Genomic DNA, 139698 nt, shown 5'->3' with positions numbered 1-139698 from the left:
GCACAAACCAGCGAGGCTTCCAGGGCTTCATGAAGGCTCCTTTCTTGTACAGTGTCCCCTCATAGGACCTGCAGGGGGCAGAGGGGGTCAGTGGGGGGAAGAGGGGCAAGCAGAGACCAAGACCTCCCTCCGCCCAGCCCCCCAACGGCTATGTCTCGCACCGATTCTCGCTCTCCGCCGTCTGGAACTGGCTGTAGAGGGTGCTGGTGCTCCTGCGGCCCCCCTGCTTCCCACTGGAGGGGGTGGAGGCGCTGCTGCTGTCGCTGTCCAGGCTCAGGTTGATGGTGGAGCTGCCCCGGCCGCTCTCCTGCAGGTAGACCCCGAACGAGCGCCTCTGGTGCGACAGGCTGGAGGCCATCAGCAAGGAGCCAGCCGCTACCTGGGGGCAAAGGAAGCTCCTTCCGTCAGAGGATGGCCCTGTGCATGGCGGGCAAAGCCCCCCCAGCCCCCCAGCCCAGAGCCCTTACTCGGCCGCTGGGGTCCGCCTGCACCTCTGACCGCTGAGAGGCCTTTGCTTTGTCCCAGAGGTCCTTCCAGCGCTCAGGGACCTGCCCCAGCTCCATCTCCAGGTTCTGCAGCTCCTGCAAGAGACACAGAAGGGGCAGTTGGGGGGCAAAGGCAAAGGGGTTCCTACGGCATCAAGAGCAGCAGCATCCTGGCTCTTCAGGAGAAGGCTCCTCTCTCTGCCCCCTGCAGGGAAAAATGGAGGGCAGCTGCATGTTCTCAAGCTCACCTCTATGGCCGTAAAGGCAGGAAACCTGCCTTGAAGAAAACAAGACTCTCACAGTGACTCCCAGCTTTGAGTCAAGGTGGCCAAGAAACGGCCCTGGCCTCAAAGGACCAAGAAAGGGAAGAGTCCAGAACAAAAGCAGGCCCTGTTGCCCTTGTCCTAACTGCACACCCCGCCTCGCAGGAAGGGCGACTCTGCTTCTCGCCCAAGGCCCCCACTGACCTCCAGCAGCTGTGAGATGGCGTCCGGCTCGGTGCGGCTGCGGTTGTCATAGCAGGGCCAGACGATCTTGCGCCGGCTCTGCGGGGCGCTGGTGTCTGGCTGGGCGGCCTCCTCCACGGGGTCCGCCTGGCTCTGCACCAGCTCCCAGTCGTAGGAGGGTCCTTCCGACAGGGTCTCCTGCACGTAGTAGTCCCACACCTTCAGGTTGGAGACGTTGCTGTACGGGCGCAAAACCTAACGGCAGGCAAGGCAACAGCCGAGGAGTCACTGCCCTGAAGGCCACGCTTGGCACCCGCCAGCGGCACCCAAGGCAGGACACCCAGCAGGGAAGCCTTTGATGGGGCGGCTGGTGGGCCCCAGCACCCTCCAGCCAGGCCCCGCTGCCCCCGATCCACGGCTGCTCACCTCCCCATCCTCCGGAGCATACATGTAGTTGAAGAAGGCCGGCGTCTTCTTGTTCAGCCGATCCAGGTAGTCCCAAACGGACCGAAAGAGCTGGGGCCCCTTGCGCTCCCCTTTCTCTTCGTACAGCAGCCCTGCCAAGGAAGCACAGCCTTTGGCTCCTGCCACTGTCCCAGGGGCCACAAGGGACCCCCCTCCCCAGGCCCCGGGGGCTCCTTACCCAGCTCCAGCCGCTCGTAGTCAGAGTCCAGCAGGAAAGTGCGGAAGCGGCTGGAGACCGAGTGGTAGCTGAGGAACTTCAGGTAGTACTGGCTGAACTCAAACTCCATGGGGAACTGAAGGTGGATCTGTGGGGGGAGAGGTAGCAGAAGAGTGGGGGGGCAGGAAGAGGCCACAGGGCCCCTCCTCCCAGGGGTTGGAGCTTGAGGGATCACCCCCTTGGAAGCATTTCGGGGGGGTGACAAGCAGGGCTGGGGCAGCTTTGCCTGCTCTCCTCACCTGATGCACACAGTCCAGGAACTGCAGGAAGATGGGCGTGAATCCACTGCTCTGGCTGGCCAAGGTCTGTGCCCCTCGGTGGCTGAAGCGGTGCCCAAAGGAGAGCCACTCCTTCTCCACCAGCAGCCGGAAGCCCTCCATGGTGCGGTAATAGGGGTCGGACAGGAGCTGCACCAGAGACACCACCTGGGGGGCAGAGGGGGGGGTCACAGCTGGCCTCCGGGACAAGTGCTGGGGGGGGGGGGAGAGGGAAGGAGGCTCACCTGGGTGGTGATGTCCCAGCCGTCCTCCAGGCTGACCAGCACCGAGGAGCCCGTGTCCAGCAGCTCTACCACCAGCACAGAGATCTGCAGGATCTTGTGAATCTGTGGAGTAAAGCAGGATCCCGGAATGTGGCGGAGGCATCACACCTGCAGCAAGCGCAGCAAGTGCCAACCTCTCCATGACCTTCAATGGGACAAATCTCTCGCAGAAGCTTCTGCAGACGCACCTCAGAAACCCGCAGAGCCTTCCTGGCAGCTGCAGGCTGAAAAGCCACACTCCGCTTTCTGCTTGTGCAACACCCAGCCTCCCCACTGGGAAATATACATCTTCCATATACCTTTCTCTTAACCAGTTTTTTTGGGGGGTGGGTGGTGGTCCTTTTAATTTCATGCTCTTTAAACAATTTTACTAAACTCCTGAGCTTGCTAAGCTACTCCAGTTCTGCCCCCTGCCTGCCTGGCCAAGGCAAAGGGGCTCCTGGGCTGCAGATGGACAACGTGGTTCCTGTGATGGAAACGAGACTCGGCAGCCAGGGCCGCCTTGCAGCTCCAGGGCCTGGCAACAGGAACGCAGAGTTTCTGCCTGCCAAATCTTGGCTGACCTCAGAAACGGATGGGCGAGCAGTGAGGACTTTGTTCCTTACCTGGCAATTCTCAAAGCCCGCCCCCCAAGTCCTCCTCTGCCTTGACCTCTCTGGAGTCTTTGGGACCAGGATGACGGAGCCTCCTCCCTCAGCGTCCGCCGGGCCACTGACCTGGATCAGCCACTCGGACTCCTCCAGGGAGCGCAGGTAGGTCTGGCCGGGCTCGGCGGAGGGGCTGCCCGGCACACAGGCCTTCATCAGCTTCTTGAAGCTGGTCTTGACTTGCCGGGCATCAAACACCTCGATGGGCACCACTTCCCAGTGCTGCAAAGGGTCCGGCTTCACGCCCTGGATGTGACCAAGAGACGCCATCAGGAAGGGGCCCCACAGCCCCCCTTCCCAGCCGCTGCCTCTCTGCTGGGCGCCCAACAGAACCATACCCGGAGCTGGGACTTGTCTCCGATGATGTAGAGGGAGGCGCGATGTTGGCGCAGGAAGCTGGCCTCGGAGGGGGACCCGTTGGCTTGCGTGCTCAGCAGCTCCTTGCCGGCCAGGCGGGAGCCGACCTCCATGTTGAGAGCATAGCTGCTCATGCGCCCGCTGGCGCGGATGCTGCCCCACTTGCCTGCAAGGGAGGGGGTGTCAGGTGGCGCCCGAGACTCCACTCTCTCCTGCAGGCTGACCCTGGAGCCTGCTGCCCCCCTCCCAGCCGGAGCTCTAGGCCAGGGGAAGGCGGCCCCAGCCACACCCACCCAGGGCGGGCTGCAGTGGAGACGGGCGCAGCGCCCCCTGCCAGCTGATCCTTACCTAGGAGGGGCCGAGAGGCAGGCCAAGCCAGGCGGAAAGCATGCTGTGAGGCTGTGGAAGGGTTAGCACCGAGGGTGGGTTAGACTGCCTGCCTGCCTGGGGGGTGGGCACCAGTGGGGCGAGTTAGCAGTGTGAATGCCATGTCCCTGAGGTTAGTGCCCCGTACAGTACCTCGGGGGGAGAGGTGTCCCTTTGTTGCCAGGCTCTTGGGGCTGGAGAGGGTAATGAGCCTACCTCTGTGACCTAGGGCTGAGAGAGGACAGGACGGAGAGGCATCTCAGCGAGGGGTGGGAGGGGGAGGAAGAGAGGCAGCAGCGATGGATGGCAGGTGGATGTTTGTCCCCAATGGAGAGGGCAAGACAGATGGGCAGGCACGATGGAGGGACGCTGCCAGAGGCGGCGGCTGTGAGCAACAGCCCTGGGGTGGCCGGGCCCCCTTCCGCCTGCTGGCTGCTTGGAGAAGGCCCAGCCCAGCCTCCCAGGAGCCAGACGGCCCTTCCGTGGCTACTCTACAGGGGCCGCACGCAGCATCTCACCTCCGCGGCTAAGCGGCCCTTCGTCCTTCCCTCCCATCACCTGCTTCATAAGAGATCCCAGCTTGGGCTGCCGCTTCTCAGAAGAATCTGTAGCACCAACAGAAGGTGGACGTTCCACACCCAAGGAAAGCAAGCCAGCCCCGGAGCTGCAAGGCCTCTTCTCTCCCTGGGTCGTCCCAACCCAAAATCTGGTGGGGGGGGGGCACTGGCCCCTCCCACAACATGCCCAATGGCCGCTCCCAGCAGAGCCAGAGGGCTGCTTGGCTCCAGAGGGCTGGTTGGGGCTCTTCTCTCCAGGATGGCTCAGACAGACGACAAATGGAGAGGGGGTGATGGGGATGGCAAGGGCCCTCGCTGCTCCACCAGCAAGGATGGCGTGGAGGCGATACAACAGCTGCACATGGACAAGACTCACCTGGGCCTGTGGCCCCATGGCCTGGCGGTCGAGGGGATGCTCTCTCCCGCCCTGCACGCCCAGGACCCCACCTGCCACGGCTGCCTCTGAGCCCAGGGCAGCCCCCTCCCCCCCAGGCCCTCACCTGAGCTGCTCATGTGGGCCGAGGTGAAGCCACTGAGCGTGTTGCGGCCGCCGCTGTCGGCGTAGTGAGGCATGGAGTTGATGACGGCCTGCAGGTACTTCTCTTGCTCCAGGCTGGTGGAGTCTGCCTGAGAAGGGCCTGCAAGGAGCAGCAGGGAAGAGGTCATCCTCAGGGCCTCCTTGGGAGGTGGGAGGCCAGGCGGGGGGGGGGGGGAGAGGCAGCTCTACCTGTGGCAGGAGCGTTCTGGGACTTGAAGAGGCCCGCCATGCCCTTCCCATGCAGCCCGCCTGAGCGCAGGAGGACCGCCTTGGTGCGTGAGTTCCTCCAGCAGACCACCGGGAAGCGGTTCTGGCGGTAGCAGCGCGAGATCCGCTGGATGGCGTTGTCTTGGATGCTCTGTGGGACAATGAGCAGCCCGGGGTAGCTGCAGGGAAGCGAGAGAGGGATGGATAGAAGTTATTATTACAGTCATACCTCTGGTTACGATTGCTTCAGGTTGCGTTTGTCACGGGATACGAACGTGCCGAACCCGGAAGTACCGGAATGGGTTACTTCCAGGTTTGGCAATTCGTGCATGTGCAGATGCACAAAATGACATCACGCGCATGTGCAGAAGCAGCGCTTCAAGTTGCGGACTTTTCAGGTTGCGAACAGGGCTCCGGAACGGATCCCGTTTGCAACCAGAGGTACCACTGTATTAAATATTATTTTAGAGGAAGAGGGGCTGCTGCAGTCCACTGCAACACTTCTGTGCAACCTCCTGGGTGGTTGCTCTGGGTCAGGACTTGCCTCCAGTGTGGACCCCTCTGCCCCAGAAGGTGCCGTGCTGCCATTTCAAGAGGCAAAGCGGCATTTGCAGCCCCACTTCCCCCCCCCCCACCAAAGGCAGGAGCCCAACCAACATACGGTGCCACAGTTGAGAGAAGGCCAGGAAATGGTGGTGCTGAGGAAGGAGAAACGGGGCCTGGGCAGAAAACGTTTCCCTGCAGAGAAGGCCTGTTCCCTGGTCACTTGTAGCCTCTGGATTGGGGCCTCAAGAAAGGGGGGAGCGGGGCAGAGCATCCCCAGCTGGAGGAAGAACCTTGGGCCATGGACAGACACACCCCTTGGCATCCAGTCTGTGAATCACCCTTGTCAGAAGCCCAACTTGCTCCTTAAGGCTGACGGACTGTGGGCGACTGAGTAGCGCAAGGTGCCCTGTCCCTGGACATCCACAGGGAGGCTAAAGGAGGAATGTGCAGGCCCCTCTTCTAGCCAAGAAGCCCACTGGCCTCCGACGGCCGTCCAACACCTGCTCCTCAACTCCTCCTGATCCCAGGCCCAGACTCTGAATCCCAGGTCTCCCCTCAGCTGCCTTCTGGGGAGCCTCGCCTGCCATGTCTGGCAAGGGCCCCCCATGGAGACCCCCCCGTGGCCCCCCCCTCTGCCAGGCGCCCTGGCTCACCTCCGGCAGATGGCGTACATGCGGTTGACGGTGGAGATGCGGAAGGGCTCGTTCTTGGAGCGGGTCAGGCTGTTGCTCAGCGTCCCCAGGCCCAGGCGCTGGTAGTCCCGGCAACAGGCGCGCTCCACCAGGTGGCTCATGGTCATCTTGTCCGAGGGCCGGATGGTGGTGGACGGGGTCAAGGTGCTGCGGTCCACTTCTTCAGAGACTGCGGGCAGCCAGGCAGGGTTGGGCAAAACTCAGGAAGAGGACCCTCCACCCCAGGCAATCCCCCCCCCCCCCCGGCGCCATCCATACCTGAGATCTCATCCTCATTGTCCTCCAGGAAGTGCTGTTGGTTACCCCGGGCCTCCCAGGGAGGGGGCGTGTACTTCTTGCGCGTCACATACTGGCGGCCAATCGTCCTCTTGGCGTTCTTCACCAGGTTCCTGGAGATGGTCCTAAAGCAGGAAGAGGGTGGGAGCCAGTGAGCTCAAGCGCAGGCTTGGTGGGGGTGCAAGAGAAACCCCTTCAGTGCCTCCCCCCACCCCTGGCCCAGCCGGCAGCACCGGCAGCGGAAGAGCAAGGCAGAGGGTGGAACAGCTGTGGGGTGAGGGATAGAGACAGGAGAGGGTGAAGAGGCCAGGAGAAAGCGCAGCCCAGCCCAGCCCAGCCCCCATTCTAGCACTCTAGGAGCTGTTTGGCAGGCAGGGGGCCACACAGCCCCAGCAGGCAAGGCGGGCAGCTGGATGTGGCAGAAGGAAGCTGCTCCTTTCAGTCCTAACCAGGCCCTGGAACAGCAGCCAGCCAGCGCAGGCAATGTCCCCCTGGACGCTCTACCTCCTTCGGAGAAGCAAAGCCAAAAAGGGCCCCCCAGAGCTGGAGAGGACGGGGGCTGGCTGTGTGGCGGGAGGCGCCTCTGGGGGGCTGGCTGCAGCCCCTGCTCAGTGCCCTGCTGCCTCCTCATGCGGCTCAGGGGCCCCAGATGCCCCAAGGAAACAACACCCACAAGCAGAGCTTGCAGCATTTCACCCCACCCAGTCAGAGGGACCCCCAAGTCTCCTTCCCCCCAACCTGAGCCGTGCTCCTTGGGCGTCTGCTCGCACCTGAGTGACGGGTTCTTCTCCTTGACTTTGGGCTGCAGGGCTGCCTTGCTCAGGTGGCCCACTGTGAAGGCAAAGGTGTCGGAAGTCTGCTGGGGGTAGCGCAGCTTATTGAGATGCTTCCGGAAGGTCTCTGCGCTCTCAGAGGCCACCTCCTCGTCAAAGGCAATGCGCAGCAACTGTGGGCCAAGGCAAAGCAGGGTCAGGTCTGGCGGAACGGGGGCAAGCTGACCCCAGCTCAGAGCCCGGCTGCCCTCCTCTTGGGAGGGGGTTTGAGGTGCCTCCTCCCCCCCCGGGCTCACCTGGAATGTGCAGGAGCGCAGCTGGAGCTGAGCGCAGCCCTCCGTGATGAACTGGTCCGCCTGGGCCTGGACCGTGATCTTCTCCTCTTTGGTCAGGGAAGCGATGGGGAAGGAGCGCACCACTACTTGCTCCCCGACTGCGGATGTGTCGAGAAAGAGGCGGCGTCAGCCCAGGGGGCTGAAACATAGCTCGGCGACTCTGCTGCCAGAAGGGAGCTCCGCAAGTCTCCCAAGGACAGAGCCAGCCAGCCAGCAGGCCCTCCCTCCCCATAATCATGATGGTATCCCGCCTGACTGGCTCTCACCTAGTGGATCTGTTGGGGTGCCCTTGAAGATGACGCGGTAGGTGGTGAGGAAAATGGCCCCTTCGGCTGGAAGCAGGGGGGGTCCCCCCACAGCCCCCCCAGACGCCTCTTCCCTGCCGTCCGGCATGAGGTAGACGCGCAGCCCCTCCATCACGCTCTCTTCGCCCATCAGCAGGCTGGGCCGGAGCAGCTTGGGCTGCAAGAAGCCAAGCGGGGATGGAACCAGGCCTGGGCAGAAGGACTGGGAAGGAGTCTCCCTGCCCCGACCCCACAGCTCATCCGAGGAGCCCCTGAGTGGAACAGCCCCTCCCCACACTTCCTTCTTGCTCAGGACCCCCACGGGGGGACCACCCTCACCTTCTGTATTGGGGGGAGCCTCTTGCTTTCCCTCTGCACGGCGTCCAGGGTCTCAATGTGCATCTGGACAATGTCTGGGGGGAGGGAGGAGGGCAGGGTCACAGGCGGAAGAGAGAGGAGACCCCGCGGCTGCTGCCTCCCCCCGCTGACCACTCTCGGCTCCAGAGGGTGGGGGGCAGAGCACCTACCAGGGATCATGACATGCAGTCCCTTGAGGTGCTCGTTGGTGACGCCACTCTCGGTGCAGACCTTGTCCACAAAGCGGTTGATGAAGCGCACCACGTAGTTGGCCACGTCGGAGCTCTCGGCGTCCTCAAAGCCGCTCTCCGTGTCATAGCTGTCGGCCACGCTTCCTGCGATGCTGGCAAGGCAGAAGGGAGGCTGAGCTCCTCTGGGGCCAGGACCGCCCTCTCCCCTTCCTAGGTGCCTCCCCTCGGCAGCCTGGCCTGCCCAGCCGGGCCCCGCAGCCTACCTGTTGGTGATGAAGCTGTTGCTGACACTCTCAGCATCACCCAGGCCAGAGCCGCGCAGGAGCCGGTTCTTGCTGGTGTCGAGGGGCAGGAGTAGGTAGCTCATGCGGTTGGCGTAGTGAATGGCCTGGCTGAAGACCGTGCTCTCCTCCTTCTGGATCAGCTCCTGCTGCTTCTCCCGGCTCACGGTGGGCCACAGGCGACATTGCTCGGCCGCAATCTCCAGGGCCGACTTCTCCTCTTGCGGCGGCCCTTCCTCACTTGCCTGGGAGGGGGACCGGGAAAACCATTGTCCACAGCATGCGGGTACACACACCCCGCCTGCCCCAAGCCCCCTTCCCCCCTGCTTCTTTCCTCACCTTCTCCACATGGTTCTCCCCCTCGTCCTCGATTCCCTCCAGATACAGAGCCCGGATGTGGTTCTGCACGTCAGAGTAGAACATGGCCTCCCAGAACTGGATGTTGGTCCACACCAGGTGCTCCTGCACACAGCTGTAGGCAAACTGGGTGATCCCTGGGCTCAGTTTCTGGGGTGGGAAGAAGAGGCACCCTGCGTAAAGGCCACAAGCTCTCCATCATGCCCAGGTGGGAACCAATACCTGCCTCACCAGCCCAGCCACCTCCATATTGGGCCAGCCTGCCCCCCCCCCAAGATGCCATCTGGACCCGAGGGAGCCCTCTCCCCACCAGGCCCTGCGTGCCCAAGGGCTACTCACGCGGCAGAAGGCAGTCACCAGCGGCAAGAGCGCAGCCGCCACCCCATGTTCGTCTGAAGCGCTGCAGTCCTGAGGCAGACAGGAGGGGAAGTCAGCACGGGACCCCAGAGAGCCCACAGCCCCCCACCATGGCGGCAGCCCCCTCCCTCAGCCCCAGCCTACCTGCAAGCAGCAGTTCATCATGCGGACGATGAAGTCAAACTGCTGGTGGTCCAGCACAGCCCGGTTCTGCTGCACGTGAAGGTTCAGCTCTTGGGTCAGGCAGTGGCGGGCAGCCCGGCTCTTCATGGCACGGAGGACAGCCGGGAGGAGCTGCAAGGCGGAAGGAGCAGACTGAGGTGGGGGCCCAAAGGGGCAAGGCCAGCCCACCCTGCGCTGCCCAGGGACCTCCTGAACACACACACACAACCAACCCCCACCAGAGCGAGGCTCCGAATCATCCATACAAGAAAGCTGAGAGACGGAGGGGCTGGCTTTTCATTTCCCGCCAACTGCAAGGGGAGGCCTGGCAGCACACGGAGGCGCCCAAGGGAAACCTGCCAGTCAGTGGAGAAGCAGCGGCGGCAACTGCTTTGCCTCCAAACAATGTAAAGGAGACAGCCAGAAGAGCTGGATTCTGCCTCTCCCACAGTGCCCTCTTGGGGGACAGGAGCTGAAAGGCTCCCAGGAGCTCACCTTCTTGGCCTCCAGCATCTTGCTCTCAAAGACATATGAGATGCAGTTCCTGACCACCTCTAGCCGACGGGCGCTGTTGGCCAAGATAATGCCATTGCGGTCCATGATGGCCCCTGGGGGAAGAAGGAAGATGCCCATCATGGCCCAGAGGAGACACCGGCCCCTAGCCTGCTGCATCTTGGACACACCCTACACGGGGGGGCAGGAAGAGGAGCCTCCGCAGGGCAACGGACAGCACCACAGAGGGAAGAAGAGGACCAGCAGGGTGGGGCCCAAAGCGCAGGCCTATTGGACTGCCATGACCTCCTCCGGGGAGGAGCCCTGGCTGAAAATGCTCCAAGTCAGAGACACGGAGAGCCACCCCCCCCCATCCGGGGCGCCCAGAGAGAGGGTCCGCTGGCCCTCCTGCTCTTGACTGCTCTCGGCCAGAGGCCATCCAAGGAGCAGACAAGCATGTCTAGGGACCCATGCAACCCACAAGACTTCCCTGCCCACAGCACCACCTGGAGGCAGGGGTGAGACTCTGCGCACTCCACATACCCAGGGGCGGCCCAGATGGCACCATGCACTTCTTCTCTGCCTTGACTAAGGGGGGAGCCGTTTGCAGCTTGGCTGTTGCCTGGTCAACGATCCACTGGATGGTGCCTTCATCCAGGCGAGGAAAAGGCCGCTGGTGCAGGCGCAGGTGGCAGCCTTCTGTAGGCTTCTGCACTTTGTGCATCGTCACGGCAGGATAGGGGTTCTCCTGGGCAAGGAAAAGCAGGGGAGGGGGTAGTAAGCAAGGAGGCTCTGAAGGAGGCCCTGCCTCCCGAGCTCAACCGCAGAGCCTCCTTCCAGCCCGGCTGAAGGGCAGAGAGAAGCAGCACAGCCCTGCTCAGCTGCCACTTGGGGAGAAGAGGGGCTGCTGGGTGTGGCAGGAAGGGATTCCAGCAAAGTCTGCTCCACTGTGTGCCAGGGACGAAGGGACAGAACCATCTGCACACACAAGACCCACGTACGTTTTTGTACAGGTGCTCTGCCAGTTCCTTGATGTGGCGCAGCACCCTGGCCTGGCTCCCTTCGTCCGCCTGCATCCGCTTCGCTTCATTGGCCACCAGCTAAGAGAGAGGAAGGGCAGGAGGAGAGGGGGAGGGGGTGACTGGGCTGCCCAGCAGGCCCAGGCCTTGTGGCCGTGGAGGGCCCAGGGGGAGACTTCCTCCAGCCGCCACTCCTCACCTCGTCAAACAGGTCAATATCTCGGTAGGGGGGCCCCCTCTCCGTCACAAAGCCAGCGAAGGCCATGCCCTCCAGTACCTTCGGGAGGAAGTCGTCTTCCACCAGCCCCCTCTGCCCTAGGAAGGCGGCCTAGACCGAGGGAGAGGAAGAGGCACTTGTGGTTCTGGCGGAGGAATCGCTTCCTGGGAAGCACCTCAAAGCCGCTTCACAATGCAATCAAAACACAGGCAGAACAGCCGCACATCTAAAAAGCCATTTCAAATCCAAGAGAGACAATGACTGAAAGAGGATCTTCCACATGTGCCCAAAAGGCAAGGGGGATGGTGTCCGACTAGGGTCTGCAGAGCAGGTCAGCTGCTTAGTATGGACCCTTGATGCTTGTCCACACTCTGGAAAGACAAGGTTTGCCAGAGCAGGAGCAGGAGCAGGATCAGGAGCGGCTTCCTTAAGGGGGGGCCCTTGCTCTGTGGACACTCGCAAAGAGACTCCTGACTCTGGCTTTGGACCACTGAGCCACTGGAGTTTTGTGACTTGTCTTTGGTTTTAAGCTGTTCTTCATGTTGTGCAACCCACCCTAGGAGCTGAGGGTGAAGGGTGGGCATCCCGTTACAACCCTCCTCCGCCCCCCGCCTTGGCTACCTTGTGAAAACGAATGACTGGCTCCGGGTGGATGCGGATGATGTGCAGGCACCAGCGGTAGCCCTGGAGCAGCTGTGCAAATAAGCGGAGGAAGACGGCCCGGATCTCCTTATCCTGCAGCCCAAGATGGAGAAAGGGTCAAGGGTCAAGCAGGGAGAGCTGGCTGAGGAGGGCAGCTCCTGCCAGAGGACAGGGTGATGGACTCTGCAGCACCAACTGCTGTCCCTCCAAAAAGGGTGCTCACACTTCCCCTGGCCAGCTGTTCCTGGCTGTGGCAGCTCTGCCCTGTGGGAGTGAAGGGGCTCTGCAGTCCCAACCCATAGGAACACAAGAAGAGCCTGCTGTTGCTGGATCTGGCCAAGGGCCCATCTAGTCCACCATCCTGTTTCAGATTGGCTGACCAGAACCCTGGGAGGGAGTCTGCCTTTTTCACTGCTGCTGCTGCTGCTGCTGCTGCACACGGTCTCGATTGGCTATCATGGCTCCGTGGGTGTTGATTGCCAGCTCCAGTGCTCTCTGTGCCTTGAGGCCATTGGAAACTTCTCTGAGGAGGAGTCAGGCCAAGCCAGGTGCCCCCCCTCCCAGCAGCCTGCACCACTTACCTGCATCTTGAGGGAGGATGCAGAGATGGTGGGCGATGGGGGGAAGGCCAGGTCCGCAATCTCCAACTCTGGGTCCAAGACCTGCACAGAGAAACAAGGGCAAGGATACCCCAGTCAGCTGGGAAGGGGCTCAGCCTCCAGCCACACACCCCTCCTCCCCCTGTGCCCCCACTTGCAAGCCCAAGAGCAGAATCGCTCCTCCTCTTTCTCTCTATTACTTGGAGAATCAGTTTCCAGGCTTGGCCCTCGGGATCCTTTCCAACTTTATGATTCTGTGTAAATCATATGGACACACACACACACACATCCAGTTTTTACAAATAATGTGGGGGGAGCTTCTCTCCTCCAAAACATCACTCCATGGAGAAAACCAGAAGGGTTCCACTTTACCTTTCCCCCCAGTATCCAGATTCTCACTTTTCCATTCCGTTATTTATCATTAACAATCTTCATTGCATGAGCCTCCACTCAGATGGCGAGTTCATCCCCTGACAAGTCCTTGGCCTCTTGGCCTTGTGGGTTCAGGATGCAGCCCCCCTGCAGCACCAAACGCCACTTGGCAGTGCCAGATTCCCACTTGACCATCTGCCACGGATCTCTGTCACACACACACCTCCCGGCTGCCTATTGGCCATGAACCCCAAGGCAGAGGGTCTTCAGGCCTCTTGTGAGGCGCAGCAGCCAAGTGGCGGCACTCACCATGGACAGGGCTTCCCGCGTCTGATGAAGAAGCGGCTCAGGCAGCAGAGAAATATGGATGCACTCGGGGACAGTCACCGTTCCACCATCCAGGTCAGCGATGATCACATCCAGCTGGGAAAAATCAGAGAGCAATGGCAGAATCCACAAGGGGAAAAGAGGGAAAGGACACAGGCCAGGCTGCCAAGAGACCCCTTTGGCCCCAGCCAAGCTCTCCCCCCCCCCCCGGGCACCAGGGAGGGAGGAGTTGGGGGTCGGGGGGCGCTCCTTTGGGAGGAGAATCCGTTTCCGACACCCAAGACAAACCCACCAGTCACCCCAGGAGAGAAAACTCTCTGAGTGGGGGGGGGGGAGGACAAGTTCACAAGAGAAGAATAGGGAATGGGATGGCACCCCTGCTCCTGAAAACACCCCCTGGCAAGCCTGGCCTCCGCTTTCCCACAGAGTCCTCCTTCCCTCCTTCCCTCCGCTGAGCTCAGGCTGGCTCAGGGACTCACCAGCTCCTGTGTCTCTGCCTGGAAGATGGAGCTCACGCCAATTATGAAAGGGGTTGGCGTGGTGAGGACCTCCAAGAGCTGAGCGGGCAGGATGGGCACGTATGTGAAGCTGGAACCAAGAAACCACCAATGCAGGCCGGCAGGCTTGGCAGCGAAAGGCGCCCCTCTCCAGAGAGCACCCCCTCCCTTACCCTCCTTGCAGGTGAGCCACAGGCTGCTCCTGGCACCTGCAGCTCCCTTCTCTCACCTGTACTTCAGGGGGAACAGGAGGGCCAGAAGGGCCCGGCAGGCGTCTGTGAGCCTCTGGTAACTGCTGGAGAGAAACAGGATCTTGTGCTCTGTGAGGGCCGCGCAGAAGAGGCACAGCACATTGGTGATCCCTGGAGGGGAAGGAAGGAGTTGGAGAGGCCCAGCTGGGTCACCATGGAGCAGGGCAGGGGGCAAGCCCTGTGCCCAAGGCCCAGCCAGAGCCCCACCATCTCTCGAGAGACATGGACTCCCTCCCAAGTGGGCCTGAGGCGGGTCTCACCGAGCTGTCGGAAGAGGAGGGCCACACTGCAGTTGCTGATGGGAAGGGAATCATTGATGGGCGTCTGGATCACCTGCCTGTCGCCTGCGCCCAGAGAGATTGTCCTCTGGAAGAGACAAACACAATCCCCACGGCCAGCAGTCAGTCAGGGACAGCCCAGCAGAAGACCTGGAAGTGGCTTCCGGAAGCAAGAAGCCCTTTGCTCCTCCCCTGGGCTCCAGAAGGCAGACTGGCAGGAAGCGCCCCCCCAAGACATCCCTCACCCAAGGGGGTGCACATGGGGAGGGGAGCGCCCTGCCTCCAGGGCCAACTGCAGGCCCGCTGCCAGGAAGGGGCTCTCAGAGCTTGGGCTGAAGAGCACTTGCACCAAGGAGACAGTGAGAAAGAGAGACAGACAAAGAGACACAGAGAAGAGGACAGGCAGATGGTGGAACATATGTCCAGCTCACTGGGAGCTTCCAGGCACTGCAGAAGGACCTCGTCAGCATACATGTGAAGCAGGTGCTGGGCTGTGGACTCGACATTCAATGCTGGCTATGAAGCCTTTGCCCCCCCCCCCCCCGGCAGGACACTTGCTCTTCTCCCCTCCTTTTCTGTTCTCTCTCAGTCCCCAACCCCCTCCCCAACTCGTAGGCACTGCCCCACACCAAGGGCCGCAGAGAGCTGTGTGCTGATCTTTCCTGAGAGGGACGCACTGAAGCAGCACCACCTCAGCCCCCAAAATGCCTCCTCCTCCTCCCACAGAAGGAGGCAGCCCCGAGGAGAGAAAAGTTGTGCATACCGCTCCTTCGTCCTCCATGTCAGGCTGAGATAGAGACAGACAGAAACAGCACAGAAAATTAGAAACACGGTGCGGTACACAGGCAGGCGGGCAGACAGGCAGGCAGACAGCCACATGAGAGGGAGAGGCAGCACGCCAAGCGGGACACAGCAAGCCAAGAGCACAAGGGGACACCCCACAAGAGAGCCAGGAGAGGCATGGGCTGCCCAGCCAGCCGGCCAGCCAGCCGCTCTTGGAGCAGGATCCACAAAGCCAGAACCATCCTCTTAGCACGCTGCCAGCTGTGCAAGCTCTCCCTGCCCACAGGGTGCCTGGCAAGCTGGGATCAGAAGAGGTCTCAGCCCCCTGGCCAGGGAAGCGCTCACCCAGCCAGCCCCATGAAGCTGCTTGAAAGGCACTGCCACTCTCCAGCCAGGTATCTTTCGCCTGATCACTCCCTGCGATGCATGAGAAGCAGGACTGAGCGCCAAGCAGAGGAGGATCCATCCTGGGCAGCCCAAGCAAGCGAGGGAGTGCTACCTATCCTTCCCTTGGAGCTCAGCAGTCGGCTGCTGGGGACTCCTGGCCACATCAGCCCACAGTGCTGCTCCCCAGCAATCACAGGGCTCTATCTTGCCTAGAGGGCAGCCTGGTGGAAATGCCAGAGGGCATCAGGAACCCACCTGGGCACCTCCTGTGATGGGGATGGTGCAGGTCAGGAGGCTCCCGATGACCGTCTCCAGGGAGGTGTTCAGTCCGTCCACAAAGATGGTGTAAACTAGCCCCAGACAGTTCTGCAGGTGAAACAGGGTAAGTTGACATTCTGGTGGGTCATTGGCCAGGGACAAAAGACAGAAGAGACCTGCTCAAAATAGGGAGCCCCCCCCCCAGGAGAGCTTCAACCCCAAGGCAGAAGAAGGGGCCAGGAGGTAGCTTCACCTTCTGTGCTGTTTAGGAGCAGAGCTATAAAGAGAGCAAAGAAATGGCGGCTCCACATGGAAGGTCTCCGCATGGCCGGCCCTTCCCATCAGTTGCCCCTGGCAGGCAGTGCCCGGGAGGCATGGGCCGGCCACTCAGGGAGCGGAGGAGCAGAGGGCTTAGCTCATGGTGGAATCCCTCAGGCAGAGGCTTCTCTGGCCTCCAACGCCACCCCCCCCCAACCTTACCCGGAAGACCTCTGCGTGGTCCAAGCGGGAGACGAGCACCAAACTCTTTGGGGCGAAGAGCTGGGCTGGCTGGATGAGGGTGGCCACCTCCTCCTCCTCCTCCTCGTTCCTAAGGTGGTTCTGTAGCTGTCAGGAGAGAAAGGGGTCAGGCCGTCCTGCTGGCTGAGGGCAGCCACCTTCACGAGGCTGGTGCCAATGCCCATCACGCTTTGTGGGGCTCGTCCTCGGAGGCAGGTCTGCCCTGCGAGTGCCACAAATACCCAGGGAAGCCCGCTGCCCCCCTTACCTGGCTGCTCTCAATCGCCTCCCAGAAAGTGAAGCAGGCACAGTAGTGGCGCTCCGAGTTGATGTCGGTCAGGACAGCAATGAAGAAGGTTGGGGGGTTTCTCTCACTGAAGAGCTGCCACCCGCTTGGCTGGCAAAACTGCAAGAGCAAAGGCAAGGAGGCAGCTGAGCAGGCCTCTCTTCCCAGTGCAGGTGGGGCTCAGGATGCCCCATCCCTGTGGGAGCGCCAGGCCCCTGGGCCCCAACTGAGCAGAGCCCTAAGGCCACCCCCTGGAGCCAAGAGGCAGAGGAGAAGCCAGCCTGCACCCTTTGTTCCAACACAATAAGGTTCGCCTTCAGAAGCAGGATGCAAACTCCTTGGCCCATGGCCAGAGGTTCTCCCGTACACGCCCTGCAGAGGGCGGGGCAGAGGTTCCCCTAAACACAGTACTTACTCACAAGGAAGCTCCCGAACCAACCCTGAAAAAGGCTCTGAAGTGTTTGCCCACAGACAGGCAAGCCCAAATTCCCAGGAGGACCTGGGAGTGGTGGATCCACCCCAGAAAGCTCTTTCTGTCTGCCGGCCTCCTGGGTGAGGCCAACACCAAGCGTCCCCAGCTGGCAGTGACACCAGGCCAGCCGGTCCCACCCTCTGGGGCACATTGCAGGTGCAACAGGCACCAGCCCACACCTGCCCATCCACTTCCAAGCCAAGCCTGGCCCAAGATGGCAAACCCACCCCACCCACTGTGCTGCCTCCAGCAACCTGTCCCTCCTCCCCGTCTTCCCTCCATCAGGGCAGCAACAGAAATAAATGGTACCTAGCAGAGTATTGTGGAAGGCAAACCATCCCAGGCCCCTCGGCACAGAGCACTCAAGGCTGGAGATGCAGCCACAAAGGCTTCCTGAGTTCAGCCAAGCTGCAGAGAGTGTTTCCCGTGCCCCCTCTTGCTGATGCCCACAGCCATCAGGGAGGGGCATCCAGAGAAAGGAAGGGCTTGAGGCAAACGGCCTCGGGATGGAAGACTGGCAAACGTGGAAGAGCACTGTAGCCGTGGGAGCTCACAGGAGCTGGCCTACAAGCTGGCGTCCGAGAAATAAGACTCAGGAAGAGCTGCCCTAATTCAGCAGCTGGAATAGAATCTTTATGATCTCAACTGTCACTAAAATGCAAACATTGTGGACACAAATACAGTGGTAGATCGGGTTATGAACTTAATTCATAACCCGAAACTGTCACCACGCCACCAGCACGCAATTTCCATTCTCATCCTGGGGCAAAGTTCGCAACCGGAGGTACTACTTCTGGGTTAGCAGAGTTTGCAACCTGAAGTGTCTGTGACCCGAAGCATTTGTAACCTGACGTACCACTGTACAGAGAGCTGCTACGCATCACGGGTGGTGGAGAAAAGTGTGGAAGCCTTCTGCTTGTGTTTAAAGCACAGAAAATGTTGGTGGTAAGGAAGAGAAAGAAAAACGCACAAAGAGGCCTAACGAAATCCAGCTGACAAGACAACGGGGGGGGTGACAAAGAGCTCCCTGCTCTGAAAGTGAATGAAGTGACAATGGGGCTTTTCGTGTTATGGTTAGCTCAAAGCCAAAAGGTGTGGAGAAAGCCCGCCTGTCTCTCTGAGGGAGAACACTGCTTGCTTCCGTTCCCTCATATATGTGAATCAACTGGAGCAAGCAAAGATTTCAGCTTAAAGGAAGAGGGGAGCTTCATCTCCTTCTGATCTGCAACCTTTCCGCAACCACTCAGTCCTAACATTGCTTCCCATCTCCTTAATTTTCAAAACTTTATTTCAAAACTCAGTTCTAACATTTCAAACTATTCGATTGAACTGCAAGAGACTAAATATAAAGATGAAGTAATGGGCTAACGTCAACCATTTATGAAATGTCACTCCGTTTTCTGCACCCTGAAGGAGGTGGCTTGAAATCTGCCAGCAAACTGACGTTCCCAGGCAGTGATGGCCACCAGCCTGGATAGCTTGAAAGAAGGATTAGACAAATTCATTGAGGAGGAGAGGCTACCAATGGCTCCTCGCCTCAATGGATCTGCTGTGCCCTCCAGTCAGAGGAAGAAATGCTTCTGAACTCTAGTTGCTAGAAACCGCAGGAGAGGAGAAAGCTCTTGGGCTCAGGTCCAGGCCTACCTGCCGTCACAGGTGACACCAGGTGTGGGTCAGGAACTCATGTGGCTACAAAGGAACAATCAGAGGCTTAAGGTATGCTGGAGCCCAGTGCTCTCCCACTGCCAGTCAACCAATGGGCAGTGGGAACTGCAGTATGAAATGATTTGCATTGAAACTGCTGTTATAACAGAGCTTTGCCCTTCCAGTTCAAGACAAAACACTTTCTGCTCCAGAAGCAAAGCAAGCCCCCAGCACCAGCCCAATGGGTGGCAGGAAGGCACCTTCCTCCAGGAGTACCAAGCAGTTTGCATTAAAAACAGGGGGAAAGTGGTTTCAGGGCAAACTTTGGCAGGTGGGTGGAACAACCCACATGGCAATCATTTGATGCCATAATGACATCAGGCGATTGACAAGCAGGTGGGCTAGCTCATGGGGGTGAGGACAGATAAGACTTGGGCCTGCCACTCTTTGGTTTTGTGACCCAATGATGAGAAGAACATTCACAAAGCTGGAGACTCATCTCTGGACAAAAAAGAGGCTCAGCGGGGCTCAGGGCTGGTATTAGGCAGGAGGAGGAGGAGGAAGAGAAGGGCTTTCAAGAGCCTGGCCGAGTGACAGACTTTATCTGCACAGCTCCAAGGACAGACACTGAAGGGCTTCACCTCTCCTCATCTCCAGCCAGCATGGCCAATGGTCAGGCACATAGGAAGCTGCATGTAGCCTAAGGTATTTCCACTCCTCCGTTATCCATTTTTAATCATGATCTCTTTGGAGAATATTTAAAGAGGTACAATGGTCAAATAAACCTTCAGGAGGGACTAGATATGTGAGCAGCAGAAACAACAACTAGGTTATAAACTGAAAATGGTTGATGTAAGAAGATATGCAGCATAACTAGGAACAAATAGGAAACCACGGAGGGATGGGATGGGAAGTTTTGAGATTAGAGATAAAGAAGAGTATCTGGAAGTTGTATATATCAAATGCTGGAAAATGCACAAATAAATAAATAAATAAATAAATAATAGCTGCAACCCACCAACCCTGGTGCCAACTGCTTCTCCGCTGCTCCCGTTTCCCTTAAACCCACTGTATGCCATGAGATGGGGATGACAGAGCTGAGGTCTGGGAATGCCAGACTGTGGTCTGCAGCCACTCTCAGCCCCCCTACTCACCAGTTCAATGCCCTGGGGGAAAGGGTTGTCCTCCCAGTCCTTCTCTGGAAAGCGCTGCAGGATCTGCCCCTGGCCATCTCCACTCCCTGAAAATGAGGCAAACAAGAAGCTTCACACATGAGCAGAACCAGAGCATGCAAGAAGCTGTTGAGTCCAAAGGGGGCTCTTGGCCCTAGAGCCAGACAACAAAGCAAACACGGCTCTGACCGAAAGGTTTTCCCTGGCCTCTCCCTTCTTCACTCGTGGTGCAACCACCCTCAACATGAAAAAACATAAGGAAGGGGGGAGTCTGCAGAAGACAATGCCCGCACTCCTGCAACGGAAATGATGGACTAGAACCCCAAATTCCACCACTGATGCTGCCTCCCTCTTACTCTTAAGTAGGCATATCATAAAAAGCAGAGGGCAGTCCAGGAGCCCCCTCTGCCTGGGTGGGAGACAGGGCCTGACCTCACCTGACTCCCTTGAGCATGGCAAGGCTGGTGAGACAAGACCTAGGGCAGAGCTTTCCAAACTTTTCATGTTGGTGACACACTGTTTAGACATGCATCTTTTCACGACACAGCAATTCAGTTTTACTATCAAACCAGAGCTTAAACTAACCCTTTTCCAGCCCCAGGAGGAGCGCCAGGAATGTTCGCACGACACAAGCTTGGAAAGCTCTGGCCTAGGGAGAACACTGCCACCCCCAAAGACAGATTCAACTGCTTGCCACACACACTTCCTCTACAGAGGTGGAAAAGACACACCTGGGTAAAGTTCAGAAAACACAGGAAAATCACCATGAATATTGTGTTTGTCTCTCTGGATGCAGCTATAAAGCTGCAAATAAAACGGCTCAAGTGTGTTGAAAGTGCAATACACAAATGTGACACTAGATAGTGACGGTGAGCTATGGCAAATTCAATATATTTTTCAAAACATTATTTAGAAAAGCATTTTCACAGTATTTCTTATGTGTACATTCCACCTCTGTCACCCTCAAACCTCCTTCTACTGTTCACTCCCGCTCTCTAGATTTCCATAATTTAGAAACACCAGCTTCTTTATTATGTTATACTATAATGCCTTGAGAACCCTACAGGCATGTGTTGTAAAAACTACACAGCCTCCTGAATACCCAAACCAATTTCCCATTTCTGTCCCCTTTCGGATCCTGCCTTTCCCGGTTCTCAGGCTGTTGCCACCCAGGGAACCTTTAAAGAAACAGTTGTCTTCATGCTCAACAGTGCCAATTCCTTGGAATATCATCCCTCTTTAATTAGCTGCTTTAGCTCTCAAACTAGCCCTTTGAAATTGAAATGCTGGCCTTGCTTTCCATGCTTCAGCCCTCCTAACAGCTCGTCACTAACCAGCACCAACTGGGACATCTCTGGCAGAAGGCAGTGAAGGGGGGGGGGGCGCACGGCTGGAGGGTCTTCCACAAGTCACAACTCAGCGGAAGCACTTGTGATTCAGCACATCCCAGGATTAGCCGGGCCATCCCACCAGCTGTGGCACTCAAGGCCCAGATTTTGTCAAAGAAACTTGTTCCCTCTAATTACACACCAGACTTTGGGACAGGAACCTGCACAATAGCAAATCCAGCTGCGTTCTCAAATACCCACTGAAGAGAACTTAAGTTGTTGCTTGGGTTTGGGATGCCAAAGCCAAGGGCTGCCTGATGCCAAGGCCAGCAATAGACGGGCAGCTGGGCTTGGGACATGCAGGGTGTCTCCCTCTGCCGGACTATTTTGGGCCCTCCTCTTCCCACAGCTCTATTTCAAGGACTAAGCAAGCCAAGAGATGCTACTTATAGGCTCTCCTGGTCCAAAGGGGAAAGACACCGCAAGCAGGAATAAACAGAGACCTCTCCAACCACTGTCTGGTGAGGACTCACAGCCTGGAGGCTCCCAGTCTCCAGTGTGGTCCTGTGTGCCTGCTGGGCAGTCAGGCCTGGCAACCATGGCCAGCAATGCCTACTTGTAGAAAAGGCTGCATTAAACAGTGCTCAGAGCACATGCACTTTACCAGGGGCGTTCCTAGCCCCTTGGCTGCCCGGGGCGGGAAACCAAGAGGCACCCCTGGGGGCGGGGCATCGCAATGTGTGCGTGCGTCATGACAAATCCAGGGAGGGATTCTTGAGAAGTGGTTTCACCTCTGCCTTCTTCAAGCAAGCAGGGACCACCCCCTCTCACAAGGAGGCATCCATGACCTCCCCAGCCCAACCAGCTTGCCCCCTCCCTGCTAAGTTTTTATTGGTCAAGAGGGTCAAGGGGTCGCCCTGACTGATCCAAGCAGCTAAGGAGACCCACAGAAATTGATGCTAGTAACAGAAACCTAATTTCAATAGGTCTACTATAAAAAGAACTAGCACGCAATACATCCTACAGTGCCTTAAAGACCAGCTTAGTGTGGAAAGAGCCAGCTTTCATTAGGCAGCTGGCATTCTTCATGAACAATGATGTCACAACAAGCTGACTGAAAAGGCAGTAAAATGTCAAATGTGGCTCAGCTAAGGCAAGTATAAAGTGATGTACATTGACTGGAGCAAAATAATGCCAACCTCACATATTCTGATGGAGGCTGAGCTGACAAAATGAAACGTGGGGGTTTGGGTGGATAACTCAATGAGTAAAGGTGGGAATGACAGAGGTGCTGTGAGGAGAAATTGGATAGGAGGTGTTTTTCTAGGTCTCATCATATGAGAACCCAGTGGGGCCATCCAATGAAGCTGAACGTGGCGAAATTCAGGGCAAGGAAAAAGGAAGGATTTCTTTACAGACCTAAACTATGGACTTGGTTACCACAAGATGTAGCAATGACCACCAACTTGGATGGCTTTCAAAGGGGTGAACCAATTCATGTGTCTGGATCAGGCCATCAAAGGCTTCCAATCGTGATGGCTCTGCATTTCTTCCAGCACCAGGGGCAGGAAGGAGGCCTCTGAACCCAGTCGCTGGGGGTTGTGAGCAGAACGCTCTGCTTGTGGGCTTCCAGGGTCACTGTCTTGGCCACTGTGAGAACTGGATGTTGGGCTGGGTGGGCTTTGGTTTGAGCCAAGGGTGCCTTGGCGGGTTCAATGGATGTGTTGCCAGTAGCAACTGGCCTGGCCGACCACAACCTGGCCCATGGAGGAGTGGGCCAGATCCAGTTCTCAGCCACTTGGCACACAGCACAGTTGTTGTTCTTTTCCCCCCAGAGGCAGGCTATTATTTTGAAGGTCCGTTCCATCGCTCCGCAAGGAGGGAACAGGGTGCGCATTGTCTCCGCTGCTGACACTGGTTGTGCTGGTTAGGAGGGGCACTGAAATGCTCTGACTGCCAGGCCATTAGGCCTCAGATGTGCATTTGCATACTGGGATGTTGGGCTGGGCAGGGAAAGAGAGGAATTGTGTCTGAGGTTTCACTGGAGGAAGGTTCAGTGAAAGAAGCACCTCCTCCAGAAGCCCAGCAGAGAGAAAACAGCACACTGGCACCCTGCCAGCCTCTTTGGGGAAGCCCTCCCTCCGCAAGGCCAGGGTGTGGACTGTCCTGCATAGCTGTCTACTAGGCTTAAAGGACATTTATTGGGAAGCATAATAACAATAAATATTACTATCACTATGACAATAATTAATTACTTGTACCCCGCCCATCTGACTGGGTTGCCCCTGCCACCCTGGGTGACTTCCTACAGAATATAAAACAAGATACTTCAGACATTAAAAGAGTCCCAATACAGATGTCTACAGAATGTAGTATAATTGATTATCTCTTTGACATCTGGTGGGCGGGCACAACAACCAAGAAGGCCCTTTGCCCGCTTCCCTGTAACCTCCCTTCTCACAATGAGGGAACCACCAGAAGGCCCTCGGAGCTGGACCTCAGTGTCTGGGCAGAACGATGGGAGTGGAGATGCTCCTTCAGACATACAGGGCCAAAGCCATTTAGAGATTTAAAGGTCAGCAGCAACACTGAACTGTGTTCAGAAACGTACGGGGAGCCAATGTAGGTCTTTTAGGGCCAGTGTTATATGGTCCAGGCGGCCAGTCCCAGTCACTAGCCTGGCAGCTGCATTCTGGATTAACTGCAGTTACCGAGTCACCTTCAAAGGATTCTACCTTTCTATTATTTGATGTTAAAGCATTAATTTGTATTTAAAGGTAAAGGTAAAGGGACCCCTGACCGTTAGGTCCAGTCATGTCACTCTGGGGTTGCGGTGCTCATCTCACGTTACTGGCCGAGGGAGCTGGCGTACAGCTTCCGGGTCAGGTGGCCAGCATGACAAAGCTGCTTCTGGTGAACCAGAGCAGCGCACAGAAACGCCGTTTACCTTCCTGCCGGAGCAGTACCTATTTATCTACTTGCACTTTGACGTGCTTTCGAACTGCTAGGTGGTCAGGAGCTGAGACCGAGCAACGGGAGCTCACCCCGTCGCGGGGATTCAAACCACCGACCTTCTGATCAGCAAGCCCTAGGCTCTGTGGTTTACTTACTTATAAAAAGAAGGTAATATTGCAAAACTCAACAACAAATCTTTTCCATAAACATTTTCACACAAAAACACAAAACATGTGAACCTACAAGCACATTATAAGCTTAATATACATATACATACACATATGGATGCTTCAGTTGAGATTCCTGCATTGCAGGGGTCTGTACTAGATGACCCTCAGAGTCCCTTCCAGCTCTACGATTCTGTGATTCTACATACATATGCCAATATAAAAACTATCCTGATAATCAACTCTCACAGTCCAGAGTTTAAACTCTTATACTCTGAATGACACCCTTCTACATATGGAACTTGTGCAGTCACACACGTGTACTGTTTGACCCTGGTTGTGCCCACACGTACAGAGCGTTTATTCCACTGACCAGATCTGCTGTGAAGGCAGCACATGCTATTTGTGGGCACAACTGGATTTCATTGCACCCTCAGTGAGGCATCCCTGTGGCTCCTGCAATGGAGTGTGACTTCTGGGGGAAGCCTTGCACCACTTTATTTTGGCAGATGCAGAAGGGAAGAGGGCAAATCAGATGTGGGGAGGGCCTGGCTTGATGTGGGGTTGATTCTGCTGCGCAGAGAGTGCCCACATGGGAGAAGTTAAAATTTGCAAGTCAAACTGGCATTAAAGGTCATCCATCTCAATACTATATGCAGCATCTTCTAACTCTCCACTCTAAACACTCACTTAAAAATCACTTCAAACAGATCACTTTGCGCACACAGGAAACTGTCTCACACAAAGTAGGACACATTGGGTTATTTATTGTTCATTTGATTTCCTACCCACCCTTCACCCCAAGGTCCCAGACTAGGTTATAACAATAATATTATTTATTATTATTATTATTATTATTATTATTATTACTACTACTACTACTACTACAGTGGAACCTCAGTTTTCAAATATAATACATTCCAGAAGTCTGTTTAACTTCCGAAATGTTTGAAAACAGAGGATCAAAGGACTGTTCAATGGGGGAAATGGAGAAGTGCGCCTCAGAAGCCATTTGACTTCTGAGGCCTGTTCAAAAACGGAAGCATTCACTTCCAGGTTTTCAGCATTCAGATTCCGAAATGTTCAGCAGCAAAGATGTTCAAAAACAGAGGTTTGACTTTTTAATTTTTATTATTATTATCATAATCATCACCATCCTCATCATCATTTATATATCACCCTAAACCCAGGGGTCTCAGGGTAGTTCACAGAACAATATCAAAATATAAAACCACAAGATATATCATCAAAAGAAAAACAACAACCTTAGTCTCAACCCAATATTACAGGGATTTTTGTTGTTGTTGTTCAGTCGTGCCCGACTCTTTGTGACCTCATGGACCAGAGCACGCCAGGCACCCCTATCCTCCACTGCCTCCCGCACTTTGGCCAAACTCATGCCAGTCGCTTCGAGAACACTGTCCAACCATCTCATCCTCTGTCGTCCCCTTCTCCTTGTGCCCTCCATCTTTCCCAACATCAGGGTCTTTTCTAGGGAGTCTTCTCTTCTTATGAGGTGGCCAAAATACTGGAGATTACAGGGATACTATCACTAAATTAAAAACTACTCAACCACCTTCTCCACTGCCTGCCCCAGAAGTGGGACTCTATTAAGGGTTCCCAGGCCTCCCCAGTTCGCCTTTACTAAGCCACACCCACCTGCCCTACAAACAATCCAAGAGTATTAAAAGAAGTGGCGGAGGTGATTTCAGAACCACTGCCAGTAATCTTTGAGAATTCCTGGAGAACAGGCGAAGTCCTAGCAGACTGGAGGAGGGCAAATGTTGTCCCTATTTTCAAAAAGGGGGAAAGAGAGGACCCAAACAATCACCGCCCAGTCAGCCTGACATCAATACCAGGAAAGATTCTAGAGCAGATCATTAAGCAAACGGTCTGTGAGCACCTAGAAAGGAATGCTGTGATCACTAAAAGTCAGCATGGGTTTCTGAAAAATAAGTCATGTCAGACCAATCTGATCTCATTTTTTGACAGATGAAGGGAACACTGTGGATGTAGTCTATCTTGATTTCAGCAAGGCATTTGACAAGGTGCCCCATGATATTCTTGTAAAGAAGCTGGTAAAATTTGGGCTAGACAATGCTACCATTCAGTGGATTTGTAACTGGCTGACTGACCTAACCCAAAGGGTGCTCATCAATGGCTCCTCTTCATCCTGGAGAGAAGTGACTAGTGGGGTGTCACAGGGTTCTGTCTTAGGCCCAGTCTTATTCAACATCTTTATCAATGACTTGGATGATGGGCTTGAGGGCATCCTGATCAAGTTTGCAGATGACACCAAATTGGGAGGGGTGGCTAATACCCCAGAGGACAGGATCACACTTCAAAATGACCTTAACAGATTAGACAACTGGGCCAAAGCAAACAAGATGAATTTTAACAGGGAGAAATGTAAAGTACTACACTTGGGCAAAAAAATGAAAGGCACAAATACAGGATGGGTGACACCTGGCTTGAGAGCAGTACATGTGAAAAGGATCTAGGAGTCTTGGTAGACCATCAACTTGACATGAGTCAACAGTGTGATGCAGCAGCTAAAAAAGCCAATGCAATTCTGGGCTGCATCAATAGGAGTATAGCATCTAGATCAAGGGAAGTAATAGTACCACTGTATTCCGCTCGGGTCAGACCTCACCTGGAATACTGTGTCCAGTTCTGGGCACCACAGTTCAAGAAGGATACTGACAAGCTGGAACGTGTCCAGAAGAGGGCAACCAAAATGGTCAAAGGCCTGGAAACGATGCCTTATGAGGAACGGCTGAGGGAGCTGGGTATGTTTAGCCTGGCGAAGAGAAGGTTAAGGGGTGATATGATAGCCATGTTCAAATATATAAAAGGATAAAAATTAAAAAAATCCTTCCAGTAGCACCTTAGAGACCAACTAAGTTTGTTCTTGGTATGAGCTTTCGTGTGCATGCACACTTCTTCAGATACACTGAAACAGAAGTCACCAGACCCTTATATATAGTGAGAGTGGAGGGGTATTACTCAGAAGGGTGGTGGGAATGGGTGATTGGCTGATGGGTGTGGAAAACCTGTTGATGACTGTTAATAACTGCAATTAGTCTTAAAGGAAAAAGCAAGGGGTGAGATGGCTAAAGATAGCTTTGTCATGTATAATGAGATAAGAATCCAATGTCTCTATTCAGACCAGGTCTCTCCGTGGTTTTAATTTGGTAATGAGTTGCAATTCAGCCACTTCTCTTTCCAGTCTATTTCTGAAATTCCTTTGTATTAAGATAGCTACTTTGAGACCTTGTATAGAATGTCCTGGGAGATTGAAGTGTTCTCCTACTGGTTTCTCTGTCTTGTGATTCCTGGTATCAGATTTATGTCCATTTATCCTTTGGCGTAGGGTTTGGACTGTTTGTCCAATATAGAGAGCTGAAGGGCACTGTTGGCATTTGATTGCATACACAATTTTAGAAGATGAGCAATTAAAAAGTCCTGAGGTGGTATGTTTGATATTGTTGGGGCCAGTAATGGTGCTGTCCAGGTTTATGTGGCAGCAAAATTGGCATCTGGGTTTATTGCAGGCTCTGGTACCAGTGTCCATGTTGAGTCCTGTTGTTGTATTATTGTGGGTGAGTTGTTGTTTAAGATTGGGTGGCTGTCTGTAGGCGATGAAGGGTCTTCCTCCCAGAGCCTGAGAAAGAGAACTGTCATTGTCTAGGAGAGGTTGTAGATCTTTGATGATGCGTTGTACTGTTTTAACTTGGGAGCTGTATGTGATTACTAGTGGTGTTCTGTTGTTTTCTTTTTTGGGTCTGTCTTGCAGCAAGTTCTCTCTGGGTATCAGTCTGGCTCTGTTGATCTGTTGTTTAACTTCATCAGGCAGATATTTTAGTTCTAAAAAGGTTTGCTGTAGATCTCTTAGGTGAGAGTCTCTGTCTGTAGAGTTGGAACAGATGCGGCTATAACGTTATAGTTTAGAACTAAAACACCAGCCAGATCCAGTTCACTACTCCAGGCCCAATGACTGGTAGCCACTCTTCAGGGTTTCAGGCAGGGGACATCACTAGATCTACCTGGAGATGCCATTCCGGATTGAACTTGGGAACTTCTGCACAGAATCACAGAGTTGCAAGGGACCCTGAGGATCATCCAGTCCAGCCCCCTGCATTGCAGGAATCTCAGCTAAAGCATCCGTGGCAGATGGCCATCCAACCCCTGCTTTAAAACCTCCAAGGAAGGAGTCCACAACCTCCCAAAGGAGACCATTCCACTGTCAAACAGCTCTTACGGTCAAAAAGTTCTTCCTGATGTTTACTTGGACTCTCCTTTCTGGTAGCTTGATGAATCCATCATAGCAGGAGAAAACAAGCTTGCTTCATCTTCCATGTGTCAGCCCTTTGGATATTTGAAGATCATTTTTCAAGAATTGTGTTGTGCAGAAGTGACACAGATTTCCTGTTCTTTGCACCACCTGGGTATGTTCCTCATACTAGATCAGGCTGGCTGCCAGGGCCAGGAGGAGGGTAGGTGGGAATTCTGAGCTGAATAAAGCTCACATCATTGGCTGGGTCTACTGCCAAAGCAGCTGCCACAAACAGCCCCCCACCCCATATATTGTCCACGTCACTTTGCCAAAGGCTGATAAGGGCTTGGTGCCACATGCCCCTGCAAGAAAGCATGCTGTGGTCTGAGCACATGCCTCCGCTCTCTGGCATACTCTTCCCACAGGAAAATAAAATAAAAAATTCCTTCCAGTAGCACTTTTTTGTTTTTTTTTTGTTTTGACTATGGCAGACCAACACGGCTACCTACCTGTAACTCTTCCCACAGAAGTGAAGGATGCCCCAACAGTGCTATGGTCTGGACACTTGTTCAAAATATTTCTCCCAAGCCTTTCGAAAATGAGTCCATTTTATTTCTACAGTCCTTTTCTTGTGGGTTTTTGCTTTAATATCCTGTTCTGTGTTATTTATATGTTCAGTTTCTGTACACTGCTTGGGTATTTTCTGAATGCAAAACATTTTCTAAAATGAAGATAGCAGATCTTGGTGCCAGATGTTTCATGGTGGCAGGTGATTGACAGGTGGGTGTGGTTTACCAAAAGGGGTCAGAGGTTTCCCTCTGCTGTTCTAGAGAACTTCTTGCAGGGCCTGGGTGGGCACTGGCAGAACTCAGCTTCCTCCCTGAAGACACACATGCAAAAGGCTGCAAGGTCCACGGAGAACCCCACCAGCCAAACACCTTCAGCCTGCACAGTTCAAGCGAAGGCTGAGCAGAGCTCTCAGACTAGGAAGGGGGAGACTCAAGAGGGAACCCATTAGTACTCATAACCCATCATAACGAAAGAGCTGCTCTCAAAACACTCTAAAGCACACGGCGTGCTTCAGTCTCTCTGGTGCCAGAAATCTAAACATGCCCAGAGGCTGAAATGACACCAACCGCCTCCACTCACAGCTACAAAGGAGGCCAGATGATGCAGGGCAAGCCATAGGCTCTGCCAAACCAGTGTAGGCAAGGAGCCCATTTCTCGCCATCTGCCCAACCTAGGACTGCTTTGAGAAAGGAAAGGTGGTTCATGCAGCTCCCACCACCCTGACAGCCTCCTACCACCGACTCCACAGCACAGGGGAGGTGAAAGGCAACAGAAGAATCTGCCTTATGAAAAGTCAGACCATTGGTTCATCTAGCTCAGTAGTGTCTACACTGACTGGCAGCAGCTCTTTGGGATTTCAGACAGGCATTATCTTCCAGTCCTGCTGAGATGCTGCAGATTGAGCCCAGGACATTCTGCAAGCAAAGCAGATGCTCTGCCCCTGAGCTGCAACTCTTCCTCACCCTAGCACAACTCTCTTGGTGCAGGACCAACACAAAACATACGAGGAGGGCCTTCGCTGTGTATCAACAAGGCATGGCCCTGATTTCACAGTTCATAGGCTAACACCAAGGCCACATCTAAGCAACACATCTAGCATAGCATTATGTGAATGAGCCACATGGAGTGTCAGGCCCCCACCTTCCCTCATGTGCCTCTACTCCTGTGTCTTGCTAACCATGGTCTGTTGTATCATCCAGCCTGATAAACTGTGGTTAACATCAACTATGGTTCGTTTTAAACCAAGCCAACTTCAAACTGTGACAGCTGATGATGGCTTGCTGTTAAACTAACCATAGCTGAGGGGAACCAGTTTCCCATCTGGATGACACCGTGAGCTGTGCTTAACCCCTCCTCCCAGTCACACCTGAGTGTCATGGGGCAGGAGTCGGCTTCACCTGCAGAGCAGCAGCCTGAAGGAGCAGAAGGTGAAGTGAACCCACCTGCCACTGATCAGCCTTCTTGCTCCTGATGTGAACCAGCTGGCACCAGCCTTCTTAAGCAGGGTTTCCAGCCTCAGTCAGTTGCTGGAAGCAATATTCATCATTCCTGGCCAGACCTTGCTACTTCTTGCAACCTTGGACCTCAGCATTCTTGACCCCCGGGTTGTCTGACCATGTGAACTGAAATAATGGTTCTGCAGTTCTCCTTGAGGCATCCTTCTGTGGAGACAAGAGCTCACAGCCTAAAGTAAGCCTATGATAAGCCTAGTAATTTGAAACAAAATAAAAATAAAATAAAAAATAAAAAAATCCTTCCAGTAGCACCTTAGAGACCAACTAAGTTTGTTCTTGGTATGAGCTTCCGTGTGCGTGCATACCAAGAAAATGATGCATACCAAGATACACAAAAGCTCATACCAAGAACAAACTTAGTTGGTCTCTAAGGTGCTACTGGAAGAATTTTTTTAATTTTTTATTTTGTTCTGACTATTGCAGACCAACCCGGCTACCTACCTGTATCTAGTAATTTGGTTACTAATCTATATACTATGCTACCCAGTTACGTCCCTCCTTTGAGTTACTCTTCTCTTATTTATTCTCTTGTAAGACACAGCACACACACAAGCTTTAAATAAGTGACTGAAGGGCCAGGCAACATAGCAGACACCCATCATGTGGGCTAGCAGTCAACTCTGCCGCTGGTCCAGCCCAACAAAACAACAACAAGAATCCACTGGCAGCATACAAATCAATCTGGCTTACTACCTGACCCAACAAGTGATCCCACCCTCTTACAAATGCAACAAACCCCATTGCAGACAACCACAGACAACCGGACACTCCCTGCCCCCCCAATACCTCTCACTACAAAGGAAATGTAATAAACAAAAAGAGAACCTACCCAGTTGAGGCTGACACAAAACCCCACATGGACACTATGCAAAAGAATATAAGCCTCCCCCCCCCACTTCTTCCGCAAGCTTGTATGTAGCCAACATAAAGTCTCACAACAAATGAAACTGATTTGTAAGAAAGACTGTACAACCTGAAAAAAGAGACAAGGCATGTGCTTTTGTAAACCAAGAAAATCTTTAATAAAAATATTTTTTAAAGAGACACAAACTTTGCCACTGGCCCTTCTGCCAGCACAATATGCAACTGACCCTGGAGCCCCTCCCATCCCAGCAGCACCCGCCCTCCCCAGCTGTGATCTTCGGGCCCCCAAGTGATGCAGCTGGGCTGAACGTGCTGCAACTCTCCAAGATGCTAAACAGATCAGAGGGGGAGCCCTTGCCAGAGAAAGCGCTGGAGACTCAGGCCTTCCAGGCTCTCCGAAGCTCACGTAACACAATGGAAACATGGAACAACCCTGCAGCTGGGGACCATGGACTGCTTTTCTTCCACCCCCACAGCATCCATTCAGGTCTCACAGAGCCTGCAGGATCAGTTTTCTAAGCAGAGTATAGAGCAGGGCTGAAGAATTTCAGGCTTGGGGGCCATATATGGCCCTCCAGGCCTCTCCATCTGGCCCTCAGGGCTATCCACAAGTCATACTCCCTCCCACAAGCTCTACCCTCCTGGAGTGATTTTGCCTGGCAGGAATAGGTCCAACTCTCATTTCCTGGAAAGAGGTTGGAGCAGGGGCGTAGCGAGGGGGGGGTGTGCTGCCCCGGGCAGTGCCCTGGGGTGGGGGTGACACTTGGGGGGGGGGGTGGGGGCACCGCCCCCCGCGATCGGCGGTGCCGCGTTTGCTAGCTTAGCCAGCCGTTGGCGCCTGCTTTGCTTTGCTTTCTCCCTGCTGCCAGGGCGGAGCTGCCGGGTGGCCAGCGAGGAGGAGGGGTGTCACACTTGTCACAAGGGTGACACCCCATCCTTGCTGGCCCGCCCCGCGCCTCGCGCCTCGCGCCTGTGGGCGGCTCCGCCCGGCAGCGGGGAGAGAAGCCCTTTTAAAAAAAGAAAAGCCAAGGCAAGCAGGCTGCTCCCTTCTGGCCCCACCCACTGCAGCACTCAGAAGACAGCCCATAATGGCACGCGGACTTTGTGAATCTAAAAAGGGCTCCCCATCCCAGTATGGACAAGTCCCTTTCTCTCATGTGCACATTGCTCTGAAGACCCTTGTCAAAATCACTGTGCAGGTAAGGAAGTGGGCCACAATTTCACCTCTTCAAACTTCCCTGAATGCAGACACGGGGAAGGGGTATTCTGTTGGCACACAGGTTTGACAGGAAGCTCAGCACAACATCCTCCTAAAGCGTTGGCCTTCACCTCATGGATTCCTCTTACTGTGACACGGGAACAGTGAGGCAACGGGTCCAATGAGACTGACTGGCAGGAAGTCCTTCCCAGCCTGAGTTGACTGAGATTGAACCCGGGGCCTTTTGCATGCAACTCAAGTGCTCTATACCACTAAGATCCTTCTCTTAACTGGGGTACTGCAGATATTTTCTAGTATTTTCCCCCCAAGAGCAGATGCACGGGCAGAAGGAGAAAGAATAAAAACAGGCACCTGAGGTCAAGAGGGGGTCCTGTGTTGCCAGTTGAGGTTAAAGGCGGGCGCCAAGTCTGAAAAAGTTGACAACTAATTCCTGAACCTGCAACCAAACCCCTTTTTGCATCCAGACCTTCCAAAATGCAGCACTTGAGATCCCAAGTGAGTCACAATTACCGCAGCCCAGGGAGGTACGAAATGTTGCTTCTATATAAGGAAGAAACTGATGCGCCAAGCCTGCCTCAAAAACCATTCAGCTTCCTGATCGTCCTGCTCCCCACAAGACGGCAACGCAACACCAGGCAAGCAGCACAGCAAGACTGACACCAGCTCAGCCCCCAGCTGCTCTTGAGGCAGGTCTGCTACCTCCAGCAAAGGAATGAGGGGCCGCCCAGAGCAGCACCACTCCTGGGGCAGCAGGTCGACATGGCACCAGGAAGCACAACAGAAAACAAGGTGCTAAAGGAAACTCTCTTCACCAAGTTTAGGCTCCACAGATTGAAAGCAGCTTGGCCCGGGGGGGGGGGGTGTGCAGAGAGACTTCATAAGTAACCTAAGCCCAGTTGCAGAGCATAAGGTCCCAGGTTCAATCCCTGACAGCAGCTCTAGGCAGGCTGGGAAAGAAAGAAAAACACCTGCCTGAAACCCTGGAGAGCCACTGCTGCCAGTCAGTGTGGCAAATACTGAGCTAGATAGACCAATGGGTCTGATTTCATATAAGGCTGCCTCCTAAGCCCAGCCTGTTCCAGGCCTCCAGGAGGAAGGAGCTGCCCACTGCTCATTGATGGCTTTCTGCAGCAAATCACTGCGGAGGTGGTGGTGGTGATGCAGGAGCAATGTTCAAAATTCCCCAATTGCGACCACAAGGAGATCTCTGGGTGCCAGGTTGGCAACTGGCATCTCCATCTGGTTGGCCCCTCCGGCTTTCTTAAGCAGGGAAGCATTTACAGTGGTACCTCTGGTTACAAACGGGATCCGTTCCGGAGCCCCGTTCGGAACCCGTTACGTGCGTAACCTGAAGCGCCGCTTCTGCGCATGACATCATTTGACACATCTGCGCATGCGTGAACCGCCGAACCCGGAAGTAACGTGTGCCGTTATTTTCGGGTTCGGCGCGTTCATAACCCATGTTGTATGCATCCTGAAGCATTCGTAACAAGAGGTACGACTGTATATCCTGCCTTTTTCTCCAAGGAAGACATGGTCCACTCGCTCCTCGGTTAACCTACCTCACAGGGTTGTTGTAAGGAATAAGAGGTTGTGAATGGCCCAGTCACTCAGTCAGCTTGTGGATTTGAACTCTGATCTCCCAGGTCCTAATCAAACACTTGAACCATACCACCACACTGGCTTCCTAGAGTACTTCTGCTCAGTGTCAGAAACTCAGATACATTAGCTAGATGCCAAATGACTCCTTATGCCAAGGTTTCAGTCACAAAAATGTAGTGTCTAGTTGCCATTTTTCAGCAAGATGGCTCTAAAGCCTTATTTTTCAAATGATGGACTGACTGTGATTGGTTATCAGTTAAAGATCTAGCTACTTCAGAGGACAACCTTGAACTAGGTTAAGAGCTTTGAGAACTGAAAGAAGAAAAGTCACACAATCCAGGGACAGTCCGCATATATATTGGCCTATTCCGACTTCTTTTTCTTAATAGTGACTGCTCCTGCTCAGGCTGCACAGAAAAAGCATTTTGGTTTCAGAAATTCATTCAGATTGTGCAGATAAAATATAACTGATAGAATTCTACAGGATAGGGTATTAGTGTGTGAAAACTGTCTAGAATCCAATAATCCCCAGGCAGGCACCTCTAGATGGGGGAGATGTCAGGCACCACAAGTGGTTGACAGCCTGGAGCCTGGCTAATTTCAAACACTGCTTCTGCTATGGGGCAGCTACTGTATATAAATTAAGTGGTTTGGCATTATTTGATACTTAATAATGTGGCCCATATTGGAGTGTTATTAATGAAAAATTAATAAAAATTATATTTAAAGGGGGGGGGGGAGAAAAGCAACCTTAACCCAGACAAGAATATTCCAAAGAGGCGGCTCTGCCAGCTGTAAGCCTCAGTACTCGGAGGGAGACAGGCCACTTTCCCAATCTAAGATCACCTGCCCCCTCCCATCCCCAGCTAACAGCGTTCCCACCTAATCTGGATTGGATTACTGTTTCTCACCCATGCCCCACCTCTCAGCCACCCTGAGCCCGGTCTTTGGATTGGGAAGGGCGGTGTAGAAATAAATTATTATTATTATTATTATTATTATTATTATTATTATTATTATTATGGCTCCCAGATCATTCAGGGTTTCTACTACGTCCTCAGGAAAATACAACCAACAACCAACGAGATGGAAATGTGCAGCATCCCATAAGCAAATGGCCATCACCACCTTCTGGGACCTACCCTCCAAGAACAGCTGAAGCCACCTCAACACAGCACTTCCTGGACCCATCCTTGCAAGGCATCCCGGCAAGATATCTATGGTGTCAACGGCTTCTAAGAGCGCCAGGACATCCAGCAAAGCCATATACAAGCCTGACTAGCAGGAGCATCAGAGGAGCGAACTTGCACCTCAGAAGAGATGGAGTCAGAGGACTGGGTGCCCAGGGAAAAGGCACACAGAGGTCCAGGGTCAGTGAGGCTAACCTGGCCTCTGTTTACCAAGGGGCCAACTGCACCAGTGCTGAGCAGAGCAGCACTGTCCACTGGAAAAGTATTCCAGCTAATGCAACCCAAAATGACATTGGACAATTGTATTATCATAGATTCATAGTATAGTAGAGTTGGAAGGGACCCTGAGGGTCATCTAGTTCAACCCCCTGCAATGCAGGAATCTCACCTAAAGCATCCATGACAGAAGACCATCCACAGTCAGCAGTCAAAACAAACAAACAAACAAACAAAATTAAAAAATTCCTTCCAGTAGCACCTTAGAGACCAACTAAGTTTGTTCTTGGTATGAACTTTCGTGTGCATGCACATACCAAGAACAAACTTAGTTGGTCTCTAAGGTGCTACTGGAAGGAATTTATTTTTTATTTTGTTTTGACTATGGCAGACCAACACGGCTACCTACCTGTACATAGCAGGTCACACAAGAATTGGCAGAAAGCAAGACACTAGGGAAGCCCAGGCCATCTCCTGACTGTGTGGCACAGGAGGAATTGCCCATAAAGGCTCCTTGTCATTCAGGCCATGGAGGCTACAGCTGCAAGCTCTGAGGCAGCAGGCAGGCAGAGAGCACCAGCCTCAGCCCATCATACTTCACTAGCCTATGGTCCACCAGCTTATGAAAGCCATTTTGCAATGTTTAAATGCTTCCCCAAAGGGTCTGCTGGCAACCCCAGATTGGATCCACATCATCCCGGAACTTGGGAAATGTCACACTTCATGAGAACCACTGCTCAGCACCAGATCTCAGACTTACTCTCTGCGGAGCCCTCCAGACCCTTCTCTGCCTGCTGCAAGCTGATCCTTCTGCTCCGTTTTTCCAGAACACTCAGGCCAGGCACCTGGCCAGACGACCACTCCCCTGCCCTTCCCCATGGACACACCCTGGGCTTATGAGCCATGGCCAGTCCTTCCCCTCTGAATGGCCACCAAGCTCTTGCTGCGGAATGGGCAACTGGCTGCACATCTGGTGACCAAGTAGGTTCCAGAGGGCTGATGCTCCCAGGCAGTCAGGCTACCGTGGTCTCCAGCCCTGTAAGGAACACACAGGCAGGACATTTTTCTCCAAATGCTCATATTGAACACATTTCACTGAGAAACTCCCACACAGTGCAGTCCAAACCTCAACCACAAGGCAGCTCTTCCAGAGAGAGACGTGGCTGCTTTGGCACAGCTCCATTGAATGTACAAAAGCCCGCTCTGAGTCAGAGCAACACTGAGGCCTCCCCCCCCACCCCATCCCTTGGAAGTCTACTGCCCGGATGCCCCCAGGGGAAGCTTCACTGTGCCCCTTTGCCTGGTGCAGAACAGCCACACACCCAAGCATCTGCACAAGAAGTTGCCTGATGCCCAGTGCTCCGGCCCCTGGGACAAGTGGGGGGGCTGCCAATTCATCAGGGGGGGCAAGCTCTGTCTGCCAGAGCCCGATTAAGAAGTTGCTGGATTAGCCAACAAGGAGAAAAAAAAACCTGGAAGTGTCCATCCCCTATCAACACCTTCATCCTCTATCTAGTTCAGGGGTCAGCAAGGTTTATCTTGCCTGGGCTGGATCAGTCCCACAGAGATCCCTCCATGGGCCGGATTGTGAGCACACGCGCCCGCGATTTCCAGCACCAGCACCACAGCATGCCACGCTGGTTTAGTGCGGGCCACTCAGTTGAGGGGCAGCTCATGGGCCGACCTCCGCAGGCAGCTTCCAGCCCATGGGCCTTAGATTGTTGACCCCTGATCTAGTTACTATCAGAAACACATACCAAAGAACAGTTGCCATCTCAAAGGCTGCCCTGCCCCACGAAATAAAGCTCTCCTACGTACCAGGCTGTGGATTACAAGCATAATGTGATGTGATGCGAAGTGTACTTGGAAAAAGCACCGGACAAAAGCCTTGGAAAAAGCTCCAGGAGTCAAAATTTCCAGAGCTCAAGGATGCTACAGTAAAGGGCAGGGTGGCCAAGGAGGAAGAACCAAAGGGACAGGAGGCAGGTGGCTTCCAGGAGCTACTCTGTTATTTTCCCTCAGACCAGAAAAGTGGGGGAGTTTGGATAAACGCCGCGGGAACATTATGGGCAGAGAACAGAACATGCTGCAGAAAGCAATGTGGTGGAAGAAGGCAGGAATGAAGGGGTGGCTGTGGACAGGAATAATGCCAGCAAGCCCACCACCCCACGAGGGAGAGAGCCTGTGCGGAAGACTTGGCCTGGCACTCCATAGGCTGGTTTCACCAAAGCCTCTGGCTAAGGCAGCCTTTCCTGAATTATTCCACAGGTGAGGAGCCAAAGGGCTGCTAGTTCCTTAAGCCTCAAACCACCAAACACAGGCAAAGGGCAGGAGTCCTCCACAGCAAAAGGGTCACTGATGTCAGACCTTCATAATATGCCAACTACAAGAGTCATTCACATATTTAAAAAGGGTGGCATCAGGGCAGATATGAATAAACAAGTACAATTTTGTAAAAAGAAAAAAACCCTAATAATTTTGTTTAAATTATATACTTCCAATGATATTAAGCGTCTCTAAAAATAACGAGTTTTAAAATTAAATCTGAACACGAGCATGTTAATGTCTACAATCACAGAACTGTAGAGTTGGATGGGATCCCAAGGGTCATCTAGTCCAGCCTCCCACAATGCAAGAATCTCAGCTAAAGCACCCATGACGGATGGCCATCCAACCTCTGCTGAAAAACCTCCAAGGAAGAAGAGTCCAGCACCTTCCAAGGGAGTCCATTCCACTGCCAAACAGCTGCTACTGTCCAAGTTCTTCCTGGTGTTTACTTGGAATCTCATTTCTTGTAACCTGAATCCATTGGTTCGGGTCCTACCCTCCAGGGCATTAGAAAACAAGCTTGTTCCACCTTCCATATGACAGCCCTTTAGATATTTGAAAATGGCTATCATATCTCCTCTCGCCTCTCCCCTTTTCCAGGCTAAACATACCCAACTCCATCAACTGTTCCTCCTAAGGCTTGGCTTCCAGACCCTCCATTGCACACATCCCAGATTGTCAATATGCTTCTTAAATTGTGGTGCCCAGACAGAACTGGACACAGTAGTACTCCAGGTGTGGTCTGAATAAGGCGGAAGAGAATGGTACTATGACTTCCCTTGATCTGGGCACTAGACTTCTGTTGATGCAGCCCAGAATTGCTTTAGCTTTTTTCGCTGCTGCATCACACTGTTGTCTCGTGTTAAGCTGGTGGTCCACTAAGATCCCTAGGTCCTTTTCACATGTACTACTGGCAAGCCCATGTTGTATTTGTGCAGTTGGTTCTTCCTAAGTACAGCAGCCTATTGAAATTCAAGTTTTCCAATCTGTTAAGGTCATTGTGAATCCTGATTCTGTCTTCTGCCCCTCCCAGTATGGTGTCATCTGCAAATATGAGCATCACCTCAATTCCTTCATCCAAATCCTTTACAATCACTGGGATAGAAAAGCTAGGAGGCAAATGGCTTCTGGGACCTGGTTTGTGGGCACCAAAACAGAATGTCTAGTCACCACTGGGGGCTCAGCAACACTTTTTATTTATTATTTTGATAAGCATGAATTAATATGCAATTTATATAAGTGACACATTGTTAATATCACATTTTAGCATAAATTGTTAATACATGCTTAACTTGGTGTTGAAAAATATTGATACCATACTTCCTGTTTTCAAAACACTCTACTCTTTATTTTAAACCTCCATAACATATAGTCTATCCTTAACATATACTTCGAGCCTTCAAAGCACATACATTTCAGTAATCTTTGAGTGTCAACCAGGTGCAAAAAATGGGGGACTTTGTCAAAAGCCTTACTGAAGATATGCTACATCCACCAAGCTTCCAACTCAATCAAAAAATGATGAGACTGGTTTGGCATAATTAGTTTTTTGAGAACCCCATGCTGGGTAATCACAGCATGCTTTTCTAAGTGCTCACAGACCATCTTTTTAATCATCTGTTCCAGAAACTTTCCTAATATCAATGTCAAGCTTGCCAGTCAGTAGTTACCTGGATCTTCTTTCCCCCCCCCCTTTTTGAAGATGAGGACAACATTTGCCTGCCTCCAGTCTGCAGGACCTCACCAAGAATTCTCAAAGATTATAGACAGAGGCTCTAAGATTACATCCACAACATCACATCTACTCTAGGGCTGGGTGATATCTGGTTTTCAATATCATGATATATTGCCAGCTAAACATTGTGATATCTTGATATACCACAATTTCTGAAATAAGGCTGGAACTTATAATAATCTGGGAAAATATTGGGGGGGATATGTTTTGAATTGTGACTAAAAGCAGATCAGCAAACCCTTGCACTATCAGTCTCTTACAAATGAATCCATTTCCATTTCCATGCCATGCCATGTGCAAACTGTTGACTATTTAGAGCAGGCATGTCCAAAGTCCGTTTTGGGGGCTTAATCTGGCCCGCTGGTCGGTTTTATCCAGCCCCTATGGCAGTTTATTACCTGGGGAAAATCATTAAAAAAGCTCAACAACTTCACTCCTAAAAAAAGGCAACAACTATGGATGGCCCTTTGGTGGTCCCCATGGCCCTTCACTTCATCAAACCTGGCCCCCTTTGAAAAAAGTTTGGACACCACTGATTTAGACACTGGCAGCCAAATAACACACACATCTACCACATCTCTCTCTTTTCTGCCAGTGAGTAACAGCTCTTATTTCTGGACAGCCTTCCAGTGAGTGATCTTGCAGCAAGTCCTTGCGTGGGTACTAAGAGACAAACAGAAATCCTTGATTTCACAATTGCTCCCCTTTCTTAACACATATCTATAGAGCAAAACACACGTGGGCTGCATGAGTAATTTTTGTCCCATCTGCTGGATTGAGGCTGGAGTGGCTTATGTTATGGAGAATTTGAATGGGTTTTATTTACTTGACTGTTTATTTTGAAATCAGTATTACAAAAAAACCAACTTTATACAAGAGACTCTGGATAATACTCCTAGATGTTATAAAGGCTCCACAGAATTATAGACTTGGAAGGGACCCCCAAGGATCATCTACAATCCCCTCCAAAGCAGGAATCACAGCTGAATAATGTACTTAGTAACTACTATTTAATGGTCATAGCAACTGTTTAAGAAATATATGAACTGCAATGTAAAAGACTGACTTAAATACTTCCTTGGAAGCTTCCAGAGGAAGCTGGGAGAAGTCTGAAACATCAAATTTTAGCTATAGGATAGCCTGCTAAGGAAATGTGCTGCAATGAATGGCCCCCCAAGACCCTTCTCTCTGAAATTCTAGACTCTTTACCTGAAGCATCCCTGAAAGATGTCGATTCAGCCTTTCACTGAATACCTCCTCCAAAAAGGAGTTCTGTCAAACATCATTGTGTCACAGAAAGACCGTGTGGGAGGAGACTGTTGCCCAAAATAAACCCAACAAAAAACCCCTCTGTCTAACTATCAAGGCAATTTCTGCAACAGAACCCTAAATGCGGAAATAGGCCAAGAGACCCTGAAACACCCAGCGAGAGGCACAGGGCCACCAAGAGGAGGGGAGCCCAAGTCAGGAAAGCAGCAGGTTCACCTGCAGGACATGCAGAGACCTGCCTTTCTCTGGCCAGGATCTACCATCTACCTGATGACTCAGGAACCAGGAAGCAGAAGAGATGCAGCGCCTAGTCAGGACCAAAAGCCCCACAGCGCAAGCAGAGGACCCCTTTCCCAGAAGGGCTCCACCCATCGCTCGGGGGGTCATCGGAGCATCTCCCCCCCTGCGCTCAGCCCCTCCCCATCCAGACACGCAGCGCGACCTCCCTCCCTAGACCTGCCAGACATTCGCGCAGCGCACCGGGAGCTGCTGATGGGGGCTTATCACGTGATTTGCATCCGGCGCAGGGTACCACGTGGGCGATGCACCTGCCAACTTCGGATTCTCACGTGCACCTGCCGCCCCGGGGGGCCCCGTCAGGCGGGCCGAGGCTGCTGCTCCGGGGAGACAGGCAGCTGGCTTGCTTTCATTGGTACGTGAGGGCGGCGAGCAGGTCCCGAGCCTGCAGCTCCAGGGACGGGCCAGTCCTGCCGCCTCCGTCCGCCGGTGCGCGGCGCTGCGCAGGCCCTTCCGCCCCAGCCCAGCCCGGCCCGTGGGAGGGCGCGCCCGGCGGCCCCCCGGGCAGCCTCGCCATCTCCCGCCGCGCCCTGGACCCGGGCCAAGGGGAGCGCCGCGGGCGGAGGCGCGAGAGGGGCTCCCCAGGGCCGCCGCCGCCGCCGGGCCTGGCGGGGCCTCCCGGCTCCCTCCCCCCGGACTCACCGCGCTTCCCGTGCGCGAAGGCGACCACCACGAAGTAGTCGGCGAGGCGGGCCATGGCGAGGCGCGCGAGGGCGGCGTGGGGCGCGAGGGCGCCGCGGCTCATCCCCGCCCGGCCGCTCCGCCTCCCGCTGCCGCCGCCACCGCCGCCGCCGCCGCCTCCTCAGACGCCGACGCCGCCATCTTGCCTGGGCGGCGGGATGCGACCCAGCCCCGGCGGCCCCAGCAGGCGCCGGCGTCCGCCAGCCAATGCGCGGGGCCCGGCGGCCGGGGAGGCTAGCCATTGGCCCTCCGCAGGGAGAGAACCCGCCCCTTCCTTCCTCCGGCCGCGAGGGGGCGGGGCCTCGATGCCCGCCCACCCCCGGGTCTCTTGAGACGGGTCCTCCGCCGGGTCTCCCTGCCCGCCCGCTTCCCTCCCGGAGCTTGCGCCCTCCCGCTCCTGCAGCGGCTGCCCTGCGCTCCCTTCCCCGACGGCAGGACCGGATTGAGGCTTGATGCGGCCCTCAGTGGCTCCTGAAGGTAATGGGGCCCTGGATATGTCCAGCTGTCCTTTGTCCACAACAAATGGTCGCTGTTTTGTGTGTGGAATAGATGCTAGGTGGTCATGTATCTCAAGCCATTTGCGCATCACAAAATGTGTACATCATAGGAGCCTACACAACACAAAACACTGTTGCTGTGTGTAGGTTTTATTTTATTTGTTTTTTAACTTATATTTTGGAAATGTACATTCAGGGTTTTTTCCTTTAAATTTTTTGGGGGCCCCCAGAGAGTGGAGCCCTAAGCTAGAGCTTGTTTAGCTTATACATAAATCCGGCACTGGCTGTGCCCAAAGCAGCTTACAACAAACACCCAAACGCTGAAATACGCAGCACTGGAAAATGAGAAGAGCCTGGCTGCTGGATCAGGCCCAGCGGAGCCCATCTAGTCCAGCATCCTGTTCTCACGATGACAACCAGATGCCCCAATGGAGGACCCACAAACAGCAGCAACTCTCCCCTCTGTGGTTTCCAGCACCTGCTGACCAGAAACCCGGCTGCCTCTGACTGGGGAGGCAGAGCCTGGCCCTTGGGACCAGTAACCATTTGAGAGCCAGGATTAGGACAAATGTTTCAGACTTCCCCAGGATCTACCGATTTAGAGACCCCCAACGGGGCTTGGCGGTTGGGCTTGAAGTGACCTCCTCTTCAGCCGCACAAGTTCTGTAGCCTCACAGCCCCCCCCCCCCAGGCCCTCTGGCCTTTCTGCTGGCCTGTCTTCTGTCGGGCACCTGGATGTGCACATCCCCCAGGGTCACCCCCATAAAGTTAGCCTTTAACATTGTACATAATCCAATTAAATGAGATCAGAAGTGCCTGGGAAAGCCCAGTGTTGTCCTGGGCAAGGGGCATAAAGCTCAACTTACCTTTTCCTTCCAGGTGTTGCCCTAGAACACTTTGTCCCAAAATCTTCTCTGACTTGCAAAAGAGACTTAACCTTTGCATGCAGTAGGGCAAGAAGTCCAGGATCAATAAAAAGGACCACGTGCAAAAGTGTTAGCAAGGGGTGAGGAATACTAAATGTGTGTTGACACTAAGAGGCTTTAAATGTGTCTCCTTTCCGTAATGCAACATATGCAAGGTGCAAAAGTAAACCGGGGGTCTCTACGGAACTTGGCCTTTCCTTCAACCTGAGGGTCTCCGTTTTTGCGAGCCGCCTTCCAGAGCTTGGATCGCTTTCAGATCCCTTCCTGGAGGGCGACTTGCCAGATTTAGAAGAACGATGGGCAGGCAAGATCGTGCTCCCAGCCTCTCCACTTCTGCCAACACTGAGTCAGCCCCTGTTCTTTGATGCCTCTCAGTGTTGTCGGCTTAAGGGTTGGGAGGCAGGTGAGCTGGCTGCAAATCCTTCTTGCATTCTGCACACAATCCAACTGGAAGAGAACCAGCTGCCAGACAAAAGAAAGTCTTGAGAGGTTGGCGATGCCTGCTCATTTCTACGAGATCCCCCTGGGAGACGGAGAGGCTTAGACTAGTCAGAAGGAAGGGCAGGTGCTCTGGGGTGCGGCTATTGGTCTGGAGTCCTGGACACATCTGCTTCGCAGCAAACCCCACTGACTTCAGGATGCTGACTCCCAGTGTGGTGTAGTGGTTAAGAGCGGTAGACTCGTAATCTAATGAACTGGGTTCGCGTCTCCGCTCCTCCACATGCAGCTGCTGGGTGACCTTGGGCTAGTCACACTTCTCTGAAGTCTCTCAGCCCCACTCACCTCACAGAGTGTTTGTTGTGGGGGAGGAAGGGAAAGGAGAATGTGAGCCGCTTTGAGACTCCTTCGGGTAGTGAAAAGCGGGATATCAAATCCAAACTCTTCCCAGGTGAGGCACTCTCAACTGTTGGACTAAGTGTCAGCCTAGATTAGAAGAAGCTTACTAAAATGGGTCGCCACTTATATACTCAAACCAACCAACCAACCCAAACAGCCACAGGAACTTTTGGCAGCACATCAACAGCAGAAAGATCATCATCAGCCTGGGGGGGGGGGAATGTAAGTTTTTACCTGACACCAAAAATATGTCCAGCATCTGTGCCAGGTGGCCCTCACCGGGGAGAGTATCAAACAGGCAGGAGGCATGACTGAGAAGGCCCTTCTCTTCTCCTTCAATAATAATAATAATTTGTTATTTATACCCCGTCCATCTGGCTGGGTTTCCCCAGCCACTCTGGGCGGCTTCCAACAAAATATTAAAACTACAAGGAGTGGGGCCTCAGATGAAGATTTAGGCATCCAGATACATTCATATTTGGAGAGGCATTCCAGAAGGTATCAGGGTCCTGAGCCATAAAGAGCACTTTGAATTGGGCTTAGAAGGGTCCAGGCAGCCAGTGCGGCTGTAACTGAATGTGGGTATCACAGTGGTACCTCCGGTTACGAACTTAATTCGTTCTGGAGGTCCGTTCTTTCACCAAAACTGTTCATAACCCGAGGCGTGCTTTCACTAATGGCGCCTCCTGCTGCTGCCGTGCCACCGGCACATGACTTCCGCTCGCATCCTGGGGCAAAGTTCACAACTAGGGGCCTCTACTTCTGGGTTAGCAGAGCTCATAACCCACAGCATTCGCAAGTAGGACGGTACGTAACACGAGGTTCCACTGTACCGGATCTGATCCAGTGAGGCAGTTCTAATGCAGCTTGTCAGATGCTACAAATTCCAGAATCTGGATGGTACAAATATGAGTCAGCCTCTTCCAAACATGAAAGCTGGCAACTGGGGTGCACTGTCTGGTATTAAGAGGGAGATCATCCTTTGGCAACAGCTGTAAGATGATTAAGACACACAGCGAGTGCCCGGATAATTACATTTGGGGGCCCTGGTGTCAACAACAGTTAAGAAACACAGTGAAACAAAAGGCATACGTGTTGTTTCCTCTCCACATCCTATGGACATGGCACGGCCGCATCTAGTCCCACCAGATGCCAGGAAAATGTTCTCCTTCTGCAGACCACTTGCCTGGGCTGAGGCTTGCATCTGGGCCTGGAAGGTGCAGAGAAACTGGACAGGAAAGCAACCCCTACTTGGTTGGCCAGATGAGGGCCAAAGGACAGGGACCTCCCAGCATTTATCCATCGCAGGCCTGTACAGTCCAAACTAGGCTTCATGCTGCCTCCCAGACACGGGAGCCCGCGGTGGCTTTTCTGCAGGGAAAGGCCTCCCAAACTTGACTTGGCACCACACAGCCCCAAAGACAGAGCCATCATTCCCATCGGGTTTACTGGTGCATTGCACCAGGGCGCCGGCCTTTCAGGGGTGCCCCAGCGAGTGGGGGAGCTGCGCGACTTTGCCAGTGGCATCCCCTTTCCCTCCTGCATGCCCGCCAGCTGCGCCCCTTCAACCATATGGCTGGCTGGCATGCAGCTTGCCTCCCAAGCCCCCATGGGAGGAGAGTGATCCCCGCAGAGGCTTGGGAAAGGTCGACAACTTTGGGAAACGGGGGGTGGGGCGCCGGAGGGATCTTTGCACCACAGCGCCGGATATGCTTAGGACGGCCCTGCCCAGAGAGCTAATACGCTTCTCTCCCAGCTCAAACCATGAGAATTGCTGCTGGCATGTAGCCAAAGAAGGTTCAAGCCCCCCTTGACTTAGAGAAACAAAGCCTCTCTCTGCTTTGAGTAAGAATTAGTGAGCAAGAGGCTGGGAAAAAGGCCTGAGGCATCTCCCTCTGGTCATGGGCACGGCAGGGTCATTGAACAGCCTCCAGGCCGGCAGGCGCAGAAAGACCCTGTGAGGCTGGCCCCGTCCTCCTGGCACCCCGGCATCCCCTTCTGCCCAAGGAGTTCTGCCTTCCCCCCACCTGCCCCCTTGGACCCATGGCTGACCTGTCCTGGCTGACCTTCCCACCCCATGGGCAGATGGATGTCTCCTGTGTTGCATGAGGGAGATGGGCTGCACCTTCTAGTGGCTTCTCCAATCTCTGATAACGGGAATAAAGATGGAGTCTTGTGCAAGGGAAACGGATGTTTCATCTTCCTTGCAAAAGGAAACCTATCACTCGGCCTCCCTCCTCTTCCTCTACCTTCAAGGAACTGAAAGTCAAGGCTGAGGTGTGTTTGACTGGCTTGTTGTCAACAAACTTGCTTGCAGTCTGCTCAAGTGTGGTCCATGGTCTGTCCTAGCATGTGACCCCCAGTTCAATGTTGGTCTGCCATAGTCAAAACAAAATAAAAAATAAATTCCTTCCAGTAGCACCTTAGAGACCAACTAAGTTTGTTCTTGGTATCTGAAGAAGTGTGCATGCACACGATAGCTCATACCAAGAAGAGGTATGTGGAGAAGAGCCAGCCTTCCTGCAATTTTGCTGCAACCTGCTTGCATGAAACAATACAGAAACTTGGGGGGGGGTGTCCTCTTTTATTGGCCCCTGAGACATGGAATTGACTCAGGTTTCCTATATCAGCAGGGGAAATTATGGGTAATTGTTTCTAAAGATTTCCAGGCTTTGGAGCAGCACTGTCCATAAGCATTGCTGTCTAAAAGGTTCAGGTTGCATTCCTGGGAAGGAACGACCCCCCCCCCCAACCCCCACGCTGTATGCAGTAAGAAAGGACCAGATATGACATCACACCTCTTCTCCTGTTCTGGCCTCTCTTGACTGGAGAGAACTATACTCTTGAACAGGGGCAGATGCTGGGGGTGGGGCCCTCTGCCAATGAGAAGCTTCCTTGGCAAATCCTCCCTCCCTCAGGTAGTCGGAGTCCCTTCAATCCAGAGCAGAGTCTGATAAAGCAATTTGGCTGAGCAGAGCAGCTTTCAGGAGCCCAGAGTGGATTCCTGCCGCCTGCTCCTTCAGAAGGCTCACCATGCCAGCCAGGCTCAGGTCCCTGGTCTGTGGCTTCCAGGCAGCCTCCGTCTCCGCCTCTAGAAATGTGGCTCAGGGCCAGAGCCCTCCTGGGCTTTGCTTGCTGCCTGTCTGACCCTGGCATTACCTGAATGGAAACCCCCCCCCCCACACACACACCACAAGCCAGCTCTAGCAACACCTTCAAATCGGGACACTGACACACACCCCACTTCACCAGTGGGGGCTCTTGGTGTCCAGGTGGTGGAAGAAGCACCCACACACAGATGCCCACAGCACCAGCTCTCCCTTCGCTTGGAGACTGTGACTGCCCTTGGCCCCATGGGCACAGCTGGAGGGCAGGGAGGGGCAGCTGGCCCCCTAAATCAACTTAATAAAAATACTAACCGACCAATTATGTCACAGATGCCTCTGTTCTCCTCCCCCCCCCCCCAACACAAAGCCTGACACCCCAACCTACACCCTGGCTATGCCCATGCTTGGTCTTTCTGGTTTTAACTCTAAAGCACCTACCGTGTCCTGTAGAAGGACAACGCAAAGCGAGGTCCCTGCTCCAGGAGTCTTACAGTTCAAACACATCCTGCATTGCAGGGGATTGGACTGGATGACCCTTGAGGTCCCTTCCAACTCTACAATTCTATGATTCTACAATCCAGTCTTGCCCCGGGATCATCTCCCTGGGAGAGCCCTCCCCAGCCAAAGGAATGCACACAGAACAGTTGACTCTTTATTGTCAAAGCTGACACAGCAGTTTCCACTGCTCTGAATCCCCATGCAAACCAGCCTAGTGTCTAGCCAGCTATACCTCACTATATGGAGCATATTATTATTATTATTATTATTATTATTATTATTATTATTATTATTATTATTATTATTATTGCCACCCATCTGACTGGGTTATCCCAGCCACTCTTGTTAGCTTCCAACAAATTATTTCCTTGACATCCTTCCCTGGCAGCAGGAGGAAGCCATTCCCCCTCCACCTCCTTATGTCTCTTCCCCCAACTCTGCTTGCCTGGAAGCTGCCTCTGCTCTTCCCACTGGTTCTGGGGGACAGTGGGGCAGGAGAGGGTGGGGAAGCCCCTGGCCCCTCCTTTGCCTGACCAACCTCTTCCTCCAGTGCTCCCCCCTCCTGCTCTGCAGCTTCCCTGCTCCGCTCCCCCCCCCCCTTTGCACACTTGAGAGCATCCTGCCAGTTACAGTACCTGACTCTGGGCAAGGAGGCACTGAGACAACTTGCAGGGTTTGTGGGCGCACCCCCCCCCCAAGTGGGATCACCAGGTCTTCTGAGGCAAAGGGGGAAGCATAGCTATCTTCTTAATGGTGGTTTAAAAAACAGAAGCCACAAGACGCCCCTCCACTAGCTTATCCCCACAAAGGCAGAATTATCACCCTCTTGACCACAGGGTGTAAAATGTCCTCCTTTTGCCTCCTGCTGGTTTCTGGTTCTGCTTAATTTCTCTTTCCCACAGAAAGGAAGAGAGAAAAGAGTCTGAACCTGGACAAAAAGGCAGGGGTGATGGGGGGGCTGGAGGTATAAATGACCACCAAGCTTTGAGAAGCATCTATCACTGGATCAAGTTCATCAGTTTTGTCAAATTAATTAAACTATGTAACTTTAATTGGCTTTTGAATAAACGTGCAATTAATTGCTACTGTTTTGAATTCTGTTGTGTTTTTCTCTTCCTTAGTGGGTCATGCAAACTGCTATTCTGAATACAGGTAGGTAGCTGTGTTGGTCTGCCATAGTCAAAAGAAAATTTTAAAAAATCCTTCCAGTAGCACTTTAGAGACCAGTAGCACCTTTCGAAAGCTCACACCAAGAACAAACTTAGTTGGTCTCTAAGGTGCTACTGGAAGGATTTTTTTATTTTGCTATTCTGAATATTGCTTTTTTTAGGACTGGTGGGGGGCACTAGGAATAAGTTTGTGGAACCAGGGGCAGGGTGGCTGAAAAATAGGAACTGCTGGTTTCAGCCTTCCAACGGTGAGACTGCTGGGCCTTGTGAACAGTTGCTTCTCTTCCACCCCTCTGCCTCCTGGCTTCTCATCCTAATTCCTCTCCCTGGAGGAGTTTAACATCCTGGGACTCAGCAACCCCACCCCAGTCCTTGGCCCTGAGTGTGGCCAGACAGGGAGTGGGGGCAGTAATAATATTATTATTAATGCTGCGGCTGCCCCATTCCGTGTATGGAACCCGCCCACCTCTCCTGTGCTCACAGGGCGTGTGTGTGTGTGTGTGTGTGTGTGTGTGTGTGGAGTTTGCCTCCTTGGCAGGAATCCTGCCCTGGATCTGCCAGTCCCCAGGGGTCATTCTGTGCACAAGCAGAGCTCCTGTTAACCTAATTTTGGAGATCCTCTTAAAGATAACGCTGGATCCCTGGATTGAGATGCTGAGAGGACACTTAGTTGCAAAGCCTCCCAAGAGATTTAAAAATGGAGAGGTCATGAATTGCAAAGACATCATTTTTTTTAATGCTGATGTGACCAGAAGAGCCAAGCTAGTTTTCATTTGCAAAGTAGAATATACACAGAACCAAGCCGGAGGAGGGGGAGGGAACTGGATCTGACCGTGGGCTGGATCTCCAGCTCCCCCATCCTCTGCAGGCCCCTCTGACAGGAGGGCGAGGACCCATTTCTTCTTTGCGCCCCCTTCCCCTTGCGCGATCTCCCCAGTAGTCAGCTAATCCAAAGCGCCAGCAAGACTCCCAACCTGCCCCACCCCGACATCCCTTTGAAACATGGCCCCAGGTGTGGGGCAGGCAGGCAGGTGTGCTTTGCGGAGACGGGGACCAGTCAAAAGGGCTCCCTCGCTCCGGAGGGGGCAGGCCTGGCCACTGAGTCTGGGGCGGGGAGCGGGATGCCTTCCTGCCTGCGCAGAGGGGCTTCCAGCGAGGATGGGGAGGGTGCTCTTGGGGAAGAGCTCAGTCGGCGCCCACACGAGAAAGGAGCCGCGCAGACCAATCCCCCGCCAGGAGTGCCTCTGTTGCGGCTTGTTTCTTCGGACGAGGCTACCAAATCCCTGGTCATCTCTGGAGTCCAGGCGCCTTCTAGTGGGCGGCGCAGGCCCTGCAGGCTGGGACCTCGGTGCGAATTCACCCAGGAAAGCAGGAATCCCGAAGGCGCACTCGACGGGGGATTCTCCCCGGTTTCTCCGTCTCCCCTCGTCCCCGCGGCGGGAGGTGGGGTCGTCAGCACAGACCAAGGCGTGGGAGCTTTGGGGAGGTGTGTGACCCCGGACGGCCATCCCGTTCTCCCTGGCAGCCCCAGCCAGTCAGTGGCGGTCTTGGATGCCCCGCCCCGTCGCGGAAGGAGCCTCCAGAGGCTTGGCCATCCTGGGCAGCTGGTATTTAAGCCGCGTCAGACGGCGCGGGGAGGCAGTTTGCTGCTGCGGGTCATATTCCCGGAGGCGGCCGAAGCCGGAGCCGGAGCCGTCCAGGAGAGCCAGCGCGCCGTCCAGCTCACCGTCGAGGATTCCCGGGCAACTCTCGCCGCTCCGAAGGAACGGGCAGCCCGAGCTCCACCAGCCAGAACTGCACCCGACTACGGCACAGGAGCCAAGCGGCTCCCTTGCAGGGCAGCGCCCCTCACCGGGACCTCGCGCCCTGAAGCCCTCTCCGCCGCCCCCAGCGCCGCCATGAAGCGCCAGCTGCGCCGGGAGCCCGCTTGCATCAGCCGCGGTCGCCTCCTCTCGCTCCTCCCGCTGCTCTTTCACCTGCCGGGCGCCTCGCCCGCCTCGCCCGCACCATCGGAGCGCATCTCGCCGCTGTCGCTCAGGTGAGTCCCCGCCCGCCCGCCCGTCGGAGAACTCTCCTGCTGCTCCGTCCCCTCCAGGGAGGGCGAAGGTCGGCAGCCGCCCGTGGGGGGTGAGGAAGGTACTGTCTTGGTACCTGAAATGGGGCCGGGAGGTGACCCCAGCAGCCCCGCCCCGCCAGTGGCCGCCTCACAGTAGAGCGGAGAGGCCTGCCTGCTCACCCCCCATTTCATGCGGGGTGGTGAGGGGGGGGGCTGGCACTGGGGCAGTCCCCTTGCAGAGAGGGTGGTGGGGCGTGTGGGGAGCCGCTGAGCTGTGGGCCTGAAGGTGCCCCTTCCTCGCCCCTGCCGGCTGGGACGGAATCCCTTTTTGCCCTTCTGGAGGGGCGTGCAGTTCAGTGGAAGGGAGTTCCAGGGACCGACCCGAGAACCCGACTTCTTTCTCAGGCAGAGGAACACCCCCCCCCCCCCGCCGTGGCCGGGAGCTGCCGCAGCGGAGTGCCTTGCATGGGGCGGGATTGGGGGCGCTCCTGGAGTTGCTCTTGGGAGAATCGGATCGCGCCAGTTGGGACCAGCCTAAAGACCCTTTGCTCGCCCCCACTCCTTGCATTTCCACGCAGCAACCCGGAGCTCTCGCCTGAAATGGGGGTGGTGGTCGGGATACCCCCCAATATGCTCAGGTGGGAAGGAAGGAAATTCAGGAATCCCCTTCCGCTGGATTTTGGGGACTGCGCTTCTGCCCTGGGCTGGAATGGGAGTGCCAGCCTGCCAGCCACTTCAGCCCGGCGAGGATCTCCTTTCAAGCTCTGTGAAAGCAGACGGAGGCAAACCTCCGCTAGGCGGTTGTGACAGCCTTGAGACCCGCGGGTTTGGAGCGGCATAAATTTTTTATAAATCATCATCATCATCATCTCCAGAAAACATGCAAGGCCCAGATGAGATAGAAGCCATAATAAAGCAGCAGTAACCATCCCAGAACCCTAGAATATTTCAGAGTTGGAACGGTCCCGAGGGTCATCTAGTCCAGCCCCTCGCAATACAGGAATCCTGCCCACAGCCATCCCTAGGTGGGCTTGAACCACTAACCTTCTGGTTCACAGCCAGATGTACTGGCCCATTGTGCCATGATGAAGGCGTCCTCTCTGTCATCCAAGCAGGAGGATGTGTCCCCTTTAGCAAGGAATTGAACTAGTGTAGAGCTCCCATTTGTGACAAGGTTTGGCAAAGGAAGTTCTCTAACAGCCACACACAGAGAGAGTGCACATACAAGCAGGCACATGCACACATTTGTCTAGGGGTTCCATTGAGAAGGAAGCAGTAAATAAATGTTAAATAAATTCTATATACAATTGAACATGTTGCCTAGGAAAATGCCTGCCTGCTAAGAGAGAGGGCGGCTTAAGGAAGAAAGCCAAGCTATATACCGTTTGGGATACCTCTCTGTGAAAAGGGGGTGGGTGCGCAAACGAGACTTGGACTTATGCAGGGAGAGAGAGAGAGAGAGAGAATTGATCTCTGGGTCCCCAGAAGTATCTCCCCATTGGCACAAGGCTTTCTGTTGCTGACTGAACAGTTGGCAACTGCGTGGGGGCATGTGAGTGTGGCATGACTTGGCACCCTTGGGTGCTTCGACTCCAAGCACCTGGGCAGTCAGAGCATTTCTGTCAGCCAGGCAGGGAGCAGCTGAGTGGGTGAGGGTTCAGGCCGAGGGGGGTGGTCAGGTACTCAGGGCTGGATGTCTGGCTCATCACCTGACCCTCGGATGGCTGGGGGGAAGTGAACCTGAACCTGCGTTGCCCCTGAGTCAAGGGAGCGGAAGGGCAGGCAGGGGTTCAACGGGCATCATTTGGGCTCAGCAGAGCTTGGAGCAGGAGGGCTGGGCAGGCTCCTGACTGCACAGTGGACTAGAGCTGTGTGTTCTCCCTCTGGGCAGAGAGGAGTGCCTGCACTCGAGGCAAGTGGGCAAGCAACTGGTCCCAGCAAAGAAGGATGGAGGGTTTTCAGCCAAGGGCTGGTGGCTTGGAGCAGGAGGGCTGGGCAGGCTCCTGACTGCACTGTGGACTAGAGCTGTGTGTTCTCCCTCTGGGCAGAGAGGAGTGCCTGCACTCGAGGCAAGTGGGCAAGCAACTGGTCCCAGCAAAGAAGGATGGAGGGTTTTCAGCCAAGGGCTGGTGGCTTGGAGCAGGAGGGCTGGGCAGGCTCCTGACTGCACTGTGGACTAGAACTGTGGGTTCTCCCTCTGGGCAGAGAGGAGTGCCTGCACTCGAGGCAAGTGGGCAAGCAACTGGTCCCAGCAAAGAAGGATGGAGGGTTTTCAGCCAAGGGCTGGTGGCTTGGAGCAGGAGGGCTGGGCAGGCTCCTGACTGCACTGTGGACTAGAGCTGTGTGTTCTCCCTCTGGGCAGAGAGGAGTGCCTCCACTCGAGGCAAGTGGGCAAGCGACTGGTCCCAGCAAAGAAGGATGGAGGGTTTTCAGCCAAGGGCTGGTGGGTCTGCCCCAGGGTCTTCTGCTGCTGTTGAAAATACAGCTCCAGGAAGTGTGTTGACACAGTGGGGGGTGGGGAGACCCTGCAGACCTTTGACCACTGCAGACCACTAGTTCTGCTCAGAGGATGGGGGTAGGGGGCAAGGCATTGTTGGGGCCTGACTTCTGTGTCTTGCTCCCTCCTCTGTCTGTGAGCCAGGGGATTGGGGCATCCAGCTGTCTGCTTGGGACCACAGCTGGGCAGTATGGCAGCATCTTCTCTGGTTCCTCTAGCCCCTGCTCCAGTGCTAAAGGGGGTGAGCAGCAGGTGGAAGCCCAGGGAATGAATGGGAGCCCAGCTGAACCCTTCCTCCCCTCAACCATGCAGCACTTGGGAGCCTGGAGATGGAAAAGCAAGCAAGGCTTCCATGAAGGCGAGTGGAACAGCTCCCTAAGCAAGAGAAGGCTGTGGGCACCACAAGCACCTCCTGCCTCCTGCTGTGTTTACCCAGCATTCAGCTGTGATGCAACTGTTGTCTTTGGTTTCGGCCCTCAATGGCGGAGCAGAGGCTGCTTCCCAAGCAAAGGATGGGGAATGAATTACAGCCCCCCCCCCGCCATTCCTCCAGGGAGACCCATATCGTCCCAACAGTCCTGTGAAGCAGAACAGCCTAAGGGAGAGAGACTGGTTTGGTGTCAGCACAGCCAAGCAGAGATTGGAACTGGAGTTTTCCCAGCTGAAAGACTAACTTTTATTGAGGCACCTACTAGGAAGTGCAAATTATGATTCTTGGCTTGGGTTTGTGGCTCCCCTACAGGGCTCCGGCTGTTGCACCATCTCCTGCAACATTTTTCCTATTCAAGCAAATGGCAAGAGGTGCTGCTTTGCCCGCATCCCATCCAGGGATGGCAGGAAATGCTCATTTGTGGCAGATGGAATCTGCCCAGAGTACCAGGGCAGTTTCCATCAAGGCTGATTCAAGGCTAAGCAACCAGGAAGTACTGAGCAGAGGGCAGATGAGAGAGCGGGAACTGCAATGAGCAAAGCAGGGGCGCAGGATTGTTTGATCAGAGTATTTATATCACCCCGCTTAGCCACACAGGATGGCTTACAATATAGGTGTCTTTTAAAAATCCAAAGCAATTACCAAAGTCATGGTCAGCAGTTTAAAAATCATATTTGGTTGTGACTAAAACAAGGAATGAATCACCTCTCTCTCTCTCTCTCTCTCTCTCTCTCTGTGTGTGTGTGTGTGTGTGTGTATGTGTGTAAGGAATGTATGGGTGTTTATGTATAGAGGTGGGCAAATGTTGTCTGTCTTCAAAAGGGAAGAGGGGAGTGTCTCCAAAAACTACTGAATGGTCAATACAAGATGAGTAAGATGTCATTCTGTGGCCATCTAGAAAATATAGCATGATGACTAGGAGCCAGAATGGGTTGATCAACTGTATGGCTTGGAAGATCAACCTTCCCTCCTGTCTAGTTGCTTTATCTACAATGAACATAGTATATATTGATTTAAGCAAAACATTTGACCAAGTCTCCCATGTTATCTTGTTGACAAGTAGGTAAAATAGAGGCTGGGCAACACTACATTGAGATGGATCTAAAACTGGCTGAGCAGCTGTGCAGTGACTCTGTGTCAGGGAGGTCTTGAGCTGAGTGCCAAGGGACACTGTCCTGCTCAGTATTACTTTAGATTACTTGGAGTATGGAGGATGCTGATGCCAAGCTGGGAAGGGTATGAGGACCTCAGAAAACAGAGTGAAGGTTCCAAAGATCTTGACAGGCTGGAAGACTGGGCTGAAACCAACAGAATGAAAACCTACAGTGATAAATGTAGAGCCCTGCATGTAGGTGCAAAGCAGTAACAGGTCTTGGGCTCTCAAATTTCAGTGGTGCAACAATAAAATTTGGTGCCCTCTGTCTCTCCTGCTCCATTCTACATCATTGTTGTGGCGCCCCCTGTGGCGTCAACACCCAGTGGGGCAGAACCAGTTGCGCTACCCTAAAACTGCCTATGTGCAAAGAATCAGAGGCACAAGTATAGGATGGGGAGCCCAAGTGTGCAGAAACGATCTCGGGGTCTTAGTGGCTCCCAAACCGAACAGAAGCCGGTTGTGTGATGTGCCAGCTCAAAAAGCTGATGCAATCATAAGCTGCATTTGCAGAAGCAAACATCTCTCTCACTCTCACTTACACACACACACACACACACACACACACACCACAGGCCTGAGGACCAAGGCCTCTGCAGAGCCAGGCAGTCATCACACCCAGCTGCAGCTGTGCTAGGCGGCCTCACTTGTGGAGGTGAGAGGCATCTCCTCCTTTCCTGTTACCTGAAACTGTGGTGAAGGTTTGGAGAGAGGCTGTTGAACCTGGCCTGTGTGTGGGCTACAGGCCTTTGATGCAGCTGGCCTCCACTCCCTCCTTGCTGCCTGCCTGCCAAGCGTACGTGTCCTGTGGCAGGTACAGCTCCCTTGCCTTGCCTGCGCTCCTCCCCCTCCCGCCCTGCTCCTTCCCTCTGGCCATCTCCCAGTCTCTCCCTCCGCCTTTCCTCCTCCAGACCAGTTCCTCTTCCCTGGTGGAAGGAAGCTGACATCCTTCTCCATGCCCCAACCTGACACATGCTCTCTCCTCTCCTCCATTCATTCTCCTCCCCACCATCCTGCTTCTCAAATGGAAAAGGTGGCTCAGCTGGTTGCGTCAGGGCTAGGCCACACATAGTTTCTCTTGTGGTCTGGAAGAGACGGTTGCAGCCACCCAGAGAGACATGCTGACCAAACGGAGACACCTTCCAAGGTCCTCAAGGAGGGACTGCTGGGGTTAGAGGGAGCTTCTGGGCTCAGCTCACGAGTCTCTTCATGGCTGGTGCAGAGCATGGCCCTCAAGAGATGACCCCCCCCTTGCTGTGTCCTGCCACAGACGTGGGGGGCTGCCCTTCCTGGAACCACCATCAAGGAAGCAGTTTCATCCTATGAGGATGGCCAGTCAGGCAGGTCTGCCTCTGCTCAGTTACAAAGGCCAAGAGCTGAGCTTTCAACATGCATCTGTCCAAAGCAAAAGCCGAGGTTGAAGTCTACCAATTTCAAGCAATTAAATGTTGCTTCATTTAAATGTGTAAAATATTCCTTCTGCCCCAGCTGACGTTTTGCCACATTGATCTGAGACGGGCCATAGTTCAGGGACAGAGCACCAGCTCCACATGCAGGGCCCAGGTCCACTCCGCAATGGCCCAAGGGCTGCGCATATTCCTTGCCTGAAACCCTGGAGAGCTGCTGCCAGTCAGTGCGGACAGTACTGAACTAGATAGAGCAGGGGTCTGACTTGGAATTCGGCAGCTTCCAAGGTTCCCAACAGAACGTGGGCATGGGGACCTGTCCCTGGATTGGGGTGGGAGCTCATCTTCCCACCCAAAAGGGGGCTCTGCCCCTGCTTCTCCTCTCCCACGATATCATTCAGGATCCTCCCATGAAGGACTTGGGGGGGGGGGAGTCCTTTAAAAAATAGCTTCCTATTACAGTAATTAATTCTGAGAGAAAACCCAAATACAGAACATTAAGTTTTTAAATGGGAGTGAGTGGAAGAGCCGCACTTGTCTCTGAGAATGGCAACCATCTCCAATGGCTATTGGCCATAAAAGGAAACAGCAGGGAGAAGGGGGCACAAGTCACAGCTATACAAATGTACATATGTGCGCGCGCGCGTACACACACACACACAGCAAGGGTGCCCACAGTCCCACACTCGGCACAAGCTCCACACACAAAGACCAAGTATATTTTCTGACTCCCAGTACCAGACCTCACATGATTTTCTCCAAGAAAGATACCAAAGACTGCTGTCCTCTGCCTGGATTCTGGAGAGCAAGTCACACTGAGCAATGTGGACTTTAGGAGGGAACACTCCGGCTTTCTTGTCTATGACATTGGAGGCAAAAAGTTCTTTCTCAAGCAGCCCATTCTCAACAAAAGGGCATGTCCCAAACTGCCTTATTCCTGCTGCTGTTAGGATGGAGGGGGGTCCCCAGCCAGAGCCCTGAAACTCAGTGGCCACTGGGCCACCTGACCACATTTGAGGTTGTGGAGATGGAGATTCCTTTGGGCTATAGGAAAATTCACCTGGGGTGCGAGGCTTGCCCTTCTTTGACCCTGTCTCACGTGCCCAGTGCCAACCTGATGCACCTGACGGGAGGCTCTGGCAGTGGGGTCTTCACTGCTGACTTTCAGGGCTAGCCAGTTCCTGGAGATGCCCATGCGCACCTCCAGGTGAGCATCTGACAAGCTGTTTAGGGGTTGGAAGGTAACCACGAGTACTTTGAATTGGGCCTGGCACCACAGTGGCAACCCACAGGTTTCTCTCCACGACAGGCTGCTCTGTACACCCACTCAAACATGCTGACCCAGATCTGCAGCCTCCCCCCGCCCCCGAGCCCTCTTCTTGAGTCAGGCTGGGCCTTCATCTGTGCTTCTTCTGCTCTGACAGGACTCACTCTCACCCTGCCTGGACCATCCCACTGGAGAGGCAGACTCACCTGTGATGAGCACTCCTCCTCCTCCATGAGAAAGAACTGTGAACGCAGTTTCTGGGCAAGGGCAGCCAAGCCGTTTCAAGGAGCATTCCATGAGCCAACCCTGTGAGGGCACATGCCGGCTCTGGGCTGGGGCAGAAGTAGGTGTGGCCCCTGCACCCCCAGGGGCCACACAGGCAGGTGGGGGAAAGGAGGCTTTGATTCCCCTCCCTCCTCCACATCCCATAAACAGGCTGTGGCTGCTCCATGAGCCCTGCTTCTGCAAGGACTTGTGCTCCTGCTCCAACATGCCTCTTTCCCTTCTGCTACCAGTGGAGGGCGAGGGCTGGAGCCTCATGACACCTCTTCCATCCTCTCGTTGCAGGAAGCCCTGGACCAGAAGCCACCCACCAGCCTGGCTGCAGAAGAGGCCAATGACAGAAGAGCTTTCGGACAAGACGGCCAGAATGTGGCCAGCCTGGAAGCCTCACGTGGTGGCACCAGGAAGCCGGCTCCATCTCTCCGTTCTCCCCAGATGCAGACTGGATCCCCAGCAGCCTGGCAGCCACCCTCTGTACCGGCTCCTGTGGACTCCAGCCCTCCGTCCAAAGCGCCACGCAGCCCCCCACCCGCACCGTGCGCAGCTGATGCGTGTCGGCTGTGCCTTGGGCACCTGCCAAGTGCAGAACCTGAACCATCGGCTCTGGCTTCTGAAGGGCCAGTTGGGACGTCAGGAATCAGCCCCCATGAACCCCAGCAGCCCCCACAGCTATGGGTGAGGGAAGCAACAGACTCCAAGACCGGAGAGGGTCTCCTGCCTTCCCCCTGGCACGTCCTTGAGGAGCTGGCCTGGCCTCTCTGGCGGTCTTGACTGGGGATTCTGCACTGAAGGGAAACCCCCCCCCCCACTGGAAGGGGCCATGAAGAAGCAACTAGGGCCCAAGCCCTGACTAGAGCCGGCCGAGGGGTGTCTTGGCCATCTGATGGAAAGGAGCGGAGCAGCAGCCCTAGACCACCATGCAGGAGAGGCAGGTGCATATGAGGGCTGGAAGGGCTGTGCGCAACATTACACCAAACACAACTCCCACACTTGCACTTGTTATGGAAAAAAATAAACATCTAAGTGATGGTCTATCTTTTGCCAAAAGAGTTTTCTATGCATTTGGGGGTGGGGCTGAGGCCATGCCCATTTCTACAAGGAAGTACCCCTCACAGTAAAATGAAATGCCAGACTCTCTTCCCCTCCGGGTGTCCCTTGAGCCTCGAGGAAGGCTTCTTGCGGCTTGGCAGGTACAAGCAGTCAGCCCAAGAGCCATCGAGGCAGACTGAAGGATGTGAGAACAAGGAAGCCAAGACCAGCTTCCTTTTTTAATTTATGCAATGTATTTCTATGTTGCCCTGCCTTAAAACAACAGGGTGGTGTACAGCAATAAAATGTAAACCATTTTAAAATGTGGGAGTTCCCATGTGGGGGGCCACAGCCAGGGCTGGATTGAGGTTTGATGAGGCCCTCAACTCCTGAAGGTAATGGGGCCCTTGATATGTCCAGCTGTCCTTTGTCAACAACAAATGGTCGCTGTTTTGTGTGTGGAATATATGCTATATGGTCATTTATGGACCTAATAGGTATCTCAAGCCATATAACACAGGCAACCAGTCCATGCAGAATGTAGGCACCCTATATATAGAGAGGAGCAAACCAGTGATATTTTAGGGAGCAGGCTAGCAGGTGGGGCCCATTCCTTGCATCAGAGGAGCCTATACAACACAAAACACTCTTGCCTGTATGGAGGTTTTATTTTATTTGTTTTTTATTTTATTTTATTTTATATTTTGGAAATGGACATCCAGTTTTCCCCCCTTTAATTTTTTTTTTTGGGGGGGGGTCCCAGGAGAGTGGGGCCCTAAGCCAGAGCTTGTCGAGCTTAGACGTAAATCCCCCAAGGGAGCAGGCTCTGGGCTGGGGGCTTACCTGTCAGTCCGCGGGGGAACGGAGAGAACTTTCTCTGGAGATCTCCCTGGATCCCCGGCAGTTTCTGAACTCCTCCTCGAAGGGTCCCCCACACTCGCCCCTTGAGCAGCGAGGGCGAAACCCCGTTCCGAGGGGACCCCCAGGGCCATCTAGTCCAGCCCCCGGCAAGGCCAGAGCTGCACCGCTGGCTCCCAGGGGAAGAGGAGGACTCCCGGCCTCTCTCCCGCCTCCGCCCGGTCTCCGTCCCCGGAAGGGGGGGGGACAGGAAGGGGCTTCGGCCGACACTCCGGAAGTGCGTCATCCCTGCGCGCCCAGGCGGGAAATTCAAAGCGGAGGCTCCCTCCCCCCGCGTGTCTTCCTTCCCGGGGCGGGCGCCGCCTCCGCCCCCCGACCTTGCTGGCTCGGCTTCTCCGCTCGGCCCGATGGCGCGGCGAGGGGTCTCCGCAGAAGCAGCCCGGCGGCCGAGGAGGAGCGCGGCGTAAGTAGCCCCCGGAGGGCCAGGCCCGGAGCGCGTTTCTGATCCGCCGCCTCTCCACGGGCCCCTGGAAAGCGGGCCGGGCTCTTCGGCTCCACGCCTTGGTCGGGTGGACGGTGGGGAAGCGCCTCGACGTGCCTTAGGAGAAATGCTAAACTAATCAATGAAAGTCGTTAGAAGCAAGTAATCAGCAGCATTTAAAGGGTTAAGCACACTAATAGTACAGATTAACTTTAAAAAATACATTTACTATGTTATTTGGATGTTCTTTTGAAAATAGTGCCCAAATTCGGAAAAGGGTAAAAGGCGGATCTAGACGGATCCTCATGAATTCATATGATTTTTTCATTCAAATGAAAAAAAACCACCATGATACTGTAGACCACATCTCAGTCTATATGTAGCATCAAAAAAATCATGCACCCACTGTTTTGTAGGGCCACAATGGTGCAAAAACTTGTTTAAAAAACACGGATCCTCATGGATCCTCATGATTTCTGCATTGGGACACCCCAAACTCACCGTCAAATCACATATCATGTCCAGGGGCACAGCCTGCACCACAAAAATCTGGGATCCATGGCTTCCTCGCGACAATATGGCGCAAAAACTTGGTTTTGAAGCACGGATCCTCACGGATCCGCACCCTTTTTGCATTGGGCCACCCCTAACTAACCGTCAAATCACACATAATGTCCAGGGGCACAGCCTGCACCACAAAAAACACGGGTCCACCGCTTCCTGGCGACACCACGGCCCAAAAACGTGGTTCTGAAGCACGGATCCTCACGGATCCGCACCCTTTTTGCACTGCGCCACATCAAACTCACCGGCAAATCACACATCAAAGCCAGGGGCACAGCCTGCACCACAAAAAACACGGATCCAACGCTTCCTGGCGACACCACGGCCCAAAAACGGGGTTCTGCACCACAAAAACATAGATCCGAGGCATGGATCCACATGAATTCATATGATTTTTATATTGAAACAAAATAAAACCACCATGATACTCTACACCAAATACTAATCTATAGGCAGGACCAAAAAAATCACGTTTCCACTATTCCGTGAGGCCGCAATGGCGCAAAAACATGGTTCTGAAGCGCGGATCCTCACGGATCCTCAACCTTTTTGCACTGGGCCACATCAAACTCAACGGCAAATGACACAACATAGCCAGGGGCACAGCCTGCACCACAAAAAACACGGGTCCACCGCTTCCTGGCGACACCACGGCCCAAAAACGGGGTTCTGAAGCACGGATCCTCATGGATCCGCACCCTTTTTGCACTGCGCCACATCAAACTCACCGGCAAATCACACATCATAGCCAGGGGCACAGCTTGCACCACAAAAAACACGGATCCAACGCTTCCTGGCGACACCACGGCCCAAAAACGGGGTTCTGCACCACAAAAATATAGATCTGAGGCATGGATCCACATGAATTCATATGATTTTTATATTGAAACAAAATAAAACCACCATGATACTCTACACCAAATACTAATCTATAGGCAGGACCAAAAAAATCACGTTTCCACTATTCCGTGAGGCTGCAATGGCGCAAAAACATGGTTCTGAAGTGCGGATCCTCACGAATCCGCACACTTTTGCACTGCGCCACATCAAACTCACCGGCAAATCACACATCATAGCCAGAGGCACAGCCTGCACCACAAAAAACACGGGTCCACCGCTTCCTGGCGACACCACGGCCCAAAAACGGGGTTCTGAAGCGCGGATCCTCACGAATCCGCACCCCTTTTGCACTGCGCCACATCAAACTCACCGGCAAATCACACATCATAGCCAGAGGCACAGCCTGCACCACAAAAAACACGGGTCCACCGCTTCCTGGCGACACCACGGCCCAAAAACGGGGTTCTGAAGCGCGGATCCTCACGAATCCGCACCCTTTTGGCACTGCGCCACATCAAACTCACCGGCAAATCACACATCATAGCCAGAGGCACAGCCTGCACCACAAAAAACACGGGTCCACCGCTTCCTGGCGACACCACGGCCCAAAAACGGGGTTCTGAAGCGCGGATCCTCACGAATCCGCACCCCTTTTGCACTGCGCCACATCAAACTCACCGGCAAGTCACACAACATAGCCAGGGGCACAGCCTGCACCACAAAAAACACGGGTCCACCGCTTCCTGGCGACACCACGGCCCAAAAACGGGGTTCTGAAGCGCGGATCCTCACGAATCCGCACCCTTTTTGCACTGCGCCACATCAAACTCACCGGCAAGTCACACATCATAGCCAGGGGCACAGCCTGCACCACAAAAAACACGGGTCCACCGCTTCCTGGAGACACCACGGCCCAAAAACAGGGTTCTGAAGCGCGGATCCTCACGAATCCGCACCCTTTTGCACTGCGCCACATCAAACTCAACGGCAAGTCACACATCATAGCCAGGGGCACAGCCTGCACCACAAAAAACACGGGTCCACCGCTTCCTGGCCGCACCACGGCCCAAAAACGGGGTTCTGAAGAGCGGATCCTCACGAATCCGCACCCTTTTGCACTGCGCCACATCAAACTCACCGGCAAGTCACACATCATAGCCAGGGGCACAGCCTGCACCACAAAAAACACGGGTCCACCGCTTCCTGGCCGCACCACGGCCCAAAAACAGGGTTCTGAAGCGCAGATCCTCACGAATCCGCACCCTTTTGCACTGCGCCACATCAGACTCACCGGCAAATCACACATCATAGCCAGAGGCACAGCCTGCACCACAAAAACACGGATCCACCGTTTCGTGGTGATACCACGGCCCCAAAACCTGGTTCTGAAGCACGGATCCTCATTGATCCGCACCCTTTTTGTTTTGGGCCACCCAGAAGTCACCGGAAAATCACACATCATAGCCCGGGGCACAACCTGCACCACAAAAATCATGTTGCACCACATTAAACACAAAAATACCCTCTCCTGCACTGTTAATGTGACCACTGGAACGTTTTTATTAGAGCCAAGAGGAGAATGTACGACTATATATTGTACCAAGATATGGTTCGTCTTCAAGAACAGATCAAATTCATGCTGAAGTATTAAAGAAGAAGAGAAATATGAATCTGCTTGTTGTTGTTGTTGTTGTTGTTGTTGTTGTTGTTGTTCAGTCGTTCAGTCGTGTCCGACTCTTCGTGACCCCATGGACCAGGCCACGCCAGGCACGCCTATCCTTCACTGCCTCTCGCAGTTTGGCCCAACTCATGTTAGTCGCTTCGAGAACACTGTCCAACCATCTCGTCCTCTGTCGTCCCCTTCTCCTTGATCTTTCCCAACATCAGGGTCTCTTCCAGGGAGTCTTCTCTTCTCATGAGGTGGCCAAAGTACTGGAGCCTCAACTTCAGGATCTGTCCTTCCAGTGAGCACTCAGGGCTGATTTCTTTAAGAATGGATAGGTTTGATCTTCTTGCAGTCCATGGGACTCTCAAGAGTCTCCTCCAGCACCATAATTCAAAAGCATCAATTCTTCGGCGATCAGCCTTCTTGATGGTCCAGCTCTCACTTCCGTACATTACTACTGGGAAAACCATAGCTTTAGCTATACGGACCTTTGTCGGCAAGGTGATGTCTCTGCTTTTTAAGATGCTGTCTAGGTTTGTCATTGCTTTTCTTCCAAGAAGCAGGCGTCTTCTAATTTCGTGACTGCTGTCACCATCTGCAGTGATCATGGAACCCAAGAAAGTGAAATCTCTCACTGCCTCCATTTCTTCCCCTTCTATTTGCCAGGAGGTGATGGGACCAGTGGCCATGATCTTAGTTTTTTTGATGTTGAGCTTCAGACCATATTTTGCGCTCTCTTCTTTCACCCTCATTAAAAGGTTCTTTAATTCCTCCTCACTTTCTGCCATCAAGGTAGTATCATCAGCATATCTGAGGTTGTTGATATTTTTTCCGGCAATCTTCATTCCGGTTTGGGATTCATCCAGCCCAACCTTTCGCATGATGAATTCTGCATATAAGTTAAATAAGCAGGGAGACAATATACAGCCTTGTCGTACTCCTTTCCCAATTTTGAACCAATCAGTTATTCCATATCCAGTTCTAACTGTAGCTTCTTGTCCCACATAGAGATTTCTCAGGAGACAGATGAGGTGATCCGGCACTCCCATTTCTTTAAGCACTTGCCATAGTTTGCTGTGGTCGACACAGTCAAATGCTTTTGCGTAGTCAATGAAGCAGAAGTAAATGTTTTTCTGGAACTCTCTAGCTTTCTCCATAATCCAGCGCATGTTTGCAATTTGGTCTCTGGTTCCTCTGCCCCTTCAAAATCCATCTTGCACTTCTGGGAGTTCTCGGTCCACGTACTGCTTAAGCCTGCCTTGTAGAATTTTAAAATTTAAGCCTGCCTTGTAGAATTTTAAAATTGTAAAATTCTACAATGAATCTGCTTGCTTACTCTCAACTTATATCCAGATTCAAGAAAGACAGTTCAATCATTGAAAAGACAAAATTTGAGTCCATCATAATAGAGGTCTACCTTTTGGGTAAAATTTATAAACTATTGGACTTCCGGTGAGCGCCATTACCGATCGGCAGGGTTCCTTCCCAGTCTGGGGGGTGCCAACGTTGCCAGGCTTCTGGGGTACCGTTACTGCGATACGGCCCCGTTTAAACTGCAGATTGAGAGTTCTGCAGACTTGGAGATTCGGCTGATGCCCTTTGCGCCTCCTTTGCCCCCCGGTAAGCTCTAATAAGAGCTGCCGAGAGCGGGTGAGGTGGTAGGCGCGGGCGCTTGAATCAACCGCTTGCCTGACATTGTGAAGCAGCGTTGCCGGCGGATTAAGAGCGCCTCATCCTTCCTTAAATTGGATTTGAAAGTTTTGGACTCTGTAAGTAAGGAGCATTCATTATTTGAAAATTTTAGAAGATTTGGATCGGAGGGAGACGTAAAAAGGAAGTCCGTCTCCCCCTGCTTGCGATAGGACTGTTGTAACGGGACTTAATGTACAGCCGAGAACTTTTTGAAGTTTATAAAAAGTTTAAAGTTTGGGAAAAGCAAGCCCCCTGAGGGGTAAAACCCAGTGGGGGGGGGCAAGAAAGTGGGACTTAAGAGTGTTTTTGAAGGCGAAATTGAAAGAGGAAGCCCCACGCGCCCTCTGGAATACGGAAGCCGGGTCAGTCTGCGGGCAGCCATTGTGATGCAAAGAACTGAGTATACTGTTGGATACATTGTTTCCGACTTGAATTTACTGCTGCTTTGAAACCTGTGGAAGCCCTGGGAGGACTTTGAAGGGTTAGAAGGAGCAGAAAGCCACTTTGAAACACTTTGGATTTGTACAAAAACTTTTGGTAACTCTTTTGACTTTGCCTGAAAGTGAAACAAAATAGAAAATTCTTTCCAGTAGCACCTTAGAGACCAACTGAGTTTGTTCTTGGTATGAGCTTTCGTGTGCATGCACACTTCTTCAGATACCAAGCTCATACCAAGAACAATCTCAGTCGGTCTCTAAGGTGCTACTGGAAAGAATTTTCTATTTTGTTTCGACTATGGCAGACCAGCACGGCTACCCACCTGTAACTGAAAGTGAAACAGTACGACTTCTGTGGTTATCTATTGGGATTACAGACTGAACAGCAAGGGTCCCTCTAGTGGCCATAAAAATAGTGCTTTTGACAGTTTAAAGTGATTTTTGGAGTTCTCAGAGCCTAGGAAACCATCTGCAGCTGGGTGACCTTGAGAATGGATGATGATAAAACAACACCAGCACAGACAGTGAAAAGAAGGGATCAAAGAAAAGGCTCTGTGAAATCTTTTGAGGAGCAAATTTTAGCACAGCTGGCAGTATTGACAGCAAGTGTGAATGCTAACACAGAACAATTGAAGCAAAATTCTCAGGAGGTGCGTCAGAATACACAGACACTTGACAGATTGGGTAAGGAGGTGGGTTCTATGAAAACAGAAATAAAGCAAACTAAGGAACAACTTACAGAAGTGCAAGTACAAGTCAATACTATCAAAAATGTCAAATTAAAGGCAGTGGATCAACAGCAGGAGGAATTGCAGATTCGGATGGCTATGCTGGAGTTGAAGGAGAGACAGACTAATTTGAGGATCAGATCGCTACCAGAACTGGAAAAAGAGGACTTTAAAACTTTTTAAATTGAAGAGCTGGCAGAATTTTGGGATCTGGATGAGGAGGAGCTGAATAAAACGGTGGTGAGAGCATTCAGATTTGGTGGGAAAAGTAAGAAAAGGAAAACTGTAAATGACTGTATGATCGAATTTAGAACCAAGGAAGATAGAGATAAAATATTGGAACTCCATTACGCAACGAATTTGGTGATTGGCAACCAGCAATTTATACTTTTTAAAGACATCCCTCAACTCCTCCTTGACCTGAGGAAGAGATATACTGACGTGACCACAGTTTTGAAGAAAAAAGGAATCTTTTTCCGGTGGGAGTTTCCATAAGGCCTTTCCTTCAAGTATAAAGATTGAAAGATAAGAATAAGATCAGTGGAGGAGAAACAAAAGTTTCTGGATACATATTCAGAGGAATTTGACGCAGGAAAAGAACAAGAAGCACTTCTGGGAAGGTTGGGACTACCGTCATCAAGACCACCAGCTAGACCTGAACAGGACGACGACAAAGAGCTATTGGGAGCAACAGCACCGATACCTGACAAAGAGTAAAAATGGCGCTAAGGTTTTTGACGTGGAATGTAAGAGGTCTTAACTCAAAGGCCAAGAGGAACCAGGTAAATCATATATTGATTAAACAAAATTTGGATGTAATCTGTTTGCAAGAGACTCATGTTGTGAGAATCCACAGAAGAGTATTACAGAACAAAAAGCTGGGACAGGACTTTATTTCATCAGACAAAGTTAAAAAAAGAGTGGTGATATACGCAAAGGAAAAGTACAATCCAAAATTACTTTTCAAGGACAATGAGGGAAGATACGTGGCAATAGAAATAAACATGCAAGGAGAAAAATTCTTAATTCTGGGAATCTACGCACCGAATGATGCTAAAGTGGACTTTTTTAAAAGAATCCATGATACTCTATTGGACTATTTGGATTACAAAATTATCTGCATGGGAGATTTGAATGGTGTGGTCTCCACATTAATGGATCGGTCACAAAGAACCAAGTTTTCGAATGAAGGAAGACTACCAAAATCATTTTTTGAGATGACAGATAACTTGGACTTAATCGACTCATGGAGACTGCACAATCCTCTGGAAAGAGAGGCAACTTTCTTTTCAGAGGCGGTGTTGGCTTGGAGCAGACTCGATTATATATGGATTACAAAGGATTTGGCACCAAGAATCACTAAGGTACAGATAGACCCAAAATTCGGTTCAATTGGAATTAAAATTGACTTTGCAAGGTTCATTCATATGGAGGATGAATGATTCGCTTCTAAGAAATGATAAAATTATTGAGAAGGCCCAAAGAACCCTAAAAGACTATTTTGAAATCAATTTAAATATGAATTTGGAAAAGAGGGTGATTTGGGACGTGAGCAAAGCCGTAATGAGAGGTTTTCTGATTCAGCAAAATGCGATCAGAAGGAAAGAACAAAATGAAAAGAAAGAAAGAATCTTGGCAAAAATTAAAGAGAAAGAAGAAAAATTGAGGAGTAAACCAAAAGACCAGCAGATACAAAAAGAAATCAAAGCGCTAAAAGTTCAATTTTCAAATTTGATAAATTTGGAAATAGAGTGGAAAATTAAATGGCTGAGACAGAGAACCTTTGAGTTGGCGAATAAATGCGGAAAGTTATTGGCTTGGCAATTGAAGAAGCGTCAGAAACAGAACACTATTACAAGTCTAAATTATGAAGGAAAAAGCATCGAGGATCCTAAGGATATTAGGAAATGTTTTCAAAAATTCTATAAGCAATTATATAAGAAAGAAAAACAGGATAGTGATTTGATCCAACAGTTTTTGGAGAAAAATGGAATGCGTAAGATACCAGAGGAAAAGAAAACTATGCTCAATCTCCCCATCACAAAGCAAGAGATAGAAGAAGCAATAAAGGATATGCAGTTGGATAAGGCTCCAGGACCGGATGGACTTACAGCAAAATACTATAAAGTTTTAAAAGATTGGATGATACAACCAATGATGGAGGTTTGCAATGAAATAATACAGGGGAAGAAGGCACCTGAGTCTTGGAAGGAAGCTTATATTACTCTGATACCAAAGCCGGACACAGAAAAAACACAAGTTAAAAATTACCGACCAATCTCCTTATTGAATGTAGACTACAAAATATTTGCAAGTATTTTGGCCAAGGGACTGAGAGGAGTGTTGAAGGAGTACATCCACAATGATCAAGCAGGCTTTTTGCCAGAAAGGCACCTCAATGGAAATATAAAGAATATAGTGGATGTGCTGGAAAGGTTAGAAAAGAGAAGCAATACAAGAGCTATTTTGATGTTTGTAGATGCGGAAAAGGCCTTTGACAACATATCTTGGAACTTTATGAAACAAAACTTTTATAAAATGGAGATGGGAGGTAATTTTTATGAACGGAATAAATGCAATATATCAAGAGCAGAAAGCAAAAATCATTGTTAACAGTGTGGTTTCAGAGGAAATAAGGATTGAGAAGGGAACAAGACAAGGGTGCCCCCTATCCCCATTACTTTTCTTTACGGTCCTGGAAGTCCTTTTAAATATGATCAGGCAGAATGAGAATATTAAAGGAATAAGAGTGGGAGAAAGAGAATACAAAGTGAGAGCGTTTGCCGATGATCTGGTCCTAACCCTACAGGATCCTGAAAATAGTGCAGTGTGTGCACTGGAAACAATTCAACAGTTCGGGCAGGTCTCAGGCTTCAAGTTAAACAAAACCAAGACCAAAGTTTTAACCAAAAATATGAGTAAACAAGAGATTATGAGATTGGAATCACAAACAGGGCTTAGCTTTGTGAAGAAAGTAAAATATCTGGGTGTTAATATGACTGCTAATAACATAAACCTTTATAAAGACAATTATGAGAAAGTCTGGAAAGAGATAAAGAGAGATTTAGAAATATGGACTAGATTGAAATTGTCATTATTAGGAAGGATTTCTGTGATAAAAATGAATATTCTGCCAAAAAAGCTATTTTTGTTTCAGTCGTTGCCAATTATTGATAAGATGGAATGTTTTAAAAGATGGCAAAAAGATTTAACGAAATTTATCTGGCAGGGAAAGAAACCCAGGGTTAAATATAAGATTTTAATAGATGCAAAGAACAGAGGGGGATTTTCCCTGCCAGACTTAAGAACTTATTATGAAGCAGCTGCTTTTTGTTGGTTGAAAGAATGGTTTACATTAGATAATGCTGATGTATTAGATTTGGAAGGTCACGACAATGTTTTTGGTTGGCATGCATATTTATGGTATGATAAATGCAAAGTAAATAGTGGATTTAAGAAACATATAATTAGAAATTCTCTGTTTAAAATTTGGATGAAATATAAGGTTTTCTTAGAAAGCAAAACACCCAGATGGTTATCACCCTTAGAAGCTAAAGCACATAAAAGAGCAAATTTGGACCGACAATGGCCGAAATATAAAGACATTTTGATACAAGAAGGTCAGAATTTTAAATTAAAAACTTATGAACAATTGAAAGAACAAGTCACAAATTGGTTACAATATCATCAGATCAATGAAACATTTAAAGCAGATAAGAAAGTTGGTTTTCAGATAGAAAAATCCAAGTTGGAGACGGAATTAATAGAGCCGAAAAGGAAAAATCTTTCCAGAATGTATAATCTGTTATTGGGGTGGCATACACAAGATGAGTTGGTAAAATCGGCAATGATTGAATGGGCAAAAGACCTGGGGCACAACATCATGATGGAAGATTGGGAGAGGTTGTGGAGTCAGAATATCAAATTCACAGTGTGCAGTTTATTAAGAGAGAACTTTATGAAGATGATTTACAGGTGGTATCTGACACCTGTTAAATTGGCAAAAATTTACCGTGGTTTAAGTAACAAGTGTTGGAGATGTAAGCAATCAGAAGGAACTTTTTTTCATATGTGGTGGTTGTGCCCTAAGGTGAAAGACTTTTGGGAAAAGGTATATAATGAACTGAAAAAAAATCTTAAATATACCTTTAAGAAAAAACCAGAGGCCTTTTTATTAGGCATTTTAGGTAAAGACATTTTGAAATGCGATAGAAATTTAGTTTTGTATGCCACAACAGCAGCGAGAGTATTAATAGCCAAGAACTGGAAGTTGGAGGAATTGCCTACTATTGAACAATGGCAGATGAAGATGTTGGAGTACATGGAGCCTGTAGAAATGACTGGGAGAATCCGTAACCAGAGAGACGACGTGGTGGAGAAGGAATGGGGAAAATTTAAAATGTATCTAAAAAAGTATTGTAAGATTCAAAATTAGATTTTTGTTTGAAGGAAAAGGATAGGCTGTCAAATATATAATGTGAATTAACAATACGAATTTTAGGAGAGTATAGAGTATAGAAATAGATCTGGAAATTGTTTTGCATTTACTAGTGTGTATAGAATATGTGATAAATTTAAATTGGGAAGTTACGTGAAATATTTTTTAAGGGACGCAAATAAGGGGAAACAGGAGGAAGTCCATGTAAAGATGTGAGGAAAGTGGAGCTTTTTTAATACGAAAGTTTGTTTTTTGTTTTTATTTTTTGATAGATGTTTTGTATTGTAGTTTTAGTTTGTTTGTGTATTTTTTTTGTATCTATTTTGTTGTTGTTTGTGGCGACGTCACGGCGCATGCGCTATGGAGCACAGTCTGCTCTTTGGCCGCCACACGCTTTTCTTCTCCCTTCCTAAAAAACGAAAAAAGAAAGGGAAGCAGCCGCTTGTGCTGCTTTCCTTTCCTTTTTCTTCTTCTTCAGGATTTTCTTGGCGCTGGCCCATTGCTGAGTGCGACGCACAGCGCATGCGTGCCGCGCCATAGTGGCGCTGGTGGGCGGGTCCCTGGCAGGCCGCGGGGTGGAGCGGCCCCGCTCCGCGGCTTGCTTGCAAAAAAAGAAAACAATGCCCAACCTGAAAAATACGGAGCAGATGATTCAGCAGGGGAAACACAGCCCAGAATAAGTAAGGAGGTAGTACAGGAATACTTGGCTAGTTTAGATGTATTCAAGTCTCCAGGGCCAGATGAACTACATCCAAGAGTATTAATAGAACTGGCAGAGGTGATTTCAGAACCACTGGCAGTAATCTTTGAGAATTCCTGGAGAACAGGCGAAGTCCCAGCAGACTGGAGGAGGGCAAATGTTGTCCCGATTTTCAGAAAGGGGGAAAGAGAGGACCCAAAAAATGACTGCCCAGTCAGCCTGACATCAATACCAGGAAAGATTCTAGAGCAGATCATTAAGCAAATGGTCTGTGAGCACCTAGAAAGGAACGCTGTGAACACTAAAAGTCAGCATGGGTTTCTGAAAAATAAGTCATGTCAGACTCACCTGATCTCATTTTTGACAGAATTACAAGCCTGGTAGATGAAGGGAACACTGAGGATGTAGCCTATCTTGATTTCAGCAAGGTCTTTGACAAGGTGCCCCATGATATTCTTATAAAGAAGCTGGTAAAATGTGGGCTAGACAATGCTACCATTCAGTGGATTTGTAACTGGCTGGCTGACCGAACCCAAAGGGTGCTCATTAATGGCTCCTCTTCATCCTGGAGAGAAGTGACTAGTGGGGTGCCACAGGGTTCTGTCTTGGGCCCAGTCTATTCAACATCTTTATCAATGACTTGGATGATGGGCTTGAGGGCATCCTGATCAAGTTTGCAGATGACACCAAATTGGGAGGGGTGGCTAATACCCCAGAGGACAGGATCACACATCAAAATGACCTTAACAGATTAGAGAACTGGGCCAAAGCAAACAAGATGAATTTCAACAGGGAAAAATGTAAAGTACTACACTTGGGGGGGGGGAAATTATAGGTACAAATACAGGATGGGTGACACCTGGCTTGAGAGCAGTACATGTGAAAAGGATCTAGGAGTCTTGGTAGACCATAAACTTGACATGAGTCAACCGTGTGATGCAGAAGCCAAAAAAGCCAATGCAATTCTGGGCTGCATCAATAGGAGTATAGCATCTAGATCAAGGGAAGTAATAGTACCATTGTATTCTGCTCTGGTCAGACCTCACCTGGAGTACTGTGTCCAGTTCTGGGCACCACAGGTCAAGAAGGATACTGACAAGCTGGAACGTGTTCAGAGGAGGGCAACCAAAATGGTCAAAGGCTTGGAAACGATGCCTTATGAGGAACGGCTTAGGGAGCTGGCCTAGAGAAGATTAGGTTAAGGGGTGATGTGATAGCCATGTTCAAATATATAAAAGGATGTCACATAGAGGAGGGAGAAAGGCTGTTTTCTGCTGCTCCAGAGAAGCGGACACGGGGCAATGGATTCAAAGTGCAAGAAAGAAGATTCCACCTAAACATTAGGAAGAACTTCCTGACAGTAAGAGCTGTTCGACAGTGGAATTCGCTGCCAAGGAGTGTGGTGGAGTCTCCTTCTTTGGAGGTCTTTAAGCAGAGGCTTGACAGCCATCTGTCAGGAATGCTTTGATGGTGTATCCTGCTTGGCAGGGAGTTGGACTGGATGGCCCTTGTCGTCTCTTCCAACCAGGGGCGTAGAGACGGGCGGCGGGGGGCGGTCTGCCCCAGATTCCAGGGGAGGGCAGGGGTGACACTTGGGCCAGCCCCGCCCCGCCGGTGGCCCAGAGAAAGCCGCAGAGTGAAGCCACTCTGCCCTGCGGCCCATCCGGGGTCCACCCGTCACTGCCGCTATGGGGCTGCCCTGCGAGATCGGCGGCTTGTGGGGCTCCCCCACCCGTGCTGCTACAGCACGGACGGGGGAGCTCCAGGAGCCAGCACTCGCTTAGCGGGTCGCCCCTGGAGCAGCAGCGCCGGCTGAGATGGACTGCGCATGCCCGGATTTTTAAAGCAGCATAGACAGGGAAGCCCCAGGAGCCAGCGTTCGCTCGGTGGGTCCTGACGCATGCATCATGATGTCATGACGTCATGGCGTCATGATGTCCCGCCCCCAGGGGGTGCCTCCACGGCAATGCCGCCCCTGGATGCTACGCCTCTGCTTCCAACTCTGATTCTATGATTCTATGAATGTCAGCTTGCTGAGTTATTTTGTACCATTGTGATTCAATGTTATATTTGTGCTCAACAAGGGAAACCCACACGACCTGAAGGTGCTGCTGTGCAATGCTAGGACAATGATTCATAAGACCACTGCCATCCCTGACTTGATTGTGGATGGAGGACTTCACCTGGCATGTATAACAGATTTGGTTGGATGAAGCAGATGGGCCTGTCTTAGCATCTGGTTGTCCACCAGGTTTCTGTTATGCACAGCAACCCAGGTCATGTGGGTGGGGAGGGGGGGTTGCAGTGATTTTTAGGAAGTCACTAGCTTGCATCAGGTGTCCTACCTGAAATACTCAGTTCTCTGAGTGCATGTTCTGGAAGTTGGGCAATAGGGGCAGTACAGGATTCCTTTTGGTGTACCGACCTCCCCGCTGCACCAAGGATTCCCTGCCCGAGCTGCTTCAGGTCAGGTCGTGGCGGATGTTCTCCTGGAGACACCTAGTTTGGTGGTCCTAGGGGATTTTAACATCCATGCCGACACGACCTTACAAGGGGCTGCTCGGGACTTCGTGGAAAGCATGGCCTCCATGGAGCTGTCCCTGAATAAGTTTGGCCCAACTCATAGTCATGGACATGCCTTAGATCTGGTGCTCACCTCTATGGATGCTGGTGATCTGACATTAAGTAAAAGCAAAACAAAAGAAGTGCCATGGTCGGATCACTTCCTGGTGCAAGTGGACTTCTCCGCAACCCTTCCCCTCTGCAGGGAGGTGGGACCGATTTGGATGGTCCGCCCCTGTCACTTAATGGGTCCAAATGGTTTCCAGAGAGTGGTAGGGGATGCTTTATCCCATGTTGAGGGCTTTTCATCTGATTTCCTGGTGGCTCGCTGGAATGCGGAGTTAACCAGGGCTATCGACTGTCTGGTTCTGAGGCGCCCTCTCCGATTGCATGGAGCCCAGACAGCCCCATGGTGTTCTCCAGAGCTGAGGGTGAGGAAACGGTCGCTGAGACAGCTAGAGCGCCGGTGGCAGAAAACTCATTCTGAATTGGACCGGACACTGGTTAGAGCTCAACGTCAAGCCTACCAAGTGGCGATAGCGACGGTGAAGAAGACTTTCATGCCTCCATGAAGTTTTAAATTTATTTTTCTGTCGAAAGAGTGTGTTGGTAATAACAAGGTTGTGCGCTGCACATATCATCAAAAGTAAAATTCCGTTCTGGTTGCTGTTGCCAACTCCTTCTTTCCCAATAGTCCCAGGCCACAGATCGAAATCTCGCCCAACTCTTGCATTAAAATCACCCAGGAGGATAATTTTATCTTCCTTAGGTGTCTCTGATAGGATGGTATCCAGCTGACAGTAAAAAATTTATTTCACGTCTTCATCAGCATCCAGTGTTGGTGCATGAGCGCTTATAATAGTAGCCTGTTGGTTTTTGGTGAGCTTTATTTGAAGGGTTGAGAGTCGCTCATTAATACCGGTAGGGACTTCTGACAGGAGCTTCACAAGGTCGTTTTTGATAGCGAAGCCTATCCCATGTATTCAATGTTCTTGTTCAGATAGACCTTTCCAGAAGAATGTGTAGCCTCCTTTTTCTTCCTTCAGCTGTTTCTCGCCTGCTCTTCGAATCTCTTGAAGCGCTGCAATATTGATGTTAAAACGCTGCAGCTCTCTTGCAATGATGGCAGTTCTGTATTCAGGACGCTCGTTATCTGTATTATCTGACAAAGTCCGTATGTTCCATGTTCCAAAGTTGGATTGTCTTTTACGACCACTGGGTGGTGACCTCACTGGGTGCAGTAATCCAGACAGGGAAAAGGGGAAGCAGACTATGTTTAGGCCACCTTTCCTAGCCCCTCCCCCTTTTCGGGGTGAGCAGAGTGGATCCTAAAAGGGCTGCTCAGTCATGGATACAGCTGCAGAGCTGCTCAACTGCCTCGTTCCTTGAGTCAGAACAACTGAATCTGTATCTACCGCCCATGTGCCAGTTCATGACTAGGGGCTTCCAGATTTAATGATCCTGCCCCCGTTACCATTTGCCAATCACCATGGGACTTTTGGGGTTTGGGTTGGGTTTTTGGAAGATGCCTGTGCGTGAATTTGTTTTAGGTGTGTAGATCAGTGCACAATGACCAACGCAGTGTCTTTGCAGTAGGGCTCTGTTCCAATGGCATGAGTAGTCATGACAAACTGGTAGATCTTATCTGCTGCAGCCTTCATCTGCCTTCACAGCCGTTGTAACATACCGCTTGTTTACATCCGCCTATTCTGCCAATGAGGACTTCTTGGATCATTCTTTGTCTAGCTCCTTCCCTTTGACCTTACCGCCTTGGGAGGCCCTGCTTCGCTCACAAGGGCCATAGGAATGTGCAAGCCCACTCACCACTGTAAGGTGACGACCCAGCGAGTGAGATAACTGAGATACATTGCGCTGAGCCCTGGTCTCATTAGACAAAGCGTTCCACCAAAAAGGCTCTGGCTCTGGTTGGGACAGCTGGATATGTTTTGGGCCAGGAACCACCAGTAGGTTGCTGTTAGATAAGCATCACCCTCTTTGGGGGATGTATTGGAAGATAATTCCCACAGATAAGAAAGGTGACAGACTGTTTAGGCTTTAAAGGTTAGCACCAAAACCTTGAACCTGATTTGATACTCCACCTGGAGCCAATCCAGCTGATGAACCACCAACTGAATGTGGGCTCTCCACAAAGTCCGAGTAAGAACTCATGCACCTGCATTTTAGACCATTTGGAGTTTCTAGAGTAGTCTCAAGAGTAGCCCTGCGTATCTATCTATCTATCTGTCTCTCTGTCTATCATCTGTCTATCTATCTATCTATCTATCTATCTATCTATCTATCTATCACATTTATACTCCGCCCACCCCAGCTCAGGCGTAGAGCAAGTTAAAGTAGTCTAGACTGCAGGTGACTGCTTCATGGATCACCATGGCTAGGTTGGAAAGAGACAGGTACAGTACCAATTGCCTAACCTGTAAAGATTTTAAAATGCCAGTTTGGCTACATTTGTGACCAGTGCCTCCATAGAGACAAAAGCATCCAGGATCACACCCAGACTCCTGATGGCGGGTACAGGTGACTATTGTGCATCATCAAGAGCTGGGAGCTGGCAAACCGAACCAAAATCATTCCGGCCAAGCCATTGGACCCCCATCTTTAATGGACTGAGATTCAGCCGACTCCATTTCCTGCACCCCAGCACACAGACCTAAATATTGGCCATTATATCCAGGGCAGCATCTGGCCAGGACCACGAAGCAGTAGATCCATGCTTTTTGTGGTCAGATCTGTGGTTATGTACAATATATTTGAATTAAGGGTGAATTTGGGGTCCCAGAATGCAAAAACCATGAGGATTCGCGCTTGAAAACAACATTTTTGGTCCACGGTGTCGCCAGGATGTTGTGGATCTGTGTTTTCTGTGGTGCAGGCTGTGCCCCTGGATATGATATGTGATGTGACAATGAGTTAGGGGTGGCCCAATACAAAAAGGGTGCGGATCCATGAGGACCCGCGCTTCAGAACCCGGTTTTTGGGCCGTGGTGTCGCCAGGAAGCGGTGGATCCATGATGTTTGTGGTGCAGGCTGTGCCCCTGGCTTTGATGTGTGATTTGCCGGTGAGTTTGATGTGGCGCAGTGCAAAAAGGGTGCGGATTCGTGAGGATCCGCGCTTCAGAACCCCGTTTTTGGGCCGTGGTGTCGCCAGGAAGCGGTGGACCCGTGTTTTTTGTGGTGCAGGCTGTGCCCCTGGCTTTGATGTGTGATTTGCCGGTGAGTTTGATGTGGCGCAGTGCAAAAAGGGTGCGGATTCGTGAGGATCCGCGCTTCAGAACCCCGTTTTTGGGCCGTGGTGTCGCCAGGAAGCGGTGGATCCATGATGTTTGTGGTGCAGGCTGTGCCCCTGGCTTTGATGTGTGATTTGCCGGTGAGTTTGATGTGGCGCAGTGCAAAAAGGGTGCGGATTCGTGAGGATCCGCGCTTCAGAACCCCGTTTTTGGGCCGTGGTGTCGCCAGGAAGCGGTGGACCCGTGTTTTTTGTGGTGCAGGCTGTGCCCCTGGCTTTGATGTGTGATTTGCCGGTGAGTTTGATGTGGCGCAGTGCAAAAAGGGTGCGGATCCATGAGGATCCGTGCTTCAGAACCACGTTTTTGGGCCCTAGTGTTGCCAGGAAGCGGTGAATCCATGATGTTTGTGGTGCAGGCTGTGCCCCTGGCTATGATGTGTGATTTGCCAGTGAGTTTGATGTGGCGCAGTGCAGAAAGGGTGCGGATCCATGAGGATCCGTGCTTCAGAACCACGTTTTTGGGCCCTAGTGTTGCCAGGAAGCGGTGAATCCATGATGTTTGTGGTGCAGGCTGTGCCCCTGGCTATGATGTGTGATTTGCCGGTGAGCTTGATGTGGCGCAGTGCAAAAAGGGTGCGGATCCATGAGGATCCGCGCTTCAGAACCCCGTTTTTGGGCCGTGGTGTCGCCAGGAAGCGGTGGACCCGTGTTTTTTGTGGTGCAGGCTGTGCCCCTGGCTTTGATGTGTGATTTGCCGGTGAGTTTGATGTGGCGCAGTGCAAAAAGGGTGCGGATCCATGAGGATCCGTGCTTCAGAACCACGTTTTTGGGCCCTAGTGTTGCCAGGAAGCGGTGAATCCATGATGTTTGTGGTGCAGGCTGTGCCCCTGGCTATGATGTGTGATTTGCCGTTGAGTTTGATGTGGCGCAGTGCAAAAAGGGTGCGGATCCGTGAGGATCCGTGCTTCAGAACCCCGTTTTTGGGCCGTGGTGTCGCCAGGAAGCGGTGGATCCATGATGTTTGTGGTGCAGGCTGTGCCCCTGGCTATGATGTGTGATTTGCCGGTGAGCGTGATGTGGCGCAGTGCAAAAAGGGTGCGGATCCATGAGGATCCGCGCTTCAGAACCCCGTTTTTGGGCCGTGGTGTCGCCAGGAAGCGGTGGACCCGTGTTTTTTGTGGTGCAGGCTGTGCCCCTGGCTTTGATGTGTGATTTGCCGGTGAGTTTGATGTGGCGCAGTGCAAAAAGGGTGCGGATTCGTGAGGATCCGCGCTTCAGAACCCCGTTTTTGGGCCGTGGTGTCGCCAGGAAGCGGTGGACCCGTGTTTTTTGTGGTGCAGGCTGTGCCCCTGGCTTTGATGTGTGATTTGTCGGTGAGTTTGATGTGGCGCAGTGCAAAAAGGGTGCGGATCCATGAGGATCCGTGCTTCAGAACCACGTTTTTGGGCCCTAGTGTTGCCAGGAAGTGGTGAATCCATGATGTTTGTGGTGCAGGCTGTGCCCCTGGCTATGATGTGTGATTTGCCGGTGAGTTTGATGTGGCGCAGTGCAAAAAGGGTGCGGATCCATGAGGATCCGTGCTTCAGAACCCCGTTTTTGGGCCGTGGTGTCGCCAGGAAGTGGTGGATCCATGATGTTTGTGGTGCAGGCTGTGCCCCTGGCTATGATGTGTGATTTGCCGGTGAGTTTGATGTGGCGCAGTGCAAAAAGGGTGCGGATCCATGAGGATCCGTGCTTCAGAACCACGTTTTTGGGCCCTAGTGTTGCCAGGAAGCGGTGAATCCATGATGTTTGTGGTGCAGGCTGTGCCCCTGGCTTTGATGTGTGATTTGCCGGTGAGTTTGATGTGGCGCAGTGCAAAAAGGGTGCGGATTCGTGAGGATCCGCGCTTCAGAACCCCGTTTTTGGGCCGTGGTGTCGCCAGGAAGCGGTGGACCCGTGTTTTTTGTGGTGCAGGCTATGCCCCTGGCTATGATGTGTGATTTGCCGGTGAGTTTGATGTGGCCCAGTGCAAAAAGGGTGAGGATCCGTGAGGATCCGCGCTTCAGAACCATGTTTTTGCGCCATTGCGGCCTCATGGAATAGTGGAAACGTGATTTTTTTGGTGCTGCCTATAGATTAATATTTGGTCTAGAGTATCATGGTGGTTTTGTTTTGTTTCAATATAAAAATCATATGAATTCATGTGGATCCATGCCTCGGATCTATGTTTTTTGTGGTGCAGAACCCCGTTTTTGGGCCGTGGTGTCGCCAGGAAGCGGTGGACCCGTGTTTTTTGTGGTGCAGGCTGTGCCCCTTGCTATGATGTCTGATTTGCCGGTGAATTTGGTGTGGCCCAGTGCAAAAAGGGTGAGGATCCGTGAGGATCCACGCTTCAGAACCACGTTTTTGATCCACGGTGTTGCCAGGATGCCGTGGATCCGTGTTTTTTGTGGTGCAGCCTGTGCCCCTGGACATTATGTGTGATTTGACGGTGAGTTAGGGGTGGCCCAATGCAAAAAGGGTGCGGATCCGTGAGGATCCGTGCTTCAAAACCAAGTTTTTGCGCCATATTGTCGTGAGGAAGCCATGGATCCCAGATTTTTGTGGTGGAGGCTGTGCCCCTGGACATGATATGTGATTTGACGGTGAGTTTGGGGTGTCCCAATGCAGAAATCATGAGGATCCATGAGGATCCGTGTTTTTTAAACAAGTTTTTGCACCATTGTGGCCCCACAAAACAGTGGATGCATGATTTTTTTGATGCTACATATAGACTGAGATGTGGTCTACAGTATCATGGTGGTTTTTTTTCATTTGAATGAAAAAATCATATGAATTCATGAGGATCCGTCTAGATCCGCCTTTTACCCTGGACCCCCAAATTCCATAGTCTGCGTTAGGCTAGGGGTGTCTTATTTTATGTGTGTATGGTGCTGTATGCTGCAACAACCCAATAAAAAGTAGAAAAAGAAACTGAAACATATCGACATCCATGTGTTTTAACCACTTTTTTGACGCCTTTAAATCTTTTTAAGTAAATGGTGTTCAGTGGCATGAAGACATATATAGATGCTTTTCTAAAGGGAACTGGAATTGTGAATAAAACATGTTTGCCAACCCTGGAAACAATCCTGGAATAATTTCACTCTCATTCTTGCCTTTCTGTGTTGAAAATGAACGCCAGGAACACGAGAAGAGCTGCTACTCCAGGCCAAAGAGCCACCTGGCTCAGCATCCTTCTTCTCAAAGTGGCCCCCCAGATGCCTCAATGGCAGAACCCAAGAGCCCCCTCCCCATTTGTGATTCCCAGCAACTGGTATTTGGAAGCATAACTGCTCCAACAATGGAGGCAGAGCGTAATCACTGTGGCTCGTAGCCATCGATAGCCCTCTCCTCCTCCGTGAATTTGTCCAATCCTTTTTTAAGGCCATCTAGGCTGGTGGCCACCCCTGCCTCCTATGGCAGGGAGTTCCAGAGTTTAACTCTGTGCTGCATGAAGAAGCATTTTCCTGAATCTTCCAATATTCAGCTTCCTTGGAGGGCCCAGAGTCCTAGGGTTGTGAAAGTGAGAAGAACCTTCTACTGCCCCCTTTTTCCAGGCCATGCATGATGTTGTATACAGTACTTCAGTTTCCACACTTTGTGTTTCCTTCATCTGGCTGTTAAATTCAAACAGAGCCTTTTGACTTCCAACACATTCATTCATTTGTTTATTATGGATATAAACCAGCTCAAAAGGCACATATATGATGGCTTTCACAAAAGTAAAATATGTATTTAAAACAATATACAACAAACAGCTTAAGACTTAAAATTAAATTAAACTGACATGTGAGAACCTCAAAGTTTAAAATTTGAGATACCATACAGATTGACCCTATCACCCTGGAGGCTCACTTCGACTGTTTTCCCCACAGACTAATTTGTTCCGGGAGGATAGACTGCGCCTGCAGATCTGCGCGCAGAATCTGGCAACCATCCAGGTTGTCTTTTGATGTTGGCCTAAGAGGAGGGCATTTAGTTTAGGCTTATCCGGAAGGTCAGCAAGCCTCCCCAGTAGAGGGGGCAATGGTGATTCTGTGTACCTCGTCATAAAAGGGGCATCTAAAAAAATAAATGTTCGGGGCTTCCTATTTCCCCTAGTGAGTAGGCGCAAAGTCTCTGTCGTATGGGACTTTCCCAAAGGATCCTTCCAGAACCGGCGAGGGTAACGCCGAACTTCGGGCAAGAGTAAAGGCCCTTCTTGTGTTTCTGGATTCAAGAAAATAGAGATAGGCTGCCGGGGCAGCAACGTATCTCTCGTTTTCTGCGATTATAAAATCAGGGGACCTCAGGCAGTCCTGCTGTCTCTCAGAAACCATAATTATTTGTTTTACCTCAGATCTTGCTTGTTCCAGGCACAAATTTAAAAGGGCTTGGGGAGCAAAGCCCAATTTCTGGAGAGTGTTCAGGACTGCTAACTGCCAGCCAGACTGGAACTGGTCACAAAGGATCAGTGGAGCTATGCCTTGGGGGTGCAAGACTTCCAACACAGATGGGCCATGGCCTTGAGTTCTGCGGCCGCACCGAACATGCAGGCTCTGAGAGACTCGCTCACAGTGCTGAGGAGTCATCCACCAGAGCACTTAATAGTGAACCAATTGAAAACCAGCCAGTCTCCCATCCTAAATTGTAAATGTCAGAACATTATATGCTCCCTGCCATATGCCACCACAGTGAAGACTTTTGATCAAAGCTTCTTTCTGTGCATGTAGAATATGGCTGTGCAATGGCTAGCCACTTTCCTTTTACTGTTGTCTGCTTTTCAGCTCAGCGAGTTCAAGCAGCGATGATGAGTTTGAAAACTGTAAGTAAAAGCTAATTTCCTCAGTGGGTCTAGAGATAATAATAATAATAATAATAATAATAATAATAATAAATTTTTATTTATACCCCGCCCTTCCCAGCCAAAAACCGGGCTCAGGGCGGCTACCACTAATTAAAATCACAGCAAAAACATAAAAACAATCAATTTAAAATACAGATTAAAATACAAATTTAAAAATTCAAAATTAAAACTGCAGTCTCATTTTCAAATAGCCCACCAATAAAAGAATGAAGCATAAGTATCAAACAGAAACCAACCCAAAGGCCAGGTGGAACAGCTCCATCTTGCAGGCCCTGCGGAAAGATGCCAAATCCTGCAGGACCCTGGTCTCTTGTGACAGACTGTTCCACCAAGTCGGGGCCAATACTGAGAAAGCCCTGGCCCTAGTTGAGGCCAACCTAGCATCTTTGTTGCTCAGGACCTCCAAAAGATGATTATTTGAGGAGCTTAAGGTCCTACATGGGACATACCAGGAGAGGCGGTCCCTTAGGTACGAGGGTCCTAAGCCACATAGGGCTTTAAAGGTCAAAACCAGCACCTTAAACCTGACCCTGTACTCCACCGGGAGCCAGTGCAGCTGGTAGAGCACTGGATGAATGTGGTCCCGTGGCAAATACCCAGTAAGGAGCCTCGCCGCGGCATTCTGCACCTGCTGGAGTTTCTGGGGCAGCTTCAGGGGCAGCCCCACGTAGAGCGAGTTACAATAATCGAGTCTGGAGGTGACCGTCGCATGGATCACTGTGGCCAGATCAGGGCGAGAGAGGTAGGGGGCCAACTGCTTAATACGGCGGAGATGGAAAAATGCCAGCTTTGCTGTGGCTGCAACCTGCGCCTTCATGGAAAGAGAGGCGTTGAAGGTTACACCCAAACTCCTGACAGAAGGCGCTGGCACTAATTGGGCCCCTGCAAGAGATGGGAGTTGGCCTCCCAACCCCATGTTGTCCCGACCCAGCTAGATAAATTATAGCACAAAAAAACCTCAGAAAAAGCTGCTTGTGTAGAAAAGAGAAGAAGCCAAGATGAAGCCCGGAGAAGGAGCTACCCTCGCTCTCTGGGTTGCACTGGGTTAATAATAATAATAATAATAATATATTATTATTATTATTATTATTATTATTATTATTATTATTAGCCCGCATATCTGGCTGGGCTTCCCCAGCCACTCTGGGCCGCTTCCAACAAAATATTAAAATACAGTAATCCATCAAACATTAAAAGCTTCCCTAAACAGGGCTGCCTTCAAATGTCTTCTAAAAGTCTGGTAGTTGTTTTTCTCTTTGACATCTGGTGGGAGGGCGGTACAGGGAGGGTGCCACTACCAAGAAGGCCCTCTGCCTGGTTCCCTGTAACCTGGCTTCTTGCAGCGAGGGAACCACCAGAAGGCCCTTGGAGCTGGACCTCAGTGTCCAGGCAGAACAATGGGGGTGGAGACGCTCCTTCAGGTTTACTGGGCCGAGGCCATTTAGGGCTTTCAAGGTCAGAACCAACACTTTGAATTGTGCTCAGAAACGTACTGGGAGCCAATGTACCGTAGGTCTTTCAAGACCGGTGTTATGTGGTCTCGGTGGCCACTCCAAGTCACCAGTCTAGCTGCCGCATTCTGGATTAGTTGTAGTTTCCAGGTCACCTTCAAAGGGAGCCCCACGTAGAGCGCATGGCAGTAGTCCAAGCGAGAGATAACCAGAGCATGCATAGGTTCCTTTTCAATTACCCTTTTGCTCTCAACTAAAATTGGTTCTTCTGTTGCCTTTGGGGTTAACCTGGTCCCCAGCTTTATTGGGGTGCAGGGAGGCTTGTGCTTTTTTTTTTTTTAAATAAATTCTTTATTTCATTTCAAAAAAGTACAAAGAAATTTCTTAATTAAAAAAAAAAAAGAATACAGACAGTATACATAGTCAAAACACTTTATAAAAGACCAAGAAAAGAAAGAACCCACCCCCTCCCTCTGCTCTACCCTCCCTCCCCTCCCATTACTTCTCAGCATACCCATCTGTGCTTGTAAGTCATTTTAACGTCTATTTGCATAATCTTTTATCTATTCATAATCCTTTTTATCTCATTTAATGTTTCGCCAAGAGGTCGGCTTTTTCCACGTATAATTTAAAGTAATCTTTAAGTAATTTCCAATTGGCCTCTCTTTCTGATTCACTTATTCCTTTAACTTCTTCGTATTTTATTGCCAAATTATAATAAGTAAGCAATTTTAACTGCCAGTCCTCCTTTCCCGGTATAATTTGGGACTTCCAGTTTTTTGCTATTAGTAGCCTCGCCGAGACAGTGGCATACATAATTATGTGTCTATCTTTGGGCTGGAATTCCTTGTCTACCATTCCTAAGAGGAGAGTTTCCACGCTCTTCTTAAAAGGGTATTTAATCATTTTTTAAAATTCATTATATACCATTTCCCAAAATACTTTGATGTCCTTGCATGACCACCACATGTGTATGTAGGTCCCCACTTCCTTTTTACATCGCCAACATTGATTGGTTTCGTTTTTATACATTTTTGCCATCTTGACGGGCGTCAAGTGCCATCTATATTGCATTTTTAACATGTTCTCTTTAATGTCATAATTTGGGGTTATTTTACTATCTCTCTTCCACAAATTTTCCCATCTTTCCATCATGATTGGCTTTCCCACATCTTGTGCCCAACGTATCATGACTTCTTTAACTTGTTCTTCCTCTGTTTCCCACTTTAGCAGTACATGATAGAAATTTTTTATATAATCTTTTCCCCCCCCCCCGAATAAGATTTCCTCTAATTTTGATTTTTCCTTGCCAAATCCAATTTTAATATATTTTTGGAATCTTTGATTTATTTGAAAGTATTGAAGCCAACTAGTTAGGTGAGTTTTAATTATTTCGTAATCCTTTAATTTCAACTCCTCATCCTTTTTTTCCAAAATTTCTTTGTAGGTTGGCCAGGTTGAGTCCATATTTCTCTTTTTGACTGATATGATCTCCAATGGGGAAAGCCACCATGGTGTTTTTGGTTCAAAAAATCTTCTATATTTGGACCATACTACAAACAATGATCTTCTAATTATATTATTCATAAATACATTTTTTTTATTGATTTTCTCTTTCATAAGGTACCAATGCCAACCAAAGCCTAACCCGTCACTCTCCAAATCTAGCAAATCATTATTTTTTAACTCAATCCAATCTTTTACCCAATACAATGCCGCCACGTCATGGTATAATTCTAAGTCCGGAAGCCCGAACCCCCCTCTTTCTCTGCAGTCTATCAAATTTTTATATTTAATTCTTGGCTTCTTGCCATTCCAGATAAACCTGGTAAGATCTCTCTTCCATTCTTTGAAATACCCTGTGCCCCCCAGTAGTGGCAGATTCTGAAATAGATAGATCATTTTGGATAAAACCCCCATTTTAACCAGAGATATTCTTCCTAATAATGAGATTTTAAGCTTCGACCATAGTTCCAATTTGTTCCTAATTTTTTTCCATTTTTCTCCATAATTTTCCTTTGCCAAATCTAAGCTGTTAGTTGAAATTTGAATGCCTAGATACTTCATTTTCCTTGCGATTTTTAGACCTGATAATTCTTCTAATTCTTTCTTTTCTGCGTCCTCCAAATTTTTAACTAGCATTTTTGTTTTATCATAGTTTATTTTCAAGCCAGCCAACTTACCATATTCTTTTATATTCTCCAGAACTTTTGGAATGCTATTTAGGGGGTCTTCCGTTGTAATGATTACCGTATTTTTTGCTCCATAAGACGCACTTTTTTCCTCCTAAAAAGTAAGGGGAAATACCTGTGCGTCTTATGGAGCGAATGGTGGTCCCTGCAGCTAAATTGCCCAGGAGCCAAAAGCAGATTGTGTTTTTTATTTTACAAAGAGAAAAGGGAGTGTTGAAAGGACCCCGCTCAGCAGCTGATCAGAAAGAGATAAGAGTCCAGCTCCCTTTCAGCCCCGCCCTCCTTTGTTGAATGTGCTGCAGAGGGAGGTTGTTTGTTTCCCCAGGACATGTGACTGGCTGATTAGATTATCTGTCTGGAAACAGTAGAAATGGCTCCTTTTCCTTAAGATTTTTCAGAAATGTGAGTTAAACCCCATAAAAATGGGGCTTTTCCTCTTTGCTTTTCCCCCTTTGCAAAAGGAGCTTTGCCTTTCCCCCTTTGCAAAAAAAAGCTGCAAAACCTTTTGCTGATCCTCAAAAAAAAAACCAAAAAAACAACAGGGCTTTTCCCTTTGCAAAAAAGCTGCAAAGCCTTTAGCTGATCCTAAAAAAAGGCCTTTTGCCTTTGCAAAAACAGCTGCAAAACTTTCAGCTGATCCTCAAAAAAGCCAGGGCTTTTCCCTTTGCAAAAAAGCTGCAAAGCTTTTAGCTGATCCTCAAAAAAACAAACAAACAGGGCTTTTAGAGGAGGAAAACCAGAAAAATGTTTTTTTCCTGGGTTTCCTCCTCTAAAAATGAGGTGCGCCCTATGGTCCAGTGCGTCCTATGGAGCGAAAAATACGGTATGTCGTCAGCGAAAGCCTTGACCTTATGTCTTTTCTTTCCTATCACCACTCCCTTTACACTGTCATCCTCCCTTATGTTTCTTAGCAATATTTCTAAAACAATTATAAATAGGAGTGGTGATAGGGGGCATCCCTGACGGGTCCCTCTCATTATATTTATATTATTAGTCAAATTGTGGTTGATTATCAGTCTCGCTTTCTGCTTCTCGTAAATAACCTTGATTGCCCGCTCGAAGTTTTCTCCTAAGTTTATTTCTTTAAGAACTCTTTCCATGAATTGCCACGAGACCCTATCAAAGGCTTTTTCCGCGTCCAGTGATAGTACTGCAGCTTGTTTCCCTCTATTATTTTCTAACATTTCCATTATGTTTATTATGTTTCTAATATTTTCTTTTGCTTGTCTGCCTTTAATAAAGCCAGTTTGATCTTTATGTATAAGGTCATCCAGTGTATTACTCAGTCTAGGGAGGCTTGTGCTTTCTTCAGACTGCTGCACTGTCAGCATCTCTTCTCACTCACTGAAAAGCAGTTCTGCCCTCGACAGTCGGTCCTGTTTCTGCTATGCACCAGAGTCTCTTCCTGCTTGGCAGGGGGTTGGACTGGATGGCCCTTGTGGTCTCTTCCAATTCTATGATTCTTGGCCAAGGGTTTCTTCTGGAGTGAAGCCCTTTGCCAGGCACGCAGATTCCCTTTCCCTTGAGCTCAGCAACATATGCCACCTGCATATTGATGCCATCTAACATTGAAACGCAGCACAACCTCTGAGTAGGACTTGGTGGGATGCCACCCCAGCACCTTAGGAGGGCAGGTTGGGGGTGGGGGTGGGGCGGCTCAGCAGCAACCTGCCACCTGCTTCTGGCTAATTTTGGGTCAACGGATGGGAGGAGGAGGAGCACGTCTGGAAAGGTGAGTGAGCATGACACTTTAACCTGTGACTCATCTCTGGCAGAGGCCTGCTTAAAAACACTGTATATAAACAGGCAGAAGAATCCCAAAATCAAATTTCTTCAGCTGAACGTTCAGCCTCTCCTTTGAGTTCTTTCTGCTGGGCGCAGCTTCATGCTGGCATCTGAGCCCCTTGAATGTGGATCCAGTTTGTTCCTTCATCCCTGATTTCATTTCAACACTGACTAGTTTTTAAAGCTGCCACCTTTGTGAGCTTTAGAAGAACAGCTTTCAGGAAACAAAAAAAATGACATTTCTCCCCCTTTCATGATTTTGACTTAGTTTTATCTCGAATGAAGACCCCCAAACCTGCAACATGCTGCATTCCAAGGACACAGAGCAGGTGGGTTATGCCAAGGGGGGGGGGGAGCTGGGTTGGGCTTTTTCAAACAGTGAATTGGAAATTGTTTCAGCTGCCTTAAAGTGAGTACAGCTCTGACTTTGCATGTTTATTTGAATTACATAAGCCCACAACTTACACACGTTTAACTTGTGTGTGTTCAGCTTCATGCCCTTGGCATGCATAAATAAATAAGTAAATAAGGTAGGTAGGTAGGTAGGTAGATAAATAAATAAATAAATAGAGAGGAGATGGGCATCTGGGGGAAAAGACTTTGGCAACCCCACCCACCACTGAGCCCAGTGTGTGTTTGGACTATACAAGATTTTGTCTTCAGGCACGATCCTGGAATGCGACCCTTGTGTAAATTGTGGGCTTAGTATATATTTCACAAACAAGACCAAGGACTTGTTCTGCATCCTTGTTTGCCTCCTGACGCTGCTGCCTTTGTCTCTTGTGTCCCAGATTGGATGATTCCAAGGATGATTTCTTCAGGTACCTCACAAGCAAATATGGATCTGGCAAGAAAGGCAAGTGATAATGGAAAAACCCTGCTGCCAGTCAGAGGAGGCTGGCTGAACTGTCCTGGTCCAAGGCAGGTCATCCATGTGTTTGTCCAGGGGGCAGAGTAGCATCCTGGGGGGGGGATTCACTTCCAAATGGCCTGTTTTCTCTTCCTCCCCCTCCCTCCAGGCTGCGTCTTTCCATCTCAGCTGGGGTGATGTGGCCCACGCAAGAAACCTGCTCCCTCCCTGGGGACCCCACAGAGCTCTGAACCTGGGGGGCAGTTGGCGGCCTCTTTTCACCCCACAGGAGTGCTGGAATTTGGGCCCCATGTAAGGGCAATGTGGGATGGGTGGGGGCACTCACCTTGCTGTGATTTTATTTGTGTGCCACCCTTCCACAGTTCAAGCCATGCTCAAGGCAGCTTACAAAATACCTGAAGGCAGCCCTGTTTAGGGAAGTTTTTAAACTGTGATATTTTAAATGTATTTTAATATTTGATGGAAGCCGCCCAGAGTGGCTGGGGAGACCCAGCCAGATGGGCGGGGTACAAATAATAAATTATTATTATTATTATTACAACAAAAAAAGTGTAATTCCAACACAACAACAGTAGTCATAAATGATACGTAAAACATTACAAAATGCAAAACCAAACTGAACAATTTCCACATAAATCACAACAAAATCTAAAATAAGGATCAAAGAAAGAAAAGCAGCCACAACCCCCTGCTCAAACTAAAACGCCCAAGCAACACCCCAGCCCAAGAGCATTGTAGTACTTCAGAGGAAGAGCTGAGTTGGGGCACTCTCATGTTCTCTAAATGCAGTGATAGGTCTGCCCAGTTTGACTCCCAAGAAGCGCCTGGGACATGTTGCTTTGCTGCCTTGCAGGGCCGCGGTCTGCTCAGGTGCAAGAGGTGCCTGGAGCGCCTGGAAAGGAGGCTGCTCCCTCTGCCTCGTTTCTGCCTCCCCTTGTGTTCAGTGAGACCGACAGTGACGACGACGACGACGACTCCGTCTTTGCCGAAGGCACCCCAGAGAACCCCCAGCAGCCCAGACGAGCGCGCCAGGCCCCCAAGTGGGCCTGGAGGAGCTTGCCACGTCCTGTCGCTCGCAGGGGCAGCCCCGGTTCTCCCTTGAGCGAGGAGGGAAGGAGTTGTGCCCTGGAGCAGTCTGGAGGCACCACCCAGAGCCAGGAGCTGAGAGCAAGCGCTGTGCTGGGATCCGACACCTCGGATGAGGAGATGGAGAGCCTCCTGGTGCGCCTGAAGCAGAAGATGCTCCTTTCTGCCAGGAAGGCAGCAGCGGCAGACCCCAAGGGCACCACCGGTAAGAGAGGCAGCTCTGCTCCCACCCTCATCCTGGAAGAGCTCTGGGCCAGGAGGGGGCTTCCAGGGTCCTCCCACCCTCAAACCCTATGGCCACAATTCGGAGATCGCTGTAGCTTGGGCCTTCAGTTTGGTTGGGGAAAAGGAAGTGGGGAAGTGTTTTGTGCAGACGTAATGTTATTTTTAAAAAGAGAATTCCTGGACTGTTGAGGAAAGGCTGGGGCCCCTCAGTCTTTCTCGGGAAGGAGAGTGAAGGCAGGCACGGTTCTCAGCACCCACTTAACACCTTTTGGGGGTTGCAGGACAAGGGGAGATTTCCTGAAACTGCAGCTGTAGAACCTTTTTTGCCTCATGGAAAGTGGGAGCTTGAGGGGAAAGGGAGGAGTACATTCTCCATAAGCTTGAAAACAATCTGCAGGACTATTCCCCTCACCCCCTATCCTCTTCACACTGTCGTATAATTAGAAATATCGTCATTTTAAGTAATGTTAGCACAGTCCTGGTCCTGAGTACCGTTGGCTTCAGAAGTGTGTGGAAACGGGGAACTGGTTGACGTTCATTGGACTGATGATTTGGGTCAGAGGAGGTTGGGGTTTGCCAGAGGGCCCCGATAAAGCACTGTATGGTATGGGGGGTGTGGGAATGTTCAGGGAGACAGGAGAGGATATATTGTTTAATTATAACCTTCCCAACTTGTGTTAACAAGTTCTATAATTTAACATTCCCCTTTTAAACTTTCACAACAGATAGGTTTGCCAGGCTTGTATAAGCCTCTAAAATAAGTTTCCTGGTAAATCCCCTTTTATTACCTCTTAAAAGAATAGACACAACACAGATAAAAGTAAAAAACAGTTTACTCACACATCCTGTTCACAAATGGATCTCAGAAGGCAGACTTATGTTACAAAATATATACACCTGAAATCTATCTCAGGAAGGAGATGTTGCTTCTTCGAGGAATGGAGTCAGAGAGAGATATGGCTGCCTCCCCTGTGCTGTTTTGTTACCTGTGTTACCTGTGCAGGTGAGGCCACGCCCACCTCTGGTTAACATGTAGAGGAAGTTTGTCCCAGCCTAGGAGGAAACACGAAGTTCCGACTGGCTGGTCCAGACATCCCCTTTTTATGTCCACTCTAGAAATGATGTATTTGCCTGCTCTGTGTTTTACACCCCACGGGGATGTGGCTGGGCTGCGTGTCCAGGAGAGTTGTCTTCCTCCGCCTCCCGTAAGGGTGCAAGTCCTCTGGGTCACCTGAAGGGTTCAGGGCAGGCGGAAGTGCTGCTGCTCCTGCTTTGTTCGCTGACCCTCTTGCGGGATATGGGGGTGGCCACAGGCTCAGCTAGCGCTAGAGGGGGCTATGGCAAGCTTAGGGAGCCCAGTCAGGCCTGTCGAGGCAGATCTTGCTCAGGAGGGCTGAGCAGAACCTGCCAGAGGAGAAGCCAGCCCGCCTGGATCGTGGGTGTCAGGAGTGAGCTGCAGAGATGGGCTCGGAAGTGTTTCTGCACGAGGGGCAGGCACTTGAGATAGGCTAGCTGGGCTAGGTGGGCCTTTGCTTGGACCCTGCAGGACTTTGCAGATGCTTTACATGCTGGACACTTGATTGGGGAGCAGAAAGGGCTTGTGATGCTGTCTGGCCATGTGCTCTGCCCTGGGCGGCAGCTCTCATCCTGCAGAGCAAGGACCTGCGCTTCCACTTGGGGCCTTGCCTGCCTGTGCTGAACCTTTGGCTTGTAATTGGTAGAGAGAAGAAACATCCCGTCTCCCCTTGGAAGCACCCGCCCGGCTGTGAAGAGCGAGAGCGCCCTTCCCACGCGGCCCAGATCGCCTCTTCCGGCTCCGCCGATCTCTGTGCGAGCTCCGAAGAGCAAGGTGCTCGGTGACATCACCCCGTCCCACCAGACACAGATGAGGTGAGCTCATCTTCTGCTCATGCTTCTGTTCCCAGCTTTGGATTCTGGCAAAGCAGCTGGCCCAGGCATGAAGTGGTGAGCCTGGAAGATCCAGCAAGCCCAGCTCCTCCTCCCTGAGGGCATGGGAGGAGCCCTCTGCCTTCCATTCCTGTTGGCAGCCTGCAGACCGGGATGCCCCTTCTGTATGCGGACCCCAGTGTCAGTGGCTTCCACACAGGAGCTGCAGAAAAATGTGGTTGCCTTGGCTACCCTTTCCTTCCCTCTCATGGGTCTTTGCCCCCTCAGGAGTTCCTGCCAGGTGCAGGGCTGCTTCTTGCAAGAGCTGTCCGACCCAGAATCCCAGCACTCTAAGCATTTCCGGAGAAGGAAGGGGGAGCTGGCCCAGACCCTCTATGATTTCTACAACCGTTCCGTGTTTGAGCAAAAGGTACAGAGCTGGAATGGGGTTGTTTCTGCATTGCTCCAAGCAGGTGGGCTGCTGGGTCTGGCTTCCGCTCATGGCTGCCGACCCCTTGTCTCTTCTATGAATCCTGTGGCCTCTTGAGAGGGTTTGGGAAAGGGGGCAGAAGGGCACTGGCGGCGGCAGCAGCAGCAGCGAGGGGTTCCTTGCCTGCTGTATGATCTGCCTCTTGACTCTTGCCTGGATTGCTGCATCAGCAAAGCTGAAGTCAAGAGTCCCGCGGCTGAGTGGGTGCTGTGCAAAAGTAATGCTGGACCTCTCTGCAGGCTCCCTACTTTCAAGCCAAAGAGAAGACAGAGGGGAAGATTGTCTGGTCTCTGCTCCTCCGCAGAGCCAAGCTGCACAAAGAGGGCTTAGTGCACGCCTGCCCTGGGGACTCAGTGAAACGAAAGAGCACAGGGCGTGTTGTGAAAGGCCGGCCAGCCGGGCTCATCTTGTCTCTGGCCAGCCTGGTCCTCAGCTCAGAAGTCAGGAGTGCAGCTCCAGGACCGGGTGGGAACTGCTTCTCCCTCTTGTCCTTTCAGTTGCCAGAGAATATGGAGATTGTCTGGAACAAAAAGATGCGGAAAACCGCCGGGTGCTGTGTGAGTGGCCAGCTGAAGGGCCCTGAGGGGCAGCGCTATGCCCGGATAATGCTGTCGGATAAAGTCTGTGACTCTGCAGGCAAGTGGGGGGAAGGGGTATTCCTGGGGTCCTGAGGCTCTGTTGAGTCGCTGCAAGGCTAATTCTGCATTTGGATGGCGGCAGTGCACAGATTCAGATCCTGTAACCGGCTTAGAAAGGAGCTTTGAGGTTGAAGAAGTAGAGGGGAGACTGGTGGTATTATTTTTATTTCCTTGTATCCAAATCCCACCTTTCTTCCACCCTGGAGCTCGGGGGGGGGGGGGTCCCATGTGGCTCCCAGAACGTCACCCATCCAGGCACTGATCAGGTTCAGATCTGCTTGATTTCAGAAAGGGTGGGGCCTTATCCCAGGCCACATCCTGCCCCCCACCATAGTAGAATTGCTGGCTTGGGGCATTATCCTAAGCATTCCTCTTTGTAAACTCTGGTTTAGCGTTAATGCCATACTGTAAATCAAGACACCAGAAGTCACAATGTATTAACAGACCTTGATCAAGCGGGGCTTGCTAGAAGCAGGCAAATTTGCAAAGTGGATGCAGCCTGTCTTCATGTCTTCCTCACTCCCCTAACCCTGCTGGTTCTCTGGTCTCCTGGGTCGGCTTGTTCAAGGAAGGGCAGTGCAAGGGAAGGAGAGTCACTCAGGGTCTGGGAAGGTGGTGAGTGGGGCTGGGCAATATGTTCAAAAATCACCCAAAACCGGTTTGAAGTCCATTTTGTGATGCAGTGGCACCCCATGTTACGCACGCGATCTATTCCGGATTGCGCTACGTAACACGGGCATGCATAACGCGAACGCCCCCCCAAAAGAAAAAACCCGGAAGTAGCGTGAATTGAGCGCTTCTGCGCATGCGCGAAGTGCGGAGAAGCGTTCTGCACATCCGGGGGTCATGCACGCTCCAGAAATGCTTCTGGGTTGCGGGCGTTCTTAACTCGAATGTCCGCAACCCGGGGTTCCACTGTATTGGTTTCATAATTCTTGACTATATATCACAAATCATGTCTCTGTGTGTTATGCAAAAATTATGATGCGGGGAAAACTGTGAAGCCAGCCAATGCCTCTCCATAGCTCCATCCTTATTTCAGGCGTGGTGATATATCACTATATTGTGATGTTTAGCTGGTGATACATTGTGATGTTGAAAGCCGGAGATCACCCAGCCCTCGTGGTGAGCCTGGTGCATGTGCGCCTGCGCATCAACTGCAATCACGTCTCCTCGCTCCATGACTCTCCTGTCTTGCGCAGATCGACTTCGGGACACTCTGATCCACGAATTGTGCCACGCAGCTGCCTGGCTGATCCACGGGGTCCGAGACGGCCACGGCCGGTTTTGGCGCTTGTATGCAAAGAAGTCGGCTGTGGTCCACCCAGAGCTCCCAGTGGTGTCGCGATGCCACAACTATGAGATCAAGTACAAGTTCACCTACGAGTGCTGCCAGTGCAAAAACACGTGAGTGAGGATTGGGGCCTGTTCCTGATGAGGCATTTGAGTGCGTTGGGTGATTCTAACCCCGATCCCGGCTCAGCTATTGCAGCTAGTCCTGAGTGAGGCCCATATCCTGTTCTAAGAGAGTCTCTGCATCTGCTAGTGACTCTAAGAATCTCCAGCTTTCCACGGCCCTGATCCTGAAATCCCTAATGGTTTTGTGGGCTAACCCCACAGAAGGTGGTCAGACGCCACCCATCAGCTTTTGGAATGAAGTTTGGAAGATGTCCAGATATATCGGATTTTGCAGTCAGTGCCTTGTGAGGGAATTGGGAGTGTGGGGCCGCCTCCTGGCCCCCAGGAAGTGTCTTCTTCACTCTTGAGCTTTGCCCTGCTTAGCCCTTGAGTTCCACATCAGTTTGGTCTGGTGAGGATCAAGGGGAATGAGGGTTTGAGAGCTGAAAGAGAGCCCTGTGGCTGCTGGGCCAGGCCAACGGGGCCCTTCTAGTCCACCCTCCTCATCCCACAGAAGCCAGCCCAGATGCCCCCCAGGGAAGCCCCCAAGCAGCAGCCCCCTGGCAGAAAGTGGAGAGGGGAAAGCTTTTCTCCCTCTCATAACTCTAGAACCTGTGGACATCCAAGGACACTGGGAGATTCAGGACAGGCAAAAGAAAGTATTTCTTCACATGGCACATAGTTTGTGGAATTCATTCCCACAAGAAGTAACAGCAGCCACTACCTTGGGTGGCTTCAAAGAAGGATAAGTCGAATACATGGAGACTAAAAGCTCTGTTCTCCCTCCCCTGTCGGAGGCAGTAAATGCTCTGTTGGGAATCACAAGTGGGGAGATTTGCTGCTGCTGTGCTCAGGTCCTGCTTCTGGGACCTGGTGGGCACTTGGTTGGCCACTGAGGAGAACAGGATGCGCCCCTTTGGCCAGATCCTGCAGGCTCATCTGACGTTCAGTACAAGGTGAACCAAAGCCCATCCTCACCAGATGCCAGCTTAAAAATGCTCCCTGAAAAGACTCTGCCTTAAGTGCCAGGCTAAAGTGCCCAGTGAGGAGGGCATGGGCACCTCATAGAATCATAGACCTCCCAGGGCAGGAGTCATTATAGCAAAATTAAAGGGATGCCAGAACCCCAAAAGCCCTCTGCCTCTCTTCCCACTGCCTTCTCCATCGTTCATATAAACCCAAGGCCAGAGCTTGACCTGGATGATGGTCTCCCTAATACTCTGCAGGAGGACAGTAGACAAGCACCTGTCATGGTGGCTGCAGAATTTGTCTTCCTGGGAATCATCAGGGAGATTCTTGGCCTCTAGGTTGAAAGCAGCCTGCTGAGGCCTGCTTTCTTGGACACAGCTGGGTGGCAACTGGTCCAGGGACCATTTTGAAATTAGCTCCCTGTTTGGGGCCTCCCTACCCAGAGAGACTAGCCAGGCCTGCTCACAACTCCTAGTTCCAGGGGAATAGTTGGCGTTGCTCTTTCAAGAAGGGCTTCTGTTGACCAACCACTGAACTTGTCTAGATTGGCTTATTGTGGACCTGCTCTGGGCTCTGATCTGCATGATAGCTCATGTTGGTTTTATTCTCTTTTCATGTGTATGGGTGGGTTTCATCCTGAAGCAAGATGAACATCTCTGGGAAATATAGTTGTCAGGTCCCCCCGTCACCTCCCTTTTGGTCCTTGCTGCATCCAGTTGGGCATCAGGAGGGCTGGCCATGTGGCCTCTTGCTGAATCCGGCTCCCAGTTAGTGGGTTTTGCTTAGGGCCGCCTCCTGCGGCCGCCTGTCTGCTGCTGCCTCAGGCCTCCTCCTGTGTTTTTGCTTTCCAGGATTGGGCGCCACTCCAAGTCTCTGGACACTCAGCGCTTTGTCTGTGCCCTTTGCAAGGGGCAGTTTGTGCTGTGCCAGCCCACGCGCAAGGATGGCACGCCGGCGAAAGCAACGCTCACACCGTTTGCAAAGTTTGTGAAAGAAAACTACGGCTCTGCTAAGCACTCGCAGAAGGGGCTGAGTCACAGAGACGTCATGAAGAAGCTCAGCGCTGATTTTGCTGCCCAAGTTTCTCTCACCCCACAAGCAACTCTCCCACACTAGCAAAGGGTTGGCGCAGCAGCTCCAGATCCCTTGCTGTACGTCTGGGACGCTTTCCTTCCCAAGAAGCAACCAGGTGGTGCTTGGGCCACCTCTCCAGGAACTGCTGAGTCTTTTCTTCCCTCCTTCCCCCGCTCCAAATGTTTTTTACAATCCTTGCGTGTCTGGTCTCATTTGCCCAGGCAATTAAGTCAGTTTGGTAACACATTGAGTTATGAATAAAGCAAACTATTTGCGTGTCCTGAGTATTGTTTTCTTCCTAATTGCGCTTTTGAGCGCAAATGGATCACTGGAAGTCTATGGATGATCTCACACCTGCTCCAGCTGGCCTTCTGCTGCCTGTTGCATCTCATGGGAGGGGGGTGGGGTGTCTGGAGGGCCTGACCACTCCTGTGATATGTGCCAGGGGCACACCTGTGCTGCAAAAGCCATTTCACGACCAGGGAGGTAAGCTCTAGCCAGTAGGTCACCATATGCCCCTCCCCACATGAGCGGGATGTCCCTGTCACCCACCCCATCTGAGAATTACTTTCTTACTTGGTCGTGCTTCTTTGAGAACAGAAGCCTGGAGCAGGCCAGTGCTACCTAAATCAGCCAAGAAACAAATGCTGCCACCTGAGATTGGGCTGGGAAGTGGGGGCTCTGTGCTTTGTGCTATGGTGGCTTCAGGGTAGCTTGTGGAATGTGGGGATCCTGCTTCCCAATGCAGTAGAGATGCAGTGCCAGAATCTCACCACTCGCCTTGTAGCTCCTTGTTTGGGGCAATCTAGGAAGATAATTGCATCCTTGCAGCTAAGGTGTCTTTGATTCAGAAAGAAAATAAGGAGCTGAGGGGCCAAGAGCTCTGCTGTGTCCAACAGCAACCTCAGGAGGGAATTTTTCTTCAAGGCAGCAGCAGGGGGAGGAAGGATTTAAATGTTAATGGACAGCTGCAGAAACAGCCTTCCCACAATGCTCACCAGCTTCTCTGAAACTGATTACGCTGGATGAATTGGCCAAATTGGGGTCGATGGCACAGATCCTTGCCCTTCATCATGCCTGGTGTGAGTGGTGCTCACTGGTGTGTGTTCTGGGTGACAACTTCCTTCTGGAGCCCCTTTGGCTGCTGCTTCCCAGTGAACCCTCTTTGGAGCCCACAAACCAGGGGAAGCTGAGCTGTCGCTCCTGCCTGTGGGATGTAATCCACTGGGAGCAGTCAAGTACAACATTCCTTGTTTTGCTAGTGTGGACATGCAGGGGATGTTGGTCCAGTCGAACTTCCTGTTCCTCTTGGCCTGGAGCATCCTTCCTTGCGTGTGACTAGTGGGTGGCGTGACCTTCCCAGACCTGGGAAAAGGCCAAGGCATGCTGCCACTCCTCCTTTCCATCTTCCTTTAGTCCTGCGAACTTCCTGATTCACCTGGAATGGACTGCTGGCTGCCAGCCAAGCAGACCCCCAGGTCATCTCCCATATGGGGTAAAACTACATGTTTGTAACTTTAAGCCTGACTGATCATGCATAAAACTACTTTGTGTTATTTATGAATAACTTGTGAGAGCCAGTGTGGTGTAGTGGTTAGGAGCGGCAGACTCGTAATCTGGTGAACCGGGTTCGTGTCTGCACTCCTCCACATGCAGCTGCTGGGTGACCTTGGGCTAGTCACACTTCTCTGAAGTCTCTCAGCCCCACTCACCTCACAGAGTGTTTGTTGTGGGGGAGGAAGGGAAAGGAGAATGTTAGCCGCTTTGAGACTCCTTCGGGTAGTAAAAAGCGGGATATCAAATCCAAACTCCTTTGGGTAGTGAAAAGCGGGATATCAAATCCAAACTCTTCTTCTTCTTCTTCTTGTGTCTTTATTCTTTTAGGAGGGATCAAAGGGGTCTTACCAGGAGTAATAGAACATCTCTCAATCTGGGCAAGCCAGACTGAATTACTTATTGTCTTAAGAGGCTCACACGAGTCTGCAACCAGTTTTCTACTGCGTAAGAAAGGGAATGCACTCTGCTATATAAAGAAACTAGCTAGTGTGAGTTAGGAAGGCTATTATTAATCAATATATCCTCTCCTGCCACCCTCAACATTCCCACACAGCCGCCACAGCCAATGCTCAGGGGTAATGGGACCAACAATACCTGCAGGGTCACAGGTTCCCCACCCCTTCCACTGATGCCTCCTGAAGTGGGCAAGGGCTATTGCCCAAGGCAGGGCCGTCTTAAGCATATCCGGCACCATGGGGCAAATTTCTCTCTGACGCCCCCCCCTTTCCCAGAGTTGTCAACCTTTTATGGGGGGGGGGGACTTCAGTCCAGCTTGTTTACATTGCGTGGTCCGACACGCGCTCGGCGCTGCACATAAGTAAGAGGCGCCTGGATCGCAGCCTAGATGGCCTCCCAAGCCCTCCTGCAAAGCCTCCCTCTAAGCGCCTGGCACCCCTTACCTACCCCCGTCTGGGGAAGTCCGCGCAACAGGAGGGCCAGCAAGCAGATCAGGTGGCTCACCGGCTGTCCCATCCTCACTCGGTGCTAGGATTGCACAGGGTGCTTCCTTGCTCCGCTCGCAGACACTGCAGGGAGGTGCGCAGGCCGCAACGCAGCCAGAGAGGGGTGGGAGAGACACACCCACCCCACCCCATGCCCGCCCCAATTGCACCCACCAGGCGCCCAAGCAGCCCTGGCGGGAGGGGATGCAAAGGGGCTTCCCTGAGCCAGACGCAGCGTGCTCCAATGGGTGGCTAAGAGAAGAGGAGCAGGCTGCCCCAGAGCGGGGAAGGGAGCACGCCCTGACTCTCCTTCCTGGACACTCCGCCTGTAACGGCCTCCCAAATCTGGTGCCCCGGCGCCCCGCACCACTAACATCTATGGGTAAGACGCCCCTGGCCTGAGGGGTGGTGGGTGGAAGCAGGCTGCCTCAAGAGCAGGGTGCAGGTGTTGCTGCTGGCTGTGAGGCTGATGGGCTTGCCTGGGAGTAAGCAGAGGCACAGAGACCTCTTCCTCCCGCTTGACCCGAGACCCCCATAAGAGGAGAGGAAGCTGCCATCCAGCACTGACACACATCCACACACATCCTTTTAATTGAGGGGTGAGGGTTTGGTCCATGTTTCCTGCCGTCTCTGATACGAAGTGAAGAGCAGAACGCATGAGCTGCTGCAGTCTCCAATCCCCGAACAGCTTGTTGCTGTCTCTGAGTCAGAATTTCCACCTCAACATTCAGAAGTCTGCTCTCAGGCCTTCTCACCTTTGCTCACATGCCAGAAACCACTCACTCTCTCAAGACTGCTGGCTGCTTGTGGGCATCGCTTTCTGCTTGCTGCTGCTCTTGGGGGTCCAGAGTGGTGGCAAACCTTCGTCGGCGGCTGCTTGAAGATCCCTCTTTGCGGGCCCTTGAGCACTCGCGCCCCAAGAGGAGTTTGGCCCACTCTTGGGAGGCTGGCTACTGGGAGTGGGGCGGGTCTTCTGAGCCCCCTGTTGCTGGAGCCAGCGGCGCATGTGTGCCAGGCCCTGCTCATACCGGAGCTCCCGCAGGAGCTGCTCCTTCTGCTCTCTCAGCTGCTGCCGGACGGCTTTCAGGCCTTTAGCTCGCTGGATGAGGCCGAGTAGCTCGTTGCGCAGCCGCCTGTTCTCCTCCTTCACTCGGTTGGTGTGCTGGATGAGGCTGCGCACGGCTTCCTTCTCAGCCTTCTTGGCCAGAGCCTGGACCTTCTGATCTGCCTGCACTTCGTACTCGGCCTTCAGGTGCAGGTACTTGCTCTTGAGCAAGCGCATTTGCTCCGAGTGCTGGATCTTCATGGCCAGCAGCTCCTTCTCCAGCTCCCGGATGCGGATGAGCTGCTCTGACTGCAGCTCCTTGAAGGGCTTGAGCTCCTCAACCTCCTTGGTCATGAGGGAGAACTTGGTCTCCATCTCAATCAGCTGGCTCCTCATCTCTGTCTCCTTGTCTGTGTACTGGGAGGTCAGCTCCTCCTTCTGCTTCAGGACAGTGGTGAGGTCAAAGAGGTTCTGCTCATTGAGGGTAGTGATGGCGTCCTGGCACCGGACAGCACGCCTGTTCAGGTAGTTCAGGTAGGCCTTGCTGTTCAGCCGGATCTCCTGCGCTTCCTTGTCCAGGAACTCGTTTCTGCTCTGGAACTGGTCCACCCGTTCCGAGTAGGTGTGGATGTGCTCTGCCAGGATGACGGACTCCTTCTTCAGGGTCTGCTCTTGCTCCGTCAAGAGCGGCCCAGTCGTGCTCAGGCTCTTGGCGATGCTCTTCCGAGGTTTTGACTTGGTTTTCTTTGTCGCCATGCTGTGGCAGGGTCTGCCCTCTGAGGCACTGACAAAAGAGAAATGCAGTGGGATTTTATTTTAAATGTTTTCGTACCACGTTCTGAGGTACTGAAGTCCTCAGTCAATTTTCTAAAAGCAGCAACATACAAACCGTCAGTTTCAATATAAACGGAAATTTTATGAACCGTCATTTGAACTGTTGATGATATTTTGGATCCGCACTGAACCAGCACCATTATCCATGTGTCATGGACTGGTTGGACACCGAGGAACTGTGGGAGGAGCCAGCTGGGGAACCACCAAGGGAAGAAGGCTCAGAGTCGGGGGCTTGGTGGTGAGACGACAATGAGTGGTCAGAGGGTGAAGAGGGAGCAGACTGGGAGGAGGAGGAGGCAGAAGCTGAAGAGGTGCCGGGGTTTAGTGAGTGGGGGGAAGGGGTTTGTGGCAGAGGGAAGTCTAGAATCAGAATCAGAAGCATAAGCAGGAGAGTGGGCAAAGGAGATCTGCCTCAATGCATTTCTGTTTGTACCATTTCTGAAGTTGGGACGGGGTGGGCAGCCACCAAAGCAGCTGTGAGAGAATCTGAGGCTGAGAGGGTGGGAGGGGCTGACGCAGTGGTTCTTTCCTCACCTTTCCTCCTAGCAATGGGTGCTGGTGATGCTGGCAGTGGGGACAAGTCCAGAGAACGGAGGTTTCTGTTAATATGGGCCCTGCTAAACCTGAGGAACCATCAGCAGCAGCAATCCTGAGCAAAGAGCAGAGCAGCCACCGTGAATGGCAAGCTCAATTCTGTGCCACTTTGTAGAAACGTCTTGGACATTTTTGCCCCATCAGAGTGTCAATCATGCGAGACATTTGCCTCTTGGATGATGAACTCTCCTGAAAAGCTTAAAGGCAAAAAAGACACTAAAGAGAAGAACTCTGATATCACAATGGAAGTGGAATCACAAGATTGTTGAAAATAGAAGGTGTCCAAAGAACAGAAAAGCATCAGAATCATGTGCTCAAGAGAAGAGCAACTGCATCACAATGGAGGTGGAATCATCACATTGTTGAAAATGGAAAGTGTCCAAGGAGGAATAGAGGAGCCCTGGTATTCTAGGCCACCCCCCCCCCAGCCCCGACCACTTTGTCCACACAGGCATTATTTGGAACACTTCTACAAAGCTGCAGAATTCTCCCAAGATGGGAGACCATCTTCCTGCGAGTCCCGGACGACCTGCTCCCTGCCCAGGGGTGTACTTAAGGCTTTGTTAGTTTGGCCCCTGCCAAGGGTGCTGGCCTGGGGGGGAGCAAAAATCACATTGCTGCTTGGCCCCCCTGGGTTGCTGGTGGGCTGAGGGCAGTGGGAGAGCGGAGGGGATCTTACTGGAACTTGAAGACTGGGCAGGTGAGGAGCTTACTTCTGAGTAAATGGGCCCAGGAGTAGGCTGGGAAGCTGAACACCCAGCTCTTCTCAAACCCCTTGATTCCCATCCACCTTTGCCATGTGAAATGTTTTAACAATGACTTTGTAGCAAGAGCATCTCTTTTCCCCTCTCCTCCCCCAAAATCTTCATTTCGGCTCTTAGTTCACCTCTTCCGTTTTCAGACATGACTTTGGTCAAAGGGAGAGAGAGAAGAACAGGAAGCACTTTATGTTCCTTGGGGAGGCTTTCAGACAGAGGTTGGGTTACCATCTGCCATGGAGACTTGAGGCAAACAGGAGAACATAAAGAATGAACAGGACTTGTTGGCATGCAAAGAGGAGCTGTAGGAGATAGCGGTGGAGGAGAGGAAAACCGAGACACACAAAGAAAGCTGTTTTGTTGATGAAATAAATAAATGTCTTTATGGTTTGAGAAGATGGAGCATGATCACAAATGGTGGGCTTCAAAGGGAGAGAGATGAATGCATAGCAAGAAGCTCCAGGGTCACTAATAACTGATGTGAGGAAGAATTGGGAAAAATAAGGGCTATAATATTAAGATCTGATGGAATCCTGGGAAAGAATTGAACTTGACTAGAAATGGACAGTTCTGGACTTCTAATGAGAATTAAAAAAATTAAGAACTACTTTTGGCCTTTTTGACAGAAAAAGGTGAATCTGTGGTGCCTGAGAAGATTTGTGTTTGGCAGACCAGCAACTCTTTAATGTGATATATCTAGGGGACAGATGGAAGATGGGGGGCTGAAGTGGGAGGCAGTTGTGACAGAGGGCTTTTGTATTCCCTTTCTTGCCTTTCTATGTGTTGAGTTTTCTCTTTTCATTTTATTTCTTTTCATTTCTTTTCTTCAGATTAGTTTGACTTTTATTGTATTGTTCCAAAAGTCCAGTGCCTGCCCCTCTCCCGGCCGAGTGGTGGCAAGAACCCATGGAGGTCTCAGGCATCCACACAGGGTCAGTGCCCCTTTGGAGAATAGAAGACACGGCGGAGGCTGTCGTGCTTTAAGAAATATACTTTATTCACCTATTTACACCTTTAGTCTGCATGGAGGAAGTCCAGATCTTACAGCATGGCAGCAGGCAACCTTTCATCTCCCCTGCCAAGATGGATCTTAGCCCCTCTTTCTCCTCCTCCTCCTTCCAAGGAATCCCTGCTTCAAAGCTCACTTTTCCTGTCCCCTCAAACACACAGTTACCCCTTTGTGACATTTGACTCCCCAGGCCAAAGGATCCTTTTCTGATGGCTCATTAACACCTTTTTGTCATGCTAACAGGTTTGCGAAGAGTCAAACAGAACTAAACAATAACAAACATGTTTGCTCTTCCCACAGCCAGCCAGCCCAGGAATTCCTTTGCAGTCTGCATTATCCCTTCATACCACGAATAATCAAAATCCTACCATTTATTAATTTCTTGGGTTTACCCACATCTATAATGGTAAAAGGTAAAGGTAAAGGGACCCCTGACTATTAGGTCCAGTCGCGGATGACTCTGGGGTTGCTATGCTCATCTCGCTTTATTGGCCGAGGGAGCCGGCGTACAGCTTCCGGGTCATGTGGCCAGCATGACTAAGCCACTTCTGGCGAACCAGAGCAGTGCACAGAAACACTGTTTACCTTCCCTCTGGAGTGGTACCTATTTATCTACTTGCACTTTGACGTGCTTTCGAACTGCTAGGTGGGCAGGAGCTGGGACTGAGCAACGGGAGCTCACCCTGTCGCGGGGATTTGAACCGCCAACCTTCTGATCGGCAAGCCCTAGTGTTAAGGAAAAGCCCAGGTGTGAGGCTGCTCTGCCACCTGGTCCTGCAGGGTAAAGCCCACGGGTTTCAGCGGAGTCTAAAGAAGGATGCCAACCAGTGAAGCAAAAGCAAAATTTATTGTGCAACAAGGTTCCAGTCGAAACTGAACAACGGAACAGGGTGACACGGGTTTTTTAAAACTTCCCCCCGCATCCCAAGATACAGTTCGGAAAATGTCATTACTGCATCACTACTACATCAGCAAAATGTCAGAAAAGGGGCAGTAAGGGGAGGGTTCATACATAATTAACATAGAGGTAAACAAGATTAACATAAGGTAATGACTCTGGGTAACGTGTGAATGGGTGTGAAATGTTGGAAAGACCATCCTGAGCACCCACTGAGGGGAAGAACAATCAAATCTTGGTCTGCATAAGTCTGCCACAAGGAAAGGTCTGGAGGAGAACATTTGCTCAGTAATTTACTGAAATGGCTCATAGATTGCCTGCTGGGATGCTTCCGAGTGTGTACGTGTGTGCACGTGACTCTACGCTTGTGGGATTATGGCAGCGACTGGTCCATTCGAAAGTCCTTATTTTATAGAGCAAAATGACATTGGAATGAATAAAATCCATGAATATCAATTTTATGCGAATTTCTAAACATTTGAAGTTTTTCTAAGGTAGTGCTAAATACAGAAGCTGTCTAGACTGTTCAAATGTATCATTCTGATTGCCTAGTTTCAATTTATCAACTTTGATTGGATTATAGATATAAAGGTTTCGATTCCATTATTCTCTCAGTAGGCAGCTGTCATCGGCATGTCAGAGAGGTAATGAGGCGTGCAGAGAGCTGGAGCTGAGCGCTCTTTGCAGATTTGAATGCAATTCCCTCATTGGCTAGCGTTCTCTCCATTGAGAAGTATGGCTCATTCATAGAGTATAGAACGGTTCATATTTGACCGGGAAAGGGAAGGAAATCTTTATTTGTGGGGAAAGGTTTTCTTGAATCTAGAAGGGAGTTCGTGTACTGCTTGTGCAACAACTGTCTGGATGGTGAGAGGGGACGTTTTCTAGAGGGGTCCCTTGAGGGCATCACTCTGCTCCCACGGGTTTACTTGGGAGGAGGCTTTGTTGAGGAGACCCCCCTTCAAATCCTTATCACTAAGCTCTGTTGTTTAATGGTATTCTCTGTAAAACACACACACACACACACACACACACACACACACACACACACCCTCTCTCAACAGGTAGGTAGCCATGTTGGTCTTCCATAGTCAAAACAAAATAAAAAATAAAAAAATTCCTTCCAGTAGCACCTTAGAGACCAACTAAGTTTGTTCTTGGTATGAGCTTTTGTGTGCATGCAAGAACAAACTTAGTTGGTCTCTAAGGTGCTACTGGAAGGATTTCCCCCCCCCCTCTCTCAAATGAGTACAGTTGCAAAGCAGCAGAGGTTTATGTTGAGAGTTCTCCTTCTTCTAGATGCACTCCCTTTCCAGGTTGACAACCTCCAGCTGCCCCTGTTATGGAAATAATCCAGGTGCGACGCTGCTCAGCCATCTGGCCTTCAGGAGGAGCCCGAGGATATCTGCGGGGTCAAGGAAGGAGACCAACCAGCGAAGCAAAACAAAATTTATTGTGCAACAAGGTTCCAGTCAAAACTGAACACCCGGGAACAGGGTGACAGGGAATATTAAAAACTTCCCACCCCATCCCAAGATACAGTTTGGGAAGCATCATCTCTACATCATCAAAAGGTCACTAAAGGGGAGGGTTATACATAATTAACAGGGGTAAAACAGGATTAACATAAGGGTAATAAAACTTGGGCAAGATGAGAATACATGTCAAGTGTGGGAGGAGACATCCTGGGCACTTACTGATAGAGAGGACAATCGGGTCTTTGATCTATACCGTTTGCCACAGATCAAAGCCTGGAGGTAAACATTTGTCCAAAGAGTTTCAAACTCACCCTTTGATTACTTACTGGGGTGCTTCCGAGTGAGTACGTGTGTGAACGTGATCTCCTGCCTGAAGAATTATGGAGGGGACCAAGCGGATTGTGGGTCCTTGACCAGAGTTAGAAAATAATATTTGAGGCTTATTCTATCGTTTAATTCAATTTGGAAGCAGTCTAGGTTGATTCTTGTTGCATTGTATCTAGTGAGAGATTTTGATTCCATTGTTATCTCAGTAGGAGCTGTCTGTGGTCCTGCAGAGGCTGCAGAGGCAATGCATTTCCCTGATGTGTTCCCTTAAGGGCATCGCTCTGTACCCAGGGGTGGAGCAAGGGGGGGCGGGGGACGGCCCGCCCCGGGTTCCAGGGGAGGGTGGGTGACACTTTGGCCAGCCCCCCTACCCTGCCCGGCTGGGCGGGCCCTGAACGGGGGCATGCCGCCTTTCCCCCCTTCCAGCGGCTATTTTTTGGCACGAGGGGCATGCCAGCGAGGAGGAGGCATCATGCCAGGGACAAGCATGACGCCCCCTCCTCGCTGGCCCGCCCCTCGCACAGAAAAATGCTGTGGAAAGGGCATTTCCCTTTCCCCCTTTCTGCGGCATCCATGTGCGTCGTGATGTCACAACATCACGACACACGTGTCGTGCCCCTCCCCCGCGGGGTGTCTCTGTCCCGCTGCCGCCCCGGACAGCGCAGAGGCTTCCTCTGCCACTGTCCATATCCCAACAGTTTACTTGAGAGGAGACTTTGCTTAGGTGCCCCCCCCCGTAATTTCCGTAACAGCCCTCAGTTCCCTCAACAGCAGACATGTTCAACTGGTTGACCGCGATTGACAGGTAGATCCCCGGTTGACCCTGGTGGATCATGGTCGATCACGGGATTCTTATCAATCACAATAATAAGAAAACTGGGGAATGAATGTCTCTGCCCCCCCTCCCCTCGCTCTGTCCGTTGCATCAAGTAGGCGGTCGTTTAGTGTCTGCTTTAGCACTGCGTGCGTTTGTTAGTGGCAGATTTATTGGGGAGCAGTTTATTGGTGAGCAATCCTCCCCCCAAAAGCTCAGCAACTCTGGGCAATCCTCCCCCCCCCAAATCCTCTCCTTTCACTCCCCCATGCATGCTTCTCCTCCCTCCAATGACAATGGGTAGATCACTGCCAGTTTTTTTTAATACTTGGAGTAGAACGCGGTCTCTTTACATCAAATAAAATATTTAAAAACAAACACATTTGAATCTTTGCTCTGCCGAGCTACGACTCCCCTCCCTCTCAACCGCAGGTTTTATAGTCCAACCCTGTCACGCAGTTTTTATTATTTAAATCTATTAAACAATGGCAAAGGTTTATTCCAATCCTACCAGTGTTTTCAAACTTCCTCGGTTCGATCTTAGATAATCCACAAATTTACTCCAATCTCTTTGAAACCTTGAATCATCCTGGTTTCTGACCCTGCCAGTCAGTTTTGCAAGTTCAGCATATTCCACCATCTTCGTCTGCCACTCATCAATCGTTGGTAACTCCTGTAATTTCCACTTTGGGGCAAGAAGTATCCTCGTAGCAGTTGTTGCATACATGAACAGTCTTTGGTCCTGCTTAGCTATTTCTTCTCCCATCAAGCCCAGCAAAAAAGCCTCTGGCTTTTTGGGGAAGGTATATTTAAACATCTTCTTCAATTCATTATAAATCAGTTCCCAAAACATCTTAACCTTAACGCATGTCCACCACATATGATAAAATTCTCCTTCCTTTTGTCTACACTTCCAACACAATTTATCATGCATCCTGTACATTTTCGACAACTTAACTGGAGTCAAATACCATCTATACATCATTTTATATACATTTTCTTTCAGGGTTACACATGCGGTAAATTTCATATTCTCATTCCACAATTTTGTCCATGCATCATAGTCAATATTGTGCCCAAAATCCATTGCCCATTTTATCACAACCTCTTTCGTTAACTCGTCTTTTGTGTACCATTCTAACAAAAAATTATACATTTTTGTCAACAATTTGCTTCTACCTTCCAACAAGTCTGTTTGTAGTCTAGATTTTTTTGTCTTCAAAACCAATTTTTCTATCAACTGATAATAAATCATTGACCTGATGATACTGTAACCATCCTGTAAAAGCATCTTCAATCTGGTTGTATGGTTTTATTTCCAACCTCTGTCTGTTTTCATCAATAAATCCCCGTAAGTGGATCTTCTCCCTTCCATATTAACCTTCTTCAATGTAAGTACATCTATCGGTGAGATCCACCACGGAGTTTTACTCTCTAGAAGTCTCTTATTCCTTTCCCAAACTTCAAAGATGGCTCTCCTTATCACATGATTCAGAAAACCTCTATGAGCCTTGACTTTATCATACCAGAGATAAGAGTGCCATCCAAATCTGTTATCGTAACCTTCTAAATCCAACAAGTGTGTATTTTCCAGTGTTATCCATTCCTTTAACCAACACAAACAGGACGCCTCATAATATAGCTTCAAGTCTATCAACAATTTAAATTTTATCCTAGGTTTTTCCCCCTGCCAGATAAACCTTGTTAAAATTTTCTGCCATTCTTTGAATTGTCCTGTTTCTTTAATTATCGGAATCATTTGAAATAGGAATAACATCTTTGGTAAAACATTCATCTTAATTGCCGCAATTCTCCCACTAAACGATAACTTAAGTCTATTCCAGATATCTAAATCTCTCTTAATCTCTCTCCAGACCAGTTGGTAATTATCTTCAAATAAGTTAATATTCTTCGGTGTCAACCAGATTTCCAGATACTTTACTTTCCTTGCTATCGTTAAACCTGTCATTTGTTGTAATTCTTCTATCTTCTCTTTCACCATATTTTCCACCATCATCTTTGTCTTAATTTTATTCAGTTTGAATCCCGCCAATCGTCCAAATTTCTCCATCTCATCTAAAACTTTCGGGACACTGCTTTGGGGCTCTTCCAACGTTAACACCAAATCATCCGCAAAGGCTTTAAGTTTGAATTCTTTTGCACCGATTTTAATTCCTTTTATTTCCGGACATTCTCTCAGTCTTTTAGTTAAGACCTCCAGGACCGTTATAAAGAGTAAAGGTGACAGCGAACAACCTTGCCTGGTGCCCTTTGTTATTTCAAAACTTTCTGATACCTCATTATTCACATTTAGCTTTGCCTTTTGGTCTGAATATATTGCTTCAATTCCTCTCAAAAAAGATCCATCCATTCCCATCACTTCCATGCTTTTCTTCATAAATTGCCAAGAAATATTGTCAAAAGCTTTTTCCACATCTATAAATATCAATGCTGCAGGTTTATCATTCCTGATCTCCAGATATTCTATAACATCAACAATATGTCTCACATTCTCTTTTAACTGTCGACCAGGAAGAAAACCGGCTTGATCCTTGTGTATTAATTCATTCAATATTCCTTTCAATCTCGTTGCCAAAATATCTGCAAAAAGCTTGTAGTCATTATTCAACAAAGATATTGGTCGATAGTTCTTGACATTTAATCGATCAGCATCTTGTTTGGGTATCAGCGTGATATACGCCTCTTTCCACGTATTGGGGATCTTTCCTCCTTTCAAAATGTTACCATCACTTCACTGAGCACCGGCGTCAGTTGTTTGCTGAGAGTCTTATAATATTTTGCCGATAATCCATCCGGTCCTGGGGCCTTCCCTAATTTCATTCTATTTATTGCCTCCTGTATTTCCATTGCCGTAACCTGTGCATTTAAAATGTCTCCTTTTTCTTTCGGAATTTGGTCTAATTTATGTATTTCCAAGTAATCTTCTATTTTTTGCCATTCTTCTCCTGCTGGTACAAATTTTTATAGTATCTCTGGAAAGCTTTTTTTATTTCTTTGGGATCTTCAATAATACCTTCTCCGGTATCCAATTTATTAATTATGTTCTGATTTTGCCTCTTTCTTAATTGCCAAGCCAGCAGCTTTCCTGTTTTGCTTGCTGATTCGAATTTTTTTTTGTCTCATTTGTTTAATTTTCCATTCCACCTCTTGATTTACCAGTGTGGAGAATTGAGTTTGTAACATTTTAATATTCTGTTTTAGCTGGACATCTTTCGATTTCAGTACCAATTTCCTCTCACATATCATCAGTTGATTCAGAATCTCCTCCTTCTTCTTTTCCTTTTGTCTTCTTTGGTAACTATTTTTCTGAAACAAAAATCCTCGCATTACGGCTTTACTTGCATCCCATACCATATCCAGTCCGGTTTCCTTATGTAGATTCAAGTTAAAATAGTCTATTATTGCTTGTTTTGCTTTAATCACCACTTCTGTATCATCAAGAAGACTGTCATTCATCCTCCATCTAATGGGACTATTTTCTTTACTTTTCAATTCTAACGTAATCGAGTTATGGTCTGACAAAGTCCTTGGTATAATCTCGCACTTAACCACCCTCCCAATCATTTCTTTGGTAATCCATATATGATCAATCCTTCCAAAGCTCTGGTTTGGCTCTGAAAAGAAAGTGAAATCTTTGATGGTAGGGTGTTTCAATCTCCAAATATCAGTAAGACCAAGATTTTCTGTCAGATCGAAAAAGGACTTTGGTAGTTTACCATCTTTTGTTGTTTTCTTCGTGAAAGATTTGTCCAAATCTGGCATCACTACTTCGTTAAAGTCTCCCATCATAATCATTTTCTGGTCCATAAATTCTGACATCATCTCTTCCAGATTCTTAAAAAAACTCTGCCTTATTCTTGTTTGGTGCATAAATTCCGATCACTCGTATTTTTTCGCCTTGCAGTGAAATTTGGACTATTAGAATTCTCCCCTCCTCATCCTTTGAGATCAGTTTTGGTTCTAACTTTTCTTTAATATACAATATCACACCTCTTCTTCTTCATCCACTCCTCCATGCGCCCCTAGTTCTTCAGGCTTCTTCTTCTCCTTCTTTTGTTTCTTCTTCTTTTCCTGATCCAAATTCTTTGCTTTTCCTGGTGCTGGTCTGGCTGCTCCAATCTTTCCCAATTCATCTTCATATCTCATTGTAAATTTCTGAACTTCCAGTGCATCTGTCAACTTAAATCTCTTGTCTTTGTAATAAAAGGAGAGCCCTTCCGGATATTCCCATCAATGTTGAATGTCATTTTTCTTAAGTAACGCCACCAATGATTTGTATCCATCTCTCTTTCTCAGCAATCTTGTAGGGATCTCCTTAAACACAATAGTTGGTCTTCCATTGATAATTAACTTATTGGTGTAGCTCAGTCTTAAAATTGAATTTCGCATTTCCAAAGAGTTGAACATGACCAAACAATCTCCTGGGAATTTTTTTGATTTCACCTTTGCTGATCTTACTTTGATTCTGAAGGCACTCACGATCGTGTAACCCACTTCCTCTTCTTTCAAATCCATCCACTTTGCCAATTCTTGAATTATTTTCATCTTTATATCTTCATTCGGCTCTTCTTTTATGCCTCTAAATTTCAAATTCATCTGTTTTTGTCTCATCTCCATCATGGCCAAATTGTCCCACATTTCTTCTTGGGCTTTATTTAATTGTGTCACTTCTTCTTTAACTTGTTCCGTCTCTTTCTTAGTCGCCCTCATCTCCTTTTGCATCTTCTTCAATGAGTCCTCCATTGTTTTTGATTTCACTGTCAACTCTTGTATTTTCGATGTTAATTCTCCAACCGCTCCTTCTATTTTTTAATCTAAAGTTTCTTGCACATTCTCCAATTTTTTCTCCATCCGTTGTTCATTTTGCCTAAATTCCTCCTTAATCTTTTGCCACAAAACTTCCTTGACTTTTTCTTGCCTGGAGGGTCGTCTGTCCAATGGAGTTGCTGGAACCTTTTTTGTGTCTCTCCCAGTCATTTTTATATTATTATTTCCAAATGTAATAGCTTATGTTCACCACTAGAGGGAGAGCTCTTTCAAAATCTTGCTTTCTCCAATAGAGGGAGCTCCTGCTCACAATTGAAAATAAGTTCAACAAAACTCAGCAATACCGGCAATTGCCACTAGATGTCAGCCGTTGGCACACTCTCTCTAGCTTTCGTTTCTCCTCTTTGCAGAAACGAAAGTTTACTGTCCCGCTATAACTTTCCCGCACCCCAACAAAAAAAGAAAGGAGAAGAGTCCGAAAATATAAACGACACAATAGTCAGTCACTCCGGCGCAGAGAGTCAGTCTTTTCCACACAGAGAACCAGAAGCCAATCCAACACAAAGAGTCAGTCTTTTTCACCCAAAAATCATAAACAACTCAAAACTAATATTTGTAATCCTGCCCCGATGGGCTTTGTAATCCACCCCCCCGACAGGGGATTGCGATACACAATAAATCAATATTTTACTCCTGCCCCAATGGGCTTTGTAATCCACCCCCTGAGAGGGGAATGCGATCCTTTCCCGAACCCCCCCCCGACAGGGGAGTACGCTCGACCACCCACGCTGATCTCTCCAGGGCAAGGTTTGGAGTCTTTAAAAACTCCAAACCGTCCCAGTGGAGTCTGGGACTTCAAACCAGTCCACGACAAAAATAAACAGAAAGCTAAGTGCCCACTGGATGGGAGTTTTACCCCCTCCTCAGCACTTTTAGTTTAACAGAATTGTTGTCTGGGAAGCAGTAAGTTTGGGCTAAGGTGCAGATGATCTCTCACCCCCCCTACCTCTCGGCAGGGACTTCCCCAGGGTTTTCCAAGGTTTCTCCACCACACTAAATTCCAAAAATAAATTCCAACTTGAACAGAAAGTGCCTTCCTTCAAGTAAAGAAGGTCTTTAATAAATTAATTTACTCACTTGGTAGGTTTTTCCAGTCCGTAATACACTCCTGCGACATTCTGACCTGCGCCATTTTCTCACCGCTGTCGGACGGACTCCCTTGTTGCGCCTTTCAGCTTTCCGAATTCTTTCGAGTTCCAAATCCAAATTAAACAAATTTACAGGGTATAAACCCCTATGCCAATCAGAATCCATTCTAAAATATTTGGAAGCTCGCCGCTTTCATCAGAAGCCAGAGACTGTGCAACGTCGGGTTAGCGATGCCTCCCTTTGCGCCCGCAGCTCTATCCCATCATACAGATTTATTGCCAAAATCCGCAGAGCGGGAGAGCACGCTACAGCACCACTGGGTGCCACGATCCATGAGGTACCCCCTCGTGGTTTTGGGGGGCTGCAGAGCCTTTGCAGGACCCCCTAAAATCCCTGACGCTGCTCGGAATTCCCCGGAGGGCTATTCCGCGCTTCTCGCAGATGGCCACGACGAACCGGAAGCGTATTTTTTTTGGTCACTGGGTTGCCTTGGGAAAGATAAAGTGACCAACATGATGATGATGATGATGATAGGTTCCAAATGCAGTGAATTGTTTCATTCACATCAGTGGAGAACTTAGCATGTGACCATTAACATCAAGCGGAAGAGCCAAAGGATATGCAGAAAACTGCAGTTAGTGAATGCCAAATATACAGTTAATGGGCAACACTGTGTTGTTGTTTTTTAAGTGTTTTACTGGAAGAAAGAGAAGAAATGTTCTGTATATTTTCTGGCCACCAGCAATGGGGAACTGATAGGATTGCTTAAACAAAGAGATGTGCACCACCCCAACCGAATAAATCCATACCACCAGAACAAGCTTTGATTCTGTTGAGCAGTTGAGGAAATAAGGAATATTTCCAAAAAAACTTTGCAAAGCTGGAGCGTCCCCATTTTTAAAGCTCATGCACAAAGACATGGGGTCAGAAGGGCCCTGAGCTCCTACTTACGCTCTGTTTTAGGTTTCACATCTGATGTGTCATTCTCTGTCCAAGCACAGCAATTCTGCTCCTAGCCAGACTACTATTTTGCTGCAGTATGTGGGCATTTATGACCAGTGGGAAATTTATGGCCTCATCCATCATGCACCTGATCCCCATTGACCAGCCCTGCTTAAACCCAGCAGTGCCCCTGAACTTAAGAGGAGAGACATGTGTTGGTTGATATAGCCATCTTGTGGTGCCACATCTGTCGTTTGAGTTTTCCCCTCAGCTGACAGCTTCAGGAAGGCAGTTGCACCTGATGTAGGGAGAAAGGGTTAGGCACAGCCTCTTCCTCAGCACTGCAGACCTGGTCCAAATAAAGGCAGACCTGGTCCTTTGAAGGGATAATAGAATGCCTGGAAAACTTCATAATAGGATGTACCAGAAGTAATAAGCAGGAGAAAGTCAGTCAGGAAATAATGGGAATATCATAGGATGTGTTCCAATTTTAAATTGACTGCAGACTTGGGGCCCATTTTCCAATCTATCTGACATTTGTAAGTCACCCCAGAAATCTGTCTTTAGTTATCTGTGTAAGGTCATGAGTTTAGACAAGAGCTGGGAGCTGAGTGGTGGGAGAGATGGCAAGGAAGCATGAAGGTAGACTGCTGGAGACTATGGAGTTGATGATGTGTATGTGTGTGGCAGTGTGTCGCTGCTGTCACAGCAAGATCAAATGTGGGAGAAGTGATCTTTTCTGATGTGTGTGTGCCCATACAGCTCCTTGCCAGGGGTGCAAGGGACCTAGGAACGCCTCTGCACCTCCCTGCAAATTATGATGAGATGATGATGCTTAACCTAATCCTGTTTTTTCTATTTACCCATCAAGCAAGAAAAGAGTTTTGTTTATGTTCAATTTATTGGAGATTTTCAAGCAGAGAAGCTTGCAATCCAGAGCAAGATGACTGACCACCCCAGACACACTTAAAAAAGCAATCACTTTCCCTCATTCATATAGAAAGAGGGCCATTTCCCTCTAGCGCAGAAAGAAGCAGCTGGATTTGGATTATAGACGTTTCATCAAAGGGGATCTCAAGAGAAATGCTGGAACTCATTCAGGACCATGGAACTCAGAGTCTGCAACCTTTTGTCCACTTTGAGAGATTTTTTCCTTTGCAAAATTTCTTCCAAGCATACCTAAAAGTCAGAATGAGAGCAAAAAATGAAGCGAGGGAAGCCACATGACTTCCAAGCAACTACAAGTGAGATGGATCATCTTTAAAAGCTCCACAACATTTCCAAGTGAGGCGGGCATTCATGTCAGCTGCAGAGTATTTCTTCCTGTTCATTGTCTCTGCTGATGATCAGTTTTGGGGGTCAACGGGAACTCTACCTATTAACAGCTCATGATGCCTTTCTAGCAAAATTTTGCTTCCCATCCTCCATGGAACTTTACTGCTCAGTCATGGACAAAGCTGCTGAGCTGCTCAACTGCCTCATTCCTTGAGTCGGAATGACTGAATCTTTCTGTATCCACCACCCACGTGCTGGTTCCTGACTAGGGGTTTATAGATTTCACAGTCTTGCCTATGTAACCATTTGCCAACCACTATGGGACTTTTCAGGGTTTGGGATTGGGATTTTTAAAGAAGATGCCTGTGTGTGAATTTGTTTTATGTGTGTAGATCAGTGCATGCTGATCAACACACAGTCTTTGCATTGAGGCTCTATTCCGATGGCATGAGTATAACAACAACCGGTAAATTCTTATCTGCTGCAGCCTTCACCCGCCTTCACAGCCATTGTAACACACCACTTGTTATCTTCCTCCTGTTTTGCTGTTGAGGACTTCTTGGATCATTATTTTTCTAGCTCCTTCTCTTTGACCTTACTGCCTTGGGTGACCCTGCTGGGAGTACGAGACTCCCGATGGCTTTGCTCACAAGGGTCATAGGAATGTGCAGGCCCACTCACCATGACAAGGTGATGATCCAGTGAGTGAGAAGCACATTCAGAGGCACATTGTTGCTAACAATGGAGGTGGAACAGAGTCACTGTGGCTGCTAAGCATTGATAGTTTTCTGTGAAACGCCTCCAAGCAAACTTGGGAAGTGAACCATCTGCCCCAGGACTTCGCTCCAGCCCATGACAGAACTCAGACTCTCTCCTCCTTTCCTACACTCCAATTTATTTATTACTACATTTGTACCCCACCTTTTCTCCAAGGAGCTCAAGGCGGCATACATGGTTCTTCCCCTTTGAAAAACACTGTGGTGTAGGTTGGGCTGTAAGACAATGTCTGACCCAGTGTCAACCTGTGAACTTCCCGGCTCTGTCAGGATTTGATCTCTAGTCTCCCAGGTCCTCTCTTACCACTACTCCACATTGGCTCAGTTGCCAAATCATTTCCTTAAATCCCCACCAAGACAGCTACTAACAGTCCCAGTAGCCACCAGCCACCCAAATGTTTGCTGCACACAGTAGTGGCTGGCTTTGTGATGCGGGGGTGGGGTGGGGCTGTGGTCTTTTCCTGGCTTCCCAGCACAGTGTGATGCTGCCAGTTGCTGAGAGGAAGTGGGGAAAGGCAGCAGGGTCCCAGAGCAGTGAGGGCACCACTGGCTGTACATTTAAGGAAGCATCATCTTTAGCCCTTGTCAGTGCCTATTGGGGAAGGTCAAGTGAAACCATCTTTCTCTACACAGTTATGTGAACTGAAAACTTGGCTGGTATTGAATGTTACAAGCACTGAGCTATTAGCACTTACCATGCATTCATCCCATTGGGATCACGGACAATCCTCTTGGCACAGTTAATATCATCTGTGATGTCATCATTTAAGAACGCTGGCAAAGATTTGTCAGAAAGCAAAGGAGGTTACTGGGGATTCCTAAAATGCACACCCCAGAATACAAACACCCCCAAGGTTGCAGGGGCTGCCTCTGAACTGTGGGAAACCTTTTCCTAGAGGTCCATCCAACTCCAAGCCTGAATACTTTTTGGGGAGCACTTAAAGCATTTCCCCCTTGAGCTGGCATTCAATCATTATAGCACCCAGCAGGGGATCCCTTCTAGTCAGCTACATTCTAGCCAGAGAAAGAAATCAGTTCTTTAAGAATGGCCCATCTCATCCTCCATCCAGACAAGCAAGGTCACACAGTTCCAGGACACATTGCAACCCAGTAAAAGCGGGAGGATACAGAACAGAGGCAGTGGGACAGAGCATGGCCTAGTGAGAGGTCATGGCCTAGGGCAATGTTTTCTAGTCTGTGGGTCATGACCTGCAAGTGGGCAGCCAAACCAGTTGAAGTGGGTCGATTGCTTCAGTGCTTTCCCCCCATTGGAATACTTTGGTAAGGAGTGCTAGGACCTTTGTTCACACAGCTGCCTGCCTCCAGATGTTTACTTGAAATGAAAGGTTGGGAAAGAAAGGAAGGAGCTGTGGGGTTATCCCTGTGTGCTCAGGCTGCTGCTGCCTGTCAGCAAGCAGTGAGTGCCTTGTTTGTCCCATGGTAAGCAAGGCTAAATGGAATGGAGGGGGGTGGGGAGAAGCAGCAGGGATGTCCCGGCACATTCAGGATTCTGCTATCCACCAACCACCAGCAGGTGCCTGTTTTGCCTTGCGCTGGGGATTTCTTTAAAAAGGCTTCGAGAAGTAAAGAAGAGGCCGAGGTCTCCTCGCAGGGTCAAGGGAATGTTGCTGCCCACTAGGTGGCACTGTTGACAGATGGTTCTTTAGCCTTATGAAGATGCTTTTTAGAATTGGGATGTTAGTTCTCAAGTAATGTGTGTGTGACTGCGAGAGAGATGCACAAGTTGTGTGAGGGAGGTGGGAGAGATGTATTTGTGATGTGTGTGTGTGTGATGGAAGGAGGGAGGGACAGATTTACATGTTGTTTCGTGCAAGTGAGAAAAAGGGGTTACATGTATGTGTGCTCAGAAGGGAAGATATGTACTTGAGCAGAGAGGGAGAGCAGTGTGTGTCTCTGTGTGTGAGGGGCTGAGGTGTAGTGTGGGGGAGCCAGGGGGGCCATCGCCCCGGCACACATTTTTGAGGGTGTGCAATCAGGTATCCCCACAACAGGCACCAAGCCCTGGCAGCTGAGGCACAGCGGCAGGCAGGTTGGTCTGGTGGGCAGGTGGGTGGAGGCAGCAGTCGAAGAGCCTGTTGGAGGCGGGCTCCATCCACCCTCTGTGGGGGCTCTGCATGTCACCCCCTGGTGCCCGCCCCAACTGCCCAGTCCACCAGGGGAGGGGGGCAGCAACCCACACTACACTGCTGGTGAGGGGGAGGGATGCATGCATGCACATGTGGTGCGTGAGACTAGAGAGAGAGGAAGACAAGCACCTGAGCAGAGAGAGAGAGAGGCATATCTGAGTGATTGTATATCTGTGCAGTATAAGGTGGAGCGAGAGACACAAAACTTGCATCTATGTCTGTGGTCTGTATATGCGAGGGCATGTGTGTGCTCTGTGTGTACGCAATAGTGTCGTGCGGCTACCTTGTATAGATTTTCCTGGTACAAGCAGTGCTTCCTCGTGTTATTGGACAACAGCAGTACCAGTGTGTACGTTTGCATGTAAAAACAATATTAAGTGTCACAGTCAGTACAAACAGGGCACAGCTGGCTTCCCATGGTGAACATGAAGTTTGGGAGGAGGGAAGCAGCAATGGCTGTACCACACTCTCTACAATTTTCCCTATGCTCACCCCAATGGCTTTAACTCAAACGAATAAATGGAACCTATACTATGTGAAACATTTTGAATTTCATTATGTAGTTTTAATTTTTATTATTAACTCTGTCATTACAAGTTCATCACAAATTCAACAAAGAAGGGAGCAAGAGAGAAGTGTGGGAGACACATTTTAAAATTTATTAAGATATTAGTACCAGCATTTCTGGAAGTCCTAAGGTCCAAAATTCATTTGACAATAAATCTGTAGTCACCATGTCTTTTAAATTTGGATTTGTGGGCCACCATACCAAAAGCACTGGGGACCACTGACTAAGGACAGTCCTGAGAGCTGGACAGATACACCTGGGATAGAGGTTGTGGATTTCTTTTCTTTTCTTTAAATCCAGCAGTTATTTTTTGTGAAATTCTCCTGAATGACAGCTTTGTATGCAATTTTTTGTAATCTAATGCACTTTTGTATGTAATTTTTGTAAATATATCTATTTATAGGCATACTGTGCCCAATGCAGTTGGCTTGAGAAGTGCATTGCAAGATTAGAAGTGTGTATCTGAAGAAGTGTGCATGCACACGAAAGCTCATACCAGGAACAAACTCAGTTGGTCTCTAAGGTGCTACTAGAAAGAATTTTCGATTTTGTTTTGACTATGGCAGACCAACACGGCTACCCACCTGTAACAAGATTAGAAGATTAGTGTGAGTTTCGAAGAATGTGCAGTGTTTTTGTCCGTGTATTATTTCAGAAAGTGCAAATTAGGTAGATTCACCTTCAAATGTGAACTGAATTAAAGAAGTGGAAGCTAGCATTCCCTGTAGCATCAAGTTGCTTACCAGAGCAGGAGATTCCACACCCGTTGGCTGTTGAGCCATGTCCATTGTCACACCACCAGCGGCTGCTTATCTGAAAGATTCCATACTCACGGTTGCCGCTGGAGGTTTGTGGCCCCACAAGTCTGGTGTTAAATGAGCTTTGATGATAAGCAGTACAGATCCCTGGAACAAAGTGAACAAGAAAAAGGTTACAATTTGGGTACATGCTGGGGGTGTAATCTTTTTTGTCAAAGTTGCAGCATTTTGAAATAGAATAATTTAAAAACATTCTTACAATGTTCACTGTAAAAGCTGTCTTTAAGGTCTAACCTCCTCCCCCCAAGTGGTCTTAAATAGACATTTTCACTTAAGTTTCCTGCACTCCAGCTGACTAGTACTTTTCATAATCTCACATTAGTAAGGAGGATAAATTTGGTTTGGTTTGGCCCTATAGATGTGCAGAGAGGTGAAGATTTTTATTCCTGCTTCTTGATCTTTCAAAGATTAATGAAAGTTGGGACATTCTGATGGGCAGCAGGGTTTGTGTGAACCTTTTCCTAAAAAGAAGTCCCCATTTCAGCTTTGCCCCAAAACACTAGAAATAGCAAAGATGAAGGGAGAGGAAGAGCAAACTCACAGTTGGCCAGGCTGACGCCTCGATATCCATCCATCCCAGCCCGTTTCAATCGCGCAGCCAGTTCACATCTCCCAAACACTTTGGCTTCATTCCCTGCAAGGAGGAAGCAGAAGAGGGTGAGGGCCAGAACCTTCATCTCTGCGATTCTCTGGAGAGTGATGCTTGGATTCCCTGGGGTCCCCAGTGGGTTTTGTAGACCAAAGTTTTGGGCAGAGTCCAGGTGGTAAGCAGAACACTGATGGGGGTGGTGGTGGAATAAATATTGACAGCAACCCCACCCCCTGCAAAACAAACAAACAAACAACAGACACATGGTGCAATTCTGGTTTGATATATGATAACAGTGTGCAATTTAGGAAATATCTCAATATTTACTTATCATTTTCAATGGAAGAGATTAAAGCAGGCAGCATGTATGCGCTTAAAGATATAGCATCTGTGTAATAGTTAATAATTACCTAATAGGAAAAAGCAGACTCCTGGGACAGAGGGACATTGTCCTGCTGTGAGTGCTGAAGAGCCCAGACTCACTGGAACAAACTCTGGGGTTGGAGCAAATGTTGAAAATGCTTTTAAATGCTTTAAAATAGTTTTTAATCTTTGGTGTTTATTTATTTATTTATTTATTTTGCTTTGTTGGGGTGGGATAAACATTTAGTTGGGGCTTGGGATTAATTTTAGTATAGCTGTAATTTGTTGTTGTTTTTTAATTAGCTTCTACAGTTTTATTGGTTTATTGTATAGTTTGTATTCTGTTCTGAAGGGGAGAGGGCCAGGGCTGCCTGGGAGTGGGCCCCAGCCAACAGAATGGCTGGGGCAGGTTCCACAGGGGCAGAAGCACCGGGACACCTGATCTCAGTGATCACAGGTAGGAGGAGGAGTTATGCTAAGACCAGACCATGTCATTACCGAGGAGGCAGGTTTAGTCATTGTTAGAAGACTATCCCTGCCTCTGGGTCTGCTCTTGACCAGAAGGACACTGGAATCAACAAAGGAGACCCACATGACCTGAAGGTGCTGCTGTGCAATGCCAGGTCAATGATTCACAAGACCATTGCCATCCACGACTTGATCGTGGATGGAGGACTTGATCTGGCATGTGTAACAGAGACTTGGTTGGATGAAGCAGATGGGCCTGTTATTGCCTCTGCTTGTCCACCAGGTTTCTCGTATGCACAGCAACCCAGGTGATATTTGCAGTGATTTTTAGGAAGTCATTAGCTTGCACCAGGCGCCCTCTTGGGAACACCCAGTTTTCTGAGTGCATATTCTGAAAGCTGAGCAATAGGGGCAGTACAGGATTCCTTTTGGTGTACTGACCTCCTGGCTGCACCAAGGATTCCCTGCCTGGAGACACCTAGTTTGGTTGTCCTAGGGGATTTTAACATCCATGCCAACACAAACTTACAAGGTGCTGCTCAGGACTTCATGGAAAGCATGGCCTCCATGGAGCTGTCCCTGAATAAGTTTGGCCCAACTCACCTCTTTGAATGAGGGTGATCTGACACTAAGTAAAAGCGAAGCAAAAGAAGTGCCACGGTCAGATCACTTCTTGGTGCAACTGGACGTCTTCACAACCCTTCCCCAAATGGTTTCCAGAAAGTGGTAGGGGATGCTTTATCCCATGTTGATGGCCTTTCAGCTGATTCCCTGGTGGCCCACTGGAATGTGGAGTTAACCAGGGCTATTGACTGTCTGGCTCCAAAGTGCCCCCTCCGATTGTATGGAACCCGGACAGCCCTATGGTTTCCCCCAGAGCTGAGGGCGATGAAACAATCACTGAGATGGCTAGAGCACCAGTGGCGGAAAACTCATTCTGAATTGGACTGGAAATGGGTTAGAGCTCAACATTGAGGCTACCAAGTGGTGATAGGAATGGTGAAGAGGACTTTTTCACTGCCTCTATTGCTTATGCAGAAAATAGCAGCAAGAGACTCTTTCAGGTGGATCATAATTTAATGGAACCACTTTCGCCATTGTGGCCTGGTATGTTAGGAATCATTCTGCAAAGAAACAGAAAAGGTATGTGTAGCTTTAAGAACTGTTTCTGTTAAGTTCTGTGCTGTTTTCTTTGCTGTTTGTGCTGAAGGAGCAGTTGCAGTTTGAATTTGCCTGCAGGGAGAGAACACCTACTTGCTTTAAGTTTGTTGTAATAAACCTTCGTTTAAGTCAAGTCTCGCTACTTTGTGGGTTTGTTCTCTGTTCTCTACCACCTAAAAACACCGCCATCCAATATGGTAAGGACCCAAGATCCCCTGCAGTGATTTTGCAAAGTTTTTTTTTTCCAGATAAAGTCGCTGAAATTTGGAAAGAGGGAGATGCCACTGTGGGAGCAGGGCCAGGGTGGGAGAGTGCTAGAGTCCTGTCTAGTCAAGTTGCATGGGATCAATTCTAATCTGTTACCTCCGAGGATGTGGACAGGCTGCTTGGATGAGTGAAACCAACCACCTGTCTTCTTGATCCTTGCCCATCCTGCCTCATAAAAGTGATCCGGGCAGGACTGGGCGAGGGGCCCTGTGGGGTGGTGAATGCTTCCCTCTGTGATGGAGTCTTCAAGACATGCTGAAAGAGACGGTCATTAAACTGCTTCTTAAAAAAAATATTTAGACCCGGCCAATATGGCCAAGCACACCCAGGACAAGGGATATCTCTGATGTTCCCATATATATTCATGGAAATATCATGTGAAAATGAATTTCGCCAAGGGAAATTGCCCTGTCAATATCTGCAGATCAGGCAAAATTACATACAGACGTGTTATCGGGAGAAATCCACGCAGAAATACTGGAAAGTTTGCTTGTTTTGTTGTTTAAGCAAACTGAAATGGAACTGTGGAAAACTCAGCTGCAGTTTGGAAAAGGAGACACTGTGAGAAACCAAAATTAACCAAACTGGCCAATGCTATTGTTTTTGCTTCTGTTTTCAGTTTGTTCTTTATTTTAGTGGTTGGATCGATGTTGCTTATAGCCTTTGAACAAATCTTTTGTGGATAGAAAAAAGCAGGGCATTCATTTTAAAAATAGGAATGAATATATTCCCAGTGGCAGGTGGGGTGTGTGGTCCCCAGGTGTTTTGGTTAAAAGCAAGCTTACTGTATTTAGGGACACTTTTGAGCATGCTCATCCCAACACCTCAAATTGAGTCCTGTAGTTCACTGGCAGCCAGTGCAATGTTTTCAGGACCAGTGTCACAAAGTCCCACTGGCTTGTCCAAGATGTTGTGATGTCCACAAAACTTGATGATTTTAAGAGAGGATGAGACCAATTCCTGGAAGGGAGGGTGAGCACAGCCCAAAGGCCTTCCCCAATGGCCTCCACCAGTTCCCACCCAAGAAGAGGAAGCAGGGAAATGTCAACTATGGTAGAAATTGAGAATGGCCATCTTGAAGTCACTCTCCTGGGGGCCACTGGCAACCTTGGAGGGAGAAGCCCCCTTGACCAGGAAACTGGCCCACTCTCTTCCCCACCACAAAGCTGAATTTACTGAAATGTGTTATTAGCCTACAGATTTTATAGCAACAGCTTCTTTGGATCAAATTCCATACTTTAGGATTGGGATGGCAATCAGATCCTAAGAGCCTGGCTGCTGGATCAGGCCAAAGGGGACTCATCTAGTCCATCAACCTGGTCTCACAGTGGCCAATCAGATGCTCCATTTGGGAAGCTCTCAAGGGGACAGAGGGGCAAGAGAATTCCCTACCCATCCCTTTGGAATTCCCAGCAACTTGTATTCAGAGGCAGGTTTAAAATGAATAAAGCTGAGAGCTGTGGAGCTCAGAGAAGAAGCATCTGAGAAGAAGGCCATACCTGGAGCCACCAGCATCAGGAGGAGAAAGGCAACAGAGAGGAGGCAGAAGACCTTCATGGCTGGAGTTTGGTGGGAATCCTGGAGATGCCAGAAGCCAAGTGAAAGAGCAGTTGACTGGGGAAGGAGAGGTCCCTCTATTTATAGGTGGATGGAGGACTGTTGAAACCTTGTGAGAAGCCAATGTCTTTTACAGGATAGATGTCACAAACCCTGCGGGGCAGAAGAACATGAGAAGGGCCGTCTGGATTTGAGTAATTCTCTTGTGCAAAACCACATATGGAAGAATGACCACAAACCAGGCTAGTGTCACTGACTGAGAAAGAGAAGCAGAGTTGTTTCTGAAGCTATGCCATTGGAGAATTAATTTCCCAGCAATGCATTGACTTTACCATGAAGTTAACAGAGGAAAAGCACATTTTTGGAGGAGAGGGCTATCGGGGCTCCTAGCCCCGCAAGGCTCTGTCTCCCCTCCACTGCTGGAGTCTGTAGGTTTCTGAACTCCAGTTGCTCAGAATCACAAGAGGGGGCATGGCTGTTTCTCACATGTGTGTTTCTGGTAGCCTTCTAGTTACCATTCCTAACAATGGTTGACTCTTGTAGACTGTTGGTCTGATTCAGCAGGGATCTCCTTTTGCCCTGTGCAGAGTTAAGGTTTCTTCAGATAATGCATTTTAAAAAGATCCTTCACAGCACACAGTTAAAGTATGGAGTTTGCTCCTACAAGAGATAGTGCAACCAAATTAGATGGTTTTGAAAGGCTCTTCTTTGTGGGTTATCAATGGCTACTGGTACCCCACTGTGTGTGTTTGGGTACCCGTTAGTGACTGGAGAACTGCCTTGGAAAATTCAAAGAAGAGTAAATTTGGAAGGATAATTCTGTTCTGGTTCGCATAATATTGTGGAAAGTGTAAATTAGCTGGGCAGACCTTTAAATGCCAGCTGAATTGAATGCCTCCCATTTCCCTAGCAAAAACACAAAGAGGACCCCACAGGCAAGCAATCCATTGAAAAATGACAGTGTGATTTCTTAGCATCCTTTCGATGTCATGACTTTCCTTTTCCATATTTAGAGGACAAATAGCAGGGAAAAGGAAAGACATATCTTCTTTGACACCTCAAAAAAGGTTATTTATGTATGCCACTATGGGGCCTGTGTTTTGTTAGCCCCAAAATGGAAAATGAGCAAGTTCCCAACCAAAGAAGAATGGCAACTTAAACTGATGGAATATGTGGCAGCTTGAGGATCTAACTTATAGAATAAAAGACCAAGAATAATATTTGTTTAAAGAAGATTGGAAAATATTTATTGAATACATAGGGGGAAATTGTGTGCACTTGAAAATGTTGGCAGCATTAAGATAAATTCAACTGTGTAAATAGTTTATATAAAATATGCAAGGATTTATGCTATGCAAAATAAACCATGGAAAGAGAAGAAGGGAAGTCATTGATATTTCAAGGTTGTCTAAATGAATATTCTATATTGTAAAAGAGAAAATTTTATAGAAATTATATTATATTATATTATATTATATTATATTATATTATATTATATTAATGAAAAGCATATCTTCTCAGAGATTCTTACACTTTGCTTCAGCTTTGCATTTCAATGTTTGATGAGGGCCAAAAAAATGGGCTTATTTGTAAATAAATTCATATCCATATGTCATTCTTCTACTTCCCATTTTTGGTTTATTTTGGATGCTGAAGGCTCTTTGCTATTGCCCCCTCAGCAGTTTCAAAGCAATGATTCTTCAACATCAACTTTGTTGGACTGGTCATCTGGTTTAGATGCCTGATTAGTGTCTTCCAAAGCAACTACTCCATTCCCAACTTCAGAATGGAAAGTCTAATGCTGGTGGACAACAAAAGAAATATCCACTGTGGTAGAGAGCGAGAACGCAAGTCTTGGAGTCCTTGTTGGGATGGAGACCAAAGGGGGAAAATGGGAGAGCTTGACACAGGTCACAACACAGCCTTCACCAACCTGGTGCCCTCCAGATGTTTGGGACTACTACTCCCATTGCCCCATGCAGGACCATGTGGGGCTGAGGCTGATGGGAGTTTTTGCATTTCTATGCCACTTGCTTGTGAAAACAGTCTCTAATTGGTTTAGAAAAGAGAGTGTGAGCTTATGGGAGAGAGCAAGGAGTGCTGGGCTAGACAGGCCTTTGGGCTGGTCTGTTTCAGGGCTCTTCTCATGCGAAGTCCTTCAGATCCACATCTCATACCATCATTTCTGCCTGGGCTTTCTCTCCACCATCTGCAACTCAATGGCTTGTCTCCAAATTCACAAACTGACTCCTGAGTCTTCTCCTCTCCCAGAACAATGGTGGACATTGATCTTTCAAATTTCAGTGGTGCCTCGTGCAAGGACAAAACTCAGCACCCCTACCCCACACCTCATGTGGGAAAACACTGCCCTAAACCCATCTCTGCCCCAGGAACCACCAGATCTGTTCTGGAGAGTCATTCCAATCTTTAGAGCAGATTTTGAGGTTGCCTGGGGGAGTCTTCAGTGGAGAGAAGGGAAATGTCCTAACACCAAGCAGTAATCTCTTGCCTGAACAGGACAGCAGCCTTGGAAACAACCCAATCATTCCAGCACCAAACTTTTCCATGCCATCAATCATACTCTACAGTATATCCATTTTTTCCAAAGGAAGGGCAGGTATAATCCTCTCTTTTCCCTGAATGTTCTTTGATCACCAACCTGCTGCTTTCTGAACTGGTCTGAATGTGTGTGTTGTGCTGTTTGTATTTTACTTGTAGTGCTGAATCAACACTTTGTTTTGATATTGTTGGCAATGGCAGGCATTGGCATAAAATTGTGTGCATTGTTGTGAATCTATGTGTCTGTGGGAGAGAGATGGGGGCTCAGAAGAGGGGCACTCCAAAGTGAGGGTCGCACTCTCATATTATTCTGGGGGAGGATTATTAGTGCCGGTCGTGAGCTGTTGGTCTGTGCTGTGTCCTGTCCTGTGAAACTTACAGGGCATTTGCTCATCTTTTGCAACCTACACAGACATGGGATGTCTTCAGCATCCTTTCCTAAGAGACTGAAGTGCAAGATGCAGCAGGCAAGGTGGGAAGCCTGTGGTCTCACCGCTAAGTTCTGTTTCCTCACCATGTCTGGCTCCAAGTCAGACAAATATTGCTCCATGATCATTGAATGTCCACAGGCAGCAAAGGTGTGTGAAGTAACAGGCAGCTGCTTCCGAGCAACACAGTGGAATTGGGAAATAGCCCAGATCCGAAGGAGGTTGGGGGGCAGTTGGTGAGAGTGGGGGATAGCAATGCCAGGTCAAAATGGAGCAAAATGCCATTTATCATAGAATCCTAGAATTGTAGAGTTGGTAGGGACCCTGAGGGTCATCTAGTCCAACCTAAAGAATCCCTGATAGGTGGCCATCCAATTTCTGCTTGAAAACCTCCACTGAAGAAGAGCCCACCACCTTCCAAGGGGGTCCATTCCACTGTCAAGCAACTCTTACCCTCTGAACGATCTTCCTAATGTTCAGTTGAAATCTCCATTCATGGAATTAGAATTCATTGGTTTGGGCCCTACCTTCCAGAGCAGGACAAAGCAAGCCTGCTCTATCTTTCATGAGACAGCCCTTGACATATTTGAAGATGGCTCTCATATCTCCTTTCCGAGCTAAGTCCTCCATTCCACCATTAGGCTCATTAGGCTTCGCTCCCAGACCTTGGATCCTCTTGGTTGCCCTCCTCTGCACACGTTCCAGCTTGTCAACATCCTTCTTAAATTGTGGTCCCCAGAACTGGGCACAGGACTTTAGGTGGGGTCTTACCAAGGCAGAAGAGAGCAGGACTATGACTTCATTAACACACATGAGGATTACTGATGGGAAACTGGATAACTTGGTGCCAAGGCCCCCAAATGTCAACAGCCTGTAGGGGTCCAGAGCCTGCAGGTTCTTGGTGTACCCTCATGGGGTGTGAACTGGTGGTGACAGACCATCAATGAGACATTGGAGTCATAGTAGATAGCTCCAAGAAGATGTGGGCCCTGTGTGTGGCAGCTGTGGAAAAGATGAACTCCATGCAAGGGATCATTAGGAAAAGGATAGGAATGTGAGCTGCCAATATCATCTTGCCATTATGCAAACCTATGGTGTGACCACCTTTGGAATCCTGCACAGTTCTGGTCACCTCACCTAAAGAAAAAGATTGCAAAGTTGGAAAAGATTCCATCAGCCTCAGCCTCACATGGTCCTCCTGCATGCCAGGGGTGATGGGACTTGTAGTCCCAAACATCTGAGGCACGAGGTTGCAAAGGCTATGATGTGCACAGGTGTGAGTTGTTGTCTGTACCCAAATCTGTGGCCTCCCCCTCTTGTTGTTGTTTGGCTTGTCTGTCATATATCGTTGTCAACACATACTATGTTACGGTCGTACATAATATAATAAGAAAAAGATAGCATAGATATAAAACATAAACCTATGATAGGTGGTGAATGCAGGGTGGTGAATGTTTCCCTCTGTGAGGGAGTCTTCCCAGACCTGCTGAAAGAGGGTCTTAAAAAAACATCTTTAGACCCGGCCAATATGGCCAACTATCGCCCAGTCTCAAATCTTCCATTCTTGGGCAAGGTGACTGAACAACTCTGGGCACGCCTGGAGGATCCGGACCATTTGGATCCCTTCCAATCAGGATTCAGGCCTCACCATGGGACGGAAACTGCCTTGTTTGAGCTGGTTGATGATCTCTGGCAGGCTAGGGACAAAATTAAAAGCTGTTTCCTAGTTCTGCTCTAGTTACAGGTAGGTTGCCATGCTGGTCTGCTGTTGTAGAAACAAAATAAAAAAAAATCCTTCCAGTAGCACCTTAGAGACCAACTAAGTTTGTTATTGGTATGAGCTTTCATGTGCATGCACACTCAATTTCCTGCCAACCTAGCAGTTCAAAAGCACGCCAGCGCAAGTAAATAAATAGGTACTGCTGTGGCGGGAAGGTAAATTGTGTTTACATGCGCTCTGGCTTCAGCCATGGTGTTCTGTTGCGCCAGAAGCAGTTTAGTCATTCTGGCCACATGAGCCGGAAAGCTGTCTGTGGACAAACGCCGGCTCCCTCAGCCTGAAAGCAAGTTGAGCGCTGCAACCCCATAGTCGCCTTTGACTGGACTTAACCATCCAGGTGTCCTTTACCTTTTTTTACCTTACCTCCCAATTATGTAATAATAATAATAATAATAATAATAATAATAATAATAATAATAATAATTCCTCCTTAATAACCAGTAAGTACTCAGTGGAATCAGGGAACAGAGCAATGTTTGATTGCTTCTTGCTTCTTACCCTTCCCATTCACCCATCAAACAGGAAAAGAGTTTTAACTGGACTCAATTTATTGAAGTTCTGAAAGCAGAGAAACCCACAATGCCAAGCAAGATCACTGCCCACCTCCAGACACATTTTTAAAAAATACATTCTCTCCTTCCTGTAGAAAGAAAGCTATTCTACTGCACCATGGGAATTTCAGTATGTAAATGCCTGTATAGAAAGAAGCAGCTGCATTTTGATTGCAGAGCTCACTTTCACTAAAGGGGAAATCCAGAGAAATGCTAGATCTCATACAGGACCATGGAGCTCAAAGGCTGCAGCCACTTGTCCACTCAGAGAGATCCTTTCCTTTGCAATGGTTCTTCCAAGCAACCCTAAAAGGAAAAAAATGAAAGCAAAAAATGAGGATGGTGGGGAGTAATGCGATGGTTCTTTGGACTGCTATGGGTGAAATGGATTGCTTTTAAAACCCCCAGAAAACTTCCCAGTGAGGCACCAGCGCCAGCTGCTCACTCTTTCTTCATCCTGTTCACTGTGTGACCTTGACTGGGCCAGACTGACCATAGAATCACATAATGTTTTGCCCCCTGCTCCCCCTCCTGCTCCCCTGCAATCTATTAAAAACCCATCCCTGATTTCTTTTCTTTTCTTTTAGCAACACAGGGACTCGTGCAATTTACAAGGTACATCATGGGAAATAAATCCCAAGTTCATGTTACATACATTAAAGTTGGCAAATGCCTATAACAGCCCTTGTATTTTTGTAAGTCTTACAAGATGCATGTGTAACAAGGTTCTGCCAGTGGTGTAAAATGATTGCCATTTTCTTCTTTTCCTTGAATAATCTGCATTTTAAGGACAAATTTCTTTCTATTGCTAAAATCCAAACTGGTCTGTACTGTACTGTTAAGTTTAGGCTACCCAGATTTTCCCCCTGTCAGGTGATGATTTGTCTGGCTGCAATTATCAAATGCAAAATTAAGTCCTTAAACTTGATAAGCTTATTATACTTCTTCCCTGTAAACATAGAAAGCAAAAAACATTCTGTAGTGAATTCAAGATTACCATTTGTAATGCTAATCAGTTCCCTTTGGACATCAGACCAGAACCTTCATATTGCGGTGCATTTCCATCAGAAGAATGATCAGTGTTGGTGGTCAATGTAGAGTCTACCTATCCACACCCCAGAATGACCTGATGGAACCTTATTTGTCACGGAACTTTAAGCATGCTAAAGACCAGCTTTCTCAAACCTGGTGCCCTCTGTATATTTTGGACTATGACTCCCATCATCCCTGGCCATTGGCCACACTGGCTGAAGGTGATGGAAATTAGAGTTCCAACTATTGGGAAGGGACCAGGCTGGGGAAAGCTGCTCAAGATCCTTGTTTTTCTATCCCTTCTCCTAGCTTTCTCATAAACCACTTTTTACCCCCAGGGCCAAGAACAAATGGAAAAGCTGCAGTACATGAACCTAATAAGAGCCTGGCTGGGTCAGGTTGCAGCTCCTGAACTGCTTGCTGTGCTATACAATGCTATGCCTTGTAGTGGCCTTGAATGTAAGAACATGTTCCCCAACAATTCTCCAGGCATTTACTGTATTAGGACTTTGCTGTGGAAGAAATCAGACTCTCACACTGGCTCAAGACTGCAATACCTCAAGGACCACCTCTCCCAATATGAACCAACCAGAACCTAGCGATGATCACCTGAGGCCCTTCTAGACGTAATAATAATAATAATTTGCTTATTTACAGCTACTGTTTCTGGGTATGAGGAAACAAAGGAAAATCTTTAAAATAGTTTCAGTTTCCCAAAGCACTGAGTCATCTGCCCCAGGGTTTCCCCCTAATCAGCAACAAAACTCAGACTGCCTTATCCTTTCCTACATTACAATCTATTTTTTATTACACCTATATTCCACATTTCCTTCAAGGCACTCGGGGTGGCATATGTGGTTCTCCCCTCTCTCTATCTTATCTTCTCAAGAACCCTGTGAGGTAGATTAGGCTGAGAGACCAAGTATCAGCCCATGAGCCGGCAGTGGCATAGCATGGGAGGGCACAGGGGTGGTTGTCGTGGGTGCAAAATTGTTAGGGGCGCAAAATTTCAACACCCAGTGCTGCCTCAATACAGCTGTGCCCTTCTGTTGCTGGGCTCTCTTGAAAATGGTTTCTCCATGTGAACCAGTAAGTGACCTCTCCAGACAACAAAACAACTCTTCTAATTTCTACAGCTGCGATCTCCTGCGTGACACCAACACTGTTATGCAGTACGCATGTGTACTTCATCTGTTTCCCTTCCTCCCACTGACCCCTCTGCACGGCCCGGGTGCTGGCAACCCATTCTACGCCACTGTAAGCCGGGATTTGAACTCAGGCCTCCCAGGTCCATCACTTTTAACCACTGCTGTATAGTGGCTCAGTTGTTAGACTGTCCCCTTAAACTCACACCTGGATACTTACAGCTCCCAACAGGCAACAGCCACCAAAAGCCATTGCTGTTCATTTAAGGAAGCATCTTGGAGGCATCACCAGTGCCTAGCGAGGAAGAATCTTTAACTGCTAGCTGCAACAAAGCCTAGTGAAAGACACGTCTCTATGCAGTCACAACAATTGAAATCTCAGCTGCTACTGAGTCTTTCCAGCAGTGAGAAGTTAGCAAGACTCACCAGGCATCCATCCCTTGTGGGTCACGAACAACTGTCTTAGCACACTCAATGTCATCTGTGATGTCGTCATTTGTGAAAGCTGTTGAAAAAAATTAACAGAAAGAAAAGGAGGGTATTTGGTTTTCTAAAGAGCTTCTTTCCAACCCCATAAAGCACATCCTGCACTCAGGAAGGATACATTGGGTTGCCTCAGAATTGTGGAAGTGCTTTTCCCTTCAAACTCAAAGCCGGAATACTTTGGGGGAGCATTTAGAGCATTTCCCCTTTTTAACTGGCCTTCAGATATTAGAGCAGGGCTGGAGATTATGTTTCAGCCTGAGGGCCACAATTCCTCTTGGGAAGTCTTATGGGGGCCACATGCTAGTGCAGAGGCAAAAGTGGGTGGGTCAATGGATAGGACTCTTTATGCAGCCAGTTACAGTAGCCACAGAACAGCCAGAGTTTTCAGCCCCCATCTTGTCTCTTTATCCTCCAGGCAGGCAAGCAAGGGGGTCTCATCACAGTTCAAGGACACATTCAGGTGAAGCACTTGAGCTGCACACAGAACAGGGCCATGAGACAGGGCATGGTCAAGGGAAAGTCATGAGAGGTGAAAATAAAATAAAAAATTCCTTCCAGTAGCACCTTAGAGACCAACTAAGTTTGTTCTTGGTATGAGCTTTCGTGTGCATGCACACTTCTTCAGATACACATGAGAGGTGGACAGATATGCCCTGAAGTTCTCCCTCCCTGTGTGGGGGTTATGTGTTTGTGTATTAATTATAGTGACTACAATTTCAAGAGAAAAGTTTCCCCTCTCCCCTCATCATGTGTGCCCCTTGCCAAATCTGCTTCAGTGTGTCGGGGGGACCCCTATAACAGATTGAGGGGTCGTGCTGGGAGAGGAAATGTTCCAATGTGGAAACAGAAATCCTTGGCTTATGGAACATTTATTTAGTGCTGTGTTGGATTCCACCCTGTGCTACCTACTCAGTAACAGCTGTAGGAATCATAACAGCGCTACTTATTCACACAATTAATTCACCTTACTCAAAGCATTCTGGCTGTCATCATGGATGGGTGAAGGCCTGAAAACGCATTTTCTTGCACTAGAATCATGGAGGGCTAAAGAGTGTGTCTGGGAATAGGTAGTGGTTTTTTTGTGGGGGGGACATTCAAGATGCACTGCCTCCCATTCCATCCTTGACTGAAGCTTGGAGAAAGGGGAGCAGAAGAAGCCAATGGGTTGATGATGCTTTCCCATCTAAGTTCAAGAACTGGATTTGGGGGTGAAGAGGAAGCAATTCTTCAGAACTATTCAATGGAGAGGGACAGGTAATGGTTTTTATTTGCTTCTCCAGCAAGACACAGTTGTTGGCAAGGAACAGGGGGTGAACTTTTGTTTGTTCTTCACCCTATTATCTTATTTGCACTTCCTGAAATAATATGCAATCTTAAAGACAGATATCTTTCAATACACAGTTTCAAAACCTCTAAATCCAGTTATCATTCCTAATCTTTCAATGTAGTTCTCCAGCCAAATAATATGCACGCTAGGGGAAAACCCATATATTAATGAGAACAACATAGAAAGATGCATTACAGTTGCATACAAATGTATGTATATTAGGAGAAATGCAACCAAAAATGCAAATGAATGTGCTACTCTTAAAAAAAAACAATTTTAGGCTGAAATATGGAGAACTGAACTTTAGACAGGGAAAATGAGAAACTGTCTTACTGGATGGCCATTGCTGTGGCATTGGAGTTGCAAGGGTGAGGCAAAGGACACAGGGGCAGGATGTATGAGCAACAGATCAGACCTCTCTAGGGCACCACAGACACCGGGAATAAGCAAGACAATAGCCATGCATTAGTTACTATCACTGTATGGCAGGGTGGAAGTGGGTAGGACAGCATCTCGTGCCGTTCAGTACAAGTGTGGAAGTCGGAACTTGTTCAGCAAGATGATTTCACAACAACAACAACCACAACAATTATAATTTATTTACACCCCACCCATCTGGCATACACCACCACTGGCTACAGTCTGTAGGCAGGTAGGGTCTTAGCCCACATGCCAGATGGAGCTGGTAGACAGCTGCCCTGGACACAGAATTGACCTGTGCCTCCATGGACAGCCATGAGTCCAAAATGACTCCCAGGCTGTGCACCTGTTCCTTCAGGGGAACAGTGACCCTATTCAGGACCAGGGAGTCCCCCACACCTGCCCACCCCCTTTGACTGATTAAACAATCTAGAGTCTTTTAAACAATAATAATATTATAATATTAACAATAATAGTACAGTATTAACAATAATAATGACTGGAATTGACAGATTTGTCCTCCCTCGTTGCTGCTTCTGTGAACCAGTGACAAGGCAGGTCTCCCAAGCAGGCTGGCCTCACCTTCTGGACTGCAGGGAGCTTGGGCTCCCAAGACGGATGGTGGGTCAGGGCAACAAGAGAGAAGCCTGAGCTTGTTGAGGTGGGCAAAGCAAGGCTAGGCCTGTCCCTAGTCTTTGCTTATTAGAATAGAGGCACAAGTTGGGATTTCTTGGGGGTGGGTGGCAATAGGAATGTAGTGATAAGGTGGGGAATGAGGTTGCTAAGTGAGGGTGTGGATTGCAGTGGGAGAATGGTAACTGAAGGGAGACGAATTGGGTACTTCCTTCAAAAACACAACCCATCCTCTTTGGAAAATCACAGAGGCCTTTTGCTAGCCATCGGTATGGCACCAAGTTGCTTACCACTGCAAGAGACTCTGCATCCATTGGCTGTTTCGCCCTGTTGATTGTCACACCAGTAGCGGCTGTTTATTTGAAAGACCCCATAGTCCTGACTGCCATCTGTGTTTGGTGGCCCCACAGCGCTACTGTCGTATTTGCTTTCATGATAAGCTGTGCAGATCCCTGGAACAAAGTGAGAAGGAAAAGGGCCGTCATGTGAGGGGGCAGAGGAGAGAGGGAGACTACTTTCCCCCCTTCAAAGTTGCAATAACTTGAAACAAAGTAACTTTAAAACATTCTCTCAGTTAACTGTAGCAAATGTGTGTGACTTGAAAACGAAACAGCACTGAAAAGAAATGTTTAGGGTTGTGTATCGGATTCAGGCAAAGCCTGAATGGAACGCGACTGATCTGGGCTTTCACCAAAATGAGTGGAGGCAGCCCTGGACTGCTGCATATATGGGGCTATTGGGTGGGGCATCAAGCAGGGAGAGGGAGAGGCAGGTAACCCTAGCACAGGGGTCAGAAACCTTTTTCAGCAGGGGGCCAGTCCATTGTCCTACAGACCTTGTGGGGGGCCAGACTATATTTTTTTTGGGGGGGGGGAATGAATGAATTCCTATCCCCCACAAATAACCCAGAGATGCATTTTAAATAAAAGCACACATTCTACTCATGTAAAAACATGCTGATTCCCGGACCATCCACAGGCCAGATTGAGAAGGTGATTGGGCCGCATCCGGCCCCCGGGCCTTAGCTTGCCTATCCATGCCCTAGCACTTGTAAACCAGCACTCAAGAGGAACGAATCCTCCTAGCTGATGAGTAAAGGATTTGATGCTGCTGTGCTCTGGAGAGTTGTGCTTTGCAAAGCAGCCCCCCCCCATTGAATCCTTAGTGAAGTTGGAAGGGGGGAGGAGACATAGCTCTTAGAATCACAGAATGACAGAACTGTATAGTTGGAAGAGTCATCTAGTCCAGCCCCCTGCAGTGCTAAAGTATCCATGGTCATCCAACCTCTGCTTAAAAACTCCCTATAAAGGAGAGTCCTCTACCTTCTGAGGGAGTCTGTTCCACTGTCAAACAGCTCTTACTATCAGGAAGCACTTCCTGATGTTTAGTTGGAATCTCCTTTCTTGTAACTTGAATCCATTGGTTTGGGTTCTACTCTCTGGTCAGAGCAGGAGTAAACAAGCTTGCTCCATCTTCCATGTGACAGCCCTTTAGATATTTAAAGATAGCTATCATATCTTCTCTCAGTCTCTTCTTATCCAGGCCAAACATACCCAACTCCCTCATCCATTCCTCATAAAGCTTGGTTTCCAGATCCTTGGTGATCTTGCTCGTGAATATCCAGCTCGTGAATATCCTTCTTAAATTGTGGTGCCCAGAGCTGGACACAGTGGGGTAAGAGAGCTGGGGGTGTGGGTGGGAATTGCATCTGGCAACCAATGCTCTCCTTTGCTTTCAGATAGTACATGGGTAGATGAATCTAAAAAGCCTGGGACACAAATTTTTACGGCCCTCAAGCAGCTATGGTGGCCCATTTACCAGAAACAATTTATTTAGCATTAATTCTGGAAGTGTATACTTGATTCTGACAAAACTTATCCTTCTAGAGCAAAATATACACCAGGAGCCTTAGGTCAGAATCAAGTGTACACTTCCAGAGTTAATGCTAAATACATTACTTCTGCTAAGTGAGCCTCCATAGCCGCGAGAGGGCCATGAAAATTTATGTCCCAGGCTTTTTAGGCTCATCTACCCATGCACTATCTGAAAGCAAAGGGGTGCATTTGTTGCCAGGAGTGAAATATATTGGCTAAGTGGGTGGCACTGTGGTCTAAACCACTGAGCCTCTTGGGCTTGCCAGAAGGTCAGAAGTTCGAATCCCCGCAACAGGGTGAGCTCCCACTGCTCTGTCCCAGCTCCTGCCAACCTAGCAGTTCGAAAGCATGCCAGTGCTCCGTCACGGTGTCCTGTTGTGCCAGAAGTGGTTTAGTCCTGCTGGCCACATGACTTGGAAAGCTGACTGTGGAGAAACGCTGGCTCCCTCGGCCTGAAAGCAAGATGAGCGCCACAACCCCATACTCATCTTAGACTGGACTTAACCGTCCAGGGGTCCTTTACTTCTTCTTTTTATATTGGCATTATTTTCCTCTCTCCCTCCCCACTAGTATGTTTAATTAGGGTTTCAAAAACTCTAGTTAAACATTAGCCTCATACTGAACATGATTCTGGGCTGAATCCTGGTTGGGCAGGATTTGTCCCCAAACACCTAAAATTGCAAAGATGGAGGGAAAGGAAGAGCAAACTCACAGTTGGCCAGGCTGATGCCATGGTATCCATCCAGCCCATGCTGTTTCAGAAGTGCAGCCAGTTCACATTTCTCAAACACTTTGGCTTCATTCACTGAAATGAGGAAGCAGAAGAGAGTGAGGGCCAAAACCTTCATCTCTGCAACTCCTTGGAGAGTGATGTTTGAGTTCCCTTGGATTCCCAGTGGCTTTTATAGTCCAGAGTTCCTGGAGTGTCCAAATGGTAAACAGGATGGTGATTGCGATATGTGCATGTGTGGCAATAGCAAAAAATGTTGCAGTTCTGAGTTGACCTGTCAAGTAAGAAGCATGTATCAAAGCACACAAAACAAAAAACATTTACTCATCATGGAATAAAATTAAAATAGTCAGAAAAACTAAACATAAAATCACAAGTTTTTGAAGTGCCTTAATCAACAAATCATTTAATCATCCATTGCCACATATTACATGAGAGATGATACAATCTCATATCTATATTCCCAGAGGCCGGAATCCCAGAATACTCCAACTATAACTTTGCCTCCCAGCAACTACAGTTCAGGGTTGAACTGTTGTGGCCCCAGAGGTGATATATACAACCAAACAGATTGGAGGCTTCACACAAGGTTAGATGACTTATCTTAGAACATTTGAATAATTATTTTAAATATATATATATATATACATTACCAGTCCCTCCAAGTGTCCCTATTTTCCAGGGATGTCCCTGATTTAGAGAAGCCATCCCGGTTTCTGATTTGACCCCGGAATGTCCCACTTTTCCTTAGGATGTCCCTATTTTCATTGGAGAAATGTTGGAGGATATGGAGTTATCTGACCCCCCAAGCCGTCTGAAGGCAATCCTGTACAGGGAAGTTTCTTACATTTAATGTTTTATTGTGTTTTTATATACGTTGGAAGCTGCCCAGAGTGGCTGGGGCAACCCAGTAGAATTTGTGGGGTATAAATAGCAAAAATCATTATGGAATGGGACGTTCCTATTTTCATCAGATAAATGTTGGAGGGTATGCATTACAAACCCCAGCATCTGAATAGGGTCCTCTTGCAGCAGGGCCTTTTCTCTGTTGATTTTGTAGCTGGGCAATTTCTCATTTTCTGCACATATCTTATGTACTATCTCCCAGGATACTTAGAGGTAAGGTCCAACAGCATGTATATTCACCTGTCACTCTCTTCAGCCACCCAAACAGCCTGGGGATTTGGGGTTCAGGGGCTGGCAGAAGGCAGTTTGGGGATGGAAATTATTGTGAGGTGACCAATAGACAGAGAAAAAAGAGAAACTTTTAGAGACGAAAAAGGGACCAGTACAGAACTTTAATATCACAGCCATGAACAATGTGTGCATCTGAAGAAGTGTGCATGCACACGAAAGCTTATACCCAGAACAAACTTAGTTGGTCTCTCAGATGCTACTGGACAAAAAAAAAATTATATATAATTTCAGCCATGAAGACGTCCCAGTTTCTGATTTGATCCTAGAATGTCCCGCTTTTCCTTAGGATGTCCCTATTTTATCAGAGAAAGGTTGGAGGGTATGGAGTTATCCAACCCCCAAGCCATCTGAATAGTATAGGGACTTTTAAAAAATGTTTAATGTTTTATTATGTTTTTATATTTGTTGGAAGCTGCCCAAAGTGGCAACCCAGTCAGTTGGATGGGGTATCAATAGTAAAATTCTTCTTCTTATTATTGAATAGGACATCTCTATTTTCATCAGAGAAATGCTAAAGGGTGTGTAACATTTCCCCGAAGAAAGCTGAAGGCATTTCAAAAGAGGGATCATTTCTTGGAATATGCGACACCCCCCTACATCCAGTTTCACCAGCTTGTGCAGGGTTTTTTTTTTTCCCATTGTTGCAAAACCTGAATGAACAGTCTATTTCCCACGTGCTACTTTTGCTTGTGTTCATTCCTAAGTTCTTTCTGCTCTGTTGCCTCATTTGCCTTAAAAAATTCCACAAACATTCATATTTAAATATATTTCTGAATATATTTTGCCTCAAAGGCAAAATGACCTATTTATTGATTAGTGGGTGGGTTTTTTGCACAAAGTTTGTGAGCAAATTAGACAACATTAACTAGTCACCGAGCGTTCATTCTGAATAGTTTTGGGGGAGCTTATTCGAGGTTGCATCAAGCAATTGCTGCCCTCCATTTTCCAGGGCCTTTCTCTACCACTTTTTGTATTGCAAAAAATCTGGGGTTTTGGTGGTGGCGGGGGGCGGGGGGAGAAGAGGAAATTATTTTTTGCACAATAATGCCCAATCAACTTTTGCCAAATCAACAATTGCAAAACCTGAATATGTTGGTACCGTATATGATTGAATTCCACCTGAAAAGAGTGAAAATATGAAAGTGTTCCTAACCCAGGTCTGAATCCAACATCTGTTGTGCTTCTTGCCTGTTCCTTCACCAGTCCCTTTCTAGACTACTTTTATAGCAAATCTATGCATTTTATTCTGCAGTGCACAATTGAAAATGCCTTCTTGAGTGGAGACCTGCATTGCAACATTTGGAGAAGGGTGAAATCGGAAGGATCTGCACATTAGCCCAGGAGCTGCAGGTTGGGTCAGAGCAGGTCAGGCCAGTTCATACGGGAAATAGCAAACAACTTCTCCATCTGTCCTGAACTGAACAGAGGAGACTCTGGGGGATGTTTCTCGGAAGAAGGGTCACATTCCCTTCTGAGGGCCAAACGCAAGTGGTCGGTGAGGCCAGAAGCAAAAGCAGGAGAACGGTGAATATACATTTTACATTTGTACAGATTAGTTTCTACACACACTCACACACCCCTCTCTATGCCCCATTCAAGGAAGCAATAGTCATTTTCAGACTTTGAGGACACATTCCAGCCAGGACAAAGCACTCAAGGAGGGTGCAGAGCATGGGCAGTGAGGGGCCCGGCAGAGAGTCCTGGTGTGAAATGAAGCCAGAATACTTCTGAATAAGAGCTAGAGGCACAGGAAGAGAGTCCAGTAACAAGTCCTAGCTGAGCCCCTGGCAACCTTGTGGTGCACAGGTTCTATGTCTCTCTAGCATACCTGCTTAAATCTGCTCAGAAAAGAATTTCCATTTTTCTGAGGGTTTTCTTTTGGGGCTTCTCCCTGAACTGATGGAGAATTTCAGCAACATGCCACCATCATCCTGAGAATATTTAGCAAAATGGCCCACACCAATTTCCCCCCAAAAGTGGAGAATAGGGATCCAGTGTAAATATTGCTTACTCTTATTTTTGACAGAAGGAATGGGTTTGGCTCCTATCGCTTTCTTCCTTAGCCCATTGCTTCATTCATCTAACAGCATGAATTCATAAAATAGTAAAGAGTACCCCTCCTTATTAACTGAGGTGAAATTTCTAAGAAGAGAATTTTCTTTTTTGCCTTCTCCCCAACTCTTTCAAAATCCCACTGGTCACCAGAGAACATGCACACATACACCAGTTTGCTGCTCACAAGCAGGATGGATAATTTTGGAGGCTATTTTT

At 49.6% G+C, this 139698-nt stretch overlaps 6 protein-coding genes across 14 annotated transcripts in view; 2 read left to right on the top strand and 4 right to left on the bottom strand.

Moving 5' to 3' along the window:
• SBF1 (SET binding factor 1) overlaps positions 1-41914 on the bottom strand; it is a 43524-nt gene extending 1610 nt beyond the window's left edge. Inside the window, exons 1-41 of one of the 9 annotated variants that reach the window (XM_033163267.1) lie at positions 41804-41914; positions 19614-19699; positions 16326-16463; positions 16040-16165; positions 15557-15667; positions 14895-14918; positions 14114-14219; positions 13832-13964; positions 13585-13693; positions 13088-13201; positions 12389-12469; positions 11787-11900; positions 11148-11276; positions 10931-11029; positions 10473-10677; positions 9933-10045; positions 9420-9569; positions 9258-9326; positions 8901-9068; positions 8544-8806; positions 8260-8432; positions 8072-8145; positions 7715-7910; positions 7410-7546; positions 7111-7286; positions 6323-6465; positions 6026-6233; positions 4809-5005; positions 4582-4719; positions 4043-4129; positions 3678-3755; positions 3140-3324; positions 2871-3047; positions 2116-2217; positions 1853-2038; positions 1575-1701; positions 1358-1488; positions 953-1186; positions 468-581; positions 162-379; positions 1-68 (exon numbers count right to left, since the gene is read on the bottom strand). The exon at positions 1-68 is cut by the window's left edge and continues 20 nt beyond it. In XM_033163267.1, coding sequence (XP_033019158.1) covers positions 1-68; positions 162-379; positions 468-581; positions 953-1186; positions 1358-1488; positions 1575-1701; positions 1853-2038; positions 2116-2217; positions 2871-3047; positions 3140-3324; positions 3678-3755; positions 4043-4129; positions 4582-4719; positions 4809-5005; positions 6026-6233; positions 6323-6465; positions 7111-7286; positions 7410-7546; positions 7715-7910; positions 8072-8145; positions 8260-8432; positions 8544-8806; positions 8901-9068; positions 9258-9326; positions 9420-9569; positions 9933-10045; positions 10473-10677; positions 10931-11029; positions 11148-11276; positions 11787-11900; positions 12389-12469; positions 13088-13201; positions 13585-13693; positions 13832-13964; positions 14114-14219; positions 14895-14918; positions 15557-15667; positions 16040-16165; positions 16326-16463; positions 19614-19699; positions 41804-41906 — 5590 coding nt within the window. In that variant the 5' untranslated portion in view covers positions 41907-41914. The remainder of the gene's footprint in view (positions 69-161; positions 380-467; positions 582-952; positions 1187-1357; positions 1489-1574; positions 1702-1852; positions 2039-2115; positions 2218-2870; positions 3048-3139; positions 3325-3677; positions 3756-4042; positions 4130-4581; positions 4720-4808; positions 5006-6025; positions 6234-6322; positions 6466-7110; positions 7287-7409; positions 7547-7714; positions 7911-8071; positions 8146-8259; positions 8433-8543; positions 8807-8900; positions 9069-9257; positions 9327-9419; positions 9570-9932; positions 10046-10472; positions 10678-10930; positions 11030-11147; positions 11277-11786; positions 11901-12388; positions 12470-13087; positions 13202-13584; positions 13694-13831; positions 13965-14113; positions 14220-14894; positions 14919-15556; positions 15668-16039; positions 16166-16325; positions 16464-19613; positions 19700-41803) is intronic. The other 8 variants (XM_033163268.1, XM_033163271.1, XM_033163272.1 and 5 more) reach the window with 8 other exon arrangements.
• An 8083-nt stretch (positions 41915-49997) lies between these two features.
• ADM2 (adrenomedullin 2) lies at positions 49998-58999 on the top strand. Its single transcript, XM_033162462.1, has 2 exons — positions 49998-50914; positions 58253-58999. The coding sequence occupies exons 1-2, from the start codon at positions 49998-50000 to the stop codon at positions 58644-58646; spliced, it is 1311 nt and encodes a 436-aa protein (XP_033018353.1). The 3' UTR covers positions 58647-58999.
• Positions 59000-60246: 1247 nt separating this feature from the next.
• On the top strand, positions 60247-96426 carry GCNA (germ cell nuclear acidic peptidase). The gene is made up of 10 exons (XM_033162461.1): positions 60247-60317; positions 81997-82034; positions 87773-87833; positions 88296-88360; positions 89229-89666; positions 91408-91576; positions 91862-92003; positions 92561-92699; positions 93904-94108; positions 95920-96426. The coding sequence occupies exons 1-10, from the start codon at positions 60262-60264 to the stop codon at positions 96182-96184; spliced, it is 1578 nt and encodes a 525-aa protein (XP_033018352.1). The 5' UTR covers positions 60247-60261; the 3' UTR covers positions 96185-96426.
• Positions 96427-99427: 3001 nt separating this feature from the next.
• Positions 99428-100457, bottom strand: LOC117054021 (coiled-coil domain-containing protein 166-like). Its single transcript, XM_033162458.1, has one exon. It carries the CDS (start codon positions 100439-100441, stop codon positions 99428-99430), a length of 1014 nt encoding a protein of 337 aa, XP_033018349.1. The 5' UTR covers positions 100442-100457.
• A 13851-nt stretch (positions 100458-114308) lies between these two features.
• Positions 114309-119572, bottom strand: LOC117054423 (lysozyme C, milk isozyme-like). The gene is made up of 4 exons (XM_033163224.1): positions 119402-119572; positions 118786-118947; positions 116023-116101; positions 114309-114455 (listed from the first exon to the last, which is right to left on the bottom strand). Exons 1-4 carry the CDS (start codon positions 119535-119537, stop codon positions 114389-114391), a joined length of 444 nt encoding a protein of 147 aa, XP_033019115.1. The 5' UTR covers positions 119538-119572; the 3' UTR covers positions 114309-114388.
• Positions 119573-128753: 9181 nt separating this feature from the next.
• On the bottom strand, positions 128754-136456 carry LOC117054019 (lysozyme C, milk isozyme-like). The gene is made up of 4 exons (XM_033162456.1): positions 136213-136456; positions 133917-134078; positions 131187-131280; positions 128754-128889 (listed from the first exon to the last, which is right to left on the bottom strand). The coding sequence occupies exons 1-4, from the start codon at positions 136346-136348 to the stop codon at positions 128823-128825; spliced, it is 459 nt and encodes a 152-aa protein (XP_033018347.1). The 5' UTR covers positions 136349-136456; the 3' UTR covers positions 128754-128822.
• Between the last annotated feature and the right edge of the window lie 3242 nt (positions 136457-139698).

The sequence above is a fragment of the Lacerta agilis genome, chromosome 10 (genome assembly GCF_009819535.1).
Source record: "Lacerta agilis isolate rLacAgi1 chromosome 10, rLacAgi1.pri, whole genome shotgun sequence".
NCBI classification, from domain to species: domain Eukaryota; kingdom Metazoa; phylum Chordata; class Lepidosauria; order Squamata; family Lacertidae; genus Lacerta; species Lacerta agilis.
This window is presented reverse-complemented; position numbering and strand designations above follow the sequence as displayed.

Coding starts and splice junctions, on each gene's coding strand:
- ADM2 (XM_033162462.1), top strand. CDS start 49,998: ATGCCTTCCTGCCTGCGCAGAGGGGCTTCCAGCGAGGATGGGGAGGGT. Junction 50,915..58,252: donor ATCTCGCCGCTGTCGCTCAG/GTGAGTCCCCGC, acceptor CTCTCGTTGCAG/GAAGCCCTGGACCAGAAGCC.
- GCNA (XM_033162461.1), top strand. CDS start 60,262: ATGGCGCGGCGAGGGGTCTCCGCAGAAGCAGCCCGGCGGCCGAGGAGG. Junction 91,577..91,861: donor TCCCACCAGACACAGATGAG/GTGAGCTCATCT, acceptor TTGCCCCCTCAG/GAGTTCCTGCCAGGTGCAGG. Junction 92,700..93,903: donor TAAAGTCTGTGACTCTGCAG/GCAAGTGGGGGG, acceptor TGTCTTGCGCAG/ATCGACTTCGGGACACTCTG.
- LOC117054021 (XM_033162458.1), bottom strand. CDS start 100,441: ATGGCGACAAAGAAAACCAAGTCAAAACCTCGGAAGAGCATCGCCAAG.
- LOC117054423 (XM_033163224.1), bottom strand. CDS start 119,537: ATGAAGGTTCTGGCCCTCACCCTCTTCTGCTTCCTCCTTGCAGGGAAT. Junction 116,102..118,785: donor GTGTGGAATCTCCTGCTCTG/GTAAGCAACTTG, acceptor AATCTTTGCCAG/CGTTCTTAAATGATGACATC. Junction 114,456..116,022: donor CCCAATGGGATGAATGCATG/GTAAGTGCTAAT, acceptor TCTGACTTTTAG/GTATGCTTGGAAGAAATTTT.
- LOC117054019 (XM_033162456.1), bottom strand. CDS start 136,348: ATGAAGGTTTTGGCCCTCACTCTCTTCTGCTTCCTCATTTCAGTGAAT. Junction 131,281..133,916: donor ATGCAGAGTCTCTTGCAGTG/GTAAGCAACTTG, acceptor TTTCTTTCTGTT/AATTTTTTTCAACAGCTTTC. Junction 128,890..131,186: donor CCACAAGGGATGGATGCCTG/GTGAGTCTTGCT, acceptor TTTTCCTTTTAG/GGTTGCTTGGAAGAACCATT.